The sequence below is a fragment of the Acipenser ruthenus genome, chromosome 3, assembly GCF_902713425.1.
Source record: "Acipenser ruthenus chromosome 3, fAciRut3.2 maternal haplotype, whole genome shotgun sequence".
NCBI classification, from domain to species: Eukaryota; Metazoa; Chordata; class Actinopteri; order Acipenseriformes; family Acipenseridae; genus Acipenser; species Acipenser ruthenus.
Genome location: NC_081191.1, coordinates 65,909,455 through 66,053,633, shown reverse-complemented (window position 1 = coordinate 66,053,633; position 144,179 = coordinate 65,909,455). Strand labels below are relative to the sequence as shown.

Below are 144,179 nucleotides of genomic sequence, written 5' to 3'. Positions count from 1 at the left end.
ACTTGTCATTAAAACCATAGTTTTTTTTTTACTTTCTTTGATATACTAAATTTAAATAGACTGAATGCGCATACCACATTGACAGATAGCGTTCATAGGGTGCGTATATCGAGAATGGAGTTTTCTTTAATAAACTAGAAAAAGGTAAATTACACAAGCAAATGCATGCTGTACTGTATTTACGTTTTATTCAGGCAGATTGATTTGGAACAGTGATTAAACAGTTTGAATACTGTATATTCATTTCACAAATGTGCACACCTTCTCTGTTTTGTTTGGCTGTCAGCAACTTAACTTTCAAATGTGACTAAACAGTTTGAATACTGTATATTCGGGCCGGATTACAGTGGATTAAGGCACGCTTGTTGACCAATCAGGTTACAGGAAATCTCATCCATATTTTATACCATAAAATGCTGAACTGAAATCCAAAGTGTTTTGGGTGCCGTTTGAAGTGACTATTAAGTAATTTTTAAATAAATGTTACTTAATAAAAAACATTAGAGTGTAGATTTCATCAATGGGGGGAAAACTGAAGTCACTGAAATATTTTAACTAAGACTATTTATTTGGCCCCTAAATTTTTATTTGGTGACCAAATTTTAAAATCTAGGAGCCAGATGCCCCTAGGATTTTGGTCAACTTTGAGCCCTGGTTCTGTTTGTTGATCAGCTGGAATTAACTGCTGCTCTATTGATTAAAGAACAATAACTCCCTTATTATTATCACTGCATTGGTACCCTATGCATTGTACAAGCATCAAAAGGTTTGATTCTTTTACAATTTGTACAGCTTGAATAAATAATTGTTAGATGGTAGTTGAACTATTCATTCGTCTTAAAGTCTTAAAAAGGTCTTATAGGCGCTCGGCAGTTATGCCTTCCCAGGAGGGCCGTTCTCTCGAATGGAGCCTTGATGTTGTACTGGAGGTTCTCACAAAGGCCCTGTTTTAGCCCATATAGTCCATAGAGTTGAAGTATCTGTCTATGACAGCCTTCCTCTTGACTATCACCTCCACAAAGCGGGTCAGTGAGCTGCAGGCACTGTCTGTGCACAGCTCCTGTATGCGTATTTGGGACAATGGCAGCAGGGTGTCAATGTGTACAAACCCTGCTTTCCTCCCCAAGGTGATCACAGCTTTCCACATGAATCAGTCTGTGGAACTGGAGTCTTTCCATCCACCTCCATTTTCTTTGGAGGAGGATAGGAGATTGAACTTCCTCTGCCCGGTGCAGGCATTGAGATGCTACGTGGATAGGACAAGAGCTCTGCATCATTCTGACCAGCTATTTGTCTGTCATGGGATACGGACCCTAGGACAGGCCCTCTCGAAGCAGCGACTGTCACATTGGATTGCGGACACAGTTTCGACAGTGGCTCTGGTATACTTTCCCATAAGTAATGTTTTGGTGGTCATCTTCGAATTGAAAGGGAATGTTAGATCACTTACCGTAACCCTGGTTCCCTGAAGGAGAAGACGACCACCAACCGCAAGGTCACATGGGTCGACTTCACTTTGATGCAAAAAGAGAAATGGAATGACGGTTTTAACCCCTCAGTAAGCAGGACCGAGGATGTCATTCAGGAAGGAGCCTATCGGCAGCTCTGATATAGAGAGCTCAGTGAATACCTACCAATAGGCAGGCATATCCCATAAGTAATGTTTTGCTGGTCGTCTTCTCTTTCAGGGAACCAGGGTTACGGTAAGTAACTTAACATTTTGGACAAGCGCTAACAGTTTGAAGCAGATTAAAAACTAAAGCAGCCTTGCTCACACTGATTCCAATGTCAACAATGTTTTTTTTTCAGGAGGTATATTTTAGCTAAAGTGATTTTATAACCATGAAAAGTATTTCCTATTTTAAGCACAGGAGAAATTACAGTATTAATAAGATAAAGTACTACAAGGCAATGCAAAAACATTATCACCTGCAGCCTACATAACATCCCATTTTTAAAGACAGCTGATTAGCTCTATTGATCCATGGTTGTTTTACCAGTAAAAATGCTTTGGGTTATTTCTGAGCTCACATGCATTGGTTTCAGAGTGCGCTGGCTGCTGTGACACAGATCAAGGGGATTGGATGTAATCGTAGATATACTGGTGCTTGAAGGACAGATATATTATTTGAGATCACATAAAAAAAAGAAACACCATGTGATCTGCTGTGCCATGCAGTCTGTAGGGAAATTAGGCCTCTTACACTGTTTTTTGGTTTCAGGTCAGACCGAGAATAAAAAGTATCACTCAGTATGGGATTGGACTTTTAAATATGTCTCTGGCCTATTTTTTTTTTTTTTTTTTACTTTTCTGCCTTGGGAAATAATTACCAGCTGTTGTTAACAGCCCTCAGGCTTTATCCAGACATTAATCCCCAGGACATGCCTTGGGCTACTTTGTAAAATTATAATTTTAATCATTAACCAATATATTGCTCTTTTAATATACTGTACATCACATCATACACCACATTACCCTCCCCCCCAGGCCTGGTCATCCTTGATTGTTGTTTTGTAGAGAATCAGTTAAATAGAACAAGGTAAAGCTCATAGAACAGTAAAACATTTGCCTACATCCAGCAGGAACTTGACCTTGATTTTTGTATACCTAATATACCTTCTAAAAGCCTACATTCTGAACTCCTGACATTGTACACTATGAACCTGTCAAAAAAAATATAAAGGTCACAGCTAATATGTCTAATATTAGTAAATCAATGTCTACCTCTAGGGATTCTTCAAGTTTAACATACTACCTGATCCCATTAAGTCATGTACTATCCTTAGGATACTGGTATTTCACTCTCCGAAGCCTGCATGTGTATGTTGACAGTAGGAGTGGATGTTGATGTCTGAGTGAGTTATAATGTTCTGACTCTACTGCTTTAGATTATATTGTCTTCTATGTTGTCTTCTATGACTTAGCTCAATAAGTTCCTCCAGGTAAAACTATTTAACTAAATAATAAATAACATCTATAGAAAAATATAAATAAAGTGTACCAGGCAATAATGTAACTCCAAAAATCACTGGTTATATTATTGGGAGTAATGTTGGGGCAGAATTAATCTACAGCTTCATCATTTTAAAAATAGACATATGTTAAGGAAAATAACACCTTAGAGGAACTTCGTTTAGAAGTGACTGTGATAGTTAGAGCTGAAAGGTATTTAAAGGTGTTGAAAAACAACAACAATATGTATAGCAGAAGCATTGAAGAGGCATGAAACTGAACGAAAAGTACACTAATTTCCTTCTGTAGGAAAATATTAATGTGACCATGTACACCAACTTGACTGTATAAGAGTGTCTTTGTACTGTGAACTATAACTTATGAGTTCACAGAACTTCAGAGTGTAAAGTTCAGGAAATCAGTCTTTGTGAAAGCAGACATTAACGGAAGTAGGTTGCTAAGGCACAAATGTTTTTAGATGTGTGGTTAAGACTTACCAAGAAGTGTACAGGTTGCAATGCATGTGGGGTAGTGGAACTTGAGTGGAGTTAGAATTAACAGAAGAGCACAAACAGGCTTTTTAGCCATCATCTCACTGCCTGATGGGGTATAAATATGCTTATTTGAGACATGCCCTTGAGAGCTTCCATTCTCCTCCACGAACAGTGCTGAGGTATGCCCAACGTGACTCCAAATGGGAAGGCCGACTACCTAACTATGGTTTAGAACATAGTGACCATTTTAACATTTGCAAACCTTGACAAGGAAAATGAAATTAATATCTAGTTGAGGCACCTTTAGTAATAATAACCTCTTTTAAACGATTAGGATATTTGTCAATGAGCTTTTGGCATGATTCTTTAGTGATTTTTGACCATCCATTATTACCAGAGGCAAGTTATGAGGTAGATATTGATAGCTCTCTGACCATTGCGTACCATGAGGTAGCCATTTTATGCCTGTCCTCTTTAATGACCATTAAACAAAAAGTACTTAATATCAAAAAGAGTGAACAAAATAATTGTAGCTAAATTATTCAAAATTTTATAAAATTATGCCCCCAAAAATGTGGTTTGTATTAACAAAGCAGTGCTTTAATTAACATGTTATATCAGCCAGAAATGCTTTTGCAGTTATTTTCTACTTCATCTAGACAGATCTATACAGACTGTAAGAAATGTGTACTCTGAGGCTTTTTCAAGTGATTCCTCAAGTGGAAATCCAAGTAATTTACCAGGAAGACAATTGTAAATCAAAAATAGGAAGTGAAAGTTCATGCTGTTTTGTTTTCAAGGGAGAGGAACCACATAATGTATTATACAAACCACTTTATGTGAGTACATGCAGTGAGGAAGAATGAATCACCTAATCTAAATGCATAAGGTGAAAACCCATACTGTTATATAAACATCTATGGCAGTAAAATACATCCCCCATCACGGCTGTAAATTAAAAATGAAAGCGGTTCCTCACTGCTGGTGGTAGTTCTGGGTCTGGGTTGAGGTTTCCGACCTACACGAGGCCTCTCTGGGGGGTTATTGGGTTACTCCAGGGTAACAGACGCAAGTGTCAAGCCCCTCCAGTGACTGGACAATAGCTTCGGCTGGCGGGTGGTGGTGCATCGGGAATGAGGCCTCCGACCAGGCTGGTTCCCCTTGGGGGCCAGCATGCGGGTAGTTCCCTGTGAAACGACTGAGACCCCCTCTGAACGCTGCCAGCCCTCTGCAGGAAGTCTAGTCCCAGGATGCAGGGAACTTGAACTGTAAGGGGCCCTATATGGATAGTCAATGGGCCCTTCCCTTCCATAGGAGCGAGTTTCCCCCGTCCAGAAGGTGGGGGGGTGGGGATGGCAAGCACTTCAGCCACTGCTGTGTAGTCTCCCAAGCTTGCAGGCAGCAGTTCAGCAGCACTAGCTGGGCTTCTCTCAAGAGCGCCGCTGTCAGCTAGACTACCACCTCGGCTGTGCCCCAGCCATTCAGCTTCCTTATCGTTTTCAGCTGTACTTAAAATGCTTCCCAGCTGCTGGAGCCCTTGAAACTGGGGAGCTTCACCGCCTTCACGGCCAGTATGCCTTCTCACTAGGGGCCTGGCTCTCGCCGGCATCCTTCTCTTCCGTGGTGGCCTCTATGTCACTCTCTTTCTCCACTCCTGCTGCGAGTTGCTTGCTACAGCACTATTAAATACAGGTTTCATAGACCTGATTAAAAACAGAAATACACCACATGATAAAGAAAGTAACACATTTCTGCAAATTCAGAACACAGACCAATGGACACAGAGACACAAAACATTCAATGGTAACTATTTACAGAAGCACCACTGCTATTGCTGCTGCTGTAGCTCTGTCCCTGTTTGTCCCTCCCTTTGGTTATATTCAGGGCTTCTGTTTTTCTGTTTTTATTAATTTCATTTTTCAGTGCTTATTTTTAGCTATCGTGTTTTTTTTTTTTTGGTGATTTCGCTTTTTATATACTATGAAATAATTGTGTTTTCAGACCAAGCATGTCGTGTCAAAGCATCAGCGTCTGACGTATTTTGACTCCGTCAAGTAGTTTTCATACCAAAGCATCAATCAATCTGAAGCCCTGTCACTGAACTCAACATTTCCCTTAAACTACAGAATTAGATTTTTGTGTCTTTCAGCACTAAGTACAGTAATATAAATACTATCTCATGAAAAGTAAATAATAAATTTCTGTGTCTTTTGTAGTTTTTTTTAAGACAAATGGGAATAGGTTATGAATATTTAGTGTAAATACATTTGGTTAGCCTGCCGTTTCGAGTGTGTACTGTCTTTACTGTACGTCTTCACTGTTGAAAGTTAAGTGCCATCTCATTTGACACACAGACATACACGCACAACAATTACTTGATTTTTATAATTCATTATAAAACTGTTTCAACACTTGCTTTATAGCTGCTAATCGGCTGTTGAAATCATGTTACTGTAAACTCCGGTTGTGATCTTCGTATACATACAGCGCTTGCTTGCACCCACTTTACATTTCATTTCTTGAAACTTTTATTTTTGGAAAATACATACTCACTTTCTCCAAAACTAAACATCGCTAAACAAAATACTTCAGACTGCCGTTGAATATCTTTTGAATTTCCTGCAAACTGTAGATAAACAAGAGGTTTTTCTGTCTTCTGGTCTTTTTATCTGAGCTTTCTGATCCACGTTTCCTGGATACACACACACACACACACACACACATATATATATTGGTTAAATAAGTACATTTACGCCAGACACGCACAGAGATATAGGAACACCGTCTACGTGGCTGTTGTGAAAGCCTCCATGTACAGTATTGTAGAAAAAAACAATGTTACGCTGGACGCTGATGCCTTTTTTTTCATGAAAAAGGGGTGAAGTCAATGTGAATTGAGTTACCACTTCCAGGGTTTTGGGGGGTTTCCGCTGTTTATTGGCAATACACCAATTAAATTTTTTTGGTATCGGGGTGTGTGGCAGTGTGCCCCGCCCCTGTGCGTATTTTATGTGTTGTAGTGTGTTATGTTGGTATTAAGTGCACAGGATATAAATGTGTAACACGAGTGATTTAAAAAATATAGTTGTATTTAGACACGAGGATGGCACAATCACGTCACATGAGATAAAATGTAATAGTATGTGAGCACGGAGATTGCACAAATTAGTTCACGTTCTGGGATTCAAGTGAATGATTAATTAGTAATTGAATCCAAGCATAGCTGTATAAATAGTTGGACGTTTCACCGCAATTGCTGTGTGTCTTGCATGCATTTCCTGGCCTGACGTCACCCCTAACACCAGCCTGTTCACAGGGTGTTTTATTGTTTTTTATCGGTTAAAAACCAAAAATCAGAAGCCCTAGTTATATTCTTTATCAATTTGTAAAAAAAAAATAATAATAAAATAAACAAAACAAAACAGGTTATCAAGAATAAAATAACCACACAGCATATGGGTGTGGATGTATTGTTAATATTTTTTATGATATGTATTCTTTACCATCTTACCAATGTAACCCAGATGTTATATACATTTATTTAATTGACAGATAACTTAGGGATATCCAGATCATACAGTAATACAGTCACGGTGTCTGATCTTATATAATACAGTTACTATACACTGTATGCTGTTATTGCAGTTTTTGTAAGTTTTAACAAATTAGCGCAATCATTGAAATAAATGCTGGTGAAAATAACTATTTTATTGCATATATTACAAATAACATTTTAAAATAAAAAATTAAACAAAGAGACGCACATACATGTCAAAAGTAGAATATATGTGCTGGCTGTGCTGTTACTCTGTATATCTGTGTATGCATTACACCACGGAACTATACTCAGAAATATTTTTTCATAATAATTACGTTCTGTCATAATTTACCAATGTTGCCATTTTCTTCCAGAGACCTTGGGCAAAAGTTAAAGTTACTTCAAAAGTTTAATGTATTTTTTTTTAACATAGCGAAAATCTGCAAAATTTGACACATTTGAAACATTGACTCTGAATACAAAAATCCCCAGAGTTCTTGTTATAAATCAACAGAGTTGAATATTTTCAAAGATGTTCTGTAGAATATCTTAGGTATCTTGTTGTGTAGAATATCTTTGATTACACTCATTTGGTCGTAGGGGCTACATCATATCCATTTTAAAAGTCTTATTTCAGGCACACATTTTCTTGGCATGCATTTTAAAAGACGTATGCTTAATAGAAAAATGCACACTACTTTTATAAAGATGCGCAGTTTGTAAAAAAAAAAAAAAAAAAGCACACTACTTTTAGATGCCACCTTTTTTTGGCATACTTTTTGTTTTCATTTTGCACTTCAGGGCCACCATAATATACAGTGGAACAAGAATTAGCAATTAAATATTTAATCATAATTTGATAAGCAATTATCCATTCTAAAAATGCAATTATGACATACACAAGATGGATGACCGGACTGACAGACACCTCCGTACATCCCTAGAATCTGACACACTCAAAAACATATGCAAAATAATGTTATAACGTTTTTCATGAAAATCAGATAAGCGGTTCGTGCAGTGAGGCTGCAAGGCTGACATCAGACAAAGGAAACTGTACACAAACAAATGTACATACAGGGCTGAAAATGGCCGCAGCCATATATATATATATATATATATATATAAAACAAAACAGTTTAACAAAGCACACAATAAACAAAAGGGCACACTGGCCAAAGTAAAACAAACATAAACTATAATTGTTCCTTTACAAAAACGAGTACCTTGGTTTGCTTATGTGGTAGCATTCGCTCTCGCTCTTAACTCTCCTTCACTCTTTTAAACTGAGCCCGGAGTGGGTCTTTTATATTGTGGCTGAAGCATTTATTACCCATTAAACAATGTCCTTATTAAGGCTCCAGCCACATTCCCATGAGCTACTTGGGATGGGGATTCAACCCCATTCATGCTAACCACATTTTATGAGACCGGCTTTTTGCTGGTCTCAAACAACAATGACGGACGGTTTCGTCCGCCCGCACACAAATACATACATGCAATAATAATAATACAATACAAATAATATCAATGAACATACATACATACGACCGCCTCCACTATATACCCTTCTTGGGGAATTACATCACTGGCAAGGGATAATAAGTCAAGGCCTGGATCTTCACAACAGCCTTATTATTGTATTCAGTTATAAAATGCTTTCCCTGATGATGTTAAATTGTAATCTCTACCAAAATGTAAGAGTCAGCTTGCTTTTTTTATATCTTCTGTTAGTTGTCATTATTACTGATTACTGCAGCCACCATTGTTTGTCTCTATAGTACTGTACATACCAATGGTCGGCAACTGGCGGCCCGCGGGCCAAATCCGGCCGGCTGACCTGTGATGTCCGGTCCGCAAAAGCCTCCTTGGCAGAGATATTAAATAATAATAATAATAATAATAATAATAATAATAATAATAATAATAATAATAATAATTTTTAAAAAATCGCTTCAAATTTTTTTTTAAAGCTTAATTGTTTTGTTCCTTGCGTTTCATGTTTGCACAATTGCGACCCCTACACTCAACATCGCAGAATGAAAAAAAAAAAAAAAAAAATCCATTGCAAAAGCTTAACTGCGTCACGCAAATTCAATGAGCAAAATTACATTTTCCTTCGGCGGTCAGCTTTAGAACATTCAGAACGTGATCCCACTTTTGAAAAATTGAGGAACTAAACACAATTCATTTTATTCCAAACCGTCAGACACGTATAGGTCGGGTTTTTAAAGATAGGCAAAACCCTCTGAGGTTTTCGGCGAGGAAGAAGTAAGAATACGGCCCAACTATCGGATCAAGCATGTTAGTTATACACCAAGATCAGAACTGGATCAGAGCTTGATCGAACGTTTTTAAAATGGACCATGCATCATCAAAATACATAACTGAAACCTTTTTAAAATTGCTAAAATAATATTTAAATAAGCACTAAACTGAATTTGGATCATTGTAACGATAACTTAATAAACTTTAAAACCTGCTTGCAGGGATATCCAAAAATATTTCCTTAAGATTGAAACGGAGATCATTTTAACAAAGCATTAAGCAAATGCATTTAAAAGTAGCTGTAATAGTACTGTATTAAGATAATATCAATTAGAAGAACAAAAAAACTTTGTACAATATTAGTTTGCGTTTAGCTATATCTGACATTTCTGTTTTCACCGTATAGCTACAGAAAAAAATAGACCTGACTGCATAATGAGGTTTCATAAATAATATTTCTGTGTTTTCTGTGTTGACAAAGTCATCCTGGCGTTCTCATGATATCGATTACAATTAAATCATTGCTTTAATTAGATTTAACGTGGTAGTTTTTTTTAATGCATATCCTTTTTTCTCAATAACCTAAGCTTACCTTTTGACAGCCTCAATCTCCCCGTCTGCGTCATTTTCCAGTTGCAGCTGTCAGCTCTTGATTACATTTGCTCAAAATGTGTTGATAATTTGCCCTGAACTGACGCTGCAGCTAGATGTTTGTGTGTATGGAGGCTATACCGCTGTAAAATATCCGATTACGCTAACATTTATTAAAACATTTTTGGAAGTTAAAAAAACAAAACAAAACCAGATACCGGTATTAATCTACTTGATCTGTTTTTATAGAATCGCTGGAGTTTTAAATTATACATGTACAGTAGTTGCTTCTGATTTATGTTGTTTAAATTAAATGCATTTCATTTTTAAACATTCAGAATCTTCAATCTCAGCGCCACCCATATTCGCTTCTCATTGGTCAGTTTCCCTAGGTACGGCTGCGCAGCTCCAGGATCGGATCAAGATTTCGGATCACTGGAACTTGATCTTGATCCACTTAGTACAATGCCTTTTCATGATTCGGCTCCAGTGAGCCAGGATCCGATCCTGTTTTTTGATCTTGTTAATACAACCGGCCCCAGCTGTAACAGATGTGATGGCGATACGTAGGCGGTCCTCCAAAGATTCTTGGGTCAGCCTGTTTCGTGCATCGGTTTTGCTGGCGTGTCCCCCAGTGCATGCTGGGATGGCAGGTCAGACAGAGAAGATAATTTTCAATTTCAATAGTTTGTTAGACCGTTACAATTTTAAATCACGTATGAACATATGTATATATATATATATCTCAATGATTAAAATGAAAAAGAAAATCCCTTGTGTCGGTGGGGGGGGAGGGGGGGGCGGGTGTTATTGGGGAACGGCAATTGGCCCGCTCTGCGGCTGCCAAGGGATCAATTACTTGCCAACCACTGGTATATACTATGAAAGGATGAAGCTGTCTTGAATATTTAAATAAATAATTAAATAAAATAAGAGTCACAAGTCCCTACATTAAATGCCCAAATTGTTTTTTTTTTATGAAAAAATTGCAAAAATCATGATTTGGAGTAAATAGCTTTGAGAATCTGGTCCATTGTGCCAGGAGACACAACCATTGTTAGCTGCTGTTCTAATTTTGATTACAATGTACATACCTCTTTCTGCAATTACTTGCGTTACGGCAGAATCTATGAAGTACACTGTTATGAACAATAATGGCACATGTAGGATATTATTAAATAATGTATTTATTTTTGTTACCAATGGAAATCAGAATGAATAAAACAAACAAACAAAAAAAGCTTACAAAAATTCTTATGCAACAAGAAGTGTTTTTTTTTTCAGCTGGGTAATACAGCATGTTTTTTCCACTATGAATTATGACCAGATTGGTGCAAATTCAGTCATGTCTGACAGCCTAAGTGAAATATATTCCTGTAGTCTGAGAACACATTCATATAGAGAGGAATCTACATCATAATACCAATACCACAACTGACATTAATTGGTGCTTCATTTGGCAGTCTCAGTTCAGTGACTCCCAAAAAAGACAGAACGGTGAGAGGAACAATGCAAAATCACTACAACAGAAGATACTCCACAGAGGCTGGTTTGGAATGTATTAGCTAGATAGAGATGAATGACCTGTGAATTATTGCCATACTTGCTTTACCTGGCCTAGTGATATAAAGGTGTAGTTCTCCATAGTTTATAATTCAAATGTCACCTCTGTAACAGTTTCTTGTAAAGTGTTTTGCTAATCTGAGGTGTCTATAGTGGACCTCGCAGAGGTCATCCATATCATCCTGCTGCTTGTGGTAGTAACAAGGGCATGCCTTTATTTTTAATTAGTGGCAAAAAGGTTTTCAAGAGGGGGGGGGGGGGGGGGGAGTTGTACTGGTAATAACTAGGGGTCTACTTAAATCGTGGTAAATTTACGTATTTTTCACGGGTATGTTGCGGAATAAAATTAGGATTTCACGGACATGTTTAAACATTAAATAAACCTAAGTAGACAGTATTTCAGAATACTATAAAGCCTAAAAATGGTGGTACTTGCTTCCTTACTAAAACAGAGTGCTGGCATTTGTTAAAGGCGAGTATGCAGCATCCCCCAGCAGTTGACTTGCCCATACATTTAGACTGAGTGAATCGGTTGGAAGTTAAGGCAAAGCTTTGCCAAGTTATACAGATGTGGAAATCGATTAGAAACAGCCCAAAAACTCGATTACACAAGGGCATCTGGCATACTTTAATAAAGTCAATATATGCAGCACGTTCGTTGTCATGTTATTTGTCCCATCCAATAATTTATTTTATTAGTACCGAGTCAAAACAAAGAAGACGTGGCTATTCGGGTCTAAAATACAAACTGTAAGCAGCAGGTTGAAGTGAGGTGGCTGTGCTGGATCGTTTTAGTACTGATTTAACTTGCAGACAGGAATACTTCTTGTCTGCGCTGACTTTCCAGTTTGGTTTCTGAAAACTGTTTATTTTACGTTCTGTTCAGCAGCCTCTGTTGTAGCCTTTTGTTTAAAGTGTGATTCTGAAGCTAAATAGCGATCGATCATATTTTCTACAAATACACATTAAGATATGGAAAACAATTACCTCAGTCTGCATGTAGTTTCTTTGGGAAATATCTTAAAACGATCATCAGCCGAAATATACTTTGCTTTTTTTGTCGTCCATTTCTACTATTTTCCCTCCAATGCTGAAAACTAAATTTTAGCAACCTAAATCAAAACCATGCAGCACCAACTTTGTCCCGCCCCCTCCTGCACAGTACAGGTCACATAAAAGCAGTAAAGACGCTTTTATTTATTTTTTGCTTAAGTGCAATGCACACAGGACGGCGAAGTATCAAAAAGGGCTATCTGCAGAAGGAAGATACGTAGTTTGCGTCGCTTGCGTTGTAAAGTAGTTCATTTAAACAAGTTTTCTTTTTTTTCCTCTCCGTACTTGTTTGTATGCATTGGCCTCTAAGAGGTGAATTTCGCGGTGACCCCTCAATTTCACGATTTCCTCAAAATCGCGATTTAGGTAGGTCCCTAGTAATAACTCCAAAAAGGCTGCTGCCAATAGATGTTATACTGGCTCCAGTCGCTCCGGTTTTTTTATGCTGGTGTGAACAGCTAATGGGGAGGGATTTTCAACAATCAGCGTTATTGTATGGAACTCGCGGTATAGTAACGACAACTTTAGTAGCAAGTGATTTTCAGACTGAATTTTTTTTAATAAAATCAATCCGATAATGCTTTGAAATTGAGTCGATGAGGTTGTTAATGAACAAATCTCTTGTTAAAAAGCTGAATTGTCACAGGTTATGTACATCACTTCCTGTCTCAATGACTAGATAAGGGGACCTCGTTAATCAAAATGCATGCTAACGATATCAAGAGAAATGAATGTAAGCATAATTTGCTGTTATGGAAAAAATAATGGTAATATCCATTTTGTGTATAATTTGTAAACTTATAAATAAATAAAATATTACAATACAAGGTACAGAGCTGTGTTGCTAATTTGTGCAGCTGCTCAAACCCAAAAGGATCAGAGCTCCACAATGAATGCACCTTTACCATCTCCCAGCACACCACCTAGAATAAGGGCAGGAATAATATCCGATCAAGGCAGGAGCCTATCCACTCCAATTGCACCTGCAAGCTGGACTACTTGCCCTGCCAGATGAACAAATACTGCAACCAACATCAGAGATGTTTTGTTTGAGTTGCTAAATGCACAGAGGGAGGTAAATAGTGGGCAAGGTTACATCATTAAGATATCAGATGCCATGAAGGACCAACAAGGGCATCAGTTGGTAGTTGTGCAAAACCTAACCGACCACCAAAGTCGTATGGTTGACAATCACCAGGCTCTGCTGCAGCAGGTGTCAGAGATAGGCACTTGCCTTAGGGAGTTTATAGCTAGCTTGGTTCCTATTCTGCAAATTCTTAGTTCTCAGCTGCAATCACATGCTGGAAGTGTACAGGGACAACTGACACCTCCTGTTTCCCTGGCTGTGTCTGTCCCTCAGCTTCGCCCTGGCCAACATGCAAGTAGAGGGGGACAAAATGTATTTTTAATTGGACATTTTAGCCATCTATGTAGGCTTGGTTGGAAATTATTTTCTTATGTTGACTACTTTTGTATATATTTTAGTATGTATGATTGTAGGCTTAAATAAATAAGTTTCAAGTGCCATTTTGTGTTTGTAATTGTTAGTTTTTATACACGTATACCATGTATGTAACACTTCATTATATATTTATTAAGCTTTTAAAATTACGATAAATGTCCATAACCCAATACACAATTTGTTTATAATTGTTTGGTGAATTCCTCTAATCATGTTGAATGCATTTTCTCTGGTACTCTTCGTTCACCTCCATGATAAATAAACTCAACATGATTAGAATTAGACACCGAACACTTACAGTATTAAGGACATTTTACATGCATACCAACGTGTGAAGGTGAAAGTGTACATTGTACATAAAGTGTGGGCGGAGTCTGACAACATTACAAATACATTTAGGCAAAATCCATGTCAATGATCTGTTGCCTGACAGCCCTGGCCCTGGCCGCTTTCCGGGAAGAATATTCTGAGGAGGCTCCAGTGATTCAAGATGAGGTGCTTCTTCCTCCTCAGCTTCCTGAAGTGTGTCGAGCATTTCTTGGTCGTCAAGCAATCTTCGACGTATAGCTATGTTGTGCAGGATACAACACGCTATGAAGATCCTAGCCACGGTTTGGGGGTTGTATTGAAGCACACCACCTGATTTAACGAGGCACAGAAACCTGATTTTTAGTAAACTAAAGGTCCACTCGATCACATTCCTAGTGAATCTGTGTGTCCTGTTGCCTGTTCTTCGTTTGTGTGTGGATTAGACACAGCTGTTAAAAACCAAGGACGCATTGAAAATCTGCAATCACCTGTAAATAAACTTTATTGTAATATCTAGTATGCCATCTATACCTATCTAGTATTTTCTATACCAAGATATCATTATTTACTCTTAGGTTTTTATTTGTATAATTCAAATACAATCTACAGTACAGGTCAGTTGCCATATAATGTACGTATCCAGAGTTCAGATAGGCTACAGTTGCATTGATCATTTTTGTAAATAACGGTATATCATGTTATCAATACAACACACATTCCATAAGGTTACAAATGGTTGAAACAAGTGAATAAATCTCATTCATAACCACACGTATGGAAACGTCTTCATTTTTTTTCATAACTACAAATATTGAATTATCTAGGTAGTCTGCAAGAAATTAACCCTGGTCCCGTACAATCTCTCTGTATTGTCGGTGTTGCAGCTGAGGTCTGTCAATCTCAGGCTCGCACTGAACATCTAAAATTACATTTGCTGGTACTGCTGTAACAGACCTATTTTAAAGGCCAGCTGGATTTCAGTAACGTAATTAGCTGCCACCACATTTATTTGACCGGGAAGGTCCGGTTTAAGAGATCGCAAAAGACTCAGGAGGGTAAAAGCTCAAACAAGACATAGTTTAAAAATATGTCTTTATATAAAGAAAATGAGGTGCGTGATTTCAAAACAATTAGAAATCAGGTTCAATCAATAGATCAATTATTGCACAATCCCTGACTAGATTAGCAAACAGGCTTCAATATATTAAAACATCACACACCAATACACATAAGCCAATATCAATTACAAATCAATACAACTAGAATCACACACAAACAATTATCAAAGCATTTAATAACTCAGTGCAATTCACAATTCAATATCACACATCCAAATCAAATACTACTATTGTGTACAAACCAAAGAAAGAAACACTTAATGAGCGTCACTAAAAATCGGCTGCTCTTAATTGAGGCTAACGAGACCTTTTAATACTGTTTAAACGTACCTATACAATTAATAACAAATTACAGAACAAAAATAAAATCACAGTTAAAAAGAATACACACTACCAAGACCAGTCAACCTTAATTATGGAGAGAGCAAGCGAGCGAGAGAGACATAAATTCAGCTATTGCAGTGTCTGTAAAAAGCTACAGAGGACGCACCGCCTCCTGATTCTCCAGCCGAAATCACCACAGCCAAGCTCCCCCGCTCAGCAACGTGGATCAGCAACAGAGAGCTTTCCTTGCTGGTAGCCACTCTCCAGCTGCACTCGTATCAGCTCCACTGCTTAACTTTGGTCAGTCATCTCAACACTACTCTTCCTGTATTCACATACGTCTCATCTCGTCTGGGTCTCGAGCTGTTACAGGTTAATCAATCTGGTTTGAATGAACACAGCATGCACCTAATTATAATTGCAGTGCAATCTTTAGACAATTAAGTCCATCACACTGCGACTGAAACTGCTACCACTCCCAGCAAATCTATACTCTAGTTTGTTTATTCTATTTTTAAGTTACTCTGCAGCAGCAGTTGTGATGCATAGTTCACCCCTTAGTCTCTGTAAGTCATTTAGGATAAAACCGTCTGCTAAATGACTTATTCTTGATCAATAATATACTTTTTCGTTAATTAAAACCCTCATTTTCCAAGTGCAAATTGACTCCTGATAAATTATGACAATTAACAAGGATTTCCTTTTAAATTCCCATGCAAACAAAAGAAATGGTGGCAAGAAGCACTGCTCGTTAAGATATTACCATTATTTAGTAAATCAATTTAATTTCGGAAATCCCATTAGCACGATTACTTAATAACAAAACAGGCATAACATCTGCCTGAAAATGCCCAAATCAATGCTACATACTGATTTGTTCATTAACTGGGGTTATCAATTATGAACTTTTGAAAATCCCTCCCAATATCTCTAAAATGAAACATTCAGTCTTTAAAAAAATTCCCAACTAAATACAATCTCATTAAGAGCATCTGTGAGAAAAGTTCATTTAAACAATTACAATTTGAGATAATGCCATTATTAACTAGATTACTCTGAGGTAATTGTGATTATGTGTATTAGTATATTTACACAGTAAAGTACATCAACCAATCTGGGTATGAATATAGTTCCACAGTTTTCTACAGTATAAAATAAAATGATTCTAAAAATGACTAATCAAAGTCAAAAGAGCAGTCTGCATGTGTGACATTGCCTGACTAATGATGGTCAAAAGAAGAAAGAAAAAGCCTGTGTGTAACAGGGTGTAGGCCCTACCAGTGGAAATAGTTGTGGAAATGTAAATTTGACCAGGATGGGGTTAAATCTGTCCCTGCCCACAATCCAGGTGTGGCCATGTCCTAATTAGGCAATTCAGTTCTAATTGGGGAAAATGTATATAAAGGGAGGAAAACCCGTTTGTTGGAGTTTGTGGTTCGTGTTTGTGTTGTGTTTTTTTTTTTTTTTTTTTTGATGCAGTCCTGATCTGAGTCTTAAGGGACACTATCCCACTGACACCAAATATGGCAGGATAGCGCTGTGGCCCCAGATGTTATCGCCAGAAAAGGAGACAATTATTTACACCGGCAGGGTTTACGCTTACACCTTGCCACACTGTGTAACAGGTCAGACTGTATATAAAAAACAACTCTCCTGCCTCTATAACAAACCTGTGTGGCAGTCTATACGTCTAAGCAGAATAAGCTTTCATGTAATAATAAGCCCTTGATGTTTTCACTTCAACCTTGGAAAAGGGCCAAGCACGCAACACTTTTAACTGTGGTAATTAGACAGGACAACTAAACACTGTCCATTCAAGTATGCAAACAGCTCATTATTAGTAATGTAACAAATTGCAATGAATGAACTGTCTGGTAACTAGTACAGGATAGGCTGTTGACTGAAAACGTTTTGATAATAGCTCTAGAAATATTATTTTGTTAAAAAAAAAAAAAAGTTCTTGCCTAGGTTTTGATTTTTTTTGTCTTCACAAGCACATTTTGAAAACAAAATAACAATAAAAAATATTGTTATCAATATACATGAACTTATCTTAAATATACTTGAGCTTCACACTATACAGCCTAAATTAGGCAATGTTGTCCAAAAAATAGTGTTTTAAAAAACAGCAATTGAAAATCTACTAACATGTCAAACTGATGTAGAAAAAAAAGTCCTCCAGGTTTACCATTATTATTATTATTATTATTATTATTATTATTATTATTATTATTATTATTATTATTTATTTCTTAGCAGATGACTTTATCCAGAGCGGCTTACGGTTGTTGCAAAGTATTACATTACAAAGTATCATATTACAGATAATAGCAGTTATAGAATACAAGACCATAGTAGTCCAATCATAAATGATATAAATCACCTTCTTGGATCTCAGACAATAAAACTAATATCAAATCATGAAGAAAGAGATTATCCCATGTTTATTCAATATGGCTGTCTATTAGGTTTGAGCGGGACGCTGCATTGTGATATCACAGCCTATTACTCGGCCTCCTCCAAGCATGAAATTAGTTCCAACTAACAATCTCTAAAAAATGTTAAATGAATTGGAAATAAAACAAATAAAAAAAATACATATCAATGGCATAAAAAGAATACTCCTTCAGGGTTATTCTTCCACCCTCATGCAAATACACATGGTACTGCTTTTGGAGTATATAAGATTTATAGCACCATAAAAGGGCAGCAGTGTGGAGTAGTGGTTAGGGCTATGGACTCTTGACCGGAGGGTTGTGGGTTCAATCCCCAGTGGGGGACACTGCTGTTGTACCCTTGAGCAAGGTACTTTACCTAGATTGCTCCAGTAAAAACCCAACTGTATAAATGGGTAATTGTATGTAAAAATAATGTGATATCTGTATAATGTGAAATCTTGTAACAATTGTAAGTCGCCCTGGATAAGGGCGTCTGCTAAGAAATAAATAATAATAATAATAATAATAAAGTCAGTGGGCACAATAAAACACATCAAGATTAAAATGAAATTGGAAGGTATAAATCAGTGTTAATATGATGATCATTGACCTTTTGGTGGAACTAGAGATTGACAGGAAAACTCAAATGACATATTCAGACTGTGTCCTGTTGAATTGTTCATGTTAGTGTGAATAACATCAATACTATCAAGCACATAGACTCTCCAATCTGGTAAACCCACAATGACCACTTTTACTACATAAAACCTACACTTTATATTCTGTGGATTGGGTCCCAGTTTCCACCAGTGCCTGTATCATTAGCAATAGAATTGAATCTAAACGTGAAGTCATTTAAAGAAGAGGATACAGTATATTTATGTTCCTCGCTTTTTCTAGTCTATAGGATCAAGCAGCAACTGAACAAACTTCTTCTCTAAATTGTGTTAATTTTGGCTTACGTTTCTGGCTCCAGTTCTGATTACTTTGTTCCATGTGGTGATAATTTTCCACCCAGTAAAGACTTACCTCCTGAAATAGACAGACGGTTCCTGGACCTGTGAATGTATTAAATGCTAGGAATTGACTTATTGTTTTCAACCCTGATCTTCTAAAATTGATAGTTCAGGGTTGCTATCCTGGCTAGCTTGGTTAAAAAATAAATTAAAAAAAAGATACACTATTCACAAATGGGTGAAAATCATCTTGTCTCTGAGACGGCACTGTATACTATATTTTTAGGCAGCATCCCGCTGCTTATTGCAATGGTTAGCAAAAAAAGTACCTAGATTGGCCCAGTGTAAAAGCACTACTGACTAATTTCTTTCCTGATTTTTGATTATATCAAAAGCTTTACTCCAAGTTTTTTTTTTTTTGCTGATTCAACTAAAACTAGCTAATTGCCTGTAGACAAATGCAGTTTTCATTATTGTTTGTGCATTTAAACATGTATTTATTTATTTTTTTAAATTTAGTAGTCACCAATTAATTTTTTACCGTGTTTTTCACCCAATGTGACACATATAATTATTATTTTTTTTAATACTTTTTAAGCTCAGCTCACCGCTACCACCCCTGCGCTGACTTGGGAGTGGCGAAGATGACCACACGCTGTCCTCCGAAGCGTGTGCTGTCAGTTGACTGCTTTTTTTCACTTTGCTGGCCAACCCAGAGCTACAATGTTGGAAGACAACGCAGCTCTGGGCAGCTTACAGGCAAGCCCGCAGGCACCCAGCCAGTCTATAGAGGTCGCTGGTTGCGCAGTGAGCCGAGGACACCCTGGCTGACCTAATCACATGAAAAACCTCAATTCAGAGGGTGTGCACTAGAACAGAGATTTTCTTCATCAAGCAGAAAAAGGTCAAATACATAAAAGATTACTGTATTTAGCACCCCACCTGACCCTGTGTTTCTGCCACCAGTGTTGTATACTGATAGTACACAGATAGTGTACAGAAGACCTATGCAGAGTTACTACTGAATATAAATGATAAGAAAAACGGAATTGTCCTACATTGCCTCAGATTTTGATCTTTCCATTACTGAGTACTCTATAAAGTATATCCATTCCTTATCTGCACAGTATTTATATTCAAAGCTATACTAATCAATCTGTCTTTCAAACCAGGTTTACACAACTTGAATAAAAATGGTATGATGGAGGGAAAGATGCAGTGAATCTGAAAGAAGGAATTAGGTTGCTTTACTAAGCTGAAGCAACAGCTTGTTTATTTTTAGTTCCAATTGGGCCATATGGTAAATAGCATTAGTAGACTTATGCAAATGGTCCCAGGGGGATATTAAATACAAGAGCAGTAAATCTATATATTAGAAAACGGCAGTGTTGTTGTGGTAATTAGTATAAAACATTTGTATCATGCATTATTATTTATTCTGCTTATCAAAAAATATTACGATTATTGTTGTGAACATTATAAACTGTACTGTAGTTTATTTTCTTATTAATGCCCATACCAGTAAAAAGTATTTTACAAATTCCTTAAAAAAAACCAAAAACATTTGTAAATTCCATCACCATTCAGAACCCCCTCTACCCTGTTCTTAATCATATTGAGGCCAACTTCAGTTCCTGCAAGCAGGGGCTTCTCACAAGCGGAGGTTGGATGCGAACCCGGGATCTCTTGCTTTGACGCATAGGGCCGACACCGCTGTACAAAAGAGCCGAGCTCCCTTGCAGTAGCAGATGTCCGGCTTATGTCTTCATGTTTAGATTACATCACCTCCCAACCCTGACCCCTACCCCTACCCCTACCCCTACCCCTACCCCTGTGCACACTACAATATACAGATCCACTCCACTTACGGATCCTGTTAGAACGGAGTTCCATTTACAAGGTATTGAGTAGGCATGTCCCTGACCAACCCATTATCACGAGAGAAACGTTAACAGCTTAACGTTTCTGCATTTCAGCTTTCAGGGGGGAAAAATGTTACGTGGGTAACGTTTTCATTTCCAACAACAATGCTTCGCGGCAGCTTTTGTTGAAATTCTCTATTTATATTTATTTTCTGTCAACATTAATGTATGGATAATCTTGTTTGCTTTTAAACCAATTAAATTCTTACAAAACATTTACTCTTCTTTAGTCCATTCATTTTAATTCCGTACATGGTCTTGTTGTAGTAGTGCCATAATATACAATGCCTTTTTTTCTTTATATATTTACTCGAAACCTCGCGCTTTTAAACAATTAAATTGTTACAAAAAACGACTATTCTATAGTCCATTCATTTAAATTCCGTACATGGTCTTGTTGTGCTAGTGCTAAAATATACACTACCTTTTTCTTAATATATTTACCCGAAACCTCGCTTAATATAATTTTAGGAAATGACATGTCAGCACTGCATCCAGAAAATAAAAATATGGCTAAAAACAAACCAGTAAGCGGATCAACCATTAGTGGGGTAAAAACAAACAAGCTAAATGCTCCGTGTCTATCTGTGTTGTTTTAAATTTGGACGTTGAATAAATGGTGGCAATTGTCGTTTTAAAACCTCGAAATATACCTTTGCTGCTATGACTCGATCTCACATATCCCACAATTCTTTTCAACGTCCCGCCCCTGCGTATTGGCTGAGCGCAGCAGAGGAAGCCGGGGCGGTACATTCAAATTTCAAACTACACAGACAGACACGGAGCATTTAGCTTATTTGTTTTTAGCCGTATTTTTATTTTCATCGGCAAGACGCGCTCTGGATGCAGTGCTGACATGTCATTTCCTAAAATTATATTAAGCGAGGTTTTGGGTAACTATATAAAGAAAAAGGTAGTGCATATTTTAGCACTAGAACAACAAGACCATGTAGGGAATTAAAATGAATGAACTATAGAATAGTCGTTTTTTTGTAACAATTTAATTGGTTTAAAAGCAAACAAGATTATCCATACACTAATGTTCACAGAAAATAAATATAAAAAGAGAATTTCGACAAAAGCTTCCACAAAGCATTGTGTTTGAAAGTGAAAACGTTACTTACTCATTACATTGTACGGCCCACGGGGGCATGTTTTGTTTTCAAACACGTTTGAAAACTGCAGAATGTTACAGATTTAATAAGCCTTATTTTTTACTCTGCATGTCAAATCAGTGGTAGAGTTTTTTTTTTTTTTTTTTTAAAAAAGACGGCAACAGGCATGATCAGTAAAAAGAGGAGAAAAACGTGTAATAGACGTATAGCTGATTACAATTTGTTTTAACACAAGAAAGAGAGTGGGGTCTATTAATTTGATCTAAACAGTGGTGGAGCTAAAAACGACTACTGTTTATATATTATGACCAAACATTTAATTGTTATGACAAAAAGCACTCAAATACACAGATGGATATATTGGTTTTCTCAAAATCCTCTTTTAAGGTTAATGTATTTCTTATTGCTAATTTTAAAAGTATTTGCACTTATTTAACGACATTCTTTAGCTTCTGGCAATCCAAATAGGCACTAATGTTTTTTTTTTTGTTTGTTTGTTTTTTATATTTGACGAAATGATTTATCTTCCTCATTTGATGGCACAGTACGTACTTCCCAAACTAAAATCCTAACAACTATAAGCTTACTGCACTAATTCTGTATTTTTTCTATTGCATATTTAATTCATTTTTATTTTCTAAATACCATTATGTATGTTAACGTAAATGCAGTCTCCATGCATTGTAACGGTTTTAACAGCAATACCCGCGGTATACATTACCCGCACTAAGAATATATGATCTATTGTTTTAATTTTCGGAGGTGTATTATTATAAATATTGCCCACATGTCATCAACATTTAACATATAGTACGGCATAATATGAATTTAGTAAGAAGACAGTAGTTATCAGGCTATTCAAATAATACAAAATATAACATATAGTCTATAAAATACACAATAGTCGCTATTCAACATAAATGCATTCAGTAGTTGCTGTACTGTGGTTTTCAAGAATTCAGATTTTAGAGGTGAAAACACAAACAAACCAACTATAGAATAAGAAACAGGAATTTAAGAACTGTTTATTTCTCACAGCGCTGGACAGAATGACAGACGCTGAAAAATAAATGTATATATTTTTTATACTTCGTTTACCTTCACCGCGTTAATGCATTTTGCTAAATAGGCTGAATCCTGTGTTGGCTATTGTGAAATCTTTGTTTTGTCTTCTCAATCTGCTCAGTTGGTGAGACGTGCCTTGTTTGTCAAGCCTATATTGCGCAGGCGTGATCCAATCTGAGCCCAGTGAAACGCTCTTGGATATAGGATGGGATCACCCTGTGCTCTGCTATCTTTTAGCCTGTTTCTATGTCTGTGTAAACCGGGATACTGCGTGCGATCTACTTTTTGCGCTCATTCCTAAGGAATCCTAAAGCGTGTACACCTCGTTGGTTACTTTTTTTTTACGGACAACAATAATAAACCTGTGGATGGTGGTCGCATCAGGGTGTTATATTTGTGACTCTGGATGGAATAACATTGTCTTCACTCCAGCCATTAAAATCTAGGGCGCTTTAATATAAACGCCTGCTCTCCAAGCAGCATTTATGAAAGGGGGCGGGGGGGGTGGGTGGGGGGTGGGGGGGACACAGACAAAGTGGGAAAGAGAATTGATTTCGGTTTATGAATGGCACTGACATGGAGGAAATTCCGTTTCAGAAAGTCAAAACCAGGAGGAAGAAAGGCCACTGTCCCCCTGGATCCCCTTTAAATGCTATCGCCTGCGAGGACGAATTTGATTGCAAAGAGCTGGAATCTCTTTTCCAGAATTACAACCTGAAATTGGAGCAGACCTCGACTTTAAAAGCACTGGCTGTTTTGATCATAATGACTTCAACTTTGGCCCTGGTGGAACTGATGTCTGGCCCCAGCTTGACCATTTCCAAAGGGTCCCATCCAGTGCACTGTATTATCTTCGTGTCACTTTTCATCGTCACCAATGTTAAGTACTTGCAGGTGACCCAGCTGCAGCAAATCGTCAAGCTGACCTTGCTCTTCAGCTTTACTTTTTCTTTCCTGTGCTGTCCCTTTTCACTCGGAGCTTATGGTTTGGAGCCACCGACCTCCCCAGAGCAGGGGATGTGGCAGCTAATGTTAGTGACATTTGTCGCTTATTCCTTACTACCAGTGCGGACCTTACTGGCCACAGTATTTGGGCTTATGGTATCTGTATCTCATATCATTGTCAGCGCAACATCTGTCACTGCCAAAAGACAACCACTATGGAGAACAGTAAGTACCGGTACCATTGTATGTACATAACCAACAAAGTATGACGAGACATTAAGCTTCCTTTTTTAAATTGACAATCACCTTTTGTCAAATCATTGTCAAATCATAGAACATAATAAAGTGACTCCAACTGATGTATTGCTTGAGTTTATATTGAAGACACACTGAGGGTAAAACTTGCCCTAGGTGCACGTCCTTTCAGCACCATGAGAGAAGGACAGCGCACAAAGTGCTTTTGAACAACACGGGCTTTATGTTCCTGTTTTAATTATGTCGATATTCAATAAATAATACAGTATTCTCCACATTTCTTGAACAGCTAAAGTAAAAAAAAATACATTTAGAAGTAACAGATGTGAATTACACAACGCTTCTATTATTGATGAACCATAATTTTAGCAAAGAAAGAAATGCAAAGGCAAGTGAATGTAATAGTTTTATAAAAACGATATATTTAAATGCAGTCATCGGTGAGCCGTTAATACATTGTTGATAATAACAGTGAAAACTGCAAATAAAAAACGTCCTCAAAAGTTGACAACAACAGTCCGTTATCAATTTATTATAACTTACCTTAAACCTTATAATGCATCGATAAATAAAAAGTTTAGTTACACGCTATTGTGAAGGTTCTGAAGTACTCTGAACCAAATATTGTACTGACCCTTTCTTAAAACTAACTGGCATGAGCTGCTAGTGTACACAAACTAATAATCTTGGTACGAGCATAAATTGCTGCATAGAATTAAGTAGATTGATATAAAATACGACAGCTCGATTAGAAAACTCAACCATTCAACTCCAATATCTAGGACTCAGTATTACCGTTTTACAAATTCGACGAACTGCACTATAAAGTCAGATTAATTATTTGAACTGACATATGCCTGTTATTTATTAATCTTACTCTCAACTGTGAATCTGTTCCCCCGTCATTAACAATATTGTTTGAAAATAGAAAGCGAATGGTACAAGCTTTATACCTGGAAAGGCCATCCTGTTGGAAATAATAGCTTCTGACTTTTACAGTTCAACAAGCCGTCTGACCCCCTTTTAATGATAAGTGCAGTGAATAAATCACAGTATGCTAAAGGTTAATAAGCTTGCGTATATCCAAGGTTTTTTTGGAAAATACTTACCTATTCAAAGGTTTATTTGCACGTTCTTTACTGGGTGTACTGTTGTGATAACATTATTAGAACAGTAAACAAATGTTGAGAGACACAGGGGCTGGACAAAAAATTGCAAACAGCTGGCATAACAAAGTCAGTAGGGTGTAGTGCCACCATGGGTAACCACAAGTGTGCTGCTTAATTCTACAACTCTATTTAAGAGTTATACTTAACCATCTCGCAATGATTACCAATAATTCCTTCAGGGGTCCCAGGGTCGATGTTACATACTGCAGGTGCTAATGCTTTCCAAACCCTCTGTATCTTATGAGAAATTAAGCATGAATTGTTATATGTAACAAGTTAAACAGAGAGTATGGAATCCACACCTCTAAAACTCTTTTATTACGTTTTGATACAAGCATAAATTACAGAGAAGCAAAAGCAAACCTGTAGGCAAATCACTTGGCATAGTATAGAAAATATGCTGGATGTATGCTTACACCTCTTGCATTGAAATTTATTTTAGCACATACATTAATCATAGTGACCTTTATTATTGGGTTTTCCAGTAGCCTAGCCATTCATTATAACACTTATCCTGACACATATAATGGACATACTACATTTTTGTAAGAAAGATTAATACTGACTGTAAATGTAATATACAGTTAGGCTTCAAATTGTAATAATTTCAAGTCTATAAGCATAAGAATCAGCTTTGCATACAAATAAGTGTGGACTTGTGAATTACTATTTTGTTTAAATTTAATAGGACACAATAATTAGATCATCTGTAAATATGTAAATTTCTAATTGATTGAAAATTGTTACCTATTTTCCATCAAAAAAGTATTATTTGCCCGATGTATGCATTTTAGCTGCAAGGCACATTATGATTTCCATTTTTCTCTGCAAATTACTTTTTGTGTTATGATTATGAAAAAGATATCATTAGGCAGGTCTAATCTTTTAACAAGAAAAAATCATCTGCCGGGTATTGTTTAATACATATGAAACAAAATGAAAATCAAGGAGAGGTCTATATACATACAATATGAAAAGGTCCTACTGATCCTGTAGCTACCGAAAACATATTCAGCCCTACAGTTGTAGACTGTAGTTGTTTACACAAGTAAGGTTAAAACAAAAACATTTTCCAATTTACAGTATAGGTAAATTACATTGTAATAATTACATATACAAACTTGACATTTTTTTGGTTCTGTGCCTATTCACATTATTAACAACTGACCACATAATTCCACACATTTTTTATTATGGAAGATGAAACACACTTATTAAAGTGCTTTACAGATAAGACTTTTTACTCCATCTAGCAGCAACACCATACAAGTGTTAATGGATCATTGAAATCTGCTTTTTTGGATAGAAAGGTCTGCATACAGAATCGCTGCATTTGCTGGAGTTAGTTCTCAGTTGGGGTTATCAAGTTCCACCCTTCCCTTAACCTATTCATAAACTACTAAAAATTCTGGTTGCGTGTTGCATTGGCCTTTGCACTCTTGTGGTCTGGGGATGGAAAACAGTTGGGGTTTGGTTTGCCTCATTACCCCACAGGGACTGGTCAGACGCAAGACAAGGGCAGTTGGGAGACCAGACACGCTCTCCTCATCAGGGTTCAGTAGCTTAGTATCAATCGCTTCTTGGTTTTGCGGGAGTGAGTATTGGGATAAAGTGCTGATGTGAATTGAAAATGGGCAATTGGGCATTTTTAACTAAAAATGCCTTTTAAAATGTACACAGATCATTAGAAATTAACTCACCATTAACAACAAAAAAGAGAAATATTTTGTGATAGTATGATAGTAAGCTAGTTATTAACATTTAATTTAAATTAAAATAAAGCATGACTAAGTTATTGTATATAAATTTCAGGTATCATTTTTTTTTTTACAGCTTGTAGCCAATGCTGTCCTTTTTGCCAGTGTAAATCTGTCTGGAGTGTTTGTGAGGATTCTGACAGAAAGAGCTCAGAGAAAAGCCTTTCTTCAGGCCAGAAACTGCATAGAGGACAGGCTGAGGTTGGAGGACGAGAATGAGAAACAGGTCAGTGAAAACCAGACAAATATTTACTGATACAGCGGTTGGAGAAAAAATGTATGTATTTTATCCATATTAATACGTTGCCCTTCAAATGACTTTCATGCAGAGTTCCACCCCAACATTCCTGAAGGAATGAGAGACATCAATCAGTTTTCACTTACATGGACACTAACATTCCACTAGTATCCACTTCTCAATATTTATAATATGTATTCCAGTAAGGTAAATAACATATTCAGAATAAGAAGGGCCTTATTCGGTATATAAGTATTCTAATGTGATACAGAAAATGGGCTATATATGAAGCCATGTAAACGTATATTCCAAATATGAGGCTGAATTAACAATAAGCAAAGTGAATACTAAAGATCAGATAGTAGCATCAAGCTAATTTTGTTCTGAAGACAAAGTTGTTTTTATTAGAGGTTTTCAGATATTTAGACTCTTTAAACAGCTTGACCAGAGGAAGCAAAGCCAGTCCAAAAAATAATACACATTTTAAAATAAATCTGATGATTAAATGTGTCTTTTACACTTTGCAAATTACCTGGAGGTTATACATACTGCATGCATTTACTAAAAACAAAAAAAAAGCCAGCATTCGTTTATTACAGTTGAGGATGTAGCTACCAAAACACCGGAATAGAAACTTATAGTAGGTCTATAAAGTAGCTTTTTCAATTCATAATAGCAGTAAGTTGCATTCCTGTGTCCAGGAAAAAATACAACTATAACACGAGTGACATTTGAAGATATTCACACTGATAGGACATTTTATTTCCAGTCGCATAAACCTAAATCAATTGCTGAATTGCAACATACGTTAAGATGCAAAACTCTGCATGATCCTAAGCATTTGTGCATTTTTAATGTATGATGTACTTATATTGAAATGAGCATAGTTGCAATTACTTAGATGGATTTTTCATAACATGTAATATATATATATATATATATATATATATATATATATATATACAGTGCCTTGCAAAAGTATTCAGACCCCTGACCAATTCTCTCATATTACTGAATTACAAATGGTACATTGAAATTTCATTCTGTTTGATATTTTATTTTAAAACACTGAAACTCAAAATCAATTATTGTAAGGTGACATTGGTTTTATGTTGGGAAATATTTTTAAGAAAAATAAAAAACTGAAATATCTTGCTTGCATAAGTATTCAACCCCTGTGCTGTGGAAGCTCCCAGTTTACACCGATGAAAGAAATTACCCTCACGAGGACACAATTACCTTACCATTGGCCTCCACCTGTGAACCATTAAAGTTGCTGTCACATTTTCTGGATAAAAACCCCACCGTTGAAGGATCATTGGTCAGGCTGTGAATCTGAAGGAAAATGAAGACCAAAGAGCATTCTACAGAAGTTAGAGATAAAGTAATACAAATGCATAGATTAGGGAAAGGGTACAAAATAATATCCAAGTGTTTGGATATCCCAGTGAGCACAGTTGGATCAATAATCAGGAAGTGGAAGCTGCATCACACCACCCAGGCACTGCCAAGAAAAGGCCGTCCCTCAAAACTCAGTGCTCAAACAAGAAGGAGACTTGTGAGAGAAGCCACAGAGAGGCCAACAATCACTTTAAAGGAGCTACAGAGTTCAGTGGCTGGGAGTGGAGTAATGGCGCACCAGTCAACTATATCAAGAGCTCTGCATAACACTGGCCTGTATGGGAGGGTGGCAAGAAAGAAGCCGTTACTCAAAAAGTACCATCTGAAAGCACGTCTGGAGTTTGCCAGAAAGCATGAGAGTGACCCAGCTGCGATGTGGGAAAAGGTTTTGTGGTCAGATGAGACCAAGATAGAGCTTTTTGGCCAAAACTCAAAGCGCTATGTGTGGAGCAAACCTAACACTGCCCATGCCTCAAGACACACCATCCCTACAGTGAAGTATGGTGGTGGCAGCATCATGCTGTGGGGATGCTTCTCATCAGCAGGGACTGGGCATCTTGTTAAAATTGAAGGAAGAATGGATGGAGCAAAATACAGGGAAATACTGCAAGAGAACCTGCTTCAGTCCGCTAAAAAACTGAAGCTTGGGAGGAAATTCACCTTTCAGCAGGACAATGATCCCAAGGACAAGGCCAAAGCAACATTGGAGTGGCTCAAGAACAAAAAGGTGAAGTCCTACAGTGGCCCAGTCAAAGTCCTGATCTCAATCCCATTGAGATTCTGTGGCACTATTTGAAAATTGCGGTCCACAAGCGTCGTCCAACCAACCTGAACAACCTGGAGCAAATCTGCAAAGAAGAATGGGCCAAAATCACTCCGACACTGTGTGCAAAGCAGGTACATACTTACCCCAAAAGACTTAAAGCTGTTATTGCAGCGAAAGGTGGCTCTACCAAATATTAATGTGTGGGGGTTGAATACTTATGCAAGCAAGATATTTCAGTTTTTTATTTTTCTTAAAAATATTTCCCAACATAAATCCAATGTCACCTTACAATAATTGATTTTGAGTTTCAGTGTTTTAAAATAAAATATCAAACAGAACGAAATTTCAATGTACCATTTGTAATTCATTAATATGAGAGAATTGGTCAGGGGTCTGAATACTTTTGCAAGGCACAATATATATATATATATATATATTGGCTGTAATATATTGGCACTCTTGTGGTCAGGGGATGGAAAACGGTTAGGGTTTGGTCTGCCTCATTACCCCACAGGGACTGGTCAGATGCAAGACAAGGGCAGTTGGGAGACCAGACCATAACATCTAATGTAATATATATATATATATTAAATAACCAAATAACCTTTTACTTTTAAGTAGGCCTATTTATAAGACGGCTTTGGATGTTTTGCTTATTAACACTGATAACAGAAACTTGTCCTGATAATGTTAATGTTTAACTCTGAATGAATATGATTTTAATTACTTCATTAGTGTACAGTAGTGGATGATTTGATCTGCATCATACAGCAACAAAATTCTGAATACAAGCCATGTAATCGTACTGATTGAGGAATGGTCAGAACAATTTAAACCTTGCAGAACCATCCACTGAATCCTATGATTTCCCTACATACTTGCAGAGGTTTTTAATTCTTTCATTGTTTTGTCCAAACCCAGATATGTGTCACCTAGCGAGACAATGGTGTCAAAATGAGGTACAACTACACAATAAGATATCTACTGTAAAAGTAATAAAAAAAAATCCTGCTATACTGCAACACACTGGAACAAAATGCTCCAATGGGGGCGCTGCCTTTCTTTTATTTTATTTTTTTTCTTTTTATTTTTTTAGTGAAAGTTATGCACAGTCCTACAGTTTACTTAAAGGAGCTAATTAGCTGATTCCCTTTCCTGTTCAGGTCATAGGTTTCCAGTGCCTTGTTCAGTACACAATATAATATGCAGTTTAAAGTAAATACAAAATAACAATGTACTCAAGTTCCTACTAATTTTTACAAGCAATGCAATTATTACCCACCAATGCAAGGAGGGGATGAAAAAGTAAGCACATTATTGTACACGTTTGTTTAAAGCCTAATGTATATTCTAGTTTTTTGCCATTACAGTACATTGAAGTACTATACAGTCTAAATCATATGCTGCACCAGGAAACACTACATGTGAAAACGATCCCCACATTTTGGAAAGAAGCCTTAATAAGGTTTTTATGTTGCTGTAAAAATGTGTAAGCTTGTGTGAAACAATAACATTTTCACACTTCATAATTACTAGAAGCTATGTATTACGTATTGTTGCTGATGTCTTACTGAAACTACAGTATATTCACAGGAACACAACAGCTGTGAGTAACAGTATAGATCTTAGAATCCTAATCCTGTTTTTTTTCTTTAGGAGCGACTTCTAATGAGCCTTCTGCCCAGAAATGTGGCAATGGAGATGAAGGAAGACTTTTTAAAACCTCCTGAAAGGATTTTTCACAAGATATATATTCAGAGGCATGACAATGTCAGGTAAGAGCACATATTTCCTGCTGGTGTTTCCTTAGAGGTTCATTTTTGACCCCTGTATTTACATCACTAAATAGACAATACAGTAAAAACAGGCCTTTTGGTAGGCATTTTTTGTTTAAAAGAGTCTTGTTACCTTACAGAATATTATTGTGTTATAAAATAGTTTAAGCACTTGGGAACTTCATGGGTCTCAATTACATTTATAAGTATATTTATAAGTCAATACCAATGTAATTATGTCCTCACAATGACAAGGCATAACATGATAAAACAGACGCAATTAGATTAGTATTTACATGAACCAGTAGCAGCACAGTGGCTATGGCCATAAAACCCTTTAACTATAGTAGGTGGACGACTGCAATTGTTTTTAAGTATGCTTATTACCCATTTACATGTATAACAGACAACTACATTACATAAGGATTAGCAGATCGCAAGCTCATTTGGAATGGTATAGTTATAGTTGGCCTCAAGTATTCCCTCATCATAATGAAGCCATATACCACATACACATCCAAAATGTGCACTACGACACAGCTTGCACAAATAAATACTGTTGATATTTTGACCAGGAGCATGCCTAGGTCATGGGACTCAAAAAGATACAATAGTAGACAGTAGTGGCAAACAGGTTTCAAGGGGCAATAAAGTTGTGTACTAAAATAAACAGTGTACAATCAGGAAGTTATATTTCTTTGTGGAAAAGTACAGTTTTTATTTGAATACTGTTGCATTAGGAGTGTTGATTACCTATATCATGCAATGCACTCTAGAGCCGAATGCACAGTGCACTGGCTTGTTTTGTTTATAGAAATATTGTATCCATGGTAAACTCCTAATTAGTTTAGCTTTAGAGTTTAATGTGCTGTTTATGTACTTATAAATCAGCTACTGTGTTGACCTTGAGGCACTTGAATCGAGTATTTAGTCTGTAATAACAGTGCTATTTTGAAACAGCATTTTCTGTGATTTTCCTTGAAGCTGAGATTAAGCACTTTCAGTTTTCCTTCATAGTCCTCAAGCCTGTACTGCTGTACTGGATTACTTGGTACCTATTTAGGATAAAAGTTTTGCTAATCAAAGAAATGTATACAAATCTGTTTATTGTGATTGTTTTTGGTATTTTGGGTTATTTAGTAGGTTGTTCTATGTGCAAATGCTTGTTTGGTTGCAACCAGCCCTCCAGATGAGCTGTGTAGTGGGTGTTTTAAGCATTGAAAAATATAAACTACACATGATATTTGCATTTAATGTGTAAAGAATACGCATAGGAATTTTGCTGCACAGCTTGAGTTTTTCATGTTTTCAAGCTTCTTGTACTTCTTTGGTTTCCGGCATCTCAATGGTCAATTGTGAATATACTGCATGTGGTAGCTAGAGAATGGGTCATACAAATATCAATGTAAAGTCTGAAAATCTACCCCCCTCCCATAGTATCCCGGGGTAGTTTCTGTAGTATATATTTAAAATATACCTATATATGTAGAATATATTTAAATTATTTAAATTATAGTGGGGAAAATGTGTTAAATATATGTAAATATGTTACATTTACAATATATCTAACAATTTACAGGGCATGTTTGATATATACACATATGAACATTATTATTATTTGTTTATTTAGCAGACACCTTTATCCAAGGTGACTTATAGAGACTAGGGTGTGTGAACTATGCACCAGCTGCAAGAGTCACTTAAAACTACGTCTCACCCGAAAGACGGAGCACAAGGAGGTTAAGTGACTTGCTCAGGGTCACACAATGAGTCAGTGGCTGAGGTGGGATTTGATCCTGGTTACAAGCCCTTTTCTTTAACCACTGGACCACATGGAATAAAGAGTAATTCTAATGTGGGCACTGAACCCCAAAAAACTATGTTGTTTAAACTTGTGGAAAACCTCTTACAATATTTAATCCACCAATTAACCAAGTAATTAAATGAAGATGAGCAGATCATTTAAAATATGTGTAACTGCAAATAAATAAATAAACAAATACATAAATAAATAAAATATATCATGAAAATAAAGTATATTCAATTCATTTTATTTGGGGAATTATATTATGCTATCTCATAGTAATTCATACAACAATATCAATTTAGCAAAGGTTTCATGTTTGACTTATGTGTTATTGTTTAATAATATTTCCTCCTTATAGGTGGGGTAGACTCTGGGAGAAGGGGGTAGATACGGGAAGACATCAGAATCTACCCCGTGGTATATTCCAGAAACTACCCCGGGGTAGATTCTGGGAGGCCCCAAAATGTACCCGGATATAATCTCATAGGGGGTATAATATGGGAGGTTACACCAGGACAGTTGATTGTAGCCAGCCTGTGTATTGACAGAAACATGTGACCAATAAGTACGGTTGAATCGAGTTATTTGCAATAGATGTTTATAACTGAAAAATAAGCGATTGGATTTTTGATCTTCAGGATTTCTCTGTGCCCTCAACCTAACCTACCAATTTACTTATCTGTCAACTGAATTTTTGCACGATAAATCAATATAAAAAATACAATATTCTGTGTTTGGAGAGAGTTGGGTTGTTTATATTGATATAGCAAGTCAATAAGGAATACAATATTATCATTTCTTTATTTGCATTAGTGCAGTATCAGTACAGCTTATTTTTAAAAAAAAAATATTTTTTTTATTTTTAGGGAGTGTGTCTATCAATTTGGAAAGGGAGAGCACAAGAGACTGAGCAAGGAAGATTTACAGAAAACAAAATATGTGTAATTGCTTCATAGTACTATTGGGAGGCGACTCAATGAACGCAGTAACTAACTACATCGAGAGTAGTAACTTCTCGGACTATAATATTATTAATATTGTAGTGGGTACGGCCGGATTGACTCGCGGTTGCTGCCTGTTGGCAAATCGGGCAGACACGCAAAAGGACCATCGGATGAGAAACTCGGGGTCCTGGCTGTGGACGTGATGTACTTAGTGTGGTGGGGTTATCCAGGTTACCCACCAGCCGTGCAAGAAGACCTGGTGATGGAGGCATTCATGCCTGACCTGACCCCCACCACGCTCCGACAGCAGGCGCTGTTATCCGCGCCGCAAACAATAATACAAATAATAATAAATAGGGGCGGGACACTCCGCCACACATGCCCCCCCCTTGTGCGCAGCACACATGGCCTTTTCGGCCACCTCCCCCCTTAGTCCCCAAAGTCCCAGCTAGCAGTCCCAGCCTAAGAACAAGGGCAGCAACGGGCCAAAGGTGGCGGCCACGGTGGGATGTCTTCCTCCCACCCAAACAGTCGTAGCGTTCCGATGGCCCGCACAGAGGCCGGCTCCTCTGGCCAGAAAAATTTTGGGGGTGGTCTCCAGACCTGCCCCCCCTTTTTCATGGCCGGCAGCTCCCCTTCATGGGGTTCCAGCCACAGTATTTCCTGACAGGACTGGTAGCGACCCCAGGCAAAACAAGACCCTCGGGAGGCGACGGCAGCAGCAGCGGACCCTCGGGAGGTGACGGCAGCAGCAGCGGACCCTCGGGAGGTGACGGCAGCAGCAGCGGACCCTCGGGAGGTGAACTCGGGAGGGGCCCCTGGCCATGGAGGTGGCAGCGGGAGCTCCACTTCTACCTCGTACCCTGTAACTGGTGGCTCTCCAGGCGATGCGGAGCAACAGGCAGCCCCAGGCGATGCGGAGCAACAGGCAGCCCCAGGCGATGCGGAGCAACAGGCAGCCCCAGGCGATGTGGAGCAACAGGCAGCCCCAGGCGATGCGAAGCAGGCATCCTTGGGCGGTGTGAGGCAGGGCAGGAGCAGTCCTTCCTATGATGGTGGATGTGGAACCAGCAGGCATTCACCCTCTGCTGGTGGAGGTGGGAGCGGCAAGCAGTCCTCCCACGGTGGCTGAGGCGGAACCAGCAGGCATTCACCCTCTGCTGGGGGACTTGGCGGAGGCAGAGGCAGCTCCTGCTGCTCTGCTCCTGGTGCTGGAGACAGTGGCGAGGGCTCCTCACCCTCTGGCATTGGAGACGGCAGCAATGGCTCCTCACCCTCTGGCGTTGGAGACGGCAGCAATGGCTCCTCTCCCTCTGGCGTTGGAGACGGCAGCAATGGCTCCCCCCCTCTGGGCGCTGGATGCACGGGCTCCCCCCCTCTGGGCGCTGGATGCACTGGCTCCCCCCCTCTGGGCGCTGGATGCACGGGCTCCCCCACTCTGGGCGCTGGATGCACGGGCTCCCCCCCTCTGGGTGCTGGATGCACGGGCTCCCCCACTCTGGGCGCTGGATGCACGGGCTCACCCCCTCTGGGCGCTGGATGCTCACGCTCCCCCTTCTCGGTGCTGGATGCATGCGCTCCCCCCTTCTGGGCGCTGGATGCACACGTTCCCCCCTTCTGGGCGCTGGGTGCTCGCGCTCCACCTCTTCGTATTGCGTGGGGCATATGGCCACCGTGTACCCATATGCCCCACAGCCAGGGCACAACTCCACAAGGTTTACAATGTACACCTCCCAGCCATCCTCCTGCTGTTGCTGCAGTTGCATTTTTTTTTCTTTTCCCCAAAACACACACACAAAAAAAAAAATACTTTTTGAAAAAAACAAAAAAAACATCCTTTTCCTTCCTGGTTCGACTGTTGGAGGCGTTGTTTTGTCCCACGCAGGACACCATATGTGGTAGGATGGCTTGCAGTGGTGAGGTGTGGTGACGTCACGGACCAGGAAGTAATTGAACCAAAACAATGGATGGGCGGGTGAAACTGAACGCAACGGCGTTCAGCTGGATTTATTAATAAACAAAACAAAATAAAAGATTTAAACAAACAACAAAACACAAAACAAAAAGGCGCGATGGCCAAACAAATAAACAGAAACAAGTATATTTTAACTATAGCAATTGTTCGTTATATTCTCCTCGCTCTCTCTCTCCGCTCTCCCGTACTCTCCTCTCTACACTCAACACCCCCCCCCCCCCCGCAGCACTGACAACTGCAGGTTCTTATACTCTGGCCGAGGGGTTAACTTGCTGTTAATTATCTTATTACCCCTCGGCCACAGTCTGCATGCGTTTGGTAAGGATGCGTGACTGTCAGCTAGTTAAATAATCAGCCACGCATCCTCACAGGGTTTTTAAATATAAACAACAATAACAAATACGCGGCGCTGTTATCTGCGCCGCAAACAATAATACAAATAATACTAAATAGGGGCGGACCCTAGTCACCTGCAGACCTGATGCCACCACCACCCAGTACTGTCGGTATCAGAAAGCGTCCAGCCAGCAGGGAAATGACAACGGAGCGGCATAGACGGGGGACTGCTGCTCCACCACCTTCCTCCTCCCCTCTCCAAAATAACGAGAGAGACGCAGTGGCGATGGTGTGACATATCGACCAGGGTACCAGCTTGCATATTCCACTGCATGTTCCACCATCTCCACCCTGTGACCCAGGGTCCTTCCTGAAAGCTGTGGCGGACTGCTGGAAGACTGGGTGCCAACCCAGGTCCGACTCCTCACTGTCACCGGCCAGGTCGCTTCCATGCTTGGGTGACGGCACTTGGAGGTCCGGTTCGGGGACCGCACAATCCAGCATGATCCAGTTTTGGCTGGCGGAGATGCAGGATCCTGGGCTTGGATCTCCTTACAAAGTGGGAGCCACCCTCAACTTGGCCGGGAGAACCTTGTGTGTCGGCCAGAACCAACTGCGACTGACCCCGGGTCAGGAGAAGGAACAGATGAGCTGCCACACGGAGGCCACCTCGTGGAGTCAGCGGAAGAAGAGGGCTCATTGGACGTGGAGGGGCAGGCCCCAGCCCCTCCCATAAGCACATGATGGCGCATCAGCGACAGAGCCATTGAGGGTTGCAATCGGCGCGCAGGACTGCATGTCGTCTCCGGCTGTACCAGGAACAGCAGATGCGGTGGAAGCGCAGTGGCAGTGGAACAAGGAGGGCCTGTCTCAGAGCCAGTAGGACCAGCTATGGGAGCTACTGAGGGGGTACCTGGATATTTTCACTGCGAGAGTGGAGGACTGTGGGTGCACTGGATTAGTCTAGCACAGCATCAGCACAGGGGACACAGCTCTGATCTAGGAGCAGCCATGCCGATTACCCTTGACAAAGCGGGAGACGGCCGAGGGCATGATTTGTGAGATGGCCGCTGCTGGGGTAATCGAACCATCAGCCAACCCTGGGCTGCACTGGTTGTTATGGTGAAGAAGTAAAACGGGTCACTGCGGTTCTGCGTGGTTTATCGCAAACTGAACGCAGTAACCAATAACGATTTGTATCCCCTGCCCAGAATCGACGAGGCCCTGGACTGCATCACAGGCTCTCGCTGGTTCAGCTCCCTCGACCTGCGCAGCGGCTACTGGCAGGTCGAGCTGGCCTCTGTGGCAGTTTACAGTAAAGCCCTTTGGACTGTGCAATTAGGCAAGAATGATAGCAAGAATGAAAAATTGGGACACTTTCAGTTTGATTGGGGGGGGCGGGGGGGTATAATATAAGTGCGTATATCAAAATAAAATAAAAAAACAGAGCATGCACATGCCATGTACTGTAAATCGTATAGCCCTCTAATTGCCAGCAACAGCAGTCTCATACTTCTTGGATGACTTGGCCATGTGCATAACATCCTTTCTGCCGATGACATAACTGTAGAACTCCTTGCAGCTCATGTTGAAATTAATTTGTTCTTGCGTTTCGCACTTCACCAGCTCAATACTGCTTCAGTTCCTCACGCAACCTTCAATTCACAGTCACAATACCGACAAGCATGTTGGTGCACTAATATGTGATACACTTGGATAAACTCTGTAGCAATAACTTGCGTACCCAACATGTTGCTCAGTCCCTGACCACCTTTCAATGCCTCCTCAAGACACACCTGTTAAGACAGCATATGTAAACTTCACAACCCTCGACTATATTGGACTATATGGCAGTAATGGCACCCAATTGTATCAGTACTTGCATCACCTTGTACCTACACTTAACTCCTCCACACTTTGCTGTATTCTACTACTGCGCTCAATTATAACTATTTTCTGTATCTTGTACTTGATTTTACTCTTAAAGGTAACCGTATTCACATTTTTTTAAATTGCTCTTATTTGAAATCGTTCTTATCCATTTATTGTATTTACTACATACTCTAAATGTAGTAAGCACATATTTACTATAAGTGTATCTGCTCTTGGTTGAAGTTGCTCTCAAACTTAATTGTTTACTATATCTTTTTATTTTCTCTGTAAGTCGCCATGGATAAGGGTGTCTTCTAAGAAATAAATACTACTACTACTACGACTACTTCTACTACTAATAATAACAATAATAAAATAATATATCCCACCGGTGTGATGCTTCTTTACACAATTTTTACACAATTTACAACATGTCTTTCTACACAGTCATATGATTGAATCCAGGTGTAATTTTTTCCCACTCCGTTCGGTACTTTGTTTTTGCTTTTTAGTGACAGGTTCGTCAACAACACCAGCCAGTAAAACCGTGCATGCCCGGGCCCCAGGTTAACATGATTGGATAGCTGCATAGATGTAAACAACACACCCTAAACTAGTAGAGTATGCTGTTGCACAGCGAGACAGTACAGCTGTCACATATAACGAGAAAATCAAAATTTCACATTTTACGCCTGGGTTTTCAACATTTACTCTAAACATCGGGACAAATGGCGTCCCGACAGTTGGGGCAGATGGCTTTGCCACAGACCCTGCTAATGGCACGTCGTTGGGGAAGATGGCATTGCCACAGACCCTGCTAATGTGGCTGCAGTACGAGACTGGCTAGTCCCTGGGACTGTGACAGAGGTGTGTAGTTTTCTGCACCGTCTGACCGAAAAAGGGGGCCGGTTTGCTTGAGACACCGAAGGCGCAGCCGCCTTTGGAGAACTGCGGGAGGCCCTTGTGAAAGCCCAGGTTTTGTCGTGATTTTTGTGTTGTTTAATTCTGAGATTGTTGAATCTGTTTTGTATTTGCCCCTGTTTGAGTGTGTGTCACCCTGGGAGTCGGTGTAGCGCTCAGGGGTGGGTAAGGGCTGCCTGTGACTGTGTAAGCAAAAGTGTGTGGATGGTGCTAGCTGCTGTTAGCTGCCAATAAAAAATGCATTGTACCTGAAAGAGTCTTGGTGTGTGTGTCAATAACTCCCATGCTTGCTACAATATTATTAATCAGGACTAAATAAAGCCAAATTAGGTTTTCTGTTATTTTTATTTTCTCCAAAATCGGAGAGGCAGACTCTCCATTTGTATTGGTGTTTGCAGCCATTTATTGTAAAGCACAACTCGTGTTTTAGTTTTTTTTTCCAGAAATGTAAATTACTATTACATATGCCTAAAGAACTAAATATAGGCGATTCTGAGCCCCATCTGCTCATTACCATCCTAATTGTTATTCTGCCTAGTCAATCAGCATGCTAGTGACTACAGGTTTTGAAAATCACACCTACATTGTCACGTCTAAATCCAGTGTTACCTGTAGTAGAAAATTTAGTCATCTAGACTAGCATAAGTGATTTAGATGCTTAAACCCTTAATTAAACACTAGTGGTAGATGTATTAAAGTGTTGCGGCTGTCGCAATGGTCGCAAACCAGTTGCAAACGAGGTGTCTTTTGAGGGAATTCTTTGCGGGAGCAGTTTTTCTTTGCGGTTCAGCCTAAGCTGAATTTCTAATTATGGGCATTCTTACATAAATGTGCAAAGATGGTGTGGAGATAATGTAAATAAGGGCCCACAAATATTATAATGAGATGTACTAAAGCTGCCGGCAATTGCGACACTTACAATTGCATCAATTTGTTGAGAACCTTTGAAAGCATGTTTTAAACAGTCAAAATTAGCAAACCTTTCACCCAGAGAAGCCTATTGTCCACCCTGTATTATCTTGCCTCTGGGTCCTTTCAGGGGACTGTGACAGCTCTTGCTGGCACTTAATGCATTTTTGTGCTCAATGCATTTTTGAGGCGGTCACCCAAATACCTATTTTTCCCTAAAAGCAGGATGTACTTACAAGCTTTGAAAACACATTACTATGACATTTCTGGTTTCCCCAACATGTTGGGAGCAATAGACTGCACACATATGCCACAAACGGAAGAGGAAACACCTATTCTATTAATGTGCAGGTGGGTTGTAATTGTGCACAATTTAGCACTGCACCACTGACTAAATTAAATAAAAACTGACAGTATACATTTGGCTTATAGGCTACTCATGATAATACGAATTAGTGGTATGTGGTGCGAGTCACAGCCCAGATGGTATTGGCTGGGACAGAGACTCAGACACAGTTAAATTGTGCTAATGCACCTTTCTAATTCAAAACTAAACAAAAATAACATGGACAAAACACTTACAAAAACACACTTGACAAAACAAAAGGCGGCACAAGGGCCAAAACAAAAGGTTTTACACAAACTCACAAACATAAACAAACGACTGCACAGCACGGAACATGAAACACATACCTCCACCTCTATCACCAACATCAATTCTAATCATTCTAACTAACACCTGTGAACACCTATTTTATACACCTGTGGCCAGGGGTGTAGTGCTGCCGGGTCATCAGGGAGCGGCGACCCCTCACTTTTTGGGTAGGGAGAGCATCGCCTCCGTACTTCACGTGTAGAATTTTTAACTGTTTTGTGTTTTGCTCCTATTAATATAAATGTGTATGTGCTTTTGTATTGTATTTTTTTTTAAACCCAACACCCTGTTGTCCGGTTTAGCAGGGGCTACTGTACTTTTTTGGGGGGGGGTGAAGGTGGGGCCCCACTATATAATGTGATGGGATTAAACTGCCTTTCATTATTTATTTGAAAAAATGTCGCACAACTCTTGCAATGCAAGAGATCTCATTAACACGACACAACAAACATTTAAGTGAGTATATTGCGGCTCTCTTTATTAACATATTTCCTCTTAGCAGGCCTACATACGACAAAGGAAATGCAAATTGCGGTATGTTTGCGCTCATTTTAGTACATCTACCAGTTAGTCATTTACGAAAATCATGGCTATACCAGCCCTGAATACACAGCTTAAAAAAAAACATAACTTCAGTCAATTTAGTCACGTATGAAAATAAGGCAAATAGTGTTTAAATTGGAAAGTAAATTACTCAAAGAATATGGTGACCAGATTTTTAAGTCCTTAAATATTGTGCATAACTTTCAACTTCCATGCTACGGGGAAGCTCTAGGGTTTTTATTTTCACTTTGGCAAAGTTTGATCTAATATCATATTGAAAGTGAATGCCGAGAGTCATTGTGATATTCAGAGAGGAATCATTTACTTTCAAATTTTTTTTTCGTGAATACATTATGTTATTGTCTTCGTAATTTAATTTCTGCACAGCAAGTATAGTTATTACATTACACAGTAGCAATTCAATAATATCAAATTCCGAGATTCTCAATTCACATGAATCACTATGTGTGAATTATTCATAATGTTTTTTTTTTTTTCATACAATAATTTCCATACAATAAACAACATTTAAGATGATGGCTGTGTGGTCCAGTGGTTAAAGAAAAGGGCTTGTAACCAGGAGGTCCCCGGTTCAAAGCCCACCTCAGCCACTGACTCATTGTGTGACCCTGAGCAAGTCACTTAACCTCCTTCGGGTCTTTCGGGTGAGATGTATTTGTAAGTGACTCTGCAGCTGATGCACAGTTCACACACCCTAGTCTCTGTAAGTTGCCTTGGATAAAGGCATCTGCTAAATAAACAAATAATAATAATAATAATCCCAAACGTCGGCTCTGAGCTGCTAAAACCGCCCCATTTTATAGCCCTGCATTTGTATAAACTTGCAACATTTTAAACAATGCAATCAATCATACTCCCCTAATACCACCCCCAAATCTTGTGCAGTAACAGGTGTCTCATGTGTACCAAGCAGGCTGCAAAAAAGAAACATAATCCTGAAGGAAAACAAACAATAACACAGAACAGTTTCGTAGTGTGCGAAACAATAGTTTTATACACATTTTAATATAGCGGTTAAACAGAATGCTCTGGTAGTTCTAGTTATATATGTAAGTCCGGTAGTTCTAGTGTTAAGTTTATTTTGTTTTCAGATTGTCAAGAGATGCTTTCTCATTACAGTAGTCTCCGGCTAAGAGAACACCCCTCGGGAAGCAAGTGAAGTGTTCTTGTAGCCGAAGTGTTCTTTAAGACCAGACACAATATGAATCAATAAATAAGTAAATGTATTACTTGTCATGACGCATCAGGCAAACGTATGTTAATAAAAAAAAACTATAATAATAAAGTAACAGACAAGCTAATGTTAATAAACTGTAACTAAATTAACACACCACCCCTACACACATTAAAAAATGCAGCAGTAATAACACTATATGCACATTATTTAACAGAATGGTGAAGCAACTCGCCAAAACGGGAAACACCAAATTGCTCGGCAACTTGTGTCTGATTCAGGTTCTTTTAAGAGCTCGAACAATTTCCAACTTTTTGTAGCAAGAGAAACAGCTGCACATTTTGCCGTTTGTTTACATGTCATTTTGTAGCGATGAGGTGCACTCATGGAAATCAGAATACAAAACAAGTCAATGATATGACTCTAGTTCCGGAAAGATTTAATAAACCAATCAGTATGCCTCAAGACACTCATGTGATGAGAAGTTGCTTTTAAAAAGACTGAATAAACCATTTTAATTTAAGTTTGATAACGATGATGAGTTATCAGGTTAGAAAACAGTACTGTATCCATTGCGATCGAATTGCTAACAGTGCCAAGAAGGTGTGCTTTTAAGCGAAGTTCCTGTTCCATTAGCCGGAGCATTTCACCACAAGGGTGTTTCTCTTAGGCAAAGTGTTCTCTTAGGAGGTGACTACTGTATCATTGATTGGTTCTGAAAAACTGTGTAGACAAGGCAGGAAATATCATCATACAATGAACACATTTTAACAGGTTCCTTCCTGTCATCTTAAAACATGTTAAAATGGACATTTGGAAATAAAACTATTTGAGAAACTTAAAGGAATTGACCTCACCCCCACCTCCCCAGTTCTGACCCTTGCCTCTTTTGCTGAAGAAAAAAAACATGTTTTTATCAATGTGTTGTTTTCCTTCCATTAAACTAATAGCAGTGATAAAGTAAAATACAGTACTTATAAAATATCATATAGCTATCACACATATGCAATAGATAGCATTAATCTCAAATATGAGTACTCCATTGTCTATTTTTTTTCTTAAACTTTGCAGGATAAAATATACTACTTCTATAATTAAGACACAAATAAAAATAAGGGGTCACCAAATTAAATAAATATGTATCCTGCCTCTAAAACTGCTTATTTTGATATTTTTAAAGAAGAAAGCTAAAATTAAATGAGGACTTTTTTTTATTGTTTTAAACTATTTCTTTAAAAAACAAATATCAATTTAAATACATTTTTAAAAAATGTAATGGGCACATGGAGACCTGGAACTATTGTATTTAATTTTTGCTAAAAATGGCATAAAAAATAACACGAGTTACACAAATGTTAAAAATAACTAGTTCACAAATGATTTTGTATTATTCACCAGCATACATTTCTTAGAGGGTACCTGTGGTGAAAGTTAAAGTTCAAAGTTGTTTGTACACAGATAAAGTGCCAGATGTCCCATCCAATTCGGGATGTCTGGTGACTATCAATGACCCAAAACCTTATCTGGAGCACTGATTGCAACAGAGTAAAAAAATCTACCTTTTCTCTGATTTCTAACCAAAATTAGTAAAACTTTACATATTGTCCAACCTTTTAGTAATATCTAGGCTGTTTATACTACTTCCTTTGTAAAGGTTAACACTAACCACAGTTAGTACTTACTGACTTGAGTAAATACAATTTGAACACTGGGTAAATTATCAAAACAACAACATATTTTCTGTTGTAATTAAGACTAAAGAAGTGACAACAATTTATTCTAAGATTAATTTTATGTGATTTACGCATGCATTTAAAAAAATGCTTAAATGCTGTAAAACTTTAGTCATCTTTATAATTAATTTATTTTGAACTAGAAACTATCAGTTCCCAGCACAATAAAGAATATAACATTAAAACATTGTTGCAGTAGTGCTAATCAATCGTAACTAAATTAGTGTTAATATTGCAGTCTAGCATTTAGAAAGTGTGAAAATGTATCAACTGTGATCAGATGGAAGCAGAATAAATTGAAAAGTGTAAAATGTGTGGGTGTTTTCCAAGAAGTACTTACAGTTCCTCCTTTCACACTCATCATGGCTTGTTGCTAGCTGCATTGCAAAGCCAGCTTAAACATTGAAATATTATAATGCTGTTAATTAATTCATTAGAAATGCAAAAAATATATTTTAATTTCAACCCACATATCATTGAGGCAAATTGTATTGTATCTTTGTAAGTCAGTGTAACTAGGCACCCTTTTCAAATTTGAAGGGTGTTAAATAGATCACATACCATCATGTGTAACCTATTCCACCCTTAAAATTTGAAAAGGGTGCAGAAAATTAAATCAGGGAAAACAAAAAGATAAAGAGAAACACAATCCCTCAAGCAAATCAAGAGGCAGAAGTGATGGCTTGTTGTACAACCCCCCCCCCCCCCACTGCGGAGCTCAAGGCACTGCACACTTATTAACAGCAGATGATAAGGATTACAGACAATAGAGCAAAGCCAAGATCAGCACTCTATTTAACGAACAGGCCACACAACACAGCCCCAGAGCAGATATAATATATTATATCTAGTGTATTACCACCGTTAATACTATTCACAACCTCAGTCTTACTTGGCTCCACTTTTTATGAAAAACAAGAACCAACTGAGACTTGTATCACAAACTTTTGTAAAAATACTAGACTTATCTCACACGACAGATTAGATTGTTATGAAAATGGCACATAAGCTTTTATTGAATATCAATTACAGTAAGTCAGTATCAGTTACAACATCCGAGAGAGAAGATCAGACATTCTTTGTTAAGGGGCTATGTAACAAGAGTGTTCTGTTACTATGTGGGTATCCGCTGATTGACAAGAGAGACACAGGGTTGACGTTGAAACGCCGCTCAGGCGTCCAGGTTTTATTAATTAACAGGCAGTTGCAGTGGGTGGTGGCCGCCACTAGGGTACCAACAATGCCACTCAGTGGCTCAGCGCTGCTCCCACTTAAAAGGAGGTCCCGCTCCAGGAACCTTGTGGCTGTCCCCTAAATAAACTCTGGTGGGATTAAAATCCCCTAAACGAATCCTTGTTCTGAGCATTCAGATCCCGGTTAACACACACTGGTTCGTACATGCAGCTCTGAAGATCGCCAGCCAATTCACTTCTAGCTTGCTGACAAAGAACAACAAAATGGAGTACCAAAACCAAAGGACTGTATTTTCAGCCCCCTTTTAAAGCCATGTGGCCAAGGTTAATTGATAATCAATTAGTCAATCAACACCTGGCCACATGCTGCACATGGATTTCAATTAGGCTGGGAGGAAATTCTAACCTTCCACCCCTGCCATATCTAACACAAACTTTATTTTGCAAAAACTTTCAAATGAAACACATTTTCTTTACAAACCCATCAAAAACACATTATTTACACATGCCGGGCCTCAGCCCTGCCACAGGCTGATAGTAGGCTGTTGATGTTCTCAGTCAGTAGCAGTGAAGATACTTCATTAAAACTGGTTTTGTAAAATTTTACTTCATAGCATATAAACAAAATACTGCAAATTACCTTGAGAAAGCCAATGGTAAATAATACGCACTTGGGGGGCCTCGAGGACCAGATAATTTTTTTGAACTTATTCCACAATCTCTGATGATGGAATTCTTGGTTCAAAATCTCTTGGTCTAATTTTAATACAGGACTGATTTATCTGAATCTTGTAACAATCATAATTTTAGAACATGGAAGACAATGAGCCAGCCTCTTAAACTAAACATGTTTATTTATTTTTTTGTTGTATAATGGCACTTGTACCATACATCTAGTAATTCCTGAATGCTCTTCTATGCTCTACTTTCTGCAATACTGCAATTTAAAATAATCCTCCAGATTTTATCATATTAGACATGTTCCTTTTCAGCCTGGAGCTTTTCATATTTCTGTTCTCTAAAACTGGGCATTGAAAGCAATAATATGGGTTGTGTGACCCTGAGCAAGTCACTTAACCTCCTTGTGCTCTGTCTTTCGGGTGAGTCGCTGTAAGTGACTTTTCAGCTGATGCATAGTTCACACACCCTAGTCTTTGTAAGTCGCCTTGGATAAAGGTGTCTGCTAAATAAACAAATAATAAAAATTTATACTTGATTTTATGTACTTTCTTGGAATTCTAGTATTACTTATCACAATGAGTAGAATGTTTTGTCCCTTGTTTTCTGCCTTTCCCAGGGGGTCTATTTTAATGAGCAACAGTAAATATTAGGTTTGTGTTATTGAGACTGTGATAAACCTGCTCTGCCACCCTTTTTCACACTAGTTTTAAATATTTTATTAACATTAATCCTCACAGCACTAAGACAAAGCACAGGAATAATACCACCCCATAAAGCCACATGTTAATGATTCTGTTGATTGAAATCCCTCCAGAGTTTGTGACCTCAGCTGCCTGATGTTAGTAGCACCACTATAAAGAGTATTTTTAGAAATAGAAATCTTGGTTTACAAACTATCTGAACACCATGTATTATTTTTGTTAATGCCAAGATTCTGTTATTATGTGTATTTGTATATCATGTGAGTTTTACTGTTAGGAAACTAATTATTATTATTTGTTTATTTAGCAGACGCCTTTATCCAAGGTGACTTACAGAGACTAGGGTGTGTGAACTATGCATCAGCTGCAGAGTCACTTACAACTACGTCTCACCCGAAAGACGGAGCACAAGGAGTTTAAGTGACTTGCTCAGGGTCACACAATGAGTCAGTGGCTGAGGTGGGATTTGAACCGGGGACCTCCTGGTTACAAGCCCTTTTCTTTAACCACTGGACCACACAGCCATCATCTTAAATGTTGTTTATTGTATGGAAATTATTGTATGAAAATAAAAAAAAACATTATGAATAATTCACACATAGTGATTCATAAATATGTCTAACAAACATTTTTTCCCCCTTTTATACTAGTATAGGTTGTGTCCCTTTGAACTTTGATAAACAACTGAGGAGTTAGCCAAGGGGAAATGGTCCCCAGCCAAGCCCAGAAACTTGGTGTGACCAGTTTCTGTTAGAAAACAAAGGGTGCTTTGACACTTAATCAAACTCATGTTTAATAATACTGTGACGACCCCTGGGCTAGGTTGCACCAGCTATTTGTAAGTTCAGTCAGATAACTTGAAGGCACAGGACCAGATGAAACAAGACAAACTAACGAGACAAACAAAAGTCCTGCCGACCTGAACTGACCGGGTTGCTACAATACTATAGCCTTTCAATGTTTAATATCTGGTATTTGATATTGCAAAACAAATGTACATTAATTTCATGAGAACTTACCTTTATACTCTTTTTATTTTTGCAGCATCTTGTTTGCAGATATTGTGGGCTTCACAAGCCTAGCCTCTCAGTGCACAGCCCAGGAATTGGTGAAACTTTTAAATGAACTCTTTGGAAAGTTTGATGAGTTAGCCACTGTAAGTACACATTGTTATTTTCTTAACACCTTGGTTAATTCCTAGGGTGGTGTGTTGGTTAAATATGTATTTCATTGTTGTAGCAATTATATATACTGCATATGCAATGTAATTGTAGGACTGCGCTGACCATCCAGTACAAACAAATATCAGTAATGAGTAATACACAGGTAATTGTGCTGTTAATCGTTATTCAGAGAAAAACAAATATGTAAAAAAAGGATTGAATCAGTTCAAGGCAATTGAGAGACAACAAACTTATATTATTTTTCTTAGTACTTGAAAAGAGCATGATGTCTACGTTTGCAGTATTTTATGATAATTTTGGATGGCCCCTTTCAATTTCGGAAAGCTGCAGTCACTGAAATTTCAACATACATCCACTTGAAAAAGGGATTTCTTAAGGATATACTTTCCAAAAACTCACATTAAAACAGACGTTTTCAGTTCATATTAGGTTTATTTAGGGATTTTAGACTATAACAAAGTTATTCATTATGTCCATGTGCACATGTCCGTAAAAAACAAATTTTGTTTTCATTTGTCAAAGAAAAAAAAAGTAACTGGCTACTTTTTTAAAGGTGTTTTAGCTTTGGTATTTCAGTCATTTTGTGGGGGGGTTATGGTATTACTAATTCTGTCTTTGTCTTGGCAAGGGGTACAAAAAATAGAAGCTAATTTACTGTTACTGTGTGCTTTCAATGGATTTTGTTGAAATCTCGCAGTGTTTAGTTGGTTTTGTTGTTAGATGTGGTGTCTGGTGTACAGATAGTCAGCATCTTTAAACACTTTAGCAAGCTATTTTTTGCACACTAAGAAACTACTGTTTCATTATAGATTCTGTTGAAAAGAAAAGCCATAGTATAGTATTGTGTAAGAGGACAGGGCCTTTTATTGTAACAAAGATAAAATAGATTTCAAGTCACTTGTGATGTTTAAAAAAAAAAAAGAAAAATTAAGGCATTTTTTGTGGTGGTACTTTTTTCATTTTACTTTTTTTATTTATTTGATATCCATGTATTATTACACTTCTTCAGTTGTTAAAATAAACACTGGCAGTTCCACAATTTCTGTCTGTTATGTCACCACTCAAGCGTTCTCATGATTTATTTGTCACCAGAAATGTATTTGAACCCCAGACAGCATCCAGTAAAATGACTTTATTCCCATATATACAGTATCTATAGTAAGTATTCACCCCCCCTTGGACGTTTTCACAGTTTGTTCTGTTACAACCTGAAATCTTGATGCATTTAAATTAGATTTTTTTTCCTTTGATTTACACAACCTACTCAACACTTTCAATGTGTTAAAAAATGGGGGGGGGGGGGACGGGGGGGGGACAAATCAATTAAAAATAAAAACCTGAAAAGTCTTCATTAGATAAGTATTCACCCCTTTTGCTATGATACTCCTAAATAAGCTCAGGTGCAACCAGCTGCCTTCAGAATTCACACAATAAGTTAAATGGAGTCCATCTGTGTGCAATAAAAGTGGTTCACATGATTTTAGATTAAATACACCTGTCTCTGTAAGGTCCCACAGTTGGGTAGTGCATTCAAAGCAAAGATACTACCATGAAGACAAGGAGCTTTCAAAACAACTCCGGGATAAAGTTGTGGAAAGGCACATATCAGGGGAGGGGTATAAAACGATTTCAAAGGCATTGAATATCCCTTGGAGCACAGTCAAGTCGATCATTAAGAAGTGGAAGGTATACGGCACCACCCAGAATCTGCTAAGAGCAGGCCGTCCTCCCAAACTGAGGAGCCGGGTAAGAAGGGCATTTGTCAGAGAAGCCAGCAAGAGGCCAATGACAACTCTGAAAGACCTACAGCGTTCCATGGCTGAGATGGAAGAAACTGTCCATGTGTCAACAATAGCTCAGGTAATCCACAAATCTGGCCTGTGTGGAAGAGTGGCAAGAAGGAAGCCATTTCTAAAAAAAGCCCATGTAAAAAGAATGGAATTTGCAAAAAGGCATGTGGGAGACTCTGAATAGATGTGGCAAAAGATTCTGTGGTACAATGAAACAAAAATTGAACTATTTGGTCCAATGCAAAGCGTTATGTCTGGCGCAAACCCAACACAGCACATCACCCAGGTAACACCATCCCTACTGTGAAGCATGGTGGTGGCAGCATCATTTTATGGGGATGTTTCTCATCGGCAGGGACTGGGGCACTTGTCAGGATAGAAGGGAAAATTAATGGAGCAAAGTACAGAGAAGTCCTTGAGGAAAACCTGCTGCCCTCTGCAAGAAAGCTGAAACTGGGATGGAAGTTCACCTTTCAGCATGACAACGACCCAATGCACACAGCCAAACCTTACACTGGAGTGGCTAAGGAACAAAAAGGTAAATGTCCTTGAGTGGCCCAGTCAGAGCCCCAACCTAAATCCATCAAAAAATTTGTGGCATGACTTGAAGATTGCTGTCCATCAACGCTCCCCAAGGAACTTGACAAAGCTTGAACAGTTTTGTAAAGAAGAATGGTCAAATATTGCCAAATCTAGGTGTGCAAAGTCGGTAGAGACCTATCCCAACAGACTCACAGCTGTAATTGCTGCTAAAGGTGCTTCCACCAAGTATTAACTCAGGGGGGTGGAGACTTATCCAATTATGCTCTTTCAGTTTTGTATTTTTAATATATAATTTTTTTCTCAATAAAAACTTTTTCCCCTTAACAGTGTGGACTATGGTGTGTAGAAAAGTTGAAAAAAATCCTCATTGAAATGCATGAAATTCTGAGGCACTGACACAACAAAATGTGAAAAAAGTTAAAGGGGGTGTAAACTTTCTATAGGCACTGTATATTTGTATTGATTGGAGGTTGAGTATTTTTTTATTTATTAATAATAATAAGAAAAACAATCCTTTCAAGATGGAGTTTTATTACATAATAAGTACTTTATTTCTTGGTTTCATTTTCATAATACTACAGGAAGCAAGAAGGAGCCAGGACTGTGCCAGTATGACATTTGTAGTAATGCCAGTAGTACCAGCCTCTTGGCTCTTGTATTGGGTAAAGTCTGGATTTTATTCCCTTGTGTAATTTAATCAAGCTGGATATTGACCCAGCTACATACTAGGCTAGGTTAGGTTAGGCTAGATACTTGCCATCATTTCAGAACCAAAAAGAGGTAGGCGAGAGGCGGAACCGGGGGGTGGTGTATACTTTGGTGTGCCTTATTTGTTATAATTAGTTGAAGCTGTAAGAATTTGTCAAGGGGAAATTTAGCTTGGCCAGAATTGCCCCTGCTTTTCCATGAAAGATGAGATCTTTAATGCTCGGAAAGTAGACAGGACCTTGGTTTAACTTCTATGGATCAATCAAAACAATACAATAAGCATTCAGCTGTTAAAAGTCACTATACTTTTTAGTGGGATCAAGCACCCATCAAGTTCCACATGAGTAAGATTAAAAAAAGAATAGCCTTCTTGTCTTACAAACATTTATTTGAAGAAAATTATCCTGGGAAGATTTAAATGAAGAGTAGAGTTAATTATTGTTGAGATATAGGTGAAAACACCCCTGCAAACAGATCTGGAACAATAATGGAAGTAACATAGAGCCCTCTGGCAACTCTGAATTAAGGTTGCAGATAGCTGACCAAACACCATTTGCTGAGACAAATTGACCTTGCTGAGCCAGATAAGATCCATGGTGGCCTATTTTCAAAGCCTTTCAGTCCAGTCTGTAAAGAATGAAAACCTGTTCATTTTACAAAACTAAACTGAAACAACCCAGCAGTTTAATTAAACCACTGTAAACATTAATTTAAATTACAAAATGGAGTAGGGAACGCTTTGAAAATTCCCCCCATGGTATTTAAGCACCTGTAACATTTAAGAGATATTTAAATGTCTATAGAGAATGTCATGTCAAGTTTTTTTTTCTTGTGATGTGATTCAGATCCCAGTATCTTAGCCAGTTTGTGTCTGCCCAGCTACTGCAAGTGGTGTCGGGGACTCTACAAGGAGTTCCCTTCAACCTATCCAAACATAATTAACTATCGTTAATTGCTCCACGCAACATTTTTAAGGAAACCACAGTTCATTATTAAAGAACAGTGGTAGGAAAAACCCAAAGAGGAGATGAGAGAACCTAGCGAGCAGGTGTAGAGTGAGAACAGGAGGGACCCCTGGACAGATCCTTGGGGTACACCTTTAGAGAGGGAGCCACGGCAAGAAACCTGGAAGGAATGGTTAGATAATTAGGTGGTCTAAAGGAGGGATTAGCTGTATAAGTGCAGCCAGGACTGCAGCCCTATATTGAAAAATGTTCCCTACAAACTGAAATCCTGTAGTACCCCTAACACAGAACATGAATTTAGAAACAGGGAAAATTAAGCTTAGCTTTGAAATAGGAATTAGATACTAGCCTCGACATACTGTTTTCAGAAAGTTGAAGGTCAAAATGTACAAGAGTCTGGGAAATTGTTTTGTGATCTGAGATATTTGCAGAAGTGAATAAACAGGTTGAATATGTTGTTCATATTTATATTTTAATTATTGTAGTTTCTGGACTTGCTATAACTTGTTTCATAGTGTTTAATTATATCTATTCTTATAAAGACCTGTTGAGACTGCTGTGCTTCCAAATTGCAGTGAGACAGAAATAGTGTCCTCGCCATAGAGTCAGACTGATGAATTAGGTTTAGCTAATCATATTGTTAAACAGTAGTGGTGTGCGTGTGTCAGAAAGGAAGATATTGTCCACATTAGTAGGTGAGATTTAATCATTCTCAACAATTTTTATTTAGCAAGCCAGCACCAATAAAACAGCATTACAGTAAAGAAAAAGAAAAACATTGAACCTTAAAAAAAAGCCCTGTGGTCATAAAAATAAAGTTGAACTGTGCTCCAGATGATCACCCTTTCAGTTCACATCCCTGGATATCAAAGCTGTATTCACTATGCATCAGTTGGCTGGTTCAGAACCCTGGAGAGTAACCACAGTTGACACTTTGTTGAGTTGCTTCCCCACCACTCACTCAGCTCCCAAGTGTAAAACACATTGGGCTGTGTCTGGCTGCCTTCTAGGTGAGAGAAGAGATTGCTGTAAGTGGGAAACCTATTGCAAGCTAATTGTAATGTGGAGAATCAACCAACTGCAAGAAGACCCAGATAAATCGACCCTGTCAAAACATGCTTTTTCAACAGCTTATAATTCTACTTTATCATGCCTTAGTGTAGATAGTACCAATTAATTTTATAACCACATTTTATCGTAAAGTATACAAATTCATTGTAATTATTTTAATAAACACAATTGCTAGTATTTGGGTCTGTACAATACTTACAGATAACAAACATTAAACAATATTGCAGTGGGGAATGCAATACTTTAATGAAGGTAGTCCAACTAATTTTGTTCTGTACTTCAGTGAGCACTACCTGTAGCTTTTTGTATGAATAATTATGTTTATTGTGTATAACTGACGTAGCCAAGCCTTAATACTGCATTGTGTACTGTATATTTTTTTTTTTAACTCAAAGTAGCTTGGCATGTTGGTAGCTTGAGTTTTGTTCAGCTGAGCTCTTTCTAACATTAATCTTGATATCTGTAGACCTGGAACTGCTCACTAAGTAGAAATCCAATGTGAAGGTGTACAATGGTGATAAATCACACTCCGTAACGCTCCAGCAGAAGATGAACTGAGTATCTTAAATAAAGTAGACATACGTCTTAGCACCATTGAGCCTTCATTTGACCTGCTGACTCCACAACTGCATGTGGTAGTCATCAAAAGACATATAGCTGTGCTTCCAAATACCTGTGAGACTGAAATGGAAGTCAGACTTATAAATTAGGTTCATATATATTTCATTTGAAATCATGAATTTAACATTCAAGTACATTTTTTATGTTATAGAAACAAAATGCAATTGACATCCATTATAAATCCAGTTTGAACTTAAAATTGAGAGTCGTCATGAATACATACTTTTAGAATACATCAATATCTGTTGGGAATATATACAAACTTAACTGTCAGCAATCTGTGTACACACAAATCTAAATGCAGTGGATGGAATGGAATGGTTGCCAGTAATCTTTATATACCAGTAATTATGTCGGTTACTGTGTCAGTGAAGTAAGCTTGCTGGACAGTACAAGATTAGCAAACGTATTAATTATGATATCCATTGTCTGAGAAACTTAATGACAAAGCTAGCCTGTGGTATCTTAACCACATGATCATACACCAGTGTTTTACAAAATTGTAACCCTAAGATGTTACATGAATCTCAAATTAACTTGGATTTATTACTATAAGATAATAGCAAGTATTGTAGCATACTGGCTATATGTAGCTAAGTCACTGTATTAAGATTGTCCATTTACAAAGAACAGCCCAGGGCTTGTTTGATTAAATACAGCTCTGGAGGAAAAACTTTACAATCTAAACTGCATTACAGAGCCATGGTTACAAAATTTTGATTGTCATGCCTTGACATATTATAATATCCTTAGCAATATGGTCCTGCTCATAAATACTTAACTATAAGTGAACCATACATAAGTTAAATTAACCAAGGGCTCGATTCAATTAACTTTTTTTAGCTAGGAAAAAACCATTTTGGAAAATATATTTCATTCAATGAATGGGCCTGTGAAAGGGTGGTGGGCAATTCACTGACACACACGGGAGACAGAAGGTTTTATTATTTTATTATTTTCTTTTTAGCCCGCAGAGAGCGCTGTTGTCTGTGGCCTGAATACCGACAACGGTAGTCAGGTCCACAGTAATACCACTACAGGTACAGTCCAATGCTTTTGCACTCACAGATGCTCAAAAGAATAATGAAAACAAAAGGCGAAAGAAAAAGGGAAAATAAAACACAGTAATAAAACTACAAAATAAAGGTGCTGCTTACACAGTGCCCCCACTGCCGCTAAGCCGGTCAGTATGGGTCTCTGACCTACGCTCAGTTATTCTCTATACACTGGGTTGGCCAGAGTCCCCCGTATAACTAATAATTGCGTACCCCTCGGGTATGCAATTATTTATTTTAACTCTTGGTTTATTTTAAGGCAGGCTGTCTCCCTCAGCCGTGCTTGCCTGGTCTTTGTTTACACTGGCGTCTTCCACCAGCGTCACTGGGTATCCCCTCTCCGGCCACCCGAATGCATAACCAAGCTCAGTACTTATGGGCCGAGCAATCCCCCAAGGCTCGCCTCTCAGCCACTCAGAGAGAGGGAAAGTCAACACCCCTCTTCCCCACCTCTCCCTGTCATCGCCATGACTGACAGATGGATCCTATGAGACTGCTGCCCTCTTCCTGCAGAACCATGCATGCACCAGACAGTCAGCACATACCTCCCCCAGTTATAGGGCCAGTGAAAGTGAAGAAATATATATGTTATTGAATATGCACACCTTCAATGATCTGTTAATCAAAATAATAATAATAATAAAATAAATAAATTACTCCACCCCTCGGTTTATGGCATGAACTCCCCAAATGCTTTTTACCAGGTGAAAAAAAAGGTAATTTAATTGAACCCTTAGTGTTACTGCACTGTTGTCATGAAATTTCAATTTAAATTAAAATTTAAGATTATGTACCATGGCACCTGCATGTTACTGGGATAATCCATCTAGGGTCTGAAACTCGTTCTGTTATAGCAGCAGCAGCTTATCTTCTGCAGTGGCTCAAATCATGCAGTCTCATTATGCTGTGGAAGTTACTTTTTAGACCTTTAAGATCAATTGTCCTAATTCCTGTTGGCTTTACCATCTTTGTCTATTCGATTTTTTCATACAAAAAATAAAAGTTGAAATGTTTCTGATAGGATCACCTGTTGGTTTTGTTCACCACATAGTTGAGTCATACTGTGACAGAACCAGTGTGTTGTCACTTTCTAATTAACAATGTTCAACTGTGCAATAAATTGCAAATTATATTTTTAATGGATCTGGCTAGTGTAAACGTTAATATTCATAATAGAAAACACAAATAGCACATTCTCAAGAATCCTGATACAGTAAGTAAACACAATTTCAGAGCAGTGATGGCTTAAAGAATAGTATAAAAATGGTCTCTTGTCTATTAGCTCAGCTTCAAATAAAATAAACTAGCATACATTTGGATATAAATAACATGACCATTTTTTATTTAAGGCACAATATGTGTTAAATCACAAACATTTAAACACTAACAATGCAGGAATAAATAATGCAATTATATATATACAGTATATATATATATATATATATATATATATATATATATATATATATACTGTATATATATATATATATATATATATATATATATATATATATATAGATAGATAGATAGATAGATATACACACATATATAGATATACATATTTTAACTATGTACTATTAATGTGTTTGATTTTATGGTTACCCCTCTTCACTCAGAAAAGTGACCATCAGTATAATAGCTTCAATGTAATATGAAGTTCAAGTTGTGTCTGGTAAAAGATGTACGATTCTTAACTCCAAGTCCAAACCAATTCAGTTTTCAAAGAAAGGCTATAATCACTATTATTATAATAGAAGTACTATTGTATTAAAATACATTTCAACAGTGGGATTCCATGCTACAGTATGTTCTTAGAAACCACAAGCAAAAACTTTATTGATTGAGCTACACAGAGTGTTCAGCTTGCGGCTGAGATTTTAATGGTTTCATCAGCAACTATCTGGAGGTGTATATCTCTCGACTCTAATGCATTTTAAATTTGTATTTATAAATACATGTATACAATGATTAAAATGTTTTGAGATTACTCAGATACGCTTGCTGGGAAATGCCTGAGAACGTACAGTGTGATAAGCATTTCTTGACAAAAGATTTGCAACACGATTACAGAAGATCAGTAAGGGTATTTTTGTCTCAGTTTAATGATGATTCCTCATTTGTTCCTCACAATTTTATGCATATTGACATAGTACGATGCTAGTCGAGTCAGGCTGGCTCTGGCCTACCCCCTCCAGGCATTTCATTTTTGGAATGCGCATTTCCAAAATTTGGAAAAGTATGGTATGGTAAAATCAAAAATCGAAAACATGAATTTTCCATGCTGGGTGCCAAAATTTGTTGTAAACATAGCAACAGATAGACACAGAGACATGCTCTCTAGCTGCAGAGCTTATCGCTTCTATTTAACACACAACACTTTGCAAATGCTTTCTCCCAAAACTGTTCCTGCCAACCACCGAAGAGTATCCCAGGGGCAGATTTGACCTAAATGTAGTATGCTTTTCTAGCTAAGGTGGGATAAAGGTTGTACTAAAACAGTGACAGAGCTGCACAGGTGTCTGGTATGCAAGCAAAAATTGAAGGTGCTGCACATAGGGTATTTTGCAGCTTCCCTAATCCTACAGCCTGAAGGGAGAGTCATATAACATAAAAAAAATATAAATAAAAAAATAAATGTCAAGTATTACAGCACCAGGTGATTATTTTTTAAAAGTTGCTCTAATATAGCACGACCAAAACAATAAAACAATAACATATAAACAAAATATAAAATATACATAATACGATACCACCATACACTGACTAAATGTACAGTACACAGTATACAGTATATAATCTGCATCTACAGTAGCAATCTATCTACTGTGTCTATCTATCTATCAATCTACATGTATATGTGTAAATGGCTGAAAACATATAGATTTATTTTACTTTACATTTACCATTTATTCGTTTAAAGAGACAGCAACAAAATGCACTGCTGATTACTACAAATCTGAAATGTTAGTATCTAGTTGTGTTCATTTATTTTACTAAAACTGATTAGTTAAAATAAAAATGTTTATATTTTAAAGATGTGAATGTCCTGAAGCTGAGTGACTGCATATTGAAGAATTCTCATCTTATGCAGACAAAAATACACTTTGTTATCTTCTGTAACAGTGTTGCAAATCTTGCGTTAAGAAATGCTTCTCATACTACATCAATTAAAAAAAAACGCTGCAAGGGCCAATGAAACACAGTATTAAAAAATAAATAAATAAATAAATAAATAAAGGGTACAGAGCTACATCAGCATTTCCCCATGATTGTCAAAAGTGCATTCTTAGAAATTTTATAACAGACTTTTCAAATAATGTCAAATTAGGTAAACCTCTTTACACTGTATATTTGTTTTATAAATATAAAATGATACACAATATATAGTTGAGATATACACAAATTCAGTCTGCTGTTGCTATCAACAGCTACCCAAACTATCTGGTGGCACAGTCAATGCAGCCTATGCTTAAGGTCCTTGAGATCATAGCATGGAATCCTGATGTTGTAAAGTATTTTAATACAACAATTAACATCATTCTAAAATCTTACAGTCGTTGTAAACACCCTTTTTAATTCAATTCGCGTTCAATTAATGGTAAGTTCCAATGATGCGTGATATCTGAAATATTACCATAAAATACCAGTACCATCCACTAGTGCAGTGTTAACCCATGTCATAATAAAAACAGTTTTTTTCCAGGAATAATAGCACTAAAATCACAGTGTGCTACTTCTATTTTCATTGTTTTCATTTGGTATTGCCGAGAATTAGATTTGTATAAAATGTATTTTTTGTATTAACCCTCCTATTATGTTCAGAATTTAGGTATCTGTTATGTTTTGGGTCATATTGACCCGGTGTAATTTCAAACTAATTTAAACAGTCTAAAATTGATTAAATGTTTTTATTTGCAAAGGTTTTACTCTTTTATGCTCTTTTAGTCCAGGAGCTGTGATAAAACTTCTTTGACTGCCAACCTGGGAGATCCTCATTTTGGAATGTCTTTACCAGTGAGATGCTGTTGCAATACTGACAGAGAAAATTAGGCTCTGCCTTGTAGATATATATTGTTTTTTTTTTTTTTTGTTTATAAATATCTCCAGACAGCTCTTTATTTGCTGATAAATAATAAAACCTGGCTCTACACAATGATGTGTATCGCTCAGGTTTGTCACGGGGTTCAGTCCTGAAATAATAATAATGGACACACACTTTTAAACACACATGATCACAAGTCCAACAGTGAGTGCTCCAAGTGCAAGTGGTGATTCAATACAGTTTATTCGTGACAACAATGGTGTAGAGTGGTTTGGGGTGGGTACTGACTTATAGCGACAGCTCCCGGATTAGTTAGCCATCTACAAATGACAAATAACACAGGTTACAAGACTGGCAAATAACGCACACAAAACTTACGGTTTTCAACACAGTACTTCTTGTAGGTCAATGCGTAACCATAACACATGGAACAGATCGCTTGGCCACATCCCCTGATATACCTTCAGTCACGTACCGTTTGTTAGCGAGTGCAATCACGTCTCCTCCAATCCATGACTGACACATCGCCTACCGTATTTTTCTGGATGGCTCTTCCGACTGACCCTGGAATGAACTATCAAACCATCCAGTCCGGGGCACACTGTTCCTGTTATACAACACCCTCACAGGTCGGGAGGGAGACTGTTGACTTGGATTAATTCGCTCACTGTCACATCCACACACTATTCAGTTTTGCTGCAGACTCTTTGGTGTAGATTTCACTGGCAGTTTCTTGCCATCATAACATAAATGGCAGATCTTGGGATCATTAGGGACAAAGCATGGCAGGTTTGGAAATTCAATTATGTGGGAATATGGCCTTCTCTGCTGGATATGCCCCTGCTTTAGAGCTTAACCCAGTTCATCTAAAAAAAGGTACAGGGCTGGCTGGGAGCCAGACAAGGCTGTCACAAGGAAAACACATAATATTCAGTAAGGGCAATAAAAATGAAGACACTATAGATATAATCCCCTCAAGTGAGTGCTATCATAGAAAGAATTGTTCCTTTTGCTTTGAATTGTTATGAATATAGTTTGAGTCTCCTTTTTTCAAGCTTCTTGGCCTAACAAAAACATAATAATAATAATCAAAAGCTGCAACTGTAAGATAACTGATGATAACAACTTGGTACAAAATATACAATTAAGAAAATGTTTAAAAAACAGGTGGTGTTTTAATTTTTTATTTCAATTTATCTGGAGGAAGATCTCTTTTCCAGGCCTAGTTTTGACAGGGCATTGAACAATATAGTAACAACCCCTGGACTTGAGGCTCAAAGCAGGAGATGGAAATGGGATTCAGGGTCTAACAAAACTAATTTATTAGTTGAACATAGTCCGTTTGGGTCAGGACCACACCACTAAAACAAAAAATCCTTCCTCCTGTCTCTGTCCTAAACTCGCTCACTCTTTCACTCACTTCTTCACACACACAGGCTCCAGCTGTCTCCTTGTCAAAACTCACACAGAGCGAACCCCGAACACACCCTTATATCCCCTCGCGCATGAAAAAATGATATATAAGTATATGTCAAAGCAATCAAAATATATTTAAAATACATGGTAATATATTGTCATCTTTCCTAAATATATGCTGTATAGTGCAATATATTTGTAAATATATTCTCATATATTTCAGAAAACATTCAAAATATTTTGCAGTACATTCCTACAAGAATACAAAATATATTTTACAGATTTATAGAATTCTAAAATATATTTTGGATTTCATCAAAATATATTGTAATACATTAAAAAAGGCTATTTTTTAGGGCATTTTTTAGGGCAGCAGTGTGGCGTAGTGGTTAGGGCTCTGGACTCTTGACTGGAGGGTTGTGGGTTGGGTTGAGGACACTGCTGCTGTACCCTTGAGCAAGGTACTTTACCTAAATTGCTCCAGTAAAAACCCAACTGTATAAATGGGTAATTGTATGTAAAAATAATGTAATATCTTGTAACAATTGTAAGTCGCCCTGGATAAGGGCGTCTGCTAAGAAATAAATAATAATAATATTTTGTATAATGTGGCGTGCCCGCACGCTTTTTGTAACATACATTTTTTCTTTAGTGCATTTTAGCAATTCTTAAAATGTTATCCTGGGTTTAAATGTAATTCCTTACCAGACATTATATTTTACTAATATAGGAAAGTAAAGGAACATTCGTATATTGCAGTTTTGATTTATTATTAATTTGTATTTATCCTTTCCTGAAAAAGTTTAAAACTTTATATAATCACACACAAGTCATTATTGTCTTGGCTGGAGCGGGTCATGCTGGGACAGAGCAATTGGACTTTCTATTGGCTCCGAAGGACAAGTGGACTATTCTGTTCCCCTTTTTGGACCCTTGTGTTGTTGTTTCCCCTTGTGTGTATCACCGTCCTGTCCTGTCTGGGGTAAGTGTAACCCCTCTGTCTCTCCCCACTGTGTGTGAAAGGCACTGATCTGTGTTATGCTCTGTAGCTGTATGTGCAGTGACCGGGTCACAACAATATTATAAAAATGTTGTTATTAAAATAAAACAAAAATTTTATTAAAACTAAAATAGGGAGTTGGTTCCAGACCCTCAAAATTCTCTGTGTAAAAAAAGTGCCTCCTATTTTCTGTTCTGAATGCCCCTTTATTTAATCTCCATTTGTGACCCCTGGTCCTTGTTTCTTTTTTTCAGGTCAAAAAAGTCCCCTGGGTCGACATTGTCAATACCTTTTAGGATTTTGAATGCTTGAATCAGATCACAGTGTAGGCTTCTTTGTTCAAGACTGAATAGATTCAATTCTTTTAGCCTGTCTGCATACGACATTCCTTTTAAACCCGGGATAATTCTGGTTGCTCTTCTTTGCACTCTTTCTAGAACAGCAATATACTTTTTGTAACAAGGTGACCAGAACTAAACACAATATTCTAGATGAGGTCTTACTAATGCATTGTAAAGTTTTAACATTACTTCCCTTGATTTAAATTCAACACTTCTCACAACATATCCAAGCATCTTGTTGGCCTTTTTTTATAGCTTCCCCACATTGTCTAGATGAAGATATTTCTGAGTCAACATACACTCCTAGGTCTTTTTCATAGATTTCTTCAATTTCAGTATCTCTCATATGATATTTATAATGCACATTTTTGTTGCCTGCGTGCAGTACTTTACACTGTTCTATTAAATGTCATTTGCCATGTGTCTGCCCAGTTCTGAATGCTGTCTAGATCATTTTGAATGACCTTTGCTGCTGCAATAGTGTTTGCCACTCCTCCTATTTTTGTGTCGTCTGCAAATTTAACAAGTTTGCTTACTATACCAGAATCTAAATCATTAATGTAGATTAGGAATAGCAGAGGACCTAATACTGATCCCCGTGGTACACCACTGGTTACCTCACTCCATTTTGAGGTTTCAGTACTTTCTGTTTTCTACATGTTAACCACTCCTTAATCCATGTGCATGCATTTCCTTGAATCCCTACTGCGTTCAGTTTGAGAATTAATCTTTTATGCGGGACTTTGTCAAAAGCTTTCTTGAAATGTCAGAGTAGACAACATTGTCCTAGGAGGCCATTACACTACATATTTAATATACATATTGAAATGGTTAGGCCCTTTTGGACCTAGTCAGAGGATGAATTGGTTGACTTAACAACTAAGGGTTAAAGGTCTATTAATTGATTTAAAGTGTGGCAGATCTAAATCCTTCCATTCTTTTAGTTAAAAAAGACTTCTCCATAATGTTTTCTGTTTTTTTTTTTTTGCAGACAGAAATGCACTCATGAGATGAACATGCACTGTTTAGATATTTGATTTTCATAACTGTGGTACATTATCTCAGTGGCAGTTTTTAGATCCGTTGCTGTTTAGATCAATTGATGTTCCAGCCTTTAATTATTAAAATGAAAATAGTTTGTAAGCATTTCTAATTATTTAATCAATCGAGAGTCACAGTATTTACCCTTGCCAAGTGTGAATAATAGCTGGATAACCTTGTAACTCTCTATAAAGGACCACAGTTATTGGAAAAACTATGATACCCCACACCAATTCCATTTGCTTGTCTGCCATTCTATGTATGTTTCTGTACATATCTAAACACTAAAACAGCACTCCAAGTTGCCTACCAGTTTTAACATGTGTTATCTGTCAGCAGGGGATTGTGTTGAGACCATCACACAATCTTACTTGAGTTGTAGGCTTCTGTGGTCTTTTTTGGTTTGTTTGTGATACGAACACCTATTAAAGCCAAACAATTGAAATAATAATTGCAAATCTGTGAACTCTCCCAGTATCCAAAGATTATTCACTTCATGCACATTGAACTCAGAGTGAACTGAAGAGAACATACTAATGACATTTGCTTTTTTACACTTGTGCATCCCATATGGGTTCCCTTAAGTGCAGTAACTTCAGTGAGGGTCAGAAAAAATAACACAGTGCTTTTCAACAAGATTACTTTTGCTGTCTTTAATACTAAAATAAAAGCTTTGTTTCTCAGCACAGTACAGGATAATGGTAATGGGTCTCTGAGATTACAGTAGTTGCCTACTTTACATTCGTCCTGGGTTTTGGAAACTAAAAATATTGTACTTAAGATATATGGGTTTCAATAAGAAGCAATTTACAATAGATTGTTTTAAATGCTAACCTAAAATGGTTTTACATTATTTTTTTGGTGGATAAATGACAATATGATTGATGGTTGGCAAAAACAAGTTCATGTCAAAACCGAAAGCTCTTATATTGTTATTCAGAAGCAATTCAGGTTTGAGCTTACTTGCAAAGAAGATTCAGGAACTATGTAACAGGAAATACTGTTTGAATGAAATAAATGGGAAAGGTTTTACCCACAATTTATTATAAAAAGATTTTTTTTATATATATATATATATAGTAAACACATTTCTGGGGAAAAAAAAAACCCTGACAAGTTTAATTGCTACCTGTGATGATTTTAAAGGACTGTTAAACACAGCTTTTATTATTAGAGTTAATTTTATAGTGATGAGAAAATGGTTCTTTTAATTCAAGTTATGCAAATGTATAAAATACAACAATATATAGTCAACAAAAAAAGTTTTGCACCAGTGGTTATTAGATGCAATAACTTAAATTAAGTTGAATGTACCAACCACAGATGTTGATATAAATGAAGGTCATTTACATCCAAAGGTTTCACAAAAACACAGGTTTTATTGCTGCTAAATTATACATAGGGCTTCTGTTTTTCGGGTTTTATTAATTGTATTTTTCGGTGCTTATTTTTAGCTGTTTTCGAGTTTTATGTAAATCGTTTTTTTCGGGGCTTTCGTTTTTGATATACTGTATGAAATTAGTGTTTTTGGTTACTTTCCAAAATGCTTGAGCGTTTTTCTTTTTTTTTTTTTTCTGTCAAAATATGTATAGTAGTAACTCGACAGTACTTGCACACTTAAGTTGTACCTTTTTTCCATTGCTGTCTTCCACAATGAAATCCCTATGGTCACGGGCACATTCTTCTGGGGTTTTTGTGTGTAGGCATTTTTGTACATTTCGCCACAATTCTGTTTTAAATCCTCTGTATCTTAACTGTAATAAAGCTTGAAATCCCGCTAACAAGCCTCCATCCTGATTGTAATCTCATTCTAAATCTTGCATGCGGTCTCCAATAGAAATGTAGGAATGTGCTGTCATTCAGTAGTTGAGGCGGGTTTAAAATATTGAGAACGAATCAATGATAGATGCAAGTTAGGAAGGTGGGACATTGCCAAGCAGCACTGGGAAATGTATTTATTATTATTTTGTAGTAGGTTTTATTTTTTAATGGGAATAGATTAACCATTTCCACAGTTTTTCCGGTGTTTTCCGGTGTTTATTGGCTATCCACCGATTTCATTTTTTTTGTATCGAGAGGGTATTATCGGTTAAAACCAAAAATCAGAAGCCATAATTATACAGTACAGATGAGCCTAAATATGGCATGGTCAAAATGAAAGTTCACAAGTTCAGTCAACAATGAGTATGGCCTCCTTCAGCTTCCACACAAGCAATGCAACACCGCCACATGCTTCTTATCAGTGTCTGAATTGTTATTTGAGGAATCACATCCAACTCATGCTGCAGTGTGTCAGGCAGCTGTTGTAGTGTACTAAGCTTGTGGATGATTTTGTTGAACGTGTTGCCACAGCTCAACCCACATGTGTTCAATTGGCAGAGATCAGGAGATCTGGCTGGCCATTTCAAGACATTGATGTTCTCTCTTTGCAACAGCTGCTGAGTTGTTTGGGCAGTGTGAGGTCTAGCATTGTCATGCTGGAACATGAATGCCTGATGCTGTTGCATGAATGGAACTACCACTGGCTGTAAAATCTGATCACAGTACTGTTGCACATTTAAGGTACCATTAATAACCATTAGTTGTGTCCTACCACCAGTGAATCCCACCCCAAACCATCACACTACCTCCACCAAGACGGTCTCGCTCCAGAACACGTTGAGGATCGTATCGCTCGCCTCTTCTCCAACAATCGCGCATTCGGACATCTGCAAAACTCAGATTTCAATACCATAGTAATGGTGCTGCAGTCTGACAGGTGCTGCAGTGGAACACCCAACTGACCGGTAACATAACGTGTGCTTTGACCGGAAGTGGTCATTTATTGGTAAAGATCTCCTTCTATGCATGGTGTAAATATGAACAGCTACTGCTTTTCAACTGACCCCAAAGGTGTGATTCAAGCAATATCCCTTTTAAAAGCCAAGCAGTGCTAACTGATGGATCATGTGATCAGCAGGTGTTATGAACACCTGACCATAAAGAAGGTTTTGGAAAGTCAACAATACAACAATTCAGCCAGGACTACCTTGGTCATGCACCAGCGAACTTATTCATTCATGATTAGGATATTGACACTCCAGTGCAATAAGATTATGCAATGACAAAAAGTGGTGCAAAACTCTTTTTTTGTTGAGTATATATAAACTTCTGCAGCCTCATACTGTACCTTTGCTGTAGGTGATATGGTATGACTACTGCAAGACCACTGGAGTGCGTTTGAACAAAGACGCAACTATAGTGTTGTCTTTGAAATATCTGCATATTCCAAACTGAAGTATAAAATAAAAGGACTGACCTAAAACAAAAGTGGAATAATCGGTCAGTGTTAATGTTACTCATGCTAATACTTGTAATGCCTAGGTTGCCACTCTTTCAAGCTAATAAACCAGGAGATGTGTTGAACTTATTAACTACTCAGCAGTACTAACAGATTATAAATCAGAAAATGAAAGCATGTCATCTTTTTAAATTTGTCACAGGAAAATCACTGCAGGAGAATCAAGATCCTTGGGGATTGCTATTACTGTGTTTCTGGACTGACCCAACCAAAAACCGATCATGCTCACTGCTGTGTGGAAATGGGATTGGATATGATTGATACCATCACGTAAGTAATTCATAAATCCTAGTAATAATATGTTTTGCCTGTTTACATTTTAACAGTGAACCCAGACGAGTCTATTCTCGTTAAAACAAACTCAGATAAGACGAATTTCCTGATAGTATGAATTTTCTACACGCTCCCAGTCAAATCTAGCTGTGACTTACTGTAAATGACTTCTTATAATACAAATTCACTTGACACAAATTTCCTGTTAATGCTAATTATTTTGGAGCTCTTCCAGAGAAGAAAAATGAGAATAAAACTGCTTGCCCTAGTTCAAACAGCTGAGTGTAAAGGATATTGGGAAATGTGTTAACTTGCATCCAGATTTGTGCCGCTGTAATGTATTTTAGTGCTGTTTGGGGACTACAGATCCTATGAGAGCGAGGATTAGCAATACCTAGAATGTTATATTTATATACACAGATCAGTCATATACTGTATAAGAAGTCTTACACACTTAGTAATTAATTAATATATAGTCTAACCTTTTTTTACAGTGTTCCCTGAACAGCGTGCTGTGTGGCAGACTTGGCCTTCTTTAACAAGGCATCACTGGTCTTTACATTTTAAAATATAGTCTTTTTGTCCATAAATTCTTGTACATTCTCCCAAAAACACTAAAGCGAAACCACCTCTATCCAAGTAAGGATTGCTGGTTTCCTGTCTTTGATCATTAATGCTTTTCCTGAATTCGTAACCCCTAATGTCCAATGATGGCCTAGTGCAGAGGTTAAGGTTGATCCTTTTAAATGTAAAAAAAGCTATCTTTGTGTAGATTTCGACTGCAAAGGTTTCAAAATGATGTTTACAGGATGTCAGTTTCTCATTTGCACTGTAAAGAGGCTGCAATGCAACATAAGTTTTAGCGGGCATCTACATAACGTTAGCGTCATGCGTGGGAGGAAAGGAAAGGGGCTGCCATGGAGGAGTGTTAAGATCTCCTGCAGTGGGCTCCATAAACAGATTCTTAGTACAAGTCAGTGGGGAAAAAAAGATATATACACTGCTGTGCAAAAGTCTTAGACATGTTGCATTTTTCTACTCTGATGCATTATAAGCATCAACAATTTACTCAAAGCCTCCACTAGTGTTTTCTACTATTATAACAACCTTGACTTGCATAAAGAAGGAAAAAAAATGAGTGAAATAGCTCGCATCACTTGATTTTCAGTACAGAGAAACATCATCTGTAATTGACAAACACAGGACTGGAAGACCCAAAAAGCTGTCTAACAAGGATGAGCAATACTTGAAGATAATATCCTTAAGGAAAAGAAAGAAGACAAGCATTGAATTGACAACAGAACTGGCAGAAGGCACAGGTGTTGTTGTCAATCCATCAACAGTCCACAGCACCTTTGACCATTGTTCCATAGTCCAATTTCTGTGTTCTTGTGCATATTTTAGCCTTTTAGTCTTGTTCCCCTTTCTTAACAGAGGTATTCTTACTGTAGCACATCCTTTAAGTCCTGATTTCAAGAGTGACCTTCGTACTGTTGATTTGATGGACAACGACACCTGTGAAATGTTTTTCCTTTTTTTATGCAAGTCAGGGTTGTTATAATAGTAGAAAACACTAGTGAAGGATTTGAGTAAATTGTTGATGCTCATAATGCATCACAGTATAAATATGCAACATGTCTAAGACGTTTGCACAGCAGTGTATATATTTCTATATGACGCTTGTTTTAGAAAATCAACTTGCGGTAATAATATATTACAATTGGCAAATTAAATTATTGGGAGTTTCTTAAGTCTCTTCGGGAGATGGGAGATCAAGCTCTCACATTATTTTTTCAAAGTTATCTTTCAACCGTATTTTCAATAAAATGCACAGTAGTTTAAAATGTATAATACTTTTCATTGTTCTGTAATTGACATTTGATTTCAGTGTTACTGCAACTTCAATTAAAAAAAAAAAGTTGCACCTGATAATAGAAATTATTGATAATTTGTTCTGCTGGTCCCTTGAAATTCGTATCAATGAGAATTGACTGCATATATATATATATATATATATATATATATATATATATATATATATATATATATATATATATATATATATTATCTCAAAGAGCCAGCTGCCCGTTTCGATATGTTGTACATATCTTTCTCAAGGGAGTATATTCTCATTGATCGTTACTGAGGTTACTTACTGTAACCTGGTTCCCTGAAAGAGAAGATGACCACCAACCAATACTTTTGGGATATGCCTGCCTTAGGTAGGTATTCGCTGAGCATTTTATGTCAGAGCTGCCGATAGGCCCCTCCGTGGAGTGACGTCCTCGGTCCTGCCTGCCGAGGGAATAAGTAGTCGCTCCGCGGAGCTCACTTCCTCTTTTGCATTGAACCCGCGAATGTGAGTGATGTGACTTTGCAAGGTTTGGTGGTCATCTTTTCTTTCAGGAAACCAGGGTTACGGTAAGTAACCTAATGTTCCCTTTCAATTCGAAGATGACTACCAACCAATACTTTTGGGAAAGTATACCAGAACCATCGTGAGGGAGCGTGAGCGGACAGCATACAAGGGATGACTCGCTACCGCCAACTAGTGTTGGTGGTGTGCATGTACAACCTCAAGGACCCTTGTGCCTAATGAAGGCTTAGAGGGATCTACCACATTAAGTTGGTAGAACCTGGTGAATGTATGCGGCGTAGCCCAGCTAACCGCAGTACAGATATCAGTGAATGAGGCTCCTCTAAAGAGGGCCCACGACGCAGTCACACCTCTGGTAGAGTGCGTGGCCACCTCCCAGGTGGGGGTAGGCTGGCATTATTGTACGCAGTCGATACTGTGTCCACAATCCAGTGGGCCAGTCGCTGCTTCGAGAGGGCTTGACCCAGGGTCCTTTTACCATAGCAAAACGAAGAGCTGGTCAGGCTGACACAGCGCTTTTGTCTCATCCACATAACCTCTCAATGCCCTCACTGGGCAGAGGGAATTCAGTTTCCTATCCTCCTCCGAATCAAAGGGAGGGGGATGGAAAGCCTGTAGTTCCACTGATTGGCTCAAGTGGAAAGCCGTAATCACCTTAGATTGGAATGCAGGGTTTGTGCGCAACGATAGCCTGTTTCCATTATTCCAAACGCGCATACAGGAACTGTGCATGACAGAGCCTGTAGCTCACTGACCCGCTTAGCAGAGGTGATGGTCAATAAAAAGGCTGTCTTCGTAGAGAGATATTTCAGCTCTATGGAATGTATAGGCTCAAACAGGGCCTTAGTGAGAGCCTCCAATACCACATCCAGACTCCACTTGGTGAGGACGTCCTTTCTAGGGGGATGCAGCCGCCTAGCACCCTTTAGAAAATTGGTCGCCAGTATATGGGCGTCCGGGGATACAGAGTCTATGGGGACATGGCATGCAGATATAACTGCCAGGTACACTTTCAGTGAACTGTTTTTCATTTTAGTTAACGATGAAGAAATGCTGATGAAAATCATTGACGATGATGATGACGATAACTAAATGTTTTTGCGTTTTTGTTTGCGAAAATAAGACGAGACGAAATCAGCAGTTTGACTAAAACTCAGACGAAAATGAATTTCGTCACCTGAGGTTCACCATTCGCGCTTTTATCTCCTGTCTATCTGACAAATAGTACCCAATCCCAGGCATGCATGAACGTTGCTGCAAAGGCAACCGTGTCATGCATGCTTATAATTGGCTGAACACAACTGAAACCTACAGTGGTGGTATAAATAATGGGTTTGGAGAGGAGGAGTGTGGAAAAGTTCAGGAGAATAAAGAGTTTTGAGAGTGTGCGATAATAGCTAGCTACATTATCTATAACATTACTATTATTATTATCATTAGCTATTATATTCAACCTGATTATTATTATTATTTTTTATTTTTGTTGGTGTGACTTTCGACAAGACACACTTGTCAAGAATGAAGACAGTGAGATCCAGAAGGTGCTGAAGCAAGCAGAGGACTATATGACTAAAACTGCTAAAACTGGGCTTTGTGTTCGACAAGCACTTCGGAAGAACAAACAAGTGCTATCGCAGCCCTGTAGTGATGAGAACGGCATTGCATTTTGGGCTGCACAAGTACAGTTTTTCCAGGGCTGAAGCATCTGTGCGCTGGATGTGCTTGCCTTGCCGGCATCACAAGCCTTCGCTGAACATGTGTTGAGTGTTACCGGTGACCTGACAAGAGGCAAACGAAACAGAGGCAGGTTCACCTGAAAAGATGCGCTTTCTTGAAAATGAACAAGTAAAACAGACATCCATCTCTGCTCTTCAAAGCTATATATGCACTGATAACAAAATAATTTAAAGTACAGCAGGTTTTAGAAAGACCAGAGCAAATTATTTGTATGTAGTGACCAATTTCAAATAACATTAACAGATCAAAGTAGTCAGCAATGAGGACAGATTTTCATTTGGAGCTGGAAATACTAACCATTAAAGTCTTATTTTTAAATTAATATAGATGTGTATGTTACTCACCAAAGAAAATGGTTATATGAACTTATGTAGTTGTTTAATTAATCGGTGTTTACTTACCATTCCCATTCCCCTTGAAATGTTAAATATGTGAGATAAAATTGGGACATCTGGTATTGGGGAAAAAAAAAACTGATGCAGGAATCCACCTTGTGGATTAGCAGGCATTAATATACACAGGAATAAGCATATTAATGTTACAATGAAAGAGAAACTGCTTGTCAGATACTAATGATATGATGGTTAAAGGTGGTTAACTTTGAAGACAAGTTAATTAGTTCACACAAGTATTGCAAAAATATGTGTGTTTTCCAGTATGTATTCCATCACATTCCCAAGATTTTTTTTTTTTTAAAGTGTCATCTTTTTTTCAGGAAATTTTGGACTGGACATTGACACACAGAGTCTGAGAAAAAGTCTGACCACTGAAGAGTGAAATAAATCTTTCAAATTCCATGTTTAAGATTTTTGGTTTAATAATTTCTTTCTTAGACAAACATGTGAAGGTTTGGAGGTCAAATAAATCAGATAAGGTCCCTTATCTGTTTTATTCATTTGTTCCTTGCTTAAATTGTTTTGGTAAGTAATAAGTTGCCACAGAATTATCGTATGGATTTAAATGCTATCAAATTAAAACTAATTCTAAAGTAAAAAAAAGGACTAAACTTAATTTCCCTAATATTCCAAAGACTAAAACTGAATTAAAATCTATGCAGGTTATAGTCGATATGACTAAATTAAATTGCATGACTAAAATGTAATTAAAGGTTCGAAAACCAGATTCTCCTGGGCCAACTGGGGGCCACCAGGGGAACTGTCGATTTTTCTCTCCTGACCTTCTTGAGGAAGACAGGGAGCAGCGGTATTGGTGGGAAAGTGTACAAAAGTGCTTTGGGCCATTCGTTGGCTAGTGCACTGCTCGGAGCGCCCGCATATTTAGGGAAGCGCTTGAATGCCACCAGATACGTCTCCGGGTCATCCTCCGCCATCATTTTCTGCACCCGTGCCTTGGGTATGGTCATCACGGGTCCCGCTGGTGCTCTGTTGCTGATACCGACCCTCTCAATCAGCGCCGTATATCTCTCCTCTCTCTTTTTCTCTGCAACCTCCCATCTATCCTCCAGCGCTTGCAGCAGTGCAGATAATGCAGTGACGTCCATATCCGTGTTCTGACACCACGTGTGGCAAAGTGGTTTGCAGTGCGCAGGTGTAGAGGTGATGAAGTGCTCAGGAATGATTTGAAACAACACAGTTCACGGTTAAACAGCTCTTATATTGGCTGATAAATAATAACGGGCTCTACATACCAATGTGTATCGCTCAGTTAAACCACAGGGTTGAGTCCCGAAATAATAAGACACTAAACAAGACACACATAGATACAGACATGATCACTTAATCCAGTAATGAGTGTTCTTTGTGCAGGTGGTGCAATACAAGTTTATAGTGAACAATGGTGCAGTGCAGTCCGGATTTAATACTGGCTTTGAAGCGGCAGCTCCCAGATAGTTTAGCCATCTAATAATGACAAACAAATATTAGTTAATATGACAAAACAAAACAACACAAAACACTCATGGTTCTTTTTCATTTCACTCCTTTACAGGTCCTTTCATAACCATATTTTTTAACTATGTACTAACACCAGTATCAATAGCTTCACTGCAATATGAATATAACCTTGGTGAAATGTTTAAAACAAAATGACTGGTAAAATATATATGACTCTTAACGCCAAATTAATTCAATTTCCAGAGAGGTTATAACTACTATAATTATAGTAAGAGAAGTATAGGATTCATTCTATGATCTTAAAGACTGTAAGCTAAGGTTCTATTGATTAAACTACATGGAGAGTTCTGCTTGGTTGGCTTTTTATTGGCTGCCTTTTTTATTGGCTCTGCGCTATTTCTTCTGAAGTTGTGCAATAAGAATTAACAAGAGACCAGCAACTGGATTACAGTAACATGATGATTCTTCATTTCGTCCCTTGAAGTTGATGCATTTTGACCCATGTAATGATGTTAATCATACCAAACGGACACTGGCCTATCGCCTTCAGGCATTCCACAGTTGGAACACATATTTCCAAAATCTAGAAAAGTATAGCACGAAGATGGTATAATGACATCAAAATTCTAGAAAAAAGAATGTTCCATTCTGGATGCCAAAAGTTGTTGTAAACATAGCCATTGTGGGTAATAGTCTTTTCAAATAAAGCATTAATCAGTGACATGTATCTGAGACTATTAAACTGGTGTACTTTCATCCAAACTATTCTTATGTTTTGAAGTAATTATTTTAAAAAGTGGAATTCCCATCAACGTATCATACTGATCACAATGTAAAGATTTAGGCCCAGAGTTGAAACAGTGCATGAAGGAAAAATACAGTGGGTTTTATAAAAAATAATCTAGTACAATAGCACGAAGTCAAACAATTTTGATATGCTGAGATGCTCTTACAGCAGATGTACTTCCTTGTTTTAATATCAGCAAGCGATGTAATTAAAAAGGCAAATGTATCAGCTTGCTTGTTCAAAATACTACAGGGTTAATTATAAGTCATTGATGATTAATGCAAAATAAACATTTAACAAAAGAACAATTTAACATAGCTTGTTTTCCCACCGGCTCAGTGCTAGCTATTGAATAAATCCCAAACATGCTCTGGAATGAGGGTTGGAATCTTGCCCATTCATAAATCACCAAAACCACTGCAGGGTTATATTGATGCTGCACAGCAGAAATCAAAGTGAGAAACAATAAGGCAAACGTGTCCCCTCTGAAAGCATTAGGTCTTGTTCACTAATTACACCATAACTGCAGAAGTGGAATTTAATTGGCGGATGGGTCATACCGCTACTTTGATGGGGTTGCTATGAAATTATTATTATTATTATTATTATTATTATTATTATTATTATTATTATTATTATTATTATTATTATTAATGTGGCATGATCTTTGAAACATTGCAATCATAAAACTAATTGTAGTGCCCCTTAAAATAGTTTACCATTGTTAATATACACAGTAACTTGAAGTTTACCATGCTTGTTCCATGCTTATAATACCTGGTTCTTATCATGATTTACTGTATATTAACTACAGTACTGTATTACTCCACTTTAAAAAAAACATAAAAAAACAACAATTTAATTGTGTGTGTATATATATTGTAACACAGCAGGGAGGGGGTAAAAAATCCTCCCTGCTAAAAAACAGTATGTGTTAATTGTCTTATTATTTGTTAATTAATTTCAGCTGGCAATTATTGTAAATTGAAGCCAGCTGACAGAAATAAAAAAGCAGCAGTCAGTCTAGTGGGGACTGCTGAGTAGAAGGTCATAGGAAGGAGTACTCTGTGTCCGAGCAGTCACAAGTACTGTGCTGTGTTGAGTTTTGTAAAGCGTGTGTTTTGTTTTTTACGGGTAAACGGGGTATCTGTCCCGTGCTAGGAAGGGCGTTTCTGTGTTTTAGTTAGTGTTCGTGAGAGTTAGGTGTTTATTTTTGTTTTTGTTTATTTGTGTTTGAATAAAAGTGCGCAACCGCGCTAAAACTGCAATTTTTGTGTCTGGGTCAACATCTGTTAAGGGGCAATGAACCCAAGTGGAAGCAGCGCGTTCTCAATATATATATATATATATTTATATATATATATATATATATATATATTTTAGCTCATATATATATATATATAATATATATATATATATATATATACACACACAAAAACAAAATGTATGGTTATAAAATAATATTTACAAAAACTTCTTCCATATGTTCTTCAATTGTTTGGTAAATGTTACCACGGCAAAGGGAAAGCAGGGGTTACTCTTGCAAAGGGAAAGTGCAGGTAACCCAGTTAATTTGAAACATATCTACTGTATAGCATAGGGCAAGTGGTTGTGTTGAGGAAACAGGAAAGTACAGATTATCCAGTGTAATGGACTGGCATCTCATTAGCTTGAATTTATTGGAAATTGAAGGGCTGGCCGCCAACTGCAAACCTTATGGTTCAAAGACGAACACCTTACCATTCAGCTAAAGAGAAAGCTCTATAGTCAAGAGAGAAGTATGTGTCTTATGCTGATGTCAGTATTTTTAACCCATCAGTCACTGGGAGGAGATCCATTACACCCAGTAAGGGGAAAGTGTGGGTAAGCCAGGTCAAAGTAAGTGTAGTGTCTAGCAGGGTAGCAGATAGATATCAACAATTGAAAAAGCTGATAAAGCCTGTTTTCCGAAGACAACATTAGTTTGGTGTTAACTCTAGTTTTAAAACCACTTCTGTAATACTAACATTTATCAGATTAAATGAAACGATTTTATAAAAAACGGCAGAACAGAACCATTGCCCCAGCATGGTGTTAGGGAGCATGTAGTCTTGCAGATGTTAAAGCTTCCATAGTACATTTTGTTTAATTAGATGCCATACAATAAATTGTACCCTTACATACATCATTTATTTACACATCACATTGTGTATGTCTGGTTTTAGTTAGTTAGCATTGGCCAATTACACACTTACTGTAAGTGGCTAAGACTGACTTCAAAGTAAAAATCCCAATGATTTTTTACCTTAACCTTTCTAATTTAAAATTGGTATGATGGTAAAATGAATACAGCAGTAATATCTTTTAAGTCTCCTTTTTTTCTGAAATTCTTTATCTTTTGCCATCAGACCCTACACCATCTTCAGGGACTGTAGATACAAGCTGGTGTTTTGTTTGACCCAAAGTGGTTGTTGTACCTAACATTTCTAAACTGTATGTATGAATGCACTGTGTATTGCTGTTTGATTTTGTACCAGATAGTCTTTAAAGACAAAGTTACATTTCAAGAAGTTTGGAGGGGGGTGTAGCTATTTATAGCACTGTAGATTGAAGTACTTATGCAAAGAATACTGTACAGGGTCTGACAGGCACACTGACACCTACCTCATTTCCATTATTAGTGTCTGTTCTAGCAGTGGCTTTTGTGCTAAGGACACCCTCGGGGACCTAAGTCTCAAGACCACTACCACTGAAGTCACATACATTTACAAGGCTATAACATTAAGGGCCACAATGGTCAGCCAAGATGACATTGATTCAATGCAGCAAGTCTGAGAGGTGTTTTAAAGAGTTTTGAAGTGTCGCGTGACCATTTCCAAATGACAATCCACTCAAACAATGCAACAGCTTGCCCTTCAAAACTAGAAAGTTGTGATATATTTTCCTATACTTTAATGGCAGGTTTTCTACATTTTACAAGAGGAAAAGTTGTGTTTTCTGAAAGAGGTTTAGCTGTCTGATGGTTCAACTTTGAAACCTGTTTCCTTGTGAATGATGAGCTTTAAAGTCATAAAACTCATTTATTTTATGTGCTTTTCCAAAGGAATGTCCAGTGTCTCCTGGACATTTTAAACTGGTTCATCTTCCTGTTATGTTCTCCTTGGCTTTTACTAAAGGGTAATGCTTTTCTTGAGCTTTATAGCATGCATCAAATAATACTGCCTAATAGCAATGTCTAATGGAACTGGAGCTAGTGCAAATTACTGAATAAAGAATATAATCCCAGGTTCATCCAAAAAAAAAAAAAAAACACAGGTAGAAGGGTGCTCTCTGGATTCTCAACATCACAGTGTTATACTGCTAAGGGTTTTCCTACCAGTGCACATCACCACTGAATGCTATAGGGTCAACCAGGATAAGAATGAACTAGAACATCTAGTTTAAATCAGACACTGCATACAAAATACATTTTTAAAAACAGTATTAAAAAAGCAATACAAATGTCAATTGTAGTAATATGCAATCTCATGAAGGTAACTATTTTGTGACCTGGAGAAAATCCATTGAGACCTAAATAAATAGTCTGTCATAGATATATATTCTTATTTTACCCCAGGAACTGGAATCAGTCTTCAGGCCTGAGAGATGAAGGTTTCTTTTTGCCTTCTGTATCTGATTTTCATTTCACTGGTAAAGATGAGAGGGGAAAAAATGATAAGATTAATGATACACGTAATGCCCAGTTACTTTCATGACATTTACATTTTGATGAAAGTGCAGGAGAAGGAAAGATGCCATCATTGTCTCACATTTACCTGGATGGCCTGCCTTCTAACTTTGAGGAATTTAGTGTTGGGTTACTGCAATTGTTCAAGTCAAGCCATGTGTAGACTCTTACAGACTTTTCTGTCAATTGATTACTGGATAACAAGTACAACTGATTTATTCAAGTTAACTTTATACTGCACAGAGCACTAAACAAGGATGCTTCATTGTAGTCACCTGCTGCCTCTACATTACATATTATATGACAAGTACATTGTATGATATTCTATGATGTTATCCTGCAATTACAAAACATGTTGCAGTTTCAATAACCAAACATCACTAAGGACCAGTGGTGCCGACCCAAATGACAGGATCAGTGAAGTCAGCCTCAGAGCAAATACAGTACATAACTGTTTATTTATAAAAATCCAGGTCGCAAGAAAAATAATGTTACAAATATATTTCATGTAACAGGTGTAGGTGACTACAGGAAACATCTAGTATACTGAGATACAACTGTATAAAAGCATATATCAGTTTACCTCACTGGTATTTATCCATTTAGAAGTCTGTTGTCTACTCATACACACAATGCTCCTTGTAGTTATTGCTTCACATTACTCCATCCCCATTTTGATAATGGTACAGTACCTTTCTGTTTCCATGGCAACAACATTCTTGGTTTGGGAGACCTTCTTGAAAAATGCTCTTCTATATCTATGAACATGTTTTGTCAGTAGAGGGTTGTTTAAACATAGTGAGCTTTAATTTGAGTTTTTTTTAGCATTTATAAACTGAAGAAACACAAAAGACAGCTGTTAATCTTTTCCCAGAGTTAGATTTTTAATGGCTATAGAAGAGCAATTTGTCAAGGATGCAGCAGTTGGGGCAGAACATGCGTAGAATGTTGCTCTGTCTTAGGCTGAAGGATGTTTCATGTTTGCTTTTTCCTTTTACTTTTAAAGTAGTGTACTGATTTCAAAACTTAACAACCCCACTTACATCATCCATGAAGAAAGTAATACAGATTTCTTATTAGATGTTTGGCAAAAGCAATATTTTGACCTCCCTTCACTCTAAAAAATACACGCTACTGTTTCTAACATTTAGGGGTAGATTTACTCAGATGGGCCAGTTGCAGTGCAAACATATTGCAATTTGCATTTTTGTTGCAACACTTAGCAAAGTAAATATTTTGTAGTATGTACTAAAAGAAAATTTGTTAAGGAAGAGAGCCGCAATATACTAATTTAATTAGTTGTTGCGTCTTCTTAGCGAGATCTCTAGCTTTATTATACATTACGAGTCATGTGACATTGTTGAGTTGTGGTTTGCTGCAGCAGAAGGTGCCCGAAGGATAACATCTATACATGCAAGGGTGCAAGAATCAAAATAACATTGTTTTTGTTAAATGTAAACGTCATCTGTACAATGCATTCTGTTTCATCTTCAATGTAACCATTTTAATACTGAATACGGTAAATTCGCAGACACATATATTTATAGTGTTCAATGCATTTTAAATGTAAATCATTGCGCTGAAATAGCACTTATGTGTTTTGGGTAGGCTACACATTACATTATGTAAAAATATAAATATGTACAGTAGACCTATACAGTATACAGTACAAAAGTAAAATCAAATAAATACCTAGCACACTTTCTTTTTACTTTAGCTTACCGGGTAACACAAAATATATAATGCTGCTGCATTGTACACATTGGTGTACAATGCGAATAAAATATTATTTTAAAGGGTTAGTGGAACATGTGTGCAGTCTATTGCTCCAGGCACGTTGGGGAAACCAGAAATTTGTTTTCAAGGCTTGTAAGTACACCCTGACTTTAGTGAAAATTAGGTACTTGGGTATTTACCTCAAAAATGCATTGAGCACAACTGGCAACGCACGAGAAAAAGCGGACTGGGAAATTTCCAGCAACAATTGTGACTGTTTAAAACATACTTTCAAAAGTTCTTAACAAATTGATGCAATTGTAAGTGTCGCAATTGCCGGCAGCTTTAGTGCATCTCATAATAATATTAGAGAATGCTCATTTGCACTATCTCTGCGCTAAACTGTCAATGCCCAGTTCCTTAGGGAATATCACTTTTGAAATGAATTTCTTAGCAGAAGATTTATGGGAGTCTTGTTACATTAAGCAGTATTGATTGTTGCTGAGGAAAACCAGCTTTACTCAAGATTTCATTGTGACTATGTAAACAAATTGCAAAATAACTCATATCTATATTTTTATTAGGATATGTTGTATAATATTAATCCCCAGTATATATTACAACAGAAGGCCGTGGTGCCAATTAGATTGTAATGTCATAAGGGCAATAGGTGCATTTTAATTTGAAGAAACATCTTCCATCTCCACCACACATCAGTTCTCACCCCTGGGGAAATAAAGATGGCTTGCCTGAGCACTCAAGAGGTGTAAAAGTTAAGGCCATGTTTCTCATGTTGTTGTGATGGTGTCATTTTGAATTACTGTACTCATATATTTTAAGTATAACCTTGACACATCCAGGTCAAACTGTAAATAATGAACTCCTGCAAGTTCTTAATACCCAAGATTAGAGTCTTTCTCAGAGTTCAGTATACATCCTTTCTCAGATACCAAATACCTCAGAGGTGATTCTTTATAGATTGTGGATGTAAATGTTTGCCTTTCTTATCAAACTTGACAGGTACGGGGTATTTAGATCTTACAGTGTTCATTCCTGGCAATGGAAAGCCTTTCTTTCAGGCTAATATTCAGATTCTCTATACACTTTGAAGTGGGGTTCTTATGCTGCCAGCTTTGCATATAGACAGTACAAAAGGGATGAAGAATAGTCTTTAAACTCCAAAGCAGCCGAGGTACCTTATCTACTTATAGCACACAGCTGAAAGCTCCATTTTTGCAGGGTGGGTGGGTGGGGAATGAGTTTTAACATTTCACCAAATAAATAAATACTTAAAGCTATAGTGCCTTATAAAATAGACTGCATCATGTACATCCAGGTAAATTGTGAAAAGGTGCCAGGCAGGAAAATGTAAATAAGCTAGTCAAGGCAAACTGAACTGGACCCTCGGCCAACAGCCATGACATTTGTACAGACGATGTTAGACAAACTGTCAGTTTTGTACTGATCAAACCCCCCTAGAGAACGAGAATGTAATGTTCCTTTTATAATAAATTGGATTTCTCTTTGCCTAACTGCCTCATGCCTGTTCATGTAATTAAATAACCCAATATAGTTTGAATCTGATTCAGTTGTGTTATGCATTAGCATATGCATTTTTAACTTATATGTATCCTACACTGTTGCATAGTATAATAATGGTATTGTTTTATTGTGTAACACACACAAATTCATAAGAAAAACACAAATTATATAGCAGACAAAAGTATTTGGGCAGTTAAAGAAAATGAGCAACACAAAGAAAGTGATTTCTATAAGGCTTCCAAGCCAAAGGCTGGGGAAGCCTATTGTTCTTGCTGTGTTTATTATTAGGCTTCCAAGCCAAAGGCTGGGGAAGCCTATTGTTCTTGCTGTGTTTATTATTAGGCTTCCAAGCCAAAGGCTGGGAAGCCTATTGTTATTGCTGTGTTTATTATTATTATTATTTTTCCGCACAAATGTCATCGCAGAGTTATGAAAATGCTTACGTAAGTAGATGCCTATGGCTGGACAACTAGACTGGTGTCCCCAAATGAAAAAGTCACATGGTTCGACCGCCATATTGGATCTTGTGGAAATTTGGGGAATTTTTCAAAACTCTTGCTGTTAAACAACTCAAGGTGGAAATAAGACAATGGCAGCAGATATTGCAGCAATGGCCTATAAAAAACATATGTTCAATCGAGGCCGATTGAACAATTACTTTGCCCGCTACGCTGGATTGGCGCCAAATATTCAACAATCTTCTTGTCTTAAACCGCTAAGTCAATCGACACCTAAACTGGCACGCATGTTCATGACCAGGTCCTTTCTACCATTTGTAAAATCCACGCTTTTTCGTTACAAAACATGGCCGCGGCGCGCAAATAACCGTTTCACGACGGCTCTATTTTCATACATTCGTGCATAAATCCAAGGTGCAATACACTACAGTCATGAAACTTTATATGACCACAGAGACTCACGTGAAGTACTGGTGATATGAAAATGACACATTTTGGTCACATGGTTTGGCGGCCATATTGATAATTGTAAAGAAACTTTTGCAACCCATAACAAGAACACCATTGCACTTATGTTCTTCAATGTCAACACAATTGTAGAGACTGTTGGAAAGTATTAACTGCTGAAGATTGAAACCGATTGCTCACACGGCGCGGTGGACATATTGGAATTTACTTTGAAATTTTAACTCCAGGCCGTGCCGACAGGGTCATAGTTATAATGGAACACGTATAGGAAGTCAAATGTGCTCTATGAAAAATGTCATCGCCAGGGACCTCTGACCTCTCTTTAAGGTCAAACAGTGATGCATGACATCATCAACATATGCAACTGGCTATAAAACTGCCTATAACTTCTTATCGGCTGCACCAAAATGCACAAAATTTGACACAGATGTAGAGGACTATGGGATGTTGTGCCATGGTCAATATGGCGGCCTTTGGTTACATGGTATGGCAGCCATCTTGGATTTAATGAAAATTGAGCAATTTCCAAAAGTCTTCTTCTCATGAATGGTAAATACCACAGCTGTGAAAAATGTTGTACATACTTCGCTAACCAATGCGTTTAAATTTCACGATAACTGCTTGGAAGCCTTTATAGTTGCTAGCAACTCTAGTTTTTAATTGTTCTGTTGAAAGATATAAATTAGAGATTCAGCTTTACAATAAAACAACAAAGTATTACATGATTTCCATTACACAAGAGTAGATGTTAAAACTTCATGCTGATTTGAACTCGGCTCTCGCCAAGATAAGCACCACCTAAGACGTAGCTTTACAGTAAACTAATGTGATCCATATGTGTCTCCATCCATTTACGTTTCCTTCCATATGATGATGTAGATATCCTTCTGTCTGGTGTTAATGGCTGAAGTGTAATGCTGGCTCCAGGGATCAGCTTATTTTGCCTCCCTGGCGCATCAGCACACACAACGGCTGTGATGCTGGCTCAGGGGATCAACCACAGTGCGGCCTCCCCAGCGCATCAGCATGACAACCGTCTGGATTGAGCTAAGTAGGGTACATCTATGGGGTTTTCAAGTGGGCACCTTCCATCCTCAGTGTTTCGTCGACTAGCCCACGACACCTCAAGAGGGCTCGACGGTGATTCTGGCGTCCCAGCATCACCCCCCTCCGTCCCCCACTCAACTCAGCCCAGCTTACTTACCTGTACATCAGCGTTTCTTTCTTTCTATTGTGCTTGAGATCCCCAGCCAGAAGCTTTCCGTCTCAACCACAGCCAGTTGCTGCTCCTCTCTGCTGCTTCAGATAAGTTCTTCACTGTGCGACGCAACTCTTGGCCACTGAATCCGACGTCTCTGAGAAACCGGGTTGTAGAGTGTGCCACAAATCCTCGACAACCCACTTCCACTGGGTAAACCCGGACTCTCCATCCTCGCTGTTCCGCTTCAGTGGCTAGTTGAGCATACCCCAGTTTCTTCCTCTCATACGCCTCATCTACAGCATCCTCCCATGGCACTGTTAACTCTACCAGGTGAACAAGGCGTGCTGATCCAGACCACAAGACAATATCTGTTAGTGGTGGCAATCTCAGGTGGAAAAGTAAGCCGTTGACCAACATCTGCCAGCATTTTCCAGTCTCTAGCAGCTTCCAGTTGTCCTGGGCGAGGATTGGTTTTAACACCTTTTCTTGGTGGTTGCTCTCCTGGGCGGAGGAATGTTGTCTTTTGTGTGTAATGTTTTGATGGAACAGGTGGCAACTTATTGGTCATGTTACGCTTGTCTTCCAATGCCAAGGCCAAACATCGCAGCACCTGGTCATGGCGCCAAGTAAACCGTCCTTGGCTAAGAGCCACCTTACATCCTGTCAAAATGTGCCTTAATGTTGCAGGTGATGAACACAAAGGACATGAGGGATCCTCTCCTACCCAGAGGTTTAGGTTCTGTGGTGATGGGAGAACATCATATGTTGACCTGATGAGGAAACTGATCCTGCTCTGTTCCATTGACCATAGGTCTTGCCAGCCAATCTTGCGTTGTTCCACACTCTCCCATCTCATCCATTCTCCCTGCTTGGCCTGGGAAATGGCCTTTATACACCTCATCCTCTCCTCCTGCTTTTGCACCTCGTTGACTACCAGCTTCCTCCTTTGAGCTGGGGCTGCCTTGTGCCATGTAGGAGGAGCTGAACTGAAACCAAGACCCCCTCTTCCATGCTGAACTTGCCCCATGATATCACCAATTCGAAGGGCAGCCTTTGCATCTTCCACAGCTTTCTTTGCCGCCCACTTTCTTCCAGTTTTCAACACAGGTGCTGCCTCCCTTACACATTTGTCACGTGACTCTACTAATGTCATTTCCAGTCTGACCTTGGCGCACTTAAAGTCCTCAGTTAGAGCAGAGACTGGTAGTTGCAGTATTCCTTTACCATAAAGTCCCACTCTGCTGAGGCAGCGTGGAACTCCCAACCATTTCCTGATGTATGAACTGATTAAAGCTTCCAGCTTCTCTACTGTTGTCAAAGAAACCTCGTACACAGTCAGTGGCCACAGCAACCTCGGCAGTAGACCAAACTGAAAGCACCAGAGTTTTAGTTTACCTGGTAGAGCGCAGCTGTCTATGCTCTTCAACCCTTCCACTGCTTGTTGTCTAACTTCTCCCACACTAACTGTGATAACGTGCATAAAATGAAAAATAACATGCAAAAACAAATTTCAAAAGCATTTGGGCACCCTTGTATTAGTATTTTGTGTGCCCACCCTTTGCTTCCTTTACAACTTGCAGTCTTTTTTTGTATTTTGAAACCAGTTCCTGGCATCTTTCCAGAGATATTCTTGCCCATCCTTCAACACATACAGCTTTGAGTTCTGCAATCGACTTTGGTTTCCTTTTTGCAACAACAAATTCAATCCACAACTTCTCGATGGGATTCAAGTCTGGGGACTGAGATGGCCAATCCATAATTGTAATCTTCCTTTTATTCAGAAATTCCTTTGTAGACTTCGCAGAATGCTTAGGGTCATTATCCTGCTGGAATACAGTCTTCCATCCAATAAGTCTTCTCGCACTGGGTAAAAAATGAGAGTGCAAAATGTCTTGATCTTGATACCATCACACAACCTCCAACATGTTTAACACTGGGCATGATGAACTTTTCTTTAAATTCTCCTCCCCTCTTCCTCCAAGCATATTATTTCTTTCTTGGTGAAAAGTTATATTTTGGATTCATCTGACCATAAAATTTGGTTGAAGAAATTATTAGGTTTCTTCAAGTATTCAAAATTCCAATCGCTTTCTGTTGTGTATGGTTTTTAACCAAGGTTTGCATCTTGGTTTTCGCCCATGAACATTCATCTTGTTAAGGTATCGTTGAATTGTTCGCTTGTGAATTTCTTGACCATCTTCTATCAATTCTTGTGTCAAATCTTTTGCAGTCATCTGATGATTTTGCCAGGCTGCTCGAACGATGATTCTTCCAGATTTTGCAAAATCTTTCTTGGTCTTCCACACATGGAGCTAGTGGCAGTAGTTCAGCATAGAGAATCCACAATGAATGAATGATTTATTGATTGCAATTGCAGATGATTTAATCACCTGTGATGTGTGCTCAGGGCCCGAGTGAAAGATAAATTTGACCAGAAGCCTCGTCCGTTGGTGCTTGGTGGCTACCTGGGCAAGGCCAGCTGGAAAAACATGAACAGTTACATGCATCCCAGGGCCGCAGATAGGAAGTGGCTATGGGCCACCTCCCCCCAAAAAACAAGGCTGCCAAACCATGATGGAAAAATAATAATACTTAATGCACCCCACAGTGGCGCATTGCCACCTACCACCCAAAATATAGAAAAGTTAATGAAAATGAGCAGCTGAGACACGGCCCAACCCCCGGAGCATGACTGCGCTAGGGGCAAGAGTCCAGCCTCTCCAGCCTGACCACGCACCCTGCAAAACTAAATACGAACCACTCAGCACTCAGGTAAGGAAAAAAACCCTACTCGCATATTTTTCATTTTTGATGTAGGGAGAAACCTCAGGTAATCTGTGGCTGAGGGTAGCACTTCATCCAGGCTCTAAGCATTCGACTCCAATTTCGACTTCCAAGCACGTGACATACTGCCCCTATTGGTGAACAGGGGAAATACTTGCCTATTTCACAGGGTTTGTTTGTTTCACTGTGTAGAAAGGGACAAAGAAGAAAGTCAGTTAGGCCCGAACAGGGCTAGGCATATTATTTTTGGTTTGTTTGTTTATTTTGTGTAAATAATAAACTTACCTGGACCATACCGTCCTCTCTTTTGAGAAACTCCTGTCTGGATCTCTGGTTTTTGGACACACTTGTCTGTCACAATATATATATATATATATATATATATATATATATATATATATATATATATATCTTGTGACTACAATGTAGCAAAAAATATTTGATAGAAGTATGCACAGTATTTGGCCGACTGCTGATAAACAACTCTAAAAAACTGTCATAAGACTGACAACCATTTGCCTCCATGTGGACTCGTAGTGTGCTGAGGCTTGAGTTTTACAACTTCGCTTTGCCATTTTCTTTGTCTTTCGTGCCAACTTTTCCCGCTGTCATGCCATTGCTGCGCACTACGTCACTACTATTTCTGAAACACTCCAACGTTCTGTTTTTTTTAAACACTCTGACTTTGTTTGCATTATGCAATTATACAAATTATAATGCAATTTACAGTGGACTTTGAGACCATGCAGCTTCATGCAATTAAGTGAATTATGCATTTAGCTGATATGCATTTAACAGTATCATTCAATCACAGAAAATGATGCACTAAAAAACAGGACCAGCTGCATGCTATTGAATTAAGTGATTTATGCAATTATAAATGCAAATAAGTGGAGTTGACTGTGTGTGTGTGTGTGTGTGTGTGTGTGTGTGTGTGTGTGTGTGTGTATATATATATATATATATATATACACACACACACACAGTTTGCTCAAGGCTGCTGTGGAGAAGGAGGCAGAAGGGGTGCTCTGCTTCCAAGCAGTTGTTAAAAAAGTAAGTTTAAGGAGAGTGTTTTGGTGCTTGTAGCAGGTAAACGGCTTAGCCGTCCTGCAGATCAGTTTAGGTTCCCGTTTGTGTAGTTAGTGCTCATTGAAGAGCTAGGTGTTTATTTTGTGTTTTATTTGATTTTGTGAATTAAAAATAGTGCATCAGCGCATGAAAAAAATCAATTTCTTGTGTCCTGGGTCTATTTTCAAAGGGGCAAAGAACCCGAGTGGATGAGTTCTTTTTTAATATATATAATTATTGTATTACCAGGCTCACATCCTTTGATGAGTAAAGTGTGGAAAGTTGAAAAGAATGGCCACTGCTAAATTCATTCTAGGTCTGTAATGCAGCTGGTTCTTTCCAGATATATATCCACAGAGGATCATTACTGGAAGGTAATGACCTGCAGGGGTAGTTGGGTCTGAAGCCTGATCATTAACTGCCAGTAAAGGACCAACACAAAAGTAATTAAAACTTTTAAAAACCGTATAGTTTAATGTCAAAGTTTTATGAATTTTGCTTCACATTGCATCAAATTGTCTTTTCCATATCTTGAACTCTAGTCAACAAACCCAGCTTGCTTTTGATCAAATAAATATCTTATGGTTATTCATTTTCCTGCTCTTTTTACAGGTTGGTTTGTGTATAAAGAAGATAGAACATTTATATTGCCTGTAGATGTCAATTATTCAGTGCCATTTTCTTTACAGAATACAATGGACTGCAGAGTACCCCCATTGCAAATAAGTGATCCCGGTTCTCATTGAAAGTCCTAGCATGTAATCTTGAATGCTGTGCTGATTTGCTATATTGCAGGTCTGTAGCTGAAGCCACGGAGGTGGACCTGAACATGAGAGTTGGACTTCACACAGGAAGGGTGCTTTGTGGGGTACTTGGCCTCCGCAAATGGCAGTATGATGTCTGGTCCAATGATGTGACCTTAGCAAATGTAATGGAAGCTGGTGGTTTACCTGGGTAAGGATTTACAGTATTTATGTCTACTCTACACAGGAATACACATTCTGGTTTTTTTGTCAGCCTTCTGCTTTTTCAACTTCTAATGCTGATTTGTAATCAGATTACTCTTAAATTACTCTTATTTTGCATTTGGGTAGATGGTTTGGTACTTGAAATACATTTCAAGTACCAAACACTATAGTATTCGTTTATTAATACCATATAGCACATGGTTAACTGAATGTTTAAATAAAATTAAAAAAATCACACACAGGTTTAAACTAAGCACACTGTTGCATTGGTAAAGAAGGTTTTTGTCCGTCGTTTCAGGAAGGTTCACATTACAAAGACCACCCTGGAGTGCCTCAATGGAGACTATGAAGTAGAACCTGGATATGGCCATGAGAGAAATAGTTTTCTACAGAAGCATAACATTGAAACCTTTTTTATTGTGCCATCTCATCGACGGAAGGTAAGACCTAGAGGCTTTTACAAAGAGACCCCCATACTACTTATTTATTTTGAAAGTGACACCTGTTTAAACTAATGCTGAGGTCCCTACATATTTATTAAAGAACATTTGGTTTGAAAGACTTAATAAAGCTTTGTTAAGCATAGTAAACTTTTGAAGACTCACGTATACTACTGATATGGATACTCAGAGAGCTTTTTAATTAAGCTTTTTAGATTTATTTAAAGCAATTAAATGACTCAAATTTAAGAAGAATGTTTGTTTCTGTCTTAATAACATTTGTATGTGATCTTATAGAAACAGAACATGTCCCCAACTTATACAAGACATCATTTTGTTTCCAACCAAGTCTCTTACCAGCTAATCTGCAACTTCTAAAGATTCTGAATTCATAAAGCTATTTTACTCAACAAAGGGACCTACCAAAAAAAAAGTCTTACATTTATTATCTTTATAGAAATTATTTATCGTTAAAGAAACCTATCAAAAGTAAAAATAACATTTTGGCATCAGGTGAAACATCATCTAGGCAATGGCCTACTAAAAATCATTATGTCACTGAAAATACATGCTAAATTAATTTTTTTAAATATAGATGCTCAGAGATGCATTGTGGTGTCTTTTGAGATGAAAATTGGCAACCTTGATTGCTAATGATGATGGTGTTGAATCATGGCTGTGTTTTGTGTAGCATGTTATATGCCCAAGTGGCATACTTGCAGTCTCTCAAGACTGTCACTGATGTTGGAATCATAACAGCGGTGTGTGTGTATATATATGTATATGTGTGTATATATATATAATGTGTGTATGTATGTGTGTGTGTGTGTGTGTGTATATATATATATATATATATATATATATATATATATATATATATATATATATATATATATATATACATACATACATACACACACCGTATTCCTTTGAATTTAAGACGCAGCCCAAATTTCACACCCTCAATTTGAGGAAAAAATAAAACGTATTTACAAATAAATATGCATTTACAAAGATTACAGTTATGTGCTGCTTCTCATTTCCAGTCATGATTATTCACACCTGTTTTTCTCCCACTTTGTGAACTCTCGTATTGTTTGTCATGCATAAAAATACTGGGGTCTGATCAGCATTTCCAGTCTGTCCAAGCTGGTACTATTTGTTAGAAATGAGCCTACTAACGAAATGCTGAAATTGTAAAAGCCTCTTCGAATTCCTCAGGAAGCTAATGATGCTTCTTTGAAAAATGGCTGCCTGTATGTCATGGATGATTCGAGATCGGGTCTTTTCTCGGCAGTCAGTCACGTTGCTGTCTGTGTACTCTGGTAGTCATGTCTTTTGTTGCAAATTTTAATTGTTCTGGTATTTGATTGTTTCATTTTAAATATGTTGATTACAAATACCTGATTCTCTAAAATCGATGATTTTCCACAAGAGATGGCCAAAAAAAACCGACAATCAACATTCAAATCACCAAATAAATTGACATTGGATCAATTCAAAAAGGGAACATACAAATAACAATTTTGAAGGTAGAGCAAAGACAGCAGGCAATTTAAATTTCTATAGGTCACCAGGCAGTTTGGAGGTCAAGAGAGGTGGTGAAGGGTTAATGGTATAGGACTTCTTCTTTGGGAGCATTGTGATTAGATAATCTATCCAATTGTGCTATGGCCATTGTGTTTCACTGGATTTTAAACCACATTGGGCATGCCTTAGATGAGTTGGATACTGTATGTTAATGTCAACAAAGATTACCCCTGACAACAACCTTCTGGGGCATCTGGTATTCCTTTGTCTCTCCATATATAATTTTGAAACAGACAGGATTAAAATCTTAGGTGGTATTGATTTACATATACATTAGGTATGCTATACATGTGTGTTTATACTGTGTCTAGTTGTTACAAAAGAACTTAAGCATTAACCATCTGTTGGATCTACAAAATGCCACAATGCACAGTGAATAAGAATTTCTACATGGGTTTCAAATGCATGAACGCTCATTCTATTTGCCTGTGTGAAAATTCCTGGAAATGAAGGATTATATTGAGTGCTGCACACAAATATTATCTGTATCTTTTATCACCTGTTTTTATTCTATATTGACAGATATTCCCTGGATTAATCCTCTCAGACATAAAACCTGCCAAAAAGATGAAATTCAAAACCGTTTGCTACTTACTTGTTCAGCTCATGCACTGCCGAAAGATGTTCAAAGCAGAGATTCCCTTTTCTAACGTTATGACTTGTGACGATGATGACAAGGTAAATTAAAACATGTATACGTGTAAGTGTTTTTTTTGTTTGTTTTTTTACAGGCAGCAATCTGTGGAATAACGTGGTTAAGGGTTTATTTTATGTTCTAAAGTGGACTCACATTCCATCTGTGGCTTGCATTCTAATTGGGCTCAGAGGTTTAACTCCATATACCGACCTTTTAAGGACTGACACAACTCAGTTGAAATGAATGCAATAGATACTATTTCTCTATCTACTGTGTAAGCATTTCCCCTGGTTTAAGGTGCAACAACTTAATAAAGTTAATAGTTTGGCAAAACTTGGCCCTATTAACGAAGCTTTAACAAAATTGAAATAACATTTGTATAGTATGCTGTTATAATTTAAATAAAATATTGAATTCATGAAACTTCCAGACATTTCTGAGTTTTTAACTGTCCAGAAAAGTTTCATGAATACCAAATTGTATGTGAATACAGAGGGTGCTCACAACCATATAGTAATTGCACAATACCTGAAAAGCTACACATATTTTTATAAAATCAAGAGTTTATCATATTACAGCCGAATGCAACCCGAAGCAACTATAGGAGGCTGGGAGTGTATGATAAAATTGTTTGGTGCAAAATCAAGGCAGTTAAAATTTGACAGACAGACAGACCTACAGACAGAATCAGAGAATAAGGGTCTGTATTTTTTTAATGAGGACCATAAATGAAGTGGTCCAAGGTAAGTGCAAACCTGAAACCAGCCATTTTAAACCAAATTAATGCAGACTTGTTTATGCCAATTTGGTGTTTAAGTATTGGTGTGGCAAATCTACACATTAATATCACATTTGCTTATTTGTTGTTCCTCCCAGATAAGTTTAAATATTACATCCATAACAGATTTAACTCAACTATTTTCTAGTTTAAGAATAATAGATATTTGGAAAAGAGCAGATGGCAAGGTATGAATAAAAGAAATAAAGTCAGGAAATTGAGATCTTTATTGACAGTAGCTGAGCAGGTACATAATTGGTTAACACCAGCAAGACTGACAAGCCAGTCAGTTGGTACAGAACATTTTCTCACAACTGGTAGTTAAACAATAAATATGGCAAATCAAATTTGACCATAAAGAAGCTGGCTGTGTTTGCCCTCATAATGAAATAATAATAAAAACAATATCAGCTAACCTGGTGCTGTATTAGGGAATAAATCATTCCAAATGAGCTAAAAACAATGTTATGTTCATAGGGCAAACTTCACAGAGTATTTTAATCCAAAGTGTCATTATAAAAGTAAAAAATAAACAAGCTCCCTAATAATATGTTTTGTAATGTCAATGGGTGTCTTTCTTCTTTCAGAGTAAATTGTTGTGTGCATTTCCCCCATAATTTACAGAGTGAGAAACTTTACTTATTCTGGTTTCTTTTCACAGAGAAGGGCGCTCAGAACAACTTCTGAAAAACTAAGAAATCGCACTTCCTTTTCTACCAATGTAATACACAACACCCCTGGCACAAGGGTAAACCGATATATCAGCCGACTCATAGAGGCACGACAGACTGAGTCAGAGATGGCAGATTTACATTTCATCACATTAATGTACAAACATGCTGAGCGGGAGCAGAAAGTAAGTGAACTTTTTTCCTGCTGGATGACTATAAAAAAATAGAATAATAAAAAAACAATAACTGTAAAAGAATGAATATTAATAACAAAAAAACAGGGAAATGGACTAATACTCACTAAAGGTGTGTCTAATTTTATTCATGCATGTCTTGTTTCCTTGACCAAAAACACTGATTAAAGGTCTGATTTCAAAGTCTGGCTGGATTTCTGCATCCCTTTAAAAGCTGATATTTTTTTTTACATTTATGCTGGTTCCAGATCTGTATCTTGTGCTTTGAAACCAGTTAATTTGAAACCTGGATGCTTTGGGACAGGTGTATATATACAGTGCCTTGCGAAAGTATTCGGCCCCCTTGAACTTTGCGACCTTTTACCACATTTCAGGCTTCAAACATAAAGATATGAAACTGTAATTTTTTGTGAAGAATCAACAACAAGTGGGACACAATCATGAAGTGGAACGAAATTTATTGGATATTTCAAACTTTTTTTAACAAATAAAAAACTGAAAAATTGGGCGTGCAAAATTATTCAGCCCCCTTAAGTTAATACTTTGTAGCGCCACCTTTTGCTGCGATTACAGCTGTAAGTCGCTTGGGGTATGTCTCTATCAGTTTTGCACATCGAGAGACTGAAATTTTTGCCCATTCCTCCTTGCAAAACAGCTCGAGCTCAGTGAGGTAGGATGGAGAGCATTTGTGAACAGCAGTTTTCAGTTCTTTCCACAGATTCTCGATTGGATTCAGGTCTGGACTTTGACTTGGCCATTCTAACACCTGGATATGTTTATTTGTGAACCATTCCATTGTAGATTTTGCTTTATGTTTTGGATCATTGTCTTGTTGGAAGACAAATCTCCGTCCCAGTCTCAGGTCTTTTGCAGACTCCATCAGGTTTTCTTCCAGAATGGTCCTGTATTTGGCTCCATCCATCTTCCCATCAATTTTAACCATCTTCCCTGTCCCTGCTGAAGAAAAGCAGGCCCAAACCATGATGCTGCCACCACCATGTTTGACAGTGGGGATGGTGTGTTCAGGGTGATGAGCTGTGTTGCTTTTACGCCAAACATAACGTTTTGCATTGTTGCCAAAAAGTTCGATTTTGGTTTCATCTGACCAGAGCACCTTCTTCCACATGTTTGGTGTGTCTCCCAGGTGGCTTGTGGCAAACTGTAAACGACACTTTTTATGGATATCTTTAAGAAATGGCTTTCTTCTTGCCACTCTTCCATAAAGGCCAGATTTGTGCAGTATACGACTGATTGTTGTCCTATGGACAGAGTCTCCCACCTCAGCTGTAGATCTCTGCAGTTCATCCAGAGTGATCATGGGCCTCTTGGCTGCATCTCTGATCAGTCTTCTCCTTGTATGAGCTGAAAATTTAGAGGGACGGCCAGGTCTTGGTAGATTTGCAGTGGTCTGATACTCCTTCCATTTCAATATTATCGCTTGCACAGTGCTCCTTGGGATGTTTAAAGCTTGGGAAATCTTTTTGTATCCAAATCCGGCTTTAAACTTCTCCACAACAGTATCTCGGACCTGCCTGGTGTGTTCCTTGTTCTTCATGATGCTCTCTGCGCTTTAAACGGACCTCTGAGACTATCACAGTGCAGGTGCATTTATACAGAGACTTGATTACACACAGGTGGATTCTATTTATCATCATTAGTCATTTAGGTCAACATTGGATCATTCAGAGATCCTCACTGAACTTCTGGAGAGAGTTTGCTGCACTGAAAGTAAAGGGGCTGAATAATTTTGCACGCCCAATTTTTCAGTTTTTTATTTGTTAAAAAAGTTTGAAATATTCAATAAATTTCATTCCACTTCATGATTGTTTCCCACTTGTTGTTGATTCTTCACAAAAAATTACAGTTTCATATCTTTATGTTTGAAGCCTGAAATGTGGCAAAAGGTCGCAAAGTTCAAGGGGGCCGAATACTTTCGCAAGGCACTGTATATATATATATAAACAAGGCATTGGTTTTATTTTATCAAAGGATTGGGTGTTTAATAAAATTATGAATTAAAACTGAAAAAAAAAATCTCACATAAAAAAAAAACTAATAAAACATTTTTTGCCTCAACACTATTTTAAGATATTATTAAAAACTGCACGGTGTGTGCTTTTTTGAATATTCTGGCAAGCAGAATGGCAGTTGTATAGAAAAAGGGTCCTCACTGAATTGATGTCCACCCACGACCAATAATCTAAAGACTGCTTTTCTGTCTCCACATTTCATACAAATAGAAATGCCTGGTAAGGTTTGGGTCAGTTTGGCTTGAAAGAGAGGCCAATCGTGGAGTGTGTGTGTGTGTGTATATACTGTATATATAGTAGGGCTGTTCAGATTAATCAAACTGATTAATCGACTAAAGATTTGATTGCAGGTTAATTTTTGTTTACAATTTAATTGTGCATTCTGGGTTGACAAAGAAATGCGTGTTGCTGTTCAGGGAAGTGCTGATTTGAAGCGTGCCCTCTCTCTTCCTGGAAGTGGTAGGACACTGATTTTAAGCTTGTATAAAAAGGGATTAAAGTTGTGTAAAAATCATAATTGTTATCTTGTTTGGTACAAGGATTGCTGATAGTGTGCTACAGATGTACATATGTATTTGGAACTGGAATGTTTATCTAAGTTGATTTTAAATGATTGCCAAACGTGTGTCTGCAAAGTTACTCATGTGCATTATAATCAGAGCTGTTGAGCGCTGTGGTAAAATCCAGTGTGGCACATTTACCCTGAATAATATAATAAACTGTGCATTGATAATAATTTTGCTGTTTAGTGGTTACCCCAGAGTGGTTAAACAGTACGCGTAACTGACTGTGCTGCTTCCAATTAACCAACTAATGCCCATAAATTAACCAATCAAAAATTAATTGAGTGACAGCCCTAATATATATATAAAACTTATGAAGGACTACTGGGACACTATTTCAACTGTCACAATGTTAAGTGTTATTATATTGCACACATACTGCACAAAATCTAGAAACACCTGCAGTATGCAGCACACACTTTTATGACTGTCTGATCCTCGCATGACTGTTTTATGCAAATAGCATTTAATGCATGCAATATGTAATATATAAAATTTACATTTTCTTCGATTTCAGTCACAATGGGAAAGACAGCAAATCTGGCATTGATAAAGGGAGGTTTGTAAGTGCTTGGTTGGCAGGTACTTCTAAATTGAAGACTGCACAAATGACTGGTGATTCACCACAAACTGCCAGCACTGTTTTTCAAAGTGTTTAAAAAAGATCACATACTGTATCCCTTCTGAAAAATGTAAACATATTGCAAACTTGTCACGTCAAATGTAGTACATTTTTGTCCAAACACTCATTTTAGTTTTCCTTATTTTACATAATTAAATGTTCCCTTCTTGCAGTATCATCAGCTTCACGATGAATACTTCACCAGTGCAGTAATTCTCGCCCTGATCCTCGCTGCCTTATTTGGCCTTGTCTACCTTCTAATAATACCACAGTATGTATTTAACATATCTTTCTCAATTCACTCATTCTGATTTGTCTTATTGATACAGTAATGCCATGCACTAACTTCCCCCTCTTGCTTTTCTCTAGGAATACAGCTGTTCTTGTCCTCCTGGTATTCTGCATATGCTTCCTAGTTGCTTGTATTATGTATCTGCATGTCACTAGAGTACAGGTAATTCTTACTTTTGTTTACTTGAATGTTGTGTGTTTTTCTTTCTCTAAGCATCTCAATACTAATTAGTGTGTTAACAATGACTTGTAGGTAGTATCGTAAAATGGTTTGTCATCTTAAGTGAGTATTTTACACTTGATTACTAAACAGTATCTGTATTATTTGTATAGATTTACTTGTGATTACTTCCTATTTTTATTTAATTTGGTAATTATTTCACATAAGGTTATACTGGAATTAATGGGTGATCAAAACAGTTAAATTAAACATAACATTAATCAGTGTGCTTATATGATTCATATATATATATATATATATATATATATATATATATATATATACTGATGCACAATGAAAACGCAACACTCTAAGTTTTATATCAATAGCTCATTGGGCACATACATAATGTTATTTACATTTTAAATAGTGAGCAGATAGGTTTGTTGATTGTTTGAGTAGTATTGTTCCTTGGGATAACAAAATACTGAGCTCAAGCCATGTGATTTCATAAAAACACCAGGTGCTCAGTGTCTGGTATTTGAGTCGAATTAAATTTACCAAAATGACTTGATTAAGAATCTGTATAAATAGCCATTCGAAAAGACATGATTTTTATTAACGTAAGAACAGCGAAAGATACGAACATGCCCCGCGTGAGTAATGAAGATTGCCTGGTTGCTATCGGCATGATTGAAGGCAGCCTGTCTGTCAGAGAAGTCCAGTGAAACCAGGAAACCGTCTCTGTGAGGTACAGGCCACGTCCTGGAAGGCAGAGGGTCACCACACCGGCCCAGGACCGTCACGTCCGACTGATCCATCTGCGTAATCGTTTTCAGACTGCAGTGGTTACAGCACGAGAAATTCCAGGAAGAAATAACTCATGCATCAGCAGAATTACTGTAGCTTGATTAAATCCATCAGACCTGAGTTTTGCGTTTCTTTTGTGTATCAGTATATGTATGTGTGTGTATATATGTGTATATATATATATATATATATATATATATATATATATATATATATATATATATCATGTGTGTCTGTAAATAGCACGATTATCCTCACAAACTATTTGGATTCATTTTATTATTTCAAGTTTTTCTTTTCCTCAGAAATTATTTAAAGTAGTGCCAATAACCTTGGCTAAAAGGGAACCAATGGTATGTAATTAGGTTCCATGTGTAAAGTTAGGCCTCACAAAGTAATTCAGTGTTTTTCAGGCAACTTTAAAATTTCTATATAATTAAAAAGCATTGTAATTATGTATTGCTTAGAATAAAAGCTTTTCTACAAAGTCTGTGTAACATATAGAGTAACTATAAAGTTCATTGATTGTACAATTCAAAACTAACTGCCTTAGCATTTTAAGCCAATAATGTACAATACATGGCATGTGTGGCTTAGTCAAATGTACTGCAAAAACAATGAATAGATACATTGAAAATAGCACGTTATATGGAGATAAAAAAAGGTTTATAGAGGATTAGAGCAAGATGTTTTCACATTTAATCTACAGTGATGCCAAATTTAAAAATGCTGACTCTCTGTAGTAAACGTATTCTCTTGATGTCAGTGATTTTTTTTTTTTTTTTAAATTATTTCCTCTTCATTGCAGTTTCATGTAATTTGCTCTTCATTTGAATAGCCATGTAAAATACAAGTAGATACATTTTGGATATCAGTGTCCCACATACAGAAAACTTTACCATTATATGTGTAAAAAGGTTTGCGACTGGCATTTTACAAAGAAACACCATTAAATAAACCAAAAACAATACTTTTTTGCATGATTGAAGATCCTTGATTACTGCAACAAAAAACTGGCAAATCTCCTCTTCATTGATGAACTTTGGGGTTACAATAGGTTTATAGTCTTACCTCAAACACCTAGCTATTTGAATTTGTTGTATCCCAAAATGCATATGTGGACTGAGTTGTTTCTATATAGAAATCTTGGTCATATAAATACAAAAGCATGAATACAAAAAGTGAATGTAGTAAGCATACTGTAACCCTTGCAAAATATAATCCGCAAGAGATGATACCAGTCAGTCATTTATGATCCTCTGCAAACCTTTGTGCAGCATGAAGGAAAGTCATCCATTAAAATGTATTGAAAATACATTTGGCCATTTGGCATTTTGATACAATGAGCCAGGAGCCACACTGGAAAGGAGGTCAAAGTCAACCCACTAATTCCCACTTAGAAGGCACAATGTACTGACTGTTTCCCTGGTCACCAAAAATGACAACAAAAAAAAGGTTTGGTTAAATCAAAAGTAAAAAGCTACATTACTTATGGGTTTAATCATTATGCCTCCTCCTGTTTTAAGGCAAGTAAAAATGGATATATAAAAACAAACATGAAAAAGGTAATTTGTTAAAACATTTAAAAAAGCTAATGTGATAGATTATAGGTTATTTATTAAAACGGACTAGACAACACTACTACAGTGTACATACTACAATCTTTGGCTTTTGGCCTTGCTTTTCGAGGTACCTCTGCCTATAAATTAGCTTGCAGATAAGTGGAGAGGTTGGCCGCAGGGGAACAGGTTGCCCTCCCTGAAGCCAAAAAAGCAGGTGTAGGCTGGGGAGCAGGAGGCGAACTCTGGTGCACATTGGCAAGTAGTGGATTGCGGTAAAACATCAAATTAAATCAAATCAACTTTTATTTATGTAGCACATTTCATCTCAAAGCACTTTACAAGGCAAAACAAAGAAAGTCACAATAAAATACATTTGTATAGAGAAATACAGTAAAAAGAAAGCGAGATCAAACATAAAAACAATTTGATATAATAAAATGTCTAAAAAGAATTAAAATGGTATTAGTCTGGTTACTCTTTATTACACTTTCTCCAAGGTCTTAACCACATTAAGATTTAACATTGCTCTAGTTGTAGTGCTGCTGCAGTAGGCTGTGAAATCTTCACCATCTGTTGTTTACAACAATAATTTACAAGGATTCCAAAGATCTTTACACATAAAAAAGAACAATTAAATCATTTATTTAAAAACAGTCTAATGCAGAATTTGATGAAAACAGAAATTATAAGAGAGATAAAAAAATGTAGTTTTAATTGTAAAAAAGCTAGTTTCTAGCAATAGAACAAAAATATACTGTATATCAAATACAGTATATCTAATTTGATATACTGTATTTGATATACAGTATATTTATAATATCTAACTTGATATTATAAATATACTGTATATCATATTTTAATAAACTAAAATATACAGTATATCAAATTAGAACAAAAAAGGATGAAAGAAAATGTAGTTTAGATTGTAAAATAGGGAAATTAAGATAGAAAAGCTGTTTTGTAAAAATAATGTTTTCAATCTAGGCTTAAAAACAGTAAGAGGCCCAGCTTCCCTGAATATAATATCATATAAATCCTTTCCTTGCGGATCATTAGACACATTGTTTATCGAGGGACGAATAAGAAACTAACTATTCGACTGATGATTGGAAGCACCAAACATAAAAATCTTTAGTGCTAACATCCAAAACATTTGGCTTATAGCCAACCTTGGCCAACGCTATTATAAAATAAGTCTTAAGAAATACTAAAGAAATGAAAAGTTATGTATTTTTTTTAAACACAAATTGGTAATAATATTAAATGTGATTGTGTTTTGAGAATATTACTACTACAGTACAAGTATTGTATCACAATAGTTCAAAAATACATGTCAGTACATTAAAAAAAAAAAATTCCAATCCAAAATCTAAGCATCTACTGATATGGAAATGGGCTGCCTGAGAAACATGTTTTAAAGTTACTTTGAATGGCTATTTGTGTTTAGCAAAAAGTTTGTGTGTGTGTGTGTGTGTGTGTGTGTGTGTGTGTGTGTGTGTATGTGTGTGTGTGTGTGTGTGTGTGTGTGTGTGTGTGTGTGTGTGTGTGTGTGTGTGTGTGTGTGTGTGAACCGTGTAAAAACACTGTTAAAGGGATATTCCTCTTTTTCAGCAGAGTTTCATTAGGCTAACATTTTAGGTAATATGAAATGTATCTTGTTAACCTCATGCCAAAAAAGCAATGAAGGTTTGAAAACGCAGAAGAAACTGCACAGGGGCAAAATGACACTTCAAAGTAAAACCTCCCTGTATGATTGCCAACTGTGGATGTTGTATCATGAAATGATTACACGAGGAAGAGGACAATGAATGAACAGCGGTGACCAACCCTGACTACTGATAACTGCCACTAGATAACAATACCTTTTAAAAAATACACTATGAATCCTTTCTGGTTGACTGTAGACATTTACATTTGCTATGTTGATGACCTGCCAGAGTACTTTTGGACTATAATGAGATTTTTCTAAGTTGTGTATATAAAATGCAATTCTGAACACGAGAGGGAGAACATTTAAGAAATAACTACAGGGCACATCAAGTGTAGGAGATAAAAGTCTACCAAGTATATCAAATCTGAGACATACTGTAGTCAATACTAGTGAGGGAGACGGTTGTCTCCATGTACACTTGATCCTCTTGTTAAAGCTATTTGTTATAAGGACTTCCTTTTTTTAAGGACCTGAAATTTATTTCAAGGTTTGTGCTGTTTTTGCTTTGAGTCTGACTTTTTACAAAATCTGTTATTCAGCGGCAGGCTGTGCTGTTGCTTTACTTTATAGAAGCTTTATCAAAATCCCAATGAAAGTGAATGGCAGAGATGTTCCTTTTCAAGAGAGATGGTCCTAATACATGAAGATCTTCAGAAAGGGCTGTTATGGTGTTCAGCCCTTTATATGGATGTTGTCAGAAGTAGGGTGTGTCTACTGTACAAATAAATCAGTGAACAAATAAAACACAGTTCTTGTTTAATGTAATTTCTGGGAAATATGAAATGTATATATTACATATAACATCCACCGCTGGGATACTGAAGCCTGAGTGAAGGCTATCAGACCACAGATGGAATTCTGTGCAAACCGCATTACCCATGGAATATTGAGGAAAATGTTTGTATTCATTAGCATCAAAAGCTAGTGCTGCATAAAATCATGAAAAAAACAAACAAACAGAAAACGTTAAATATTATTATTTTTAAAGCAGCCTTCGGCTTGGGTATTTACAGCACAAGGTGGGCCTTATCACCTTGTAAAGTCCTCTTCTTGAGGTTCTATTGCTTAAATCAAATTCAGTGCTGTACAGTATATTTAAAAAAAAAAATGCTGGTTCGTTTGCATGTTATTGCTGTGTCCTGCTTTGCCAGGAAGTTCTATGCTTCCACAAGTATCTACACATAAACCTAATCCTAAACTTAAATCAAAATGTTGCCCCAAGCCTTTTTAGGCCTAACACATTATTATCCGATTTCAAAATTGCTATTCTGTCCCCAAGCTGGACAATTGAAATATTCTCTATTCAAAGTGTGGTTGCTCCTGGTGCATTTAGTTCTGGAGGAAACAAAAGCCTTCTATGTGTTGCCTGTCTGCTCTTGAAATATGTTAAGGGTTTACAATAAATGCAGAATGATTGGGTGAACATGTGTTCATTTTAGCCTCAAAAATATGTTTCTGCAATGATGAAAGCCAGGACAGACAAACACAACACTGCTTTACAGGATTTACTTTCTCTCGAATGTGGCAACATCATGGATTCCAGATTCCTTATATCTACAATAGGTTTCACAATAAGCCAACGGCTAAACGTTATTTGTACTTTTTGTGAAACAAAAAAATAATAAAGAGAGAGATTGTGTACAGTAAAAAAAAACTTTATAAATATGCCATAAAATATCAAGTAACCAGAAGTAAACCCAAAATGTAGTGAAGGATGCTTTATAAAAATCTTTGTTTAACATAAGGGAGGTTAACCAAAAGCTTTATTTGACCCTAAATGAAATTACTTTTTTTTTTTTTTTAATATATACAACTGTCTTCAGGTATAAATATTATATATGGTACCCCGGGATATACAAATACTGTACTTGTAAAGGTTGGAACAGTTGTTAAATATTCATGCAATATTACCCCAAAGGTCCTTACAGTACAGCTATGGCCAAATGTTTAGCATCACCTAGAATTTTAGGATTGAGATATAATTTAAAACAAAACAAAAAAATATATATGAACTAAATTTAGATATTTTATTTAACATCATGTAATCAAATAAACAACATCATAGTAGTACAGTATTTCGAAATGTCACATTTAGAAATACTTAGTTAATTAGTGAATTCTATAGGGTAATGCAAAACTTTTGGCCATAAACCTACATTTGGCTTTAGTGCTGTATACAAAATTATACTGAATGGTTTTCAATAGGCTACAGGGCTATTTACATTATGTGTAAGGTCCACTAGAAATGTTACCCACTCATACATTGAAAGAACTACAAGAAAACTACAAAGATACATATCATTATTGAAGTATCCATTTTGTAATCGTAACATTGCATTCAATACAGTGAACACACATCATGTAAATATTAGAATTTAGTCTATGTGGTTTGTTGGATTCCCCCCCCCCCCCCCCCCCCCCCAATATGTCTATGAGTGGTATTTAGATCACCTGAATTACAGTTAAATTGCACTTTGCTAAAATACTGGACATGTTATATCTTTTTAACTGTGAAGTGTAAAACAACATACTGGACAAGTGATTACTAAATCTGTTTGTTCTTTCTTTAGTGTTTTCCAGGGTGCCTGACCATACAAATTAGAACAATTTTGTGTGTGTTCATAGTGGTCTTAATTTACGCAGTGGCCCAAGGATGCCTGGTAAGCTAACATACATTTGAATTGTGTTTAAGGATTTAGTGAAAAGGAAACATTTGAAACTCAACTAATTGTACCAAATGCCTAAGTAACAATTGATGCTTTTCCCCTTGGAACACATTAAATCAGCTATAGCTTTTTACAGGGCTAGGACAAGTGAAAAAATAAATAAATAAATAAAAAACACGCCTGCAGCTCATGTTATTATGTAAATGGCTTGTCCCTTGCATTGCATTTAAAGGTATTCTTTGTGTATGTGTTGTAGCTCAGGATCTCACTGTTGTTAATCAGCAGATCTGAGGTTGATAGAAGGCAAATGGTCAGCAAGTGCTTCTGTATCCAATAAAAGTATTAGTGTGTCACAGTTCATTTTAAGAGACACTTTTCTGAACGTTATTAACTGATAGCAAATATCTCACTAATATATAACCAAATATGTTTCCCTTTTATATTAACACTTTGTTAATATACTGGTTATAAAGTATTAATACAATAATAAAATAAGTAGTCAATCATATCATTGAGATAGGTTTAAGTTTTAACTTTACTGTAGTAAAATTTTGAAAAGTAAATGCACCTCATACTGTATCTCACTTAAATGCCAATCATCTTTATAGCTGTTATGTGTTCACTGGCTCTTTCCAAAAATATATCGCTTTTAGCTTTTATTTTGTCTTCTGGTTAAACATTTAGATTATCATAAGCCTTAAATTTGATTATGTTACTGTTCATTTTTACATTAGGTTAATAAAAAAAAAATGTGACATTTCAAAATCTAACATGAAATACTGTATTACTGTTATGGCTTCAGGTAGACTTCTGCAATATCATTTTGTAGTTTCTTTGATTACATGATGTTAAATGAAATATCTAAATTATGCTCATAGTTTTTTTTTTTTTTTTTGTTTGTTTTTTTAAATGATGTCTGAATCCTAAAATTCTAGGTGATGGAAAACCTGGCCATAGCTATACATACATACACACATACATACACACATACAGTACATTCATCATTATTTGAAATGAATTGCACATAAACATCTTTCCTTATAATAATCAGTGAGTGTTTCTTTCTGCTTAATTTCATTAAGGTTGGCTGTATGCCACAGATTTGGAACAACAACTCCAGCAGTGCTATAGTGATCATCAACTCCAATGGAGTGAATAAAACAACGGCAGAGCTGCCATGTGATACAGCCCACTATGCCTTTCTCTCGTGTGTCACTGGGACTCTAACCCTTGCAATATTTCTACGTGTTTCCTCATTGGCAAAAATGATCCTGCTCTTCCTTGTCACTATTTTGTACATAGTTATTCTTGAAATCAGTGGATTCAGAAAATCACTGGGGTAAGTGCCAAGTTCTATTGTGTTCTATTGATCAACCTTCCACTCAGTGTTGGCTTGATGACCCTCACACAATTAAGTCGATCAACGAGTAAATAGCTTCAAATTACATTCATTAAATTAAATTAAAATAATGCATTTGGTTTGAGCTGACTTTATGGCTGGATGTTTACTTAGAAATGCTTTTTGTATTAAATTGGACCGCAGAATAGCTACTGTATGTATGTACGTATGAATGAATATGTGTAGTACATTATTATTATTATTACATTATATACAGTACAGCATGTAGCCTTTAACTTAACCTCTTCCATCTCTGAATAAAAGGATACTTATTTCCATATGTCCCCATTCATATGACAAGCAATCAAAAAATGCCTATGCCCCAATGCATACTCAGGCATGCCCCCTGCTTGCCCAGTGCCGTACACTGAAGGTGGGCATAGATTTTCAGACTGTTGCCATGTGCCTGGGAAACTGATTGACAGTTATTTTCTACAAACATGCAAAACAAACTTCATCTGAAGAAGTACTCCTGTTAATTATGACTATCCAAGAAGATAGCTTTATAAAACGGCTCGATATGATTTAGAAATAGAATATTTGATTTCCACAGGGACAGGAAAATAATTGTATTAGAATATGCATACTTGGACTAATGGAATAATAGGTAGAGTGCTTGGTTTATTGTGGTAATACAGTGGTTTAAATAAATATTATAACATATAGAAGTGAAATTATAATCACTTATAATAATTGTTTTAATTGTGTTAAATCTGCATTTTAATTGTGTTAAATCTACATTTGCACTTTATCATTTTTTTGAAGGGGAGGCTCATTTTACTTACGAGGATATGAACCCATTTTAGCAATTTTGCTGTTTTCCTGTGCTTTGGCACTTCACTCCAGACAACTGGACCTCAAGTTACGTCTGGACTACCTCTGGGCTGTACAGGTAAGAAGCTCCGTTTAAAAACTATTTTTTCGGTCAGTATAACAATTCAATACTCAATTCAAGGGGGAAAATCCCTGGAACCTAATTATATACAATACCTGATTTGGTATATACGATTTTTTGATACCTTGTTAAATTAAATTAAGAAACAAAAGCAGTTGTAGCCTTTGGTTGGTAATCATTTTCCATATTGAACACTGTGACCCCTCCCCTCCGCCTCAAATTCTGGGGAGGTGTTTCTGCCAGGACAGGTGTCTTGAACATGTAAAAGCTGTGCCTCTTTAGCCCTGTGTGGTGAAAAAGTGTCTTTAGGTGTTAAAGGGGATGACCTAGACCAGAGGTTCCCAAACTGTGGTACGCGTACCCCCAGGGGTATGCGAGACGTCTCCAGGGGGTACACGGGACAAATTGTGTAATGGTGAACACTTAGTTTTTTTTTGGTTTTTATTTTGTATTTTTTTTTGTTGCATTCTCATAAGACTTGTCAGACTCAAAGCTTTAAACCGCATTGGGAATTCCTTTTAATTTCTGGTGTGAAATGGCGCGTGACAATAGTTAGTTTCAAAAATAAAAAGAGAGGCTGTGCCGTGCAAGACAATCATGCAGCTGTGGGACACTTGGGTTTACCGCGCACACGTTTATTGCAAACCTCCAAGAGTTACCAATGTGAACAAAGATACACAGAAACAATGACGTACAGAGCCCTCACCACCAATCACCGTACAGCACGAATTATATATTATATTTAGGACTTCTGTTTTTCGTTTTTTATTAATTACATATTTTGGTGCTTATTTTTAGCTATTTTTGAGTTTTATATAAATCGTTTTTTTCAGGGCCTTCGCTTTTTATATACTCTATGAATTTGTTGTTTTTGGTTACTTTCCAAAGGGCTTGGGTGTTTTTTTCTGTCACAATATTAGAAGTAACTCAACAGTAGTTGCACACTTAAGTTGTACCTTCTTTCCTTTGCTGTCTTCCACAACGAAATCCTAATGGTCAGGGGCACATTTTCCTACGGTTTTTGTGTACACATTTTTTTTTACATTTTGCCACAATTTATAATTCTGTTTTACATCCTCCGTATCGTAACTGCAATACATTTAAAATTCTGTGAACAAGCCTCCATTCTGGTTTAAGTATTTAGAACTAATCAATGATAGATAAGTCAGGAAGGATTGAGGTACATTGCCCAGCTGCACTGGGAAAGGTAGTTTGTTTTGGTTTTTTATGTGTTACATTTTTGTTTTTTAAGTGGGAAAGTGGGCCTCTTTCAACTATGTTTTTAAAATCTTTTTTATGTTAATAATGTAAAATACCAGTAGGATTAATATACTGTAGATTTAAAAGGGCAAAAGAAATGTTGATTTACTGTTGTTTATATCATTAAAATAGACCCTAGTGTAATTTTCACTTAGAAACTGCAAATCGTACATATGTTTTTCTCAATATAAAATGCTTTTGCATACATGCCAGTCGTCGTTATCAAAATGCTCTGTGTCCCAATGCATGAAAGCTAAATCAACTAGGACTTCATCCCAGCACTCTCCCATGTGTGAATCTTTCTCTCCTTCATTAGGCAGCAGAGAAGCAGTAACTTACATCTCAGCTTAATGTTTACAGAACCAGTCCTCATGTTAGTGACAAACATCAATTAGATCCAGTCAGATTGAAGAAGTAAATGGTTTCCTTTATACACCTAAACACAGGACTGGAGAGAGCGAAACTTGTGATGATGAAATCCAACACAATCAACGTAGAAATGCTCCAGAAGCAAAGCCTGGTGTTTCAACTGGAACTGAATAATAGATTCAGTGTTCTTCAAGATCTGCAAAAAGATGAATCATTCAAGGTAAACAAAGTCTGAGGAAGTGACGCAAGTAATTGTAGAAACAGCAAAAAACATCGCTGGAACACAAAGTACAAAATGCGACCAGAAGATCACGCAAGAGACAAAAGACCTCATAAGGAAAAGAAGGGACATTAAACAAACAGCAGCTCTGAAGTCAAAGATTGAATACATTTAGCTCTTCAAGACAGTAAGAAAGCGCATTACTGAGGATATATGGTCATTCAACTGTAGGTTGGTAGAGAACTATTGAAAACAACCGAAGCATGAAAAAAGCAAAACAAAGACTAATCGTCTGAAAAAAACAGATTTTAACAATCAAACAAAGGGACTGTCATCAAGAACCGTGAACTGATTTTGAAGAGAGTCGAAGACTTTTACAGAAAATTATATCAAGATGAAAAGAGCAACATAGCAGATGATGAAGACGAGATGGAAAAAACACAACCTGAGGAAGAAGTTCCAGACGTTCTACCAGAAGAAGTGAAACATGCTATCAAACGTGATGACAGGAAAGGCACCCAGAGAAAATGGCTTAAAGATTGGCCCTTAGTCACAGCCCCTCCGATAGCTAGTTCAATCATGTCTCCTTCAATCCGTACTAGGACGGTGACTTCTGGTATTGTGACCCCGCCCCCTACCTGGATGGCCAGTTTCCGACTGACCCTAGAATGAATTCCTGAACCATCCAGTACGAGCACACTGTTCTTGTTATACCATGCCCTCACAGGTCGGGAGGGAGTTTGTTGACTAGGATTCATTCGCTCTCTGTCACATATCCCACCGCTCAGAATGGAGCAGAAGGAAGACTCTATTGAATCTATTTTCCTCATTACACCCCCCTCCCAGGGAAAGTAATCCGCATTTTGGTGATCTTACCCTGCACAGTGTGTCATAAAATACATGAAGGGTTGCAGCGCCAGGTACCACCAAGTTATCCGGGCTTTGCTATTCTTCATCATGCTTAACCATCTGAGTGGGGCGTGGTCAGTGACGAGGTTGAATGAATGTCCCAATAGGTCCCACCACTCAAGGTTGTAGCGTAAGGTCTGAGTGGCCCTTTTAACGGCCAGACATTCCTTCTCTATAACGGAGTAGTTACGCTTATGTAAAGGATGGGGTGTTCTACTCCGTCGACCTGCTGGGACAAGACTGCCCCCAGACCAATATCCAAAGTGTCGGCGTGGAGGATGAATTCCTTATCAAAACCTGGTGTGATAAGGGTAGGGGCTTGGCAGAGTCTTTGCTTAATGGTATTAAACGCCCCCTGACATTCTCCTGTCCATTTAATTGAATTTGGTTCACTTTTCTTATTGAGGTTTACTAGAGGGTTGACCACTGTGGCATACTCAGGGATAAATCGTCAGTAATAACCGGCTAACCCCAAGAGAGACCTCACCTGGGACTTGGTTTTTGGGATTGCCGTGTCCATCAAATCGTGGACTTTGGTGGCGACAGTTTTCACCTGCCCATGTCCCACAAGAAATCCCAAATATTGTGTTTATACTTTGGCAAATGCACATTTACCCAGGTTGGCTGTCAGCCGGGCTACCCCCAGAGACTGCCGGACAGCTGTGAGCCTAGCCAGAAGCTCTCGCCAGGTGGAGCTGCAAATAACCACATCATCAATATACACTGCTGCATACTCATGATGTGGGCATAAGACCTGGTCCATTAGTCTCTGAAAGGCAGCGGGCACATCATGTAGCCCAAAGGGCATGAAATGAAACAGACCATCTGCGGGTTAAGGGGATCTGCCAGTGTCCCTTCGTCAAGTCCAAAGTCGAGATGAATTTTGCCGTTCCCAGTCTGTCGAGAAGCTTGTCGACCGGAGGCATGGAGTAGGCATCAAACTTGGCAATAGTGTTTAACTTACGGAAATCAATGCAGAAGCGGTTGGTGCCATCCTTTTTGGCAACTATCACAATCGGACTGCACCACTTGCTCCTGGAAGGCTCAGTCACCCCAAGTTCGAGCATCGCCCACATCTCTTTGCTAACGCCACGTTGTCGACTTTCTGGGATCCGGTAAGGTCTCTCTCGAACCGTGGTACCTGTGGAAATGATAATGTCATATTCAGCAAGGTTAGTTCTGCCAGGCACATCAGAAAAAACATCCTTGAACTCCTCAATTAACTTACGCAGATCTCTCTACTGATCTGGAAGTAACTGTTGCCCCATGGGAATTATCTGTGCTAGGGGCCTCTATACAGGGTCCAAAATCATCCTCTACCTCACCTGGGGCTATAAATAAGGCCTCCCTTGCCTGCCGGGGCTTCAATAAATTGACATGGTAAATTTCCCGCACATTGCGGCGATTGGGCTGCATAATTTCATAATTCACTTTCCCTATAGCCGGAATCACCTCATGTGACCCCTGCCATTTAGCATACAGTTTGGATTCTGATGTGGGAAGAAGCAGCATCACCTTGTCTCCTGGTCGAAAGGTCCGAATACGTGCATTTTGGTTGTAATGCTGCGGTTGTCAGTGCTGAGCCGATTTTAGATTGTCCTATGCCAAACGACCGACCAAATCTAGGCGATCACGGAGTAGGAGCACATGCTGCACTACATTTTTGGATGAGCCATTGTGCTCTTCCCACCCCTCAACAGATCGAGGATGCCGTGAGGCTGTCAGCTGTACAAAAGCTCGAAGGGGAAGAACCCTGTCGAACTCTGCGGCACCTCGCTTACTGCAAAAAGAAGGGAGGGGAGAAGCGTTACCCAATGTTTCTGCTCTTGGTTCACAAACCGTCTCAGCATCTGCTTTAATGTCTGATTAAAACGTTCCACCAAACCGTCCGTCTGTAGATGATAAACAGATGTCCGGATGGGACGTATTTTTAATATTTTATACACTTGCTGTAACGTTTGAGATAAGAAGTTAGTTCCATGATCAGTCAATATCTCTTTGGGGATCCCTACTCTCGACATCATCTGTACTAGTTCCTTGGCTATTGCAACTGCACAAGTGGACCTGCCTCCGGGTATCACACTGCATAATCTACCACCACTAATATATGCATATACCCGGAATCAGAAGGTAGCAAAGGGCCCACTATGTCCATTGCATTGCGCTCAAAGGGAGTGGAAATGATTGGCAGTGGGACCAAAGGGGCGGGGCGCACTCGACCCGGTGCTACTCGCTGGCAGTCTGGGCATGGGGATACATATTTCGACACATCATTATGAAGCCCTACCCAAACCCAAAGATTTCGTATGACAGCCTGCTTCACCAACCCATACTGGCAGGCATCACCATCAGTCATGGTCTGCTAGGCTGCTTAGGTCTCCCCGATTAAACCAGAGCCAGTTGGCTAGCCCAGTACTCCTGTGGCCATGATGCGGTGGTAGCCAAGTGCTCGAATGCCACCAGATACGTCCCTGGGTCATCCTCTGCCGTAATTTTCTGCACCTGTGCCTTGGGTATGGTCATCACGGGTCCCGCTGGTGCTCTGTTGCTGATACCGACCCTCTCAGTCAGCGCCGTGTATCTCTCCTCTCTCTTTTTCTCCACAACCTCCCATCTATCCTCTAGCGCTTTCAGAAGCGCAGATAGTGCAGTGATGTCCATATCCATGTTCTGACACCATGTATGGCAAAGTGGTTTGCAGTGTGCAGGTGTATAGGTGATGCAGTGCTCAGGAATGATTTGAAACAACACAGTTCACAGTTAAACAGCTCTTTATTGGATGATAAATAATAATAATTGGCTCTACACACCAATGTGTATCGCTCAGTTAAACCACAGGGTTCAGTCCCGAAATAATAAGACACAAAACAAGACGCACACAAATACAGACACGATCACGTAATCCAGTAATGAGTGCTCTTTGTGCAGGTGGTGCAATACAAGTTTATAGTGAACAATGGTGCAGTGCAGTCCGGATTTAATACTGGCTTTGAAGTGGCAGCTCCCAGATAGTTTAGCCGTCTAATAATGACAAACAAATATTAGTTAATACAACAAAACAAAACAAAACACAAAACACTCACGGTTATTTTCTGCTTCACTCATTATAGGTCCTTTTGTAACCATAAAAAAGGAACAGATTGCATCGTCACATCCCCTGAAATACCCTTAGTCACGGCCCCTCCGATAGCCAGTTCAATCATGACTCCTCCAATCCATTACTGACACATCGCTTACTGTACTAGGCCCCCTTCCTGGATGGCCGGTTTCCGACTGACCCTTGAATGAACTGCCAAACCATCCAGTACGAGGCACACTGTTCGTTATACCGCGCTCTCACAGGTCGGGAGGGAGATTGTTGACTAGAATTCATTCGCTCTCGGTCACACACGTATACATTTAAGTATTGGTTGGTGATCTTCTCTTTCAGGAACCAGGGTTATGGTATGTTTTTATGGCCAGTCATACCAGTATGTTACACCATATTGTCATCATGGTGTGCTCTACTGAAGTTTAATGATAATCGAAAGCACAGTTAATTTAGTCTGAAGATGATACAGATCTGGCTATATACCGGTATCAAAAATTATATTCAGGTGTCAGAATTGATTCAGTTTACATTCAAAAGTAATGTAAACAGAAACAATTGCAAGATTATCAACAAAAGCAACAGCCGTTATTTAGAATGTGCATTTTGGCAGGAAAAGCTTGTTTTGAACATGCTCCCAGGAAAGAATTAGTGCCCTTTTGAATGCAAGATCTGAACCATTTTGTTGTGCTTGATTCATATGATTCCAATAAGAGGGTCATTCAAATAAAACATGCCCTGGAGGATGTAGCAGTAATTAAAAAAAATAGGCTCTTAATTTGGAAACAGGGTGCATCTGGCTTCAGGCATCTAGGTGGTAGTGCACTGATTACAAGCTTTTACAAATGGAAAGAGAGCACGGTCAGAGACATGTGTATGATACACTGTCCCGGCCATGTTTCACATTCATTTTGATTTATACACATAGAAATAGGGTTATTTGCTTAACAAAGTTTATGAATAGCAAGTGTTTAACAGTGCATGTGTCTCTTTTGTAAAAATATGTAAAACATTCTAGTTTATTAAAATAGACCACAATATATCTGACCTCTTTAAAAGGACGTATAAACAGTGCCAAATTTTAATTTTGAGGATGGAAAACTGCTCCTGCCACAGTAAGTCTGCTTTGCAAGGAGACCATGCTATGATCCTTTCAGGTAAATGCTTACTTATTGTATTTTGCCAATAATACAAGGCTTTAGCTAATCTGGATTTCTGCAGATACAAAACATACATAATCCACGAATTAGCAAAGCACGGAAAAAAGAGATTAATAAAAAGGCAATAAGCTTTAATGCTGAATCTGTCAGGGGAATAACTGCAAAGCAATTTATTGATGAAATGGAGAGAGTTCTTAGAGAGTAAATCATCAAGAGGCTTTAAGATTGGTGTAAGGGGGATTAAAGTACTGTAGATTGGTAGATACACTTTATTATTCAACCCTTTAACATTGCAAAGTGTCTCAACATTATTTAGATGAAGGAGTAAACATGAAAGTTGTCTCAAGATGAAAACCACTTTAATGAAAGAGAGACATACACAATTCCTCAATGGTTGTCTTCCCAGTTTGTATCAAAAGCATCTGTTTTTAACATTGTTTGCATGATGAAATTAGATGTGAGGTTGCTAGGCCAGTCAACTTGTCCTTTTTAAGTGGCTGCCCTTTCATGTTTTAAGTTGTATTTCCTGGGGGACATGAACCAATCAATGGGGTCTGGAAGAATGTAACAAAATATCTTCATCTTACTTTCTAAAATCTAGGCCTCTATATAACGCAATGCTTACTGCCAAAAATATCAAATGGACTAATGTGAAGTAAAACAAAGGTCGTTCAAATGTGGATTTTTTAAAACATTTTTGATTGACTAACAGAATATATACAGTACTGGAAATAAATATGGAATGACCCAAACAAATAACATTGCAGCTATTAAAGTAGACTTTAACCATCACCATTTACCTTTACAGATCCACAATCATATGTGGTTTTCCCTGCTTGTATGTAGTTTCCCTCCCCATCTTCAAATCACCTGACAATTGGACACATTCACAAGGCCTTTTATTCCAAATGTCATTTGCACAATTTCTTCCCTAAAAAGGGCAGAAACCCTATTAAAAAACAATAAATAAACAACATAAGAATATCTAAAAGCTAGTGAATTCAATTCCTGCGTCTGTTTCAAGTTACATGACTTCATTGGGTATGTTTCTCCTTGCTTGGTCGACAAATGGCTTTGTGAAATTACCATTGACTCTTTTTGTCCCAACATGTAAAAACAATAAGTTTAAACAGTTATTATTTTAATTTTAAAAACTAAATGAATAATTACACCACAGTAAAAAATAATAATAATAACTTTTAAAATCACTGTCTCCATTGGTCAGTGTATTAGCTTAATATCTATTTAATATTTATGCTATTCATAATTCATAAATGTGTAACTACAATACTATATATTGAGGGTTTTGAAGCTGGTGGTATTTAAATTACACCTCAGGGAATTACGCAAATTACGCGTGTGCGTAATTTTACACATAAAACGTATCACCACACATAGCGGCATAATAAACCGATCCCGGCTGTCAATCAGATCCTCGTGTTTAGCCAATGGCATCAGCCCCTTGTATCACGGGACGCATGTCAACAACTGTAGGTTACCCTGGCGGCCATTTTCTCGGTCATGCCAAGCAACACACACATACATTCGTATGGTAACTAATATTTTTTAAAGGCTAAAAAAAAACAACGATGGTCACTGTTGCTATGGAACCTGCAACTCGGACAGCAGGTACCCAGATCATATTCAGAGTGTTCAATTTTTCCCGTTTTCCCAAGCCTAAAATGAAGCTGGAACAGTGTTTGCGGTGGGTTAAAGCCTGTGGCAGGCCACATTCGCAACTCAATGTTGACAACATTACAAAAGATACTTACATATAATATTCAAGGGTGAGATAAACGTAACGTGCTGTGATAAATGACTGAATTATAAATGGGGCCTGTCTTTTTCATGAGTTGTTTTTTTAACCAGTACTTCAGTCCTCCGGCTCCAAGATGTCGATATAGTGAATGTTATTTGTAAAATAAACGTGCAAAGTAAAGTAATAATAAACAGTGTATGTTTTAATGGGCAAACAGTTTATGATTATTTAAAAATACATTTTATATCTTTATCAAACATTTTTAAATATCAACAGTTGCAAAATATGCATTATTTTCTAATTGCGTATTTTACAAATGACAGCCAAGAAATAATTTATCATAGAAATTATATTTATTTACAAATCTGGTATGTTACAAGCAAAAACTCATTTTACAGCATTTTGTGGACGGTCATCCAGACCCTGTACCAGCTGATGGAATGGCTGTTTGCCTAGGGCTCGGGACGCATAACTTCAATCGACAGGCTCTATCGCTTAAATATAATACAATCTACTATAAAAACAACATTACAAGCAAGACCTACAAAAGTTATAACCATGATGAAAAATCATCGGTCAGTTGCTGGTGAGAAAATACATGTCAGCCTAGACAATTAACACAAAATAAATCATGTGCCGCATTGACAAGTTATGATATTTGCAGGAGGACAGTCAATTCTCGTTAATACGAATTTCAAGGGACTAGCAACCAATTTTGTACTATACCACAAGTTCATATTTTCATGAGTACCCTATAAGCCAAATGTATACTGTCCTTTTTTATTTAAGTTAGTCAGTGGTGCAGTGCAAAGTTGTGCACAATTACAAACCACCTGCACATTACTAGAATAGGTGTGTTTCCTATTCCTATACAGATGCTCATAATGAGCTGGAGGGGTTAGCAGCACATGTGTGCAGTCTATTGCTCCCTGGTTTTAGGAAAAAATAGGTAGTTCACTGTTCGCCTCAAAAATGCATTGAGCACAACTGGCAATGCACGAGAAAAGGCGAACCGATGTATTGTAAGTGTCGCAATTGTTTGCAGCTTTCTTACATCTCATTATAAGGAAAACCCTGATTTGCAGTATCTCCACCCCCTTTTTGTGAACCCCAAAGAAAAACTGCTGCAAAGCATTCCCTAAAAAATCGCAAATAGCATTGCGCCTGTTTAGTACATTTCAACCAAGACTTCCAACTTCCTAAACACTTAAGTAAACCTACCCCTCAGTGTCTATTTCCACTTGGATTAATAATTTGATATTAATCCATGTACAAACATCTGGCCTGAAGACAATGGTCAATATAGCCATTGGCTACATTGACCAATACATTAAAAAAAAATCTTCACTACATGGTGGGTTCTAATGGCATGAAAGACCACAGCAGCAAAGCTGATATGTTTCCAAAAATATAGAGTAATTGATTTACATTAGTTATTCAAGTCACTCCAGTAGATGGCTTTAGTTAAATCGTATAATATATAGTTGTGGCCGTGTGCTTGATAAGAGATCCTGTCTCTTTCAGCATGTCCAATAACACGCTGGTTTCTGAACCTGAAGCCTGGGGTTCAATCCCCAGTCATCATTACTATCTGCATTATGCTAAGGACATACTTTCCTGGCAGTTCCTTATACAAGGCTATCCTGAGCTACACTCCAATTGGTGATATGACCCCGTTTGCAGACCTTCCTCAGATAATGTAGCATTTTCACCTGGATAATGACCCCTGCAGAGAATTCTATCCTGTCAGTAACCAACCAGCTGAGTCCCCTATAAACTGACATTCTTTGCAATCAGTAAAATGCTTGATATGGAGGTTCTAACCTATAGTTAAAAACCTGCCTATTTTTAAGGTCTAATATGGTTGGATGTTCAGCATTCTTTATGATGTCAATATGTCATTTTTCTTTAAGGCAGAAGAGGAGAGAGACGACATGGAAAGAGTAAAGCTTGACAACAAAAGGATTTTATTTAACCTACTCCCTGCACACGTTGCACAGCACTTCCTGATGTCCAACCCAAGGAATATGGTAAGTGAGTTTCACATCTTTATACAGTCAGCACTCGGATATCCGTTACCCAGATACACGTCAGTCGCGTTTTACTGCCCTTGTATTAAAAGTAAAATCAATCCCCATTTGGGGCAAAGTGATTAGTAGTGTACAGGTGGAGGTGATTAAAGAACAGATTGGAATCCAGGTGAAAAGGTTTATTTTATTTATTTTTGTCCAGTGCCTGATGGTGAAACAAACAGTAAACAATAATGAAGGTAAGTAATATAGCAGCGTGTATTACTTAATTTATAATCCCCGGGTTTGCCCCGCAAATAATAGTCCTGTTTTTATTATACACCCACACAAAACACATGCACAAGTCAGTTAGTACGTGAATTAGTGCTAATGGTGCAAATACAGTTAGTGATACGAGTACAGTGTTGTTCCGGGTTTTTGCTGACCTCTGGCGACAGCTCCGTGTTAGCTGTCTAGTGAATACAAACAAACAAACAGACAGAACAAAAAAAACACTAAGAATTATTTCACCAAACAATGGTCCTTCTGGGTCACTTATTAAATAACCACAACGAAGGAACCGATAACATTGCTTCGACCCCTATTTATACCGTCACTCATGACCCCTTGGTAAACTATGGCAGCTGCTTTTTATGATCTGCAGCTGCCACATCATTTCCCCTCCGGGTCAATGAGTTAATGTACTGAAGCTCTGTCTCTTTTCTACGTGACCGACTTCCTTTTACCCCTCGGAACGAAGTGTCAGGCCAAGTAGTCCAGAATACTCTGTTCCCGTTACTTAGCACCCTCACAGGTCGAGAGGGAGATTTACCACCAAGAATCATTGTCTTTCCGTCACACCATTATATATATATATATGTAACAAATGAATGCACTTAGCCGTCGCACGTGATGTCCAACTCCGTCACCAGTTTTCTGATACAAAGCCCATCTCTTCAGTCTGCGTTTTTTTTTTTTTTGTTTGTTTTCCGGGTCTGTCTTAGATACACAGAGCTTCCTCCAAAAACAAAGTGAACGAGAAAAGCTACGGTAATGTAAAAATTAATAATTGCCAGTAAACAGTTTTAGGTACTGTGATTCATTTTTTTTAAATCAATCAATCTTTATTTTATACAGCGCCTTTCATAGTGGACCACCATCACAAAGCGCTTCACAAGATAGTGAGGAACAATGCATAATACATTAAATACAGTGAAATACAGGGCATAGTACATTAAATACAAACAGAAAAAAACCAATGCAAATACATTAAATACAGGCATAATACATTAAATAAAAGGCTAGGATGTGATCTATGATCTTTAGTTGCTTTTGTGCATTTTCATTTGCAAATTAACTGTGACATTAGGGCCTATTGAGCACTATATTTTGCAATTTTGAATACTGACTTTGGAAACTGGTGTTTTTTTTTTTTCTTAATCCTTTGTAAAATTGCATTGCCTTTTACTTTTTACGCAGATCTGTGCATGGGTAACATTTTGATTTAATTTTGCTGTTGGGTCGTTAATGGGGAATTTTACACAATGCTAGTACAATATGTACTAGATTTAAAAGTATGTACTGTATTACAGTCCATGTGTTGTCTATTTTGGCAAGTGATATTTTCAGAATCATATCGTTCTGAATTAAGGTACAACTTCTGTTAAAAATATAGTACTGTACCAACAAAACCAACTACAGCACATCTAAATGGAAGCCTACTTTCAGCTATGTATTTTCTGACATATCTTTTTTATGTTCCCTGAAAAAACAGACAAGTGTTTGTCTTATACTGCTGTATTCCCCCAACTCGTGCGCTAACAAATTTCAATGAAAGAATCAATGAAATACCCCTCTGGATGAAAAACAAAACTAACAGGAGAACCATCTTCAAACAGTAAAACATTCGGCACAGATTGCTGTAAATATCCTGCCTTGATCGTGCTGAATCAAATCTTCCATGAACGATCTACCATCATCATGATCCACCTCTTGTTTTATGTCAGATATAAGAAAAAATAAGAAAACTAAAATGTTAACAGTGGCAAACAAAAGAAAAATATGCGCTACAATATACATCTCCCAGTACAGTTCCTCAAACCCAAGTCATATTTTTCTTTCGAAATGTGTGTGTGTGTGTGTGCAGGGCAGGGGGTTGTTTGGGTGTTAGGGTGCAGGTTACCATGTGCTCACCTACATACATGTCAAATCAGATGAAACAATCAGATATGCGTCACACTCGTTTAACCCTCACTGAAAATTTTATAGGGTCGGCTATATGAGTAATGACTGTAATATGCTCAGGGTTATGCAATTTTTGAAAAAAACTTGTTGTCCAATGGACAAAATGATAAAAAAAATCTACTTGTCCTTCTTAAAAATCTACTTGCCCCCTCCCCCTGTCCATCGCACAACACACACAAAAAAGTAGCATATAACTTGTAGGATTTTGGTTTTATTTAACAGTGAACACAATCAATCAATTAGTGATTAACAGGGACGGAGCTAGCCTTATAGCTTGACAGGTTCACTAAATTCTTCAAGATACACAAAAGGTTCCCTGTGACCCCACCTCACCTCAACAAATTTATAACATACTTTAAGGAAATGTTCCTTTCAGTGCAGTTTGGAACACATTTACTAGTAAATTCAAGTAACATACTAAGAGTACGGCTATAATAAGCAATATTTTTCTTCTGATTTTTCTTGACATTCTTTCAACAACTGCTGAACCCCAGACTTTTTCTACCAAAATGCAAGCACTATTAACAATAGGCTCCATCAAATTTTGCAAAGACAAAATATGTTTTTTCTTTTGTTTATTTCTATTATATACTTCTTATGTACAACATTTTACAGCTACTTTTCCTCTAACATCTTGTCCCATGATGGCTAACTGGAACACTGCTGCAGCAATGAATTAATACATAAACACATTGCCATGAGAGTTACAGTCTGTATTTTATTTTAAAATAATAATATATTATAAAATGGGTTGGGAGATATCTGCGTCCTGATTGGCTGATAGGCATTCCAAGCCACTGAATTATTACAGTACAACCAACGGGTAAAAACAAGTCCCAGCAACTAAGACTTTTTACAAACAGATATTATTGCGCCGAGCGTTTAAGAACGTTTAAAAAAAAGAAAATTTGAATTGGCCGCCATTGTTTTCCACAATAAAAATAAAACAATAATACAATGCCAGACTTCCTCCATGTAAATTGTAACTTGTTTGGTGACTCCAATGTCCACACATTCCTGGAGGATTTAGACCGCAACAGTTCAGTAACGGAACCGACAGTAATCATTTTAAAAAAAGGTCAGGAACAAAATGAAACCGTGAGTACTACAAGACACCTCTCTCTCAGTGCTGCTGAAATTAATACAATTGAAGCCAATAAAGAAGAGCGGAATACTAAAAAAGTAACCGCTTGGGCTGTGTCAGTTTTTAATGATTGGTCAGCACAAACAAAAAATAATATAATACTGCACCTAAGTGAAATAAACACAGTTTTAAGAAGTTTATTTACTTAAGTGATAACATCAACTGTCACACAGTATTCAGTTAGCAGCTACACAAGCTTGCGAGCTGTCCTGAATCGTTTTTTAAATTCTCCCACATTGGGACAATTTATAAACATAATTTCAGATATCCACTTTAAAACAGCATCTTCATTTCTGTCATGAAAACTTACACATGACAACAAAAAGACAAGTCACAACATCACCCTGCTGTATCCCAAACAGACTTAAACAAACTTAAATCATCGGTACTCAGGACGCAGAGATCTCCCAAACCATTTTATAAGGTAGTTTACGAAGCTACTGGGCACCAGCTGAGAAAGACAGGAAGTCCTGGAGTTACATCTTCTCTGCAGTACCGTCGTCAACTTGTAAACAAACAGTGCCACCCACTGCACAATCTGTCCAGCTGTGCAACCAGCCATTTAATTTAGAAAATCACATTCCCTGGTATAGTCAACTTCATGAGACAAATACTGAAAATATTCTGATAATGTGTTTATCTATTAAATTCATTGGAACTATTACATTTATTGGAACTACTTTTCCTAGCGTAGCAATATATTTGGGAAAAGAATAAACCTATATTTATTTTTAAATATAAATGTGTCTATCTCCATTTCTAAAAATTAGTAACCCATTTTATAAGCACAATAAGACACTCCAGGGTGTTGGTTGTGCTAGAATAACCGTACTTCCAGGGGCTAAAGGCCTGGGCGTGCAGTTATTCTAGCACACCAACACCCTGGAGTGTCTTATTGCTTACATATTGTACAGATAATCTCATATGTAAGGATTTAATTTCTATTATTATAAATATATTTGTCAAGCTTCATGTTTTAATAGTTTCACACATCGATGGATTGTGCATGTCCAATAAATAACTAATATCGCTTCTGTTCAAATCTAGTTTAAAAAAAAAAAAAAAAAAAGGTATCTTTTTCTTTTTAATAAAGCGTTTAAATCTTTAAAAAAAATGTAAATATGGTAAATAGCAAACTAGGTTACAACAATACAATTGAAAGAAAAACAAATTCATTACATTTTTTGCCAGGGAAAGTTTATCTTGAAATGCTTCTAAACAGTAAACTTCACGTTTTACAATGAAGTACACATTTGACCACAAAGTGTTATAAATTACACAACGATTTTTTCTAATCTGCTAATACCTTAGTGTGTTTTTTTCCTTTTTTTTTGTAATTTTACTTTACCTGCACTTAAATGTCAGGTTCATGTATTAAGAAAGCAGTATCACTTATTTGCTAATTTACAAAAAATGTAAATGCTGGTAATACATTAAACTTAAAAGATTAGTCTGTGCATTGCCAGAAGCTCTCAGCCAGTGATTTCTGGGTTTCTTTGTAACCAATAGAACATCAGCTTCTTCCACAGCTAGCCAATCAGAAGTGATAGGGATGGGATGTAAAACACTTCTGCAATTCAGTTTTCGAAAGCAGCACAAAGGAATATCCCCTAGAAAGTGTCCCGAGGGCATCAGATGATTCTTAATGGTTAGGTTTAGGGTTAGGTATTGGGTTAGGGTTAGGTTTTAGACCTTGGGTTGCTTAAGGTTAGGGTTGGAATTGGGTTAGGGTCAGGGTGGGTTGATTTCGTAGTTGCCGAGCTCTGGAAGAAAGGTGGGAGTGCTTGGCAAATGCCCTAGAATCATCTGATGCCCCTGGGACACTTTCCTTTACGCTGCTTTCAGAAACATGCATGGTTCTCTATAAATATACCTGGAGTGTCTTTCTAGCAAACATAAGAAAAATAAATAAATAAAAACTTGTCCAACAGGCAAAGTATAACAGCAAAACTTGTTGTCCCTCACACAAATCTTGTTGTCCCGGTCGTCAGGCAATACAAATTGCACACCCCTGAATGCTAATAATAAGCTAGCTTCCCTTATGGAATAATACTATATTAAAAACCAACAAACTAGTTTCCCATAATATACTACAATATGCTATGTGAAATGGCAGAATTTTCAAAAGAAACTGTTATTGCATCGAACTTGAGGTATAGTAACGAGAGCTTTAGTAGCAAGTGATTTTCAAACGAAATCTGTTAATTAAATCAATCCGTTAATGCTTTGAAATTGAGTCAATGAGATCGTTAATGAACGCATTTCTTGTTAAAAAGCTTAATTGTCGCAGGTCGCGAGACGGCTCTCTCATCTGCGAGCAGCAGTCAAATGAAAATACAAAATAATGGCAATATCTATTTTGTAAACTTCATTTAAAATTGTGCATTTTGTCATGCAGAATGTACATTTATATAGATAACTTCACATATACAATACTGATTTACATTTACCTGGCGAATGGGTAAAAATCGGACGGCACAGATTTTAAAAAAATAAATAAATAAAAATGTTTTATTTATTTTTTGGATGGGGCAGGGGGTAAGCCATCTATCTATATTGCTTGGAATTTATTTTCTTATGTTGACATCTACTTTTGTATGTGTTTTAGTATGTATGATTGTAGGCTATAAATAAATACGTTTGAAGTTTCATTTGTGTTTGTAGTTTGTAATGAATGACCCCTGATGGCCAGATAGGTACATTGTATGTGCGCATAAAGACAGTGACTACAATCCCGTTAGGAGGGATTCACCTAATCACATTAGGATGATTATTTAATAACAAAATAGTCATAGCGACCGCTTGAAAATGCTAAAATCAATGCTACATACCGATTTCTTGATTAATGCTGGAGTTATCATTTACAACCTTTTGAAACTCCTGCCCTATAGTATTTTTTTTTATATGGATTACTATCTGGCAAATTCCTTTGTTATAATTACATTTCTTTTTTTTCCTTAACAATACCTATTCTTAGTCCACCTACAGTGCCCCCTGGAGGCAGTCCAGAGACATCACTCGCATTATACACCTGTTTCAGGAAAGCAAGGCGGCAGAGCATGTGTTTAGTGAAGTTCTTACTGGGACTCTGCTAAAAGACCAGCAAATTAAAGCATTAGTGGCTCTTTTAGCTGACAGCTTTGCTGTAGTTTTGTAACTTCAAGTGGAGAAAATATCAGAAGAAAAACACACACAAACCTTTACAATAACTTTAATCATAAAATCGGAAACCAACACATTTTTAGTCTAGTGCATTTTCAATGTCTGATTCACAGTGAAGATGGTACTGTAGCTAGCTGAAATCCAAATCTCTGTATGTTCCTGGATAAAGAAGTCAAGGGTGACTAAAAGGAGTACACAGAGTTAGTTGCCTTGTTGTAAGGCAAATCAGACTTTGAAAAACATTTGTGAACTAGTCAGCAACTTAATCTCTTTACCCGATAGTGAAGGGAAGTGTTCCATTGCCAACTGCAGCACAACTCATGGCCGCCACATGGGGAAAATATCAAAAAAATGTTAACTTGATTTATCCATGGTTGCAGGATCTTTACTACCAATCGTATTCCCAAGTGGGTGTGATGTTTGCTTCCATTCCCAATTTCAATGATTTCTACATTGAGCTGGACGGCAATAACATGGGTGTGGAATGCTTACGCCTGTTAAATGAAATCATTGCTGATTTTGATGAGGTAAGTATTTTTTATTCATGCACTGTATAATGTATTATCTTGATTGGAATGAGTCTGTATTAAAGTTTTATAAATAAAGGAAAATGTTGTTTTCATAACCTTCTTTTATTTCGGAAAACCGAAGTGTAAGTGGCTGTTACAAAGGAGAATATTATTGTTGAAAATGACAAATTGTTCAAACTGGAAACTAGTTCAGAAATGAAGGTTTAAAAAATTTGAAAGAAGCAGCTAATAGACAGATCTGTTTTGACACAAAAGACAATAAACGCATCAAACTGAGTTTTGGAACAGCTTTTCCAACATACCACACATCAATTAAACCAGAAGCCTACCTTTCTTATGTTCATGCTCATTCAAACACCTCCACAGAGTGGGTTTGCGGCCAAATGTTTAATCAACTTATCAAATAATTACCATTAATTACACATTTTGTTGTGGGGTTTTGTCTTAGAATACTGAAGTATGTCATTTGACACGTGTACCACCATCTATAAAGTAATTTTACATTGTATACGTTTCAGATGTATATCCCATTTTATTTTTTAGCTGATGGACAAAGAATGTTACACGGATATCGAAAAGATTAAAACTATTGGCAGCACCTACATGGCAGCAGTGGGGTTAGTGCCTACAACTGGATCCAAGGTAAGAGAGCAACGGTCCCTATTCATTCATGTTTTAACAGCAGAGGTTAGGAAGCAGGCTTTAGTAAATGATCAAAAGTAGCCACTGATTAATAACAGACCAGGGTAACATGAAATAAAGCCAATCTGTTTTTAACATGTAACAGGTAATTAGCATTGTCAAAAAAAGTAATCTCTGCACTTTAAAAAAGGCTATTCCTAGTGTGTAAATAATTTATCAGTAAACAAGGTTAAGATGCAAATGCACATAGCTGTTATCTTCACTGAATTCATTATCTGTAAATTCTTGCCATAGGACTCATCTGGCTGCTGCAGACAGTGCTTATACAGTAACAAAAGCCAAATTTTGATTTCAGTATATGGGAACTATTAAATAGATACAACTAGTGCATAACTATTTTACAATAGTTTTAAAATAGAGTCATTTGTGTACCAGTTACAATTACACATCTCTTTAGTGTATTTCCATCTGTATAAAACTGTAAAACACCAACAAGGGTCCTATTTTAATTGCTTAAAAGACAGAGGTATTCACATACGCTACTGTTCAGGTCAATTCACTAGATGCCAATGTGTCCATAAAAACCCTGCAATACAGAACGTGCTGACCTTTCTTTATTCAATAATAAAAACGATCCTACTCCCACACATATGGTGGCTCATTGAGGCATGCAAACAGAAAAATCTGATAAATCAATTTGAAATTTTGAGATCCCGAGATCATTATTTTCTGATCTCGACAAATTATTATTATTTTTTTTTTTTATAAATTTAGTCGTTGCCAATTATTTTTTTTATTATTTTCTCCCCAATTTGGAAATGGACAATTTTTTTTAGGCTCAGCTCACCGCTACCGCCCCTGCACTGACTCAGGAGGGCGAAGGTGAACACATGCTGTCCTCCGAAGTGTGTGCCGTCAGCCGACTGCTTTTTTTTCACACTGCGGACTCACCATGTAGCCACCCAAGAGCTACAGCGTCGGAGGACAACGCAGCTCTTGGGCAGCTTACAGGCAAGCCCGCTTACAGGCAAGCCCGCAGGCGCCCAGCCAGACTACAGGGGTCGCTGGTGCGCGGTGAGCCGAGGACACCCTGGCTGACCCAACCCTCCCTCCCTCCCCCCGGGCAGCGCTCGGCCAATTGAGCGCCGCCCCCTGGAAGCTCCCATCCATGGTCGGCAAAGGAATAGTCTGGACTCGAACTCGCGACGTCCAGACTATAGAGCACATCCTGCACTCCACGTGGAGCACCTTTACTGGATGCACCACTCGGGAGGCCAAGATCTTGACAAATTCTTAACTTTATTTATTTTTTATTTGTCCATGTCCAAAATGAGCCACCGTTGCTGCTCCATGCATTTAGATATTACTGTACTGTAATGTGGCACTCTGGCAAGGGCGGGCTTGCTTACATATAGTACCATTGTGGTACAGTCTGGGGAGTGGGGGTTCATTTTGTTATATTGACTTGTTTTTCAGCACTTTAATGAAAAAGGTCAACTATTTCTAACATCGGCATTTTTTGTTGTTGTTTTTTTCAGGCCAAAAAGTCAATCTACACTCATCTAAGCACAGTGGCAGATTTTGCTATAGAGATGTTTAATGTACTAGATGAAATCAACTACCAGTCATATAATGACTTTGTCTTAAGAGTTGGTAAGCATCTATTTTTAAAATTTTACGAACAAAGTCTATAAAAAAATAACAATAGCAACATTGGCTATGTTTCCAATTGAGCTGTTAATTTGCTAAAAATGAAACTTTTAAACAGCAGATCATTGAAGAATTGAATGTGGCTACTGGAAAGCAGACAATTAACAGGCTTATCAGTTTAAGCGATACCAGGTTCCTAGTTGGAGAAGTTTGTAGGATCCTTAAAAACAGTCACTGAATAAGCATAAACAGTGAATAACATAATAAAGCATGCACAGTGATTAAATATTCAGTACAAAAAAGTGCATATTAATATAACCTACTATTTATACTATAACCCACCAGCTACCCTGTCTCCCACTGTTAATAAGCCTTGTTAAAATAGGATAACTACAACTAAAAGGCTAAGTTAAAATAGGTTAAAAACTAATGAACACACAATATACAGGCGCATACGTAAAACAAACAGAAAGATAGAATGAACCCTTTGTACATTAAAATACTAAAACCAAATATATTAAACATTAAACATGGTGTGTGTACAGCTATGGCCAAAAGTCAAATGAAACCTGCTGAGTAATGTTACATTAACATATTGAATTACACACCGCTTTGTAGTTTTCCATACACTTAATGAAAAACTGACAAATTTTTAAAAAATTGACATTTCGATATCTAACATGAAATACTGTACAACTGCTCTGACTTCCGGTAGATTTTTCTGATATCCTTTTGTAGTTTCTTTGATTACACCATGGCCATAGTTATACCTCTCCTTTCTTGTTATGATCTTAGCTTTAAACTGTGCATGCTAATGCATTTTTTTTTCATGAATTGAAACAAGAGAAAATAATCATATTACAGCAGGATGCTGAAAAGGGACCACCACTTGTTTGTAACAAGTCTGATTCATTCATTTGCCATAGTATAAGGACATGCTACGTATCATTTAATACATATTAGGTTGGATTTGGTATGGGGCCCTACCATGTTAATGTATGTGTTGGTGTGGGGAAAATTGGTTTGGCAGGGAGGGGGTTACATTTCTCCCTGTCAAAACACGTGGGAATATGGCTGGAACCGATAATTGAATAAATGCCACAGGTGTATAAAATAGATGTTCAGGGTTGGTAATTTAGAATTAGAGCATTAATGTTGTGATAGTGGTGGAGGTCTGTGTTGCGTGTTCCGTGCTGTGCTGTCCCGTCTTGTTTACTTTTGTGAGTTTTTGCTGGAAATGGGTTTTAATGGAAACAGCCTAGCGAACAATGTGCTGGCGTATTTATTTATTTCTTGCGAATAACCATAGATGCGCATAAACTTTAGTTTTCTTTGACATTTAAATGGAAACATAGCCATTATCTCTGGACTGACAATTTCAGTGTTCATTGATCATGTGTTAATACAGATGCAACAGAATAAATGAAAACAGGCTTTTACTTTCTGCAAGCTAATCACTTCCTGAGATATCGGTCATTATATGGCCTGTGATATAAGTGATTAGTTACCACGAGGCATTTGTTTAAATGTTTAGCACGGTAAAAAAAAAAACAAGAAAACCAGATGATCTTCAACAAAGGGGTCAATGGTAAAGCCCTGGTTATGACTCCTTTCAAAAGAATTTTTCAAAAGGAAACTTTTTTAAAAACAGATATAAATTCTCATAATGGAAATCAAGTTTCCTTTTGTTATAGTGTAACAAATATTGTAACAGCCTTAAGGGCTATTCACACTATAGCATTTATTCGCTGTGTTTTGTATGGTAAAAAAATCAAACCTATGGAATTGAATACTACTGGGCGCAAAACGCCGTAATCACCAGCCTGTCCTGCTAAATCTGGATATAATCTGAAGGCAATAAGGATCAGGTGCAAGCTGCCATGCAGTTATTGCTCCAAAAGAGCAAGAAAGAGAAGAACGTGGATTCAACCTGAGGCTACACCCGGACATTTAACCAAAACCTGTAGTCAAAACAGTGTATTTATTTTAACATACCAACAGTACTTACTTTCCGATTTCCTCATATTTTCCCATAATTTCTGTTTGTATTCTTTATCGAGATATTTCTTGTGCTGCTCATCATAAAGAACAAGATATTCTGCACTGCTGTAATTGGACGTTCCCACATCTTGCCTGTGATATTTGACGCGCAAGTCTGAATACAAAAATAGCAGCGAAATGTTGGGCGTAAAAACACAGAGAATAAGCGCTATAGTGTGAATAGCCCTTTAAGGGGATTGTATTTTTATTATTATTTTTTTTGATTTACATCCTATATTTATCATTTGTGTAGCTTATTAGCATCCTCCCCTACTCACACATGTGTCTATATTATGGAATCATTATGGATAAATTTAAATGACTTGCCTAAAGCGATTCATACTTTATGTTACCTAATTGTCCTTGTCATAATTCATTCCCCAGACTGGATACATTATTCAGAACATTATTATAAATCTGGGGAAAACCCAGACTTCTTGTTTACGTGCCAATTTAGATCAGGAGCATGGCACTTAAGAGTATCAGCCTGAACCATCTGCTGATATTACTGTGAAGGGGTTCCAGATAATGCTCTTCCTTGGCCAGCATTAGAGCAGCAGCTTAAATGCTTTTGATGGTTGTTAAAGTTAATTAGACATTATTTTTGTAGGTCACCTGATGTGCTCCACAACATTTAATGTGGCCAATATAATTTCAGAGGTTTCCATTCATATGCTATTCAACATTGAAGGTCATCATGATGTCTCTGCTAGACGTACTGCTAGTGCTACTAGTCTATATCAAGTGTCAAGTGGCATTAACTACTGCCCCTATTTACCACATGGGAAGTCAACTTATATAGGGGCAAACCCAAGACCAAGACTGCTTAGTCTGCTGCGTTAAATTAAGTTAATGTATACCTCTTTAGAGGTGTGCTGAGTGGAAAGATTTAATACAGAGCTAGTCCTAACACAGGACAGTAGCTCCATCTCTACTACAGCATGATCTTGGTTAACTGGTCTTTTTTACTTCGAGTTGGACTTCCTGTGCATTTTGTTCCACTTTCAAAGTATAATGACTGGAGAGCCTTTTCTAGATTAGGATTTTAACTCACTGTAAAATCTATCACTCGTAGGTATCAATGTTGGACCTGTAGTGGCAGGAGTCATTGGGGCCAGGAGACCACAATATGACATCTGGGGAAACACTGTTAATGTAGCTAGCAGAATGGACAGCACTGGAGTTCAAGGAAAAATACAAGTAAGTAAACTTTATGCTGTAATCAGAGTTAATACTTATATTTTATAAAAAGGATATTTGTTTTGTGATAAAGTACTATTTTATTTGGTGAAACAGTTAATTGATATGGTAAAATCTTCAGAAGCAACGTTGGGATTTTTTTTAAACATTAAAACCAGGACAGATTAATTCATTATGGTGATGTAGGTATTGTTTATCAATGATTTACCTAACTACTGTAATGGTAAAAACAAAGGTACATTAAAACTCTGCATTATCCGCAATAATTGGGACGAGCCCTGTGCGGCTGTGAAAACATGCGGTTGATTAGTAACCTCCCAAAACATGATCTGTTCATTCATATATAACCCCCAAAATGAAATTCAATATTGGTAAATTAAATGCAGATAGACCCGCTTTATATCATGATCGCTGTGCAGGGATAATTCATTATAAAAAACAGGTTTGACTTTTGCCCCTGACAGCTCATAACGAGTACGAGAAGAAAAGAGCAGTGAATGAAAAAGAGCAGTGAATGAAAAAGAGCAGTGAATGAAAAAGAGCAGTGTTTTAATAAGATATAACGTTCATTGACAGAAAATCATAAGAAAACTGGTCGTTTGCATGTAAACAAATGCATGGAAACACTGACCTATTTTGTTTTGGGTTAACTAAAAAATAGTTGTGAAGCACATTAGGTAAGTGTGCTAGTAATGTCTTTCTCATACTAATCATGTAGATTAACACACTACAGTATAAGCTAAACTGAAATAATTTACAATCTATATTAACCATGCTTTAAATGAAACTTATCAACGAATGAATATATTACAAACATACTTACTTTAATATAGCCTAGTTGGATGGGATGTTTGTTTTGAAGATGTTTTAGCAAAGCACTTTGGCAGAGTTTGCAAATTCTGTTTTCTCCTGCTTGGATGCCATGTTTTAAAACAACAACAACAACAACAACAACAACAACAACAACAACAACAACAACAAATAATCAATCCCGTGGCATGAAGCATATTTGTGATTTATTTTTTTAAATTATTACCTGAAAAAGATCTTTCACGCCGGGTACCTGGTTCTGGATTCTCTACTCGTGCTGACCTCCAGTTATATATATATATATATATACACAGTACTGTGCAAAAGTTTTAGGCAGGTGTGAAAAAATGCTGTAAAGTAAGAATGCTTTCAAAAATAGACATGTTAATAGTTTATATTTATCAATTAACAAAATGCGTGAACAGAAGAAAACATCAAATCCGTATTTGGTGTGACCACCCTTTGCCTTCAAAACAGCATCAATTCTTCTAGGTACACTTGCACACAGTTTTTGAAGGAACTCGGCAGGTAGGTTGGCCCAAACATCTTGGAGAACTAACCACAGTTCTTCTGTGGATTTAGGCAGCCTCAGTTGCTTCTCTCTCTTCATGTAATCCCAGACAGACTCGATGATGTTGAGATCAGGGCTCTGTGGGGGCCATACCATCACTTCCAGGACTCCTTGTTCTTCTTTACGCTGAAGATAGTTCTTAATGACTTTTGCTGTATATTTGGGGTCGTTGTCATGCTGCAGAATAAATCTGTGGCCAATCAGATGCCTCCCTGATGGTACTGCATGATGGATAAGTATCTGCCTGTACTTCTCAGCATTGAGGAGACCATTAATTCTGACCAAATCCCCAACTCCATTTGCAGAAATTCAGCCCCAAACTTGCAAGGAACCTCCACCATGCTTCACTGTTGCCTGCAGACACTCATTCGTGTACCGCTTTCCAGCCCTTCGGCGAACAAACTGCCTTCTGCTACAGCCAAATATTTCAAATTTTGACTCATCAGTCCAGAGCACCTGCTGCCATTTTTCTGCACCCCAGTTCCTGTGTTTTCGTGCATAGCTGAGTCGCTTGGCCTTGTTTCCACGTCGGAGGTATGGCTTTTTGGCCGCAAGTCTTCCATGAAGGCAACTTCTGACCAGACTTCTCCGGACAGTAGATGGGTGTACCAGGGTCAGACTGTTGTCTGCCAATTCTGAGCTGATGGCACTGCTGGACATCTTCCGATTGCGAAGGGAACTAAGCATGATGTGTCTTTCATCTGCTGCAGTAAGTTTCCTTGGCCGACCACTGCGTCTATGGTCCTCAACGTTGCCTGTTTCTTTGTGCTTCTTCAAAAGAGCTTGGACAGCACATCTGGAAACCCCTGTCTGCCTTGAAATTTCTGCCTGGGAGAGACCTTGCTGATGCAGTATAACTACCTTGTGTCTTGTTGCTGTGCTCAGTCTTGCCATGGTGTATGACTTTTGACAGTAAACTGTCTTCAGCAACCTCACCTTGTTAGCTGAGTTTGGCTGTTCCTCACCCAGTTTTATTCCTCCTACACAGCTGTTTCTGTTTCAGTTAATGATTGTGTTTCAACCTACATATTGAATTGATGATCATTAGCACCTGTTTGGTATAATTGTTTAATCATACACCTGACTATATGCCTAAAAAATCCCTGACTTTGTGCAAGTGTACCTAGAAGAATTGATGCTGTTTTGAAGGCAAAGGGTGGTCACACCAAATATGGATTTGATTTAGATTTTTCTTCTGTTCACTCACTTTGCATTTAGTTAATTGATAAACATAATCTAAATGGTTACATTGCATATATTTATAATATATTGAAAATATGTGTTCTTTCCATATGGGAAAGACATTTAGTAAACAAAGTGGGACTAATGCAGGATTTCCCAATCCTGGTCCTCGGGGACCCCTGTGTCTGTTGGTTTTCATTCCAACTGAGTTCTCAATTACTAAATCAAACCCTTAATTGAACTAATAATGTGCTTAATTATACCTTTTTAATTGTTCTCAGCTCCTAAAAAGTTGCCAATTTCAAGCTACTTATAAAAGGTCTAATTAAGCTAATGAATAGTTAAATTAAGGGTTCAATTAAGTAACTGAGAACTCAGTTGGAATGAAAACCAGCAGACACAGGGATCCCCAGGACCAGGATTGGGAAAATAAACGTCCCAGACCTAGTCATGTATTCCGAGCACTTGGGAAAACAAAGATTAAAATCCAGACTAAATGTCTGCACTATGTATTCTATTCCAGATCTGGTCAAAAATGGAGTCATACTGCCCTCTGGTGGATGGTGGCGATGGTTCAGTCTGTAATTAAAATACACTTGCTTCGCTGGAGATTTAAGTTAATTGTTATAAAATTAATATTCTTGTGAATGCGTAAATTTACAAACATTGAAAATGTAGTATATTAAAAGCCTTACCTAAATCACTGAAAATTAACTAATTTATCATCCAGGAAATGAGTTATAATTTAATTAATTCATTAAAATGATAAATATTGGACGTTTATGATTTAATTTGGTACTGCATTGTGTGAAATCACATCAGGAAAATAGAAATGTGCTTATCAAGTAAAAATTCATAGCTTGGGAAAAGTTATTTCACAAAAGAGTATTTTTATTGAATGCGTTTTAAAAAAAGATGTATGATGCATTGTTTGAATGAAGATGGGAAGGTACTTTGTAATGAAGTCATGATGTAATCGTGCTTGCATTAAAAAGAGCCAATCATTTAACTAAATATGAGAAATCTGCTAATGAGAACTCTTCTGTGATTGAATAATTTTATTATGTCCTATCCACTTTCCAAGTTCATTTAAACGCTTGCAGCATGGGAAAACAGACTCTCAAAGAAAAGCCTTTGAAAATGAAAACATCTTAAGGCCACCATACATGAAGTGATTTTGTCACCTGCAAAAAATTGTGTCTCATCTGTGAGAAATGGCAGGTCATCAGAGACTAGAGCTCCTCTCTATTCGCTCAGAATCAACCAATAAGCATGGCTGTTGATGTCACATGGTAAAAGTCATTCAAACAACTTCAAGAAATGGTGTCTGTAGTTACGTGGCAACGGGAGTATGTTGAGAAATTGATTAATCTCTATGATAAATATCCATGTTTATATCCATATTTATATCATACAAAAAGTGTATCATGATAAAAATGAAAGGAGTATGGCAATTGAAGAGATTGCCGCTGAGATGAACATGTCAGGTGAGGTTTTGATATTTAGATGTGAAAAGCCCAGGCCGGACAGACCTACCCTGAAGTATAAGTTCTCATGCTGGAATTTGCAGAGTATGAAATTAGCAATATCCACGGTCCTATTATACACACATATAGTACTTACATATTCAAAATGCATTACTGTATGCTTTCAATTATATAGATACGAATAAATATACTGTAATATGTATTTATAATTATTTTTGGTCAGTGGTAGAAGTCCAAACACAAGCAGAAAGCTGAAACCTTGTCACAGTGGGAGTGAGACAAAATACCTCACTTCCAGGCAGAAAATGATTTTAAAGAATCTTGAATTCTTAAAGCCATTTCTTGTGCACCGTCATAATGAAACCAGTTTGGAAGCAAGTAAAATGTTTTTTAATGAGAATATTTTTCTAGTATTTAATGTTTTTTCATATCAGAGAGAAATATTAATAGCAAAATCTACATAAGCCAATTGCGCGTCCAAATGGATCTTCTCCGCGTTTTCTTCTTTTATCTGTGCAAAACAATGCACAGACAACAGCGATCGCCTCCTCGCTTGAGTCCACCATGATTCTCCCGAATGATGTCTACGATTCTGCAATGAAAATAGGCGCAGTCCGCGACAAGATATCTCGTATAGTGTGTGTAGCTTGCAATCCCCCGATCTACAGTGAGAAATCGTAGCTTAATCGGTACGTGTGCGTGGCTCTGTGTCTCCCCATTGAAAACATCGCGTAGTGTAAACCTGGCTTTAGGTGAACGATGGGAATCGGATCAGAGTCCCCATTGAATCGGTTCTTTTGATTCAACCTATGAACAAGCTGCGTGGCGCACAGGAATCGAGTTACCAGCCTATCGAGTGGCTGATTTGTTCGTTGTAACAAGGAAACCGGATTCTCTCTCAACTCGTTGAGTGTTATGAAACTGAAGACCGTATGTGCCATGTTGGATCCAAATTCCACTTACTTAGTGCATGATAAGTTCCACAAATACCACTCGCTCGAGCCTCTCTTTGTTGTTGTAAAAAACAATGAGTGATTCCAAATGTACATCGGTACGTGTGCGTGGCTCTGTGTCTCCCCATTGAAAACATCGCGTAGTGTAAACCTGGCTTTAGGTGAACGATGGGAATCGGATCAGAGTCCCCATTGAATCGGTTCTTTTGATTCAACCTATGAACAAGCTGCGTGGCGCACAGGAATCGAGTTACCAGCCTATCGAGTGGCTGATTTGTTCGTTGTAACAAGGAAACCGGATTCTCTCTCAACTCGTTGAGTGTTATGAAACTGAAGACCGTATGTGCCATGTTGGATCCAAATTCCACTTACTTAGTGCATGATAAGTTCCACAAATACCACTCGCTCGAGCCTCTCTTTGTTGTTGTAAAAAACAATGAGTGATTCCAAATGTATAGAAAAAAAACATGTAAGAAATGCAATGAACTATTCTTTAAAAAAAAAAAAAAAAAAAAAAGATTAAATTTGATTGATACTGATGGCTAAACAATGCTAATGGTTCAAACTGTTATGTTATCTCCAGGATTATATATATATATATATATATATATATATATATATATATATATATATATATATATATATATATATATATATATATATTAGCTCAAAGAGCCAGCTGCCCAACGTTTTGATATGTTGTACATATCTTTCTCAAGGGAGCCTGTGTTTGAATCAAAACATTGGAGGTATTTATAGGTTTTTGATGGCATGACAACTACTTGTTATTGTTTACATTCAAATAAGTTTATTATGCGCCTGTCTTTATCTTTATATATATATATATATATATATATATATATATATATATATATATATATATATATATATATATATATATATAGTTAAACTATATTTAATTTAATGTTTATAATGTGTCAGAACGTAGGTCAAGTCAGTGCTGTTTTTTTCAGCTTTGACAGCTCTTAATGTCATTTAAGATTTCATAAATATATAATTGAGTTGTTTGTTGATCAGCTGGAATGAACTGCTGCTCTGTTGATTAAAGAAAGATTGAACAATAACCCTTGTCATCAACTGTTATCATTGCATTGGTGCTGTATGTATTATACTAGCATCAAAATGTTTGATTATTTTACAATTCATACAGCTTGAATAAATAATTGTTAGATAGTATTTGAACTAGTCACAATTGTAGTATTTAACGTTTGGGATACTTGATGTATAAATGGGTCTTACATTTTCTAAAAAGTCTTAAAAAGGTCTTAAACTTGCTCAGCTGAGAGCTGCAGGAACCATGTGTAGTCTATATATATATATATATATATATATATATATATATACACACACACACACACACAACATATTGTGTGTGTGTGTGTGTGTGTGTAAAACCTGCACCCCCATTTAGGATTAACTGTTTTTCAAAGCAAGAACTGCACAAGCAAATAACACCTCCAGTCCTGCTATTCTCTCACTGGACGATAATAAAGTGAAAAAGATCTCACGATAAATCACTGACGAGATATCGGGGCGATTTTTGTGGCCGGTGTGTATGGTGGCCTTTAAGGCTGTCTCTTGAAAGGAAAAGCTAACAGAAACATCTGAATGTGTAAGCAATCAGACTGAATCGAACCAAGACAACAATACTCTCAATAATTCAACTCCACGGAACGAAAATAAACACAGCGGCTGGAGACAACAAGAAAATGACTTCTTGAAGAAAATATCTTAATTCAAATGATGAATAAACAAAGTAAGCATTACACTTTATCTTAATTATCTGTTTAAAAACTGTTGCTGTAACGAGACTTTTACAAAGTAGTAATATTACTTTTGATTGAAACAGAACTGAACTGAAATGTCCAAAGAGATATTAAATAAATTAATCATCTCTTTTAATGACGAAAAATACTTTTCCCAAATTAAACTGGTTTTCTGGAAATCTGATTAAGATAAACGTGTTTAACATTGCTTACTAAAGGAAACGTTGTTGCTACTAAATCTAAAAGTATGCTGAAATACACAAAGAAGTAAACAAAGAATACTGAAGTTACTTAAACCAAATGCTTTTTAAATCTGCTCGAGTTGGCACTGCATTACTAGAAACAATCATCATTGTAACGCACAGGAAGAGGAAGCTATTGTGTGTGTGTGTGGCTTTGTTGCATTGTGGGACATGGAGTCATGAAGAAAAAGCCATCTTGTTTTTCTTCAAATCCCTTAAATAAATACCGTGGAGAGGACTACAACTTCACATCTCAAGTTTCTAAACTGAAACGATTTTAACCACGTGGAGAAAGCCATATAATTCTTCATTGTTAAACTGTTCCAACTTTCTACACACATAAGGACTGGTAATTAAAAAACTTATGAATTTCCATGGTGCATAAATCAATTTTATGATTATAATTCTGTGTAAAGTAAGTATGATGTAATGATATTAACCTATGTTGAATTATTTCATGATAAAATATATGAATGCATTACTAAATGTAAAAATATATTTAGAATCGTAATTACAACTGAATATATGGTTAAGTTTTCTTAAACATGCCTAGTATAATATTTTATTGTATATTGGAAACAAATTAATACAATCTACTTCTTATTTTTGTAACTTTTGAAATATAATATTGTTACTTTCAACAAGATTTATCCGTTTTGTTTTTGCAGGTTAAACAGTACTGATTTATGATAACATTGAATTGAATCAAAGTTGAATATTGTCTAAACATTAAATCATATGCTGAATGAATCATATTTATAGCCAAAATTCTATTACTGTAACATACATATTCATATTGTAGCATTCATGCTTGCGTATGTTCAGTGGATCAGACAGCCACAGGATTTAAACCAAAAGCTCTTTTTTTGGCACTTCCACACCATTTTAACAAAGACAGAACTCTACAACAGACAGTTAATAAACCAAAACAGACAAAGGACTGAACAGAGGGAAGGGCACTCTCAGGGCTGATATGGGCAGAGAAGGTGACTGACCTACTGTACACACAAATACGCAGACAGGCACAAAAGGGTAACAGGGGTAAGGAACAAGACACACACAGCTATTTACAACGAGCATCATCCAGTGGGTTCCACTATAACCGGACAATGGCCGGGAAATGACCAAAATGTGTTCCCCAGCATGCACTGCTTTGCGGCTACGCAAATTAGCCCTTGCAATCGTGTCCCGTAATAGTCCAACAGGTGGCAGCAGCTAAACCCTGGTTCCCAGCTCGCTACAATATGTTCAGTGTAACTTTTGATTACACTTACATAGTGCTGGGATGAACACGGGATTTTCATGTTCAGATATTTACTCAATTTAAATATTCATTCAGATATTTGTTCATTTTTCAAAAAATAATAAAAGCCATTATATTGCTCTGAACACACGCAGAGACAACGTAGCAGCAGGGGCAGGGGGCGTGGCCGTGGCCCATGTGTGCGCCTTTATTTTATACCAAGATATTACAATATGTAACACGTTAAAATAGAAAAATATCCCAGGATTAAAGAATAAGTTGTGTAGGACTTACTTTACCCCAGAAAATTAACATGAGGTTTACTTGTGTCTTTTTGTAGCTGAACAAGCAAACAAAAACTGAAATGTAACTTTAAACACTTCAAATAAAACAAACGTGGAAATGGCGTTGTAAAGTGAAGGGGAAAAAAAATAACCATTTTGGTTCTCATTTACTACACTTCACATAACAGAAAGTCACAATAAAAAGAAATATAATATATACCATCTAGGCAGCAGTGTGGAGTAGTGGTTAGGGCTCCGGACTCTTGACCGGAGGGTCATGAGTTCCAGATGGAGGACGCTGCTGTACCCTTGAGCAAGGTACTTTACCTAGATTGCTCCAGTAAAAACCCCACTGTATAAATGGGTAATTGTATGTAAAAATAAATAAATACAAAATAAATAATAATAATAGTGTAAAAAATAATGTAATTGTATGTGAAAATAATGTGGTATCTTATAACAATTGTAAGTCGCCCTGGATAAGGGCGTCTGCTAAGAAATAAATAATAATAATATATAAAAATCACAATACAACATTTTCTGGAAGTTGTGTAATGTTTAAGCGAGGCATTTCAAAATGACGTTCTTGCCTTTTTTCTGTTCCATGAGATTCTGGCTCGTTCTAAAGCAGCACAATGTATTTTTGTCCCAGATGGATTTCCATAGAGATCATTATGCATGCGCACACATAATCTGGTTTGTTTACTTTTTGCTGTCTAAAACTTTTAAATAGAGGCTCAAGAACTGCTGTGTTGATCCTGCGATTGTTTTTAATATATTAATCTCACATATCACAGAGCTATTTTTCATTTGTCATTTTTTTGTTTTAACCGTCTCACAAATTCTGGTTAGAAGTTAAATAAGTCCAAGGTATTTTGTCATTTGCAGCGAATATGAACATGTAAAAAAAAAAAAAAGAGGAGACAGTTATCTATTCAGTGAGGTGTCTAAGTTGGATACAAGGGATGATAAAAGCTGCACCCCAAGTTGTTATGTTTCAAGCTGCCCCAATACTTTTGACATGGCAGTCTATGTAGCCTACATTTAAAAAAATAACCATGAGTGGCTTATCTTTCCTTTATATTCCAGATAACTGAAGATGTGTTTCAAATACTCAAGAAGTGCGACTATGAGTTTGTGTGTCGGGGGAAGGTCAGCGTGAAAGGAAAAGGAGAAATGCTGACATATTTCCTGGAAGGAAAATCCAATGGTCCTAACCAACAGACCCGGTCAGTGAGTCTTGAAAGGAAAAAGTACCCTTATGGGAGAGCCAACATTCAAACAAAGTTGGGCACTAACTGTCCTTCAGTATCGTCCGTAGCAAGCTTTACAGTGAAAGCTGGCCTTGGAACCATTCAGGCCTCTACTGCACTCACAAACCAGACTGTGCATTGCCTTCCATCTGTGCCAGCTGCTAAGGAAGCATGAAAATATGCCATTTTGGTCAAGAACAGGTTTTGCTTACAAGAGAGGAACATTCAGCAGACTATAAAATAAATCTATGAAAAGGCCAACTCAATACAAATTTTCAATTCAGTTATGCCTGAATTCTCACCAGAAGGTCTTGGGTAACAGCACAACCAAGGATCACTGCAATCCTACCAAAGAGAACTTTGGGTTCCACTAAAAAGAACTTTTGAAAAGGTTACAAGGGCTAACACTTTGTTAGGATAGGTCCTAATTTGAGGTTTGAAAGTGCTTATAGAAATTTCAGATACTTTGTACACTCTTAATGTGCTTTTTCTTCTGTTACCCAAACTGGATGGACCCACGTTTCATGTGAACAATAAACCCTTCCAGTAAAGCATCAGAGAATAAAATATTCAAATATACCTAAATTAGTTTAATGGTATATAACAACAAAAGTCAATCTTACTTAAAGAGTAAGTAGTAGAGTTCCAAAAAATATAGTTACACGTCCCCACGTGTTGCTACAACTGTTTAAATAATGTACCTGTAATTTTTATTTTCATTGTTAACATTCTGACAACTTTTTACACTTATAACTTTAAAAGCTCTTTTCAAAATGACCGCTCTTTTCTTTTATTGCTCTACCTGCAGTGATTTAGAGGACAAATCTGAAATCCCAGTGCACTAGAGCGGACATTTTGAAAAAGACATTAAAGTGCTAAAAGTTGTCAAGATGTACTTTATTTAAACAGTGGCAGCAAGACATGGGGATGTGTAACGCTTTATTTTTCAGAACCCCGCTGCTTATTCTTTAAGAGTGCAAAACATCTTCCTTTTATGTTAATAGATGATTAGCCCGCATGCTTCCAGCTGGACAAACCAAATTCAAAATGTTCTATTAAGTGGAAGAGAATGGGACTGGCTTAATCAACACACTTTTATATTTTTATGAACTTCACATGATTCACTTTGTGTAATACCCCAAGCCAGGAAAAATCAAATGAGTATAAAATGTTCACTGCAGTTCATTGAGTTCTAATATGTATTTTGATCTGGGTGGGTGGGTGGGTGGGTGGGGGGGGGGGGGGGGGGGGGGTGGTAAGTAATATAACTACCGTTAATGGAATCATGAATTACATTTCTTTATACCAAGATGGAGTGGTCAATATAACTCTACAGCTAAACATGTAGTAAGCAATCTTTACAGCCTCAATAATTAGTTTGGTCTCCAAGAATTAAGAACAAAGAAATGTTGGGTCCATCTTACTTCCCGTTGCGATTGCAAACATGTAGTAGTTTCTCCTCAATGATCAGTTAATCCACAATTCCACTCAATACATCATGTTCCTCTTTTGGAGGATATGTGCAATAGCCTGCTTCCATCAGCCACTAAGAGCAGATTGAAAGAGGTTAAAATATACCTCATACATTACCATTGGTAGCAGAGCAATATCAAAATGGTTTAAATTGTACAAGTTAGTATAGACTGAGAGAAATTGCTACGGCCCAATCAATCTGTTTAGGAAACAAAAACACTAGTTGTCTCTATTTAATATGCTGGTTGATGAAAACTATTCATGCTCAATAGATATATGAGCAATTCTTAACACGGTGTTGTATGACCTTTGCTGTAAACATCCAGTAGTAACTCAATTTAATGTTGAGGATAGATACATAGAAAGAAAACAACAAAGATGAAGTAAACCCATAAAGAAATACAATTTCACATTTGGACAATGGACAAAACATATAAAAATACATGCTTAATACTCAAGATAAGAATGTAACTGATTTCCACTTTTTCACTGAAGGCCATGTTAGGTGTGAAAAAGAAAAGGTCACCTTTAAGGTTCTAGGTCCATGCCAGAACAATATTCTGAAGTATAATATGAAAATAAAAGCAGTGTCAAAATCTACATAATTAATGTTACAGCAGTGGTCACCCAGTGTACTGCTAAGTTGGCATATTTAAGATGTCACTGTAAATATGGATTATACTTAAAGATCTCAAAAGGCTCTCTCCTAATATAGTATTGCAATGGTGATGTTTTCAAGAAATGTTTTAAAATGTTGCATTTATAAAAGTTCTTTGTATTTATGTGCCCAAACGTTAAAAGGCAATCATAGATTCCTGAAAGCACTCCATAATTCATACAGTGTGAAATACGATACTAATAAATTGCCTGATGTTTCCACTCTTGCAGTACGCACTCAGGAACTAGTAAGTTCTAATCTTCCAAATGAAATGTCTTAATAGAATAGAATGGTGTTATAGAGGAACATCTTCAAATGTGTTAATCCCTTCAAAAAAGAAACATTTTATATTAATGTATTGACGTTTGATCATACTTTATAAGGAAATACATCAAGAGAATAATTGTAGAACAAGGAATGCCACTGGCTTTAAGTCACAACTTAACATCTCTAATTTATACTTCCTTCAGATAAAATATATTAAGTCATCAGTCTTTTGCTTTAAAAAATATATTTTGTACTGCAGTGAAAATTTATTTAATTTTATTTAATGATTAAATAAATATATGCGTTGTATTGCCTTATTAATTGTTAACCTTACACAGTGTTTAAAATGTTTGCCTTTTGAATATTCACTTCAAATCTGTTGTAATATTTTTTGTAAATAGATTGAACTACACAGTATAAATGATGTAATCTGTAGGGAAGGCACACTTTCAAACAAAACGACACGTTTTTGTAATGAATCAACTTTTGTGCACATATAATCCCTAGCCTCCTTCCAATCTCCCATTTATTTTAGGTGATCAACAGTATAACCCAAAAGTCTATATATACTGGATTATTACTGGTCTAACAATGCATAGAAGGCAAATGCGAAGTATCTAATGTGTACGTCCGCAACTAATAAAGTTAAGTGGCAATGAAGCAATTATAACTGCTGCCAACTAAGACTGAACATTCCATGAATTCAGTGAAACATACAGTTTAACTTATAAATCTTTTAAAATAGAAAAATAAAATAAACAACCCTTTGATTGATATAGCAATAAACTTTATAAGCTGTAGACATGGTATAGGTATTATGTTGGGTACCCTGAACACACATTTAAATAGTGTTTTCTCCCGAAGCATATCAAAATCTATGGTTTGCATAAATGTTAATGAATCTGTCATAAGAAATGTAAAGGCATGCAGGAAGCTTGTATTAACTGTTTGTGTTTATGCCATTGGTAACTATGTGGTGGTCAATTGCTGATGTCATTTTTGTATTTCAGCATGTCCTTGATTCAATATAATTTCAATGTGAGTTTACCTGATACTATACAGATTCCCGCTTGACAGTTTTTGACCTTAAGAATTAGCAACTCTTCCATGACAGTGACATTTTGTGTTTAAAAAAATGCAACACACACCATTGTCATCTCCATGTTCCTGTATGCTCTGTCTGTAAGGTATTGAAGTGTTTTACATCTACTCTTCCTGCAGTTACTCAACAGTTTTAATCTTGGTTTTCAGTTCTGCATGTAACTCTCATTTAGTACTCAGCCTTACTTTGTCATGGGTTTAAAAGCTAGTGTTTTATTGTCTTGTCTGTGACAAATGTAGCTGAAACCCTGAAAACCTAACTGTTTCTGTGTACAAGCGTGGACTGATATTATAAACTGTGCTTCAGGTGCAATGCATGATGGCGCCAAATGCCTACTTGAATGTAAAGTTTAATTTCCTGGACTCACAAAGTATGCAGGCATCCCTGTATCTGGCGCATTGTTAGTGCCTCTCTAAATGCAGTCAGTTCTATAAAGAGTGAAGGTGGGAAACATGTAGGAGTGTGGTGAGGAAGGAATGTAAATAGAAGCGTAGATCTCAGTTGTTTTTTTTTTTTGTTTTTTTTTTTAAATTCAGGTTGTGGTTGCACATGCCATTGGGCATAAGTTTGTGCCCAGAACATTTACTCTGAAAAGCTTAGCTTTAATGCTGACAGAGTAGTACATTGGGTTCATTTGATACTAGAGTTCCTGCCAGTCAAGGTAAACTGTACAGCTGTACTGTACAGCAGCATAGTGTTTGTTGAGGTTCCAACTGTTCCTGCTTGTTATTCAAGTCTTTGTGCAATCAGAAACTATGTGCCACATTGTAGTTTCTGTGGGCTGTATGTTTTCAGGGGCCAAACAAGAAACATATTTTAGCAGTAGAAGAGAAAACTGTAGGCTGAAGGTATTATATTTTCTAAATATTGTGGCCTGCTTAATTTTTTGTAGCCATTTACAATAGGTCTATCTCAGTATACAATCACTAGTAAACATGTAGGCTTTTAATGTTAATTAGCTATGTTCATAATTAATACGGGTCTATTTTGTAAGTAAATATAATATTGTAGTATCTTTGTCTTTTTCAAAATTGGTAAACTAATCTGAACTAAATATTTGTCCTATTTTTGTTTCAAGTGGATTGATTGAAATGTTAAATGTGAATGTACATTTCTTATTGCAACTTTTATACTGAGTGTTTGCACTAATATAATTAATGGAGTATTATGAGTAAAGAAAATAATTGCTGAATTAAAAAATTGTGTTTTATTATTTAATGTATGTGTGTGTGTGTGTGTGACCAATCAGTGAATTCCCCAATCACAGAAAAAGTACTGACTATTACACAAAGTCAATGTCCTAGGAACACGTACATTCTGTGTTTTTAGAATGTAGACTAATGTCCATTTGGAACTACTTGTAGACCACCAAATTCCATTTCAAACTCTATTGGGTATCATAGTTGAAGGGTCCGGATATAACGTAGTAAGAAATTTGTATGATGCCATATGGAAGAATACCAGATTATTCACTGTTCAAATTGCAGTGAACAATGTATCATACAAGTAAAAATAAAACTGTATATTACAAAAGTGTTTGTTACAAATGGTTGATTACAATAGTAAATGTGTATTGCAACTTTTATTAAGTGTTTTCTCTATTATTGTGTACTTTTCTATTGTAATGGTGTGTCATATTGTCTTGTGTGTTGTTCCTGGTCTTTAAGTTACGTTTATGTCATGTTTGTTTTAGTGTTTACAAGTTGAAAAAACTTTCACATCTTTATCAAAAATTGTTCAGATTAGAACAGTTATTAGAAAAATGCAATTTTGTTTTTACTTATAAAATAGACCTACATTGTGCCATGTTCCATCATACAGCTATATCTGGACCTTGTGGGTCAGTCATTTGCACCGTACCAAATTTTGTCCACTTGATGTGTCTAACTAGTGGATTAAACAGGTTTAGTCCACTTGATTGGACTAAAGTTAGTACACCTTCTAATCCAGATTGCAGCGTACCAGAAGTTAATCATCACAGATCGATCATCCGCTAAATCAGACTAAACAAGATCCCAATTGCAGCATAACACAAATATAGACTTGAAAACTGATAGAACACCTTAATACATTCTACGACAATTGTATTCCTCTGTCAGAAATAGCTTCAGAGAGCCATACGGCATAAGCAGTTACCTGGGGCTCAGAGCGGGCTGAGCTATGGCCAAAAGTTTTGCTTCACCTAGAATTTTAGGATTGAGACATAAGAAAAAAAGAAAAGAAAAAAAACTATATGCACATCATGTACTGGTTGACCTTTTATTTAATATCATGTAATCAAAGAAACTTCAAAATGATATCGCATAAGTCTACCGGAAGCCATAGTAGTACAGTATTTCATGTTCGATTTAGAAATGTCACATTTTTCAATTTGTCAGTTTTTTGATAAGCATATGGAAAACTACAAAGCGGTATGTAATTGAATATACAGTGCTCCCTCGCTATAATGTGGGTCTCGGGGGACACACAATATGAGCGTTATAACCAAAGAGCGTTATAAACGGGGGAGGGGATGTGGGCACCGTGGGACACAACAACACACAACTGACTAAAATACAAAATACAATAACTCCCTCTCTATAATGCACACATAGTGAAGCAAAACTTTAACTTTCCATTAATTAACCATGCATAAAACACCATGTAATCAACACTATATTTTGTAGAAAAAAAGGTAACATTCCCACTTGTGGATCATTTTAATTAGCAGTTTTTAAACTATAAATAGTCTGGCTAAACGAGAGTTTCAGTTCGAAGCGACAGACAAGCAAACCAATTGCGAGAAGGAGAGCGGGTCGGGAGAGGGAACAGGGAATGGGCTCGCCCCAGGTTTGGCTGCTGTAACGGGGTTGAAGCGAAGCTAAAGCATCTCGTCTCCCGGAGAAAGCCGCAGCTCCTCTCGCAGCAAAAAAGTAGTAAAGATAACCACGCAATAGGCCTAGTATTCATGTATTAAGCATCTGGGATCAGTACAATGGTATATTCTTTGCATTATTCATTGATTTGCACTTTAATCTACTGGAACTTAAGAGTGTTCTGCTCTCCACTGTATAGCATGCTAGCTTGTGCAAATATCATGTCAAGAGATCAGAACAGCATTTATTCAGAGAAGTTTGTTGGAGCTGATGTAAAATGTCTTTAAAATAAATGTCACTTTCCCCTGGTTCTCCTTAAGTCACTTCAGTTCTTGTATAAGCTCAATATTACTTGAAAGCGTTCACAGTATGCATAGAGCACTCTTACAATATGTTGTCTGGCACATATACAAGCAATGCTACCACCTGCCAGGAACCTAGCACTTGTGTTTGTGCACCCAAAGTGGATTTTACAATAACCGTGCCATTAGGGAACAGTCAAACTATATGTCTTTTCAGAACCTGGTTATTTATGCAATACAGAAACACTGTACAGCTATGGGATGGTATTAGTAATAAAACAGATCCATTAACCAATATAAATATATACAA

At 37.3% G+C, this 144,179-nt stretch overlaps 1 protein-coding gene across 1 annotated transcript; it reads left to right on the top strand.

The window, feature by feature from the left end:
• The first annotated feature begins 23,687 nt into the window (after window positions 1–23,687).
• On the top strand, window positions 23,688–138,420 carry LOC117394455 (adenylate cyclase type 1-like). Its single transcript, XM_033992770.3, has 20 exons — window positions 23,688–24,339; window positions 27,372–27,521; window positions 31,357–31,475; window positions 47,985–48,096; window positions 66,200–66,327; window positions 86,823–86,981; window positions 87,294–87,435; window positions 89,548–89,703; window positions 91,102–91,296; window positions 94,694–94,791; window positions 94,890–94,974; window positions 101,625–101,714; window positions 102,803–103,059; window positions 103,885–104,011; window positions 114,693–114,809; window positions 121,719–121,865; window positions 122,412–122,510; window positions 124,049–124,163; window positions 127,276–127,400; window positions 137,049–138,420. Exons 1-20 carry the CDS (start codon window positions 23,731–23,733, stop codon window positions 137,385–137,387), a joined length of 3,369 nt encoding a protein of 1,122 aa, XP_033848661.3. The 5' UTR covers window positions 23,688–23,730; the 3' UTR covers window positions 137,388–138,420.
• The last annotated feature ends 5,759 nt before the right edge of the window (window positions 138,421–144,179 follow it).

Excerpts from the sequence above, each read along its gene's own strand:
- LOC117394455 (XM_033992770.3), top strand. The coding sequence starts at position 23,731 with ATGAATGGCACTGACATGGAGGAAATTCCGTTTCAGAAAGTCAAAACC. Across the intron at positions 48,097-66,199 it reads AGTTTGATGAGTTAGCCACT|GAAAATCACTGCAGGAGAAT; the intron begins GTAAGTACACAT and ends AATTTGTCACAG. Across the intron at positions 121,866-122,411 it reads TCATTGCTGATTTTGATGAG|CTGATGGACAAAGAATGTTA; the intron begins GTAAGTATTTTT and ends TTTATTTTTTAG.